At 45.3% G+C, this 126,372-nt stretch overlaps 3 protein-coding genes and 1 long non-coding RNA gene across 6 annotated transcripts in view; 2 read left to right on the plus strand and 2 right to left on the minus strand.

Annotated features, from left to right (window-relative positions):
- Nucleotides 1–10,466, minus strand: part of BTBD1 (BTB domain containing 1) — an 11,156-nt gene extending 690 nt beyond the window's left edge. The window contains exons 1-8 of the mRNA XM_083412138.1: nt 9,940–10,466; nt 6,958–7,114; nt 5,900–6,005; nt 5,167–5,364; nt 3,368–3,560; nt 1,533–1,620; nt 249–395; nt 1–12 (exon numbers count right to left, since the gene is read on the minus strand). The exon at nt 1–12 is cut by the window's left edge and continues 690 nt beyond it. Coding sequence (XP_083268264.1) covers nt 1–12; nt 249–395; nt 1,533–1,620; nt 3,368–3,560; nt 5,167–5,364; nt 5,900–6,005; nt 6,958–7,114; nt 9,940–10,352 — 1,314 coding nt within the window. The 5' untranslated portion in view covers nt 10,353–10,466. The remainder of the gene's footprint in view (nt 13–248; nt 396–1,532; nt 1,621–3,367; nt 3,561–5,166; nt 5,365–5,899; nt 6,006–6,957; nt 7,115–9,939) is intronic.
- A 6,519-nt stretch (nt 10,467–16,985) lies between these two features.
- On the plus strand, nt 16,986–45,368 carry TM6SF1 (transmembrane 6 superfamily member 1). 3 transcript variants are annotated; one of them, XM_083412236.1, is made up of 10 exons: nt 16,986–17,504; nt 23,787–23,890; nt 26,111–26,208; nt 28,802–28,905; nt 29,815–29,897; nt 31,606–31,727; nt 36,727–36,831; nt 38,423–38,515; nt 39,820–39,939; nt 44,798–45,368. In XM_083412236.1, the coding sequence occupies exons 1-10, from the start codon at nt 17,413–17,415 to the stop codon at nt 44,987–44,989; spliced, it is 1,113 nt and encodes a 370-aa protein (XP_083268362.1). In that variant the 5' UTR covers nt 16,986–17,412; the 3' UTR covers nt 44,990–45,368. The 3 variants fall into 3 exon arrangements, with proteins under 3 accessions (XP_083268362.1, XP_083268363.1, XP_083268364.1); XM_083412238.1 differs by having other exon boundaries at nt 17,145–17,504; nt 26,111–27,198; nt 27,456–28,905; XM_083412237.1 differs by lacking the exon at nt 23,787–23,890 and having other exon boundaries at nt 17,053–17,504.
- LOC310663913 lies at nt 31,884–35,119 on the plus strand. Its single transcript, XR_014504668.1, has 2 exons — nt 31,884–32,319; nt 32,763–35,119. It is a non-coding gene; the product is annotated as an uncharacterized lncRNA (long non-coding RNA).
- A 6,292-nt stretch (nt 45,369–51,660) lies between the features above and the next one.
- HDGFL3 (HDGF like 3) lies at nt 51,661–107,887 on the minus strand. Its single transcript, XM_083412339.1, has 6 exons — nt 107,043–107,887; nt 66,665–66,741; nt 61,685–61,823; nt 59,931–60,089; nt 57,163–57,309; nt 51,661–53,541 (listed from the first exon to the last, which is right to left on the minus strand). The coding sequence occupies exons 1-6, from the start codon at nt 107,124–107,126 to the stop codon at nt 53,536–53,538; spliced, it is 612 nt and encodes a 203-aa protein (XP_083268465.1). The 5' UTR covers nt 107,127–107,887; the 3' UTR covers nt 51,661–53,535.
- Nucleotides 107,888–126,372: the final 18,485 nt, after the last annotated feature.

Raw genomic sequence — 126,372 nt, forward strand, 5'->3', positions numbered from 1 at the left:
AGAATCTGGGCCCTAAAGAATAATAACAAGATAAGTTTATTTCCTTCTTCTTTACAATACTTTATATAAAGCAAGCAGTAAAGTAAATTAGTGGCAAAGAATTACAATACCAGGAAATATATGCTACAGCGGAGATACTCGTTTTAGTAATGAAGAGGCTTATATTATATAAGCCACACATAATACATACAGTCCAGTTTTCTCATCGCTCGTTTAAAATATTTACAAAATAATTGAGAATATCTTACTTTTAGGGTTGCACAAGCAGTGTAACACACAGTTGGCAGAATCTCTATAGGTTCTTTGAACATCACTCTGAAGGTATTGGCAGTTCCGTCACAGCTAAATCCAGTGTCATTCTGCCCTAGCGTCTGATTTTTCTCATATTCAATTATCTGCAGTAAGACAGTATGGCAAGAAATAAAACAGAAAACACCCTGTGATTTTTTGTTTTAGAAACCACTTCCTACACATTTTATTAAGATGACCAGAACCTGATTTTTGCCACTGGAACCTGTTTCACTCTTCCAGCTTCTGGTTGGAACTGAAACCACAGCCTGGGGCTTCAACAAGCAAAGATTTCACAACCCATAATGCTTAAATTGGGGCTCTAATTGGCACCTGTAATTAATACACAATCTAATACAAGATCTATACTAATAGTTTGTTTCAATGCAATCAAAACCAACTTCAGAAGCTCTTCCTCAGATGCTCCTTCTGTCATAGGTAAGACAAAAGGGGTTTTGCTCTGTCTTTGGAATGCCTTCCCCAATCAGATTTGTCTAAATTTCTGTGGTGGCTCCCCATTTGTGGAATGTTCTTTCCAGGGAGGTTCAGCTGGCGCCCTCATTATACACCTTTAGGCGCCAAGTGAAAATATTCCTTTTCAACCAGGCCTTCCTTTTTGTCAATGTGTTGTGGGAGGGAGATTATTGGTTTGTTGCTGTTCTTATTGTTACTATCTGCTTTGTGGTTTTCATATTGTAATTTTATGTTGTGAACCACCCTGTCATCTATGGAGGAAGGGTGGTATACAAATTTAATAAATATTTATGATAAGATGATAATGATAATGATAATGATAATGATAATAATAATTGATTTTGAAAGTCATCCATTAAAATATTCTGGATTTCTTGATAACTATTTATTCAAGTACTGGCATACATAATTTTTTTGCCAAGCACATTTTTTTCTCCACAAGCCCTGTAGTACCTTAACAGAAGATCTGAAAGCGTAATTCACACACAATTCAGTAATTTAGGTAGTACTCCCCTTGAAACACTCTAGATATATCAAGATAGCAATACTCAAAGTGGGTTGGTAGGTGTATTCCACAAGTAAGTTCCAACATGGCAAGGACCATAAGTAAGAAACCCTGCCTCAGTAATCTACTGATCCAATATCCCAAAATGATGAAACTCTGAACAGACCATCCCTGGCCAATTTAGTTAAATTAATGAACTATTTACACGTTTTGGTGTCTAAGGAAAATGTGTCACTCATTAAGCACGTAGAAAGCATGATGGTACCTGTATATTAACTTGGTAATCTGTGGGTCCATGAATAGAACCATACAATCCAAATCCCACTATCGAAATCCTTCTATTAACGGTGAACCTTAAAAAGAGAAAAATAAAGAATTTGTTGTTGTTGTTTAGTCGTGTTCGACTCTTTGTGACCCCATAGACAATAGAGGGAAGTAAATGTATTTGAAATATGAAGAGAAAAATGTAATTGACTAGTGTTAAAATTTCCAAACAAGGGTTGAATTCCTAAACTACAGTTGTTTCTACCTTTATTTTGCACTGGAATAAGCTAGAAGTGTACAAATTCCAGTTCTGCCACATGCTTAAAAAGATACCTGTGCCAAACTACTCTCAAACGAGACCATATTTACCTAGCAGATTTTCTTCTCCCTCACCAGCTTCATCATATGCCAAGATCTCCAGAAAAGATAAGCTCAAGCTTCTGTTTGTCTGACAAATAGGGGCAAAGGGCATAATCCCCTCAACAGGACTCCCTCCCCTTCTGAATCCCCTCCCCAGAAAGACTTGCGAAGTCAGTTCTGTTCTCATCTTCTGAAAATGAAGTTAAAATGCTTATTTCATCAGGGATTCAGAGGGCAATATAGACTACTTTAAAAAGAAAAATAGGAACTATTTGATTTGCTGCTAGTAGTTTTATCAGTTGGGGGGGGGGTTAGTGATTCAATTCAGGAGTTGGTTTATTCCAATGTCTGCTATCATCATTATTTACATTTTTTAGACTCCTTTCTCAAAACAATACCCAAGGTACTTACACAAACATTTAAAGAATATTTCTAATAGTAATTAGTCTGTATAAAACCAACTCCTCCCGATACAAATTGACAAAATCAACACTGGAACAACAATAATAAAAGGGACAAAACATCCCATCTCATGGTACTTAACCTGGTATTGTAAGCAACCTCTTGAACTTGCCTAAATGTTAGAAGCTTTGGCCCTTCTTTTAATGCTCTTTTATACAAGTATTATTTAACTGATCCCCATTATCTTTAGTGAAATACTACAAGTCAACACACAAGAGCATATGGTGCAGCAGCATAGTGTGCTGAACATAAGCTTCAAGTAGTCTCTTCTGAAGAAGACCTCACTGTGCTTTTGTAAGCACCTGGGCCAGGATTCAGAGAGCTGCATAACCAGTTCTATGCACCCAAAAGAGGCACTAGGCTTTCTTTTTCCTTTTTAAACAGCAGCCACCCATGCCACATGGCAAGCTGTTTTTGAAACTTAGGGTACTTTCAACCGTACCACAACAGTTGTGGCATGGTATTTTGCAGGGTAGGCTCAACAGCTTACAAAGCAAAAACATGTTTCCCCTAGTAGCTCTTTAGGTCCCAGCCACCATTAAGTAAATATATATTGAACAAACCGAGTGTCAAATAATAATCTATTGAATGAAGGGCCAATGAAACTACATGCACACAGCCTTAATGAATTTGACCCCAAACCTATCAGCCAGTGTTTACACCCAATAAGAAGAACATTTAGTATAGGCAGAACAGTGCATCTTTTATCTAGTCTCCATGCAATCCCAAAGCCACAAGAGAAACCTTCCATGTCGTAGCCCAAAGTGTGTTTATTTGAGCATCAATGTGCTGCATATGATTCCCTACATGAGTTATCCAATCCTGTGTGAAAAGCCAAACAGCAGAACAAGCATCCTTAGCCATGCTTTCTTCTTTAATGTGTCTATGATGGCAGGGAAAATACATGCCTTCATGGCCAGCTACTAAGTTGCAAACTGAGCAATAATATTTTGGAAGGTTTCTCCTAACTGTGATAGGCTAATCACACGAGTTCCCCTGAAAATGGACCAATACCTGATCCTGTCACTTGTTCCACTGTAACCCCAGCGGCTCTCCACTTGCTGGAATCTATTTATGCTGCATTCCTTTCCTCTAAGACAGCATCTTGGTCGGTCAATATAGTCAACTCTAGGCTTAGGGTTGACTGTAAAATGCAGAAAGAGATTTACTACTTCCCGATCTGACAAAATTCCAGACTGAGCAGGACCTGGAAAAAAAGGCAGTGCAACTGAGCTGAATATATTCTATATACTAGGAGGCCGACTGAGAAATGTTCTTGAGGCAACCATTACTTTATAAACCTATTTTTTTACAGCAATCCCACTGCTAGATTGTAGCTGTTTAACTTGGATTAACTAATCTGGGCTATAAACGGAGAAAGACCAACATGCTTCAAGAGAAGGCTGACAAGATCCAAATACTCCAACCAAAAAATAGCTTGTGAATCAAGCTTGTTATCTGCTAGCATAAGCTCTAATGTTTTTAAAGATAAAATTAATATAAGCATTGGGATAAAAGGTTTGAATGTCCACCTCAGCTAGTCTGAAATATGTTGTGTTAGCCACAGTAGCTTTACTGAATAAGACTTCTTCCACAACACACAGGTTAGACTTGAGAACTATTTGTACTAGTAGTACTTTGGCAATTAAGATTTGTATTATGAGTGATTATTTTCCATGATATACGGTCTATAGATCTGTGTTCATGCTGCCAAATTTGCCATTGGCAATAGACTTAAACAGGATGAAACACTTAATTATTCTGGTTTAACTGGTTTGTATATTGCAGACACACACACAAAAGAACCATTTTAGCAGTGTGACTTGTGAAATAGGTAAAACCAGGTGTTTAGTTTTATATGATTCTCAACCAGTTAAATCAGAAATATAAAACACAAAGTTATTACAATATATAAAATTAAATACATGTAAATTTAAATGCAAGGTGTTTTTTAAAAACAACGACAACCCTGAAACATCGTAATTTTTAAAAAACTGAAACATCATAATTATGGTCCTTTGTTGTGCCTAAGGCAAATATCCCAAGTGAAAACAACACATGAAGCCAACAGATTTGTTTTTAAGTGCTTCATCCAATGTTCAACCTCTGACATGACTAAATTGTCTTGTAAAAGAAGTAAGTTCCAGAGAGTTCAATGAGACTTGCTCCCAGGTAAATAAGCCATTATCTGTGGATGGTTTGTATCTTTTAGTGCAAGCTACTTTCCATTTTTTTACAGGATCTAACTACTGCAGGATGTATCGCACACATTTGCTTTCCATCCTACAAGAGACCCTTCCCATTTTTGAAAGCAGACAGCCTGTCAATGAGGCACAAATTTTGTCTTCCACTATAAAAATGATTAAATTAATTGAGGATAACTGTTCCCATAGGCAATTCTCATTATTGGCAGCTAACATCTTAACTGCAGGGATTAAACAAAAAATGAATGAGCAACATTACAAATATGATTTAACAAAATCTGGAGAATAAAGCTGCAGTCTTATGCAGATTTTCTGAGAAGCAGGTCTTATTGAGATCAACAAGGCTTATTTCAACATAAACATCACTGGATCAAGCTGCAAGAGCATCAAAAAATTACAAAAAAGTCAGATTTCTGAGCAAACAAAATATACTGTATTGTTTTCTTGCTACTTTTCTCGCACCAATGACCATGTTGTTAAACATAGATGATTTAATCTCTAGTAAAAGGGCCAACAGAACTGGAACCTTAGCACATATTTTAGACATTATATCTAAAAACATAGAGAACCTTTCACTTTTTGCAACAATGAAGCCAGCCATACAGTTACCTGCTGCAAACTCTTCAATAGTCATCAGTGGAAAGCGGATTAAGGAGAGGGCTTTGCCAAGCACTTTCTGCTTATTGGCAGATGTGACGGGCAATTGCTGTCTTTGACATTCTGCTTCAGCCCAGCGGACAACAGCTCCAAAAAGTCTACTTTCACGAATACTTAGTGTGTCTCTTTCCAATACTGCACACAAAGTGTCTGAAGAAGAAGAATCAAGTTACTTGTGAACTGAGGACTCCATCCCCTCCCCACTTCTGCCCAGAAAATTCACTGCTATTGAATGCCTTTTAAAGTTACTACATAAACTAGCTTTCTCAGCCTATACTCCTTAAATTAATTTGACAATATAGTTGACACAAACTTTTTAAAAAAACTGTGCTGTCCTTCATCTGAAGATTACAGGGCAGTTTACAATATAAAACAAAAAAATGCACATCATAATAACAAACAAAAATAATAATCCCCCGCACACAGATTACATAGGACCTAATTAAAAAGAAACTCAGTGGGAATGTGCATTCAGTTGGAGTGCAAAATCTAGTACTAATCTCCCCTAAAATGGTCAAGACAATCAGGCTAGCTTGGAAAGTTAAATGCCCAACTAAAATCACCCATTAACAAAGAATGTGGATCTTTTTGGATCAACATGTGAGAAGGGATAGCAAAAATACTATCAGTTAAGTTCTCAGCCTAGTCCTTCAAAAAGAACATAAATGGTTAGAGGGCTACTTACCTATATCAATATCTGTGAACCCTTCTGCACTTATTGCATCCATAGTACTTTTGTCTATTGTGTCAAGACAGAGACTAGCTAGTTGTGGTTCATCAAATAAACGAGCCTATGCAAGAGAGATTTACTTAGAATTATTTTGCAAATTCTGTATTGCAGGATAGGCTTGACAGCTAATAGAAACAGTTTCCAACATAAAATAACAAAAAACAATTTCTACAAAACCAACCTTAATTTCACACTGCTGCTCCCAATATTAATATGTTTTGTAAACAAAACTCCATTTGCTACCTTCAATCCTTGCTTGCCTTACTTCTATCAACAGTGACACAAAGCATGACTAATCAGGGTTCCCATTTAATACCAGTTTAAAATCTTGGTTATGAGCTGGCTTCAACCCCTTAGCAACTGGTTACCCTAAGCAGCCTTAACTGTGGGTGGTGGGGAAAAATAGCCACAATTAAGGTAGAAAAGATTTCCCTACCGGCTCCCAGGTTTCACTGCAGTTAGAAGTGTTTCTGAACTAGCTCTGGGGCATACAAAGAATCCTATGCATGCATAATTTTCAGTGAGTCTAATGGAACAGTGCCTGATAGGCACCAATCTTTAAGAACTGTTAAACATTGTAACTCGTATAGGTTATAGGAGGATGAATTTGATTCTGATACACCAGAGGCTGATAACACTGAATATCAGAAACCACCAAGCTTCACGCCATTTTCTTCCAATAACAAAAGATGAAAAACTTAACAACTGATCACTAGCTCATGCTGTATTTATAAAACAGTCCTGAATGCTAAGCAATTTGTCTTTCCACAGTGTTGTTCACAACACAAACACACACACACACACACACACACACACACAGGCTGAATCAGGATCATGAGCAGGAAGCCTTACTCAAATGTGTAAGTTATAATAATTTCCATATTCCAGCATCATTCACAACTGCTTTACTGCATACATGTTTCTAAGTAAGACGTGCTCAGATCTACGCAATTAGGGAAGTAACAGACACATATTTCCAGTTAGCTCATTAAGTATGCAAGTCAGCAGGTTACCTGAGTAAGCAGCATAAAGGCATTGTCTGCCCGAAGGTGCTTAGTGAGAAATTCAACACAATGAGCTTCTAAGGCTGGGACAGCGTACTTCTTGGCTGTGTAGAGAGTGGTCATAACGGTTTCAGGACCAATCTGAACTTCATCTGAATACAAAAACCTAGGAATCAAAGAAGAGCAAGTTATGAGAACAGTGCTTGATGACAATTAAGGCAGCCACCCTTTATAACATGAAAGGCCCATTGAACTTACTTTGAAGTACATACACATAGCACTGAGCTGAAAGTCACTCAAGATCCTAATATCCTTTGTTCTGCAGAGCTGGTTCTACAGCATATGACAGGCAATCCTACCCCAAATATTAACGGACAATCTTGACTATCTGCAGAAAGTCAGCAGCTTTACAAACCTGAAAGGTCAGAGATTGCCTTACGATGCAAAAACAGACCAGAAATACTACATTCCTAGAAGAATGGTTTAGAGCTTCTTTGTTACTGACCAGATATAAAGTCAGATTCAAGTATTTTGACTTCCAACTATTTTCATCTTGGGCTCTTAGGCTGCATCTTCCAGATCATACACACCACAGCAGCAGCTCCACACCCAAATCTATATTCTATTCAAAATCCACACCAAAACTCTGATCCGCAATAACTGGTTTGAATGAGGAGTTAACATAAAAGGTCAGGCACTAGACAATTCTCTCTGCCGTGCAAAAGAAAAAACTCAAGATTGCAATACCATCTTGTGCAGAGAACAAGCACTGCCAGTTGCTTGACACCACAAGACCTCTATCCATGTCCTCCAAACAGGGAGTGAGACTTCACCAATAGATCTATCAATGCACTCACAGAGGGAGTGTACACTAAATCTTGTGCAGCATGACTTTTTACACAATACCTGGAAGAAGCAATTCCAGGATTGCCATAACTGGCATAATTAAGTGAAGCAAAACCCAACACAGTAAGCCCCTGGTTCACATCTTCCCTCACTAAGCCACTGACCAGTGGGTCTTTCAGGAAATCAAAATCTGTGCCACAGCCTCCAAGGTCACATTCCACAGACCAGGTTACATTTGTTTATTCATAACATTGATTTATATGTCAGTCTTGAATTTAAGCGGTCTCTTGATGGTCACAGGTGACAAGGAGTTCCAAGTGCAGTGACAGAGATGGGATGGAAGACTCTATCCCTCTTTGGCACCCAATAATACGAATCAAGCAAGCTGTCAGAGGAAGAAAAACCCGTCCATCACATCCAGCTTAGAAAAATATATGCAGAAAGTTAAACTATGGAATTAGCTACCTTAGAATATGGTTAGGGCCACCAACTTAGATGGCTTTAAATTGGGAAGTAGACAGATTCATTAAGGGTAATAGCTTACAAGTTATGATAGCTGTATATTCCTTCAAGTATCAGAGGAGGTATGCATCTGAATGTTAGTTGTTGCCCCATAAGCAGTTGGTTGGCCAATGCGGAAAACAGGATGCTGGACAAGTTGGTCCTCCGGTCTGATCCAATAGGATGGTTCTTGTTTTCTTAAAATGCTGCTGTAGAAAGGACAGTTTCCACTCCCTCCTATACTTATGGTATAGGAGGTATATGGTATGGTATAGCTTATGGCAGTCCAGCTACTTTTGTTGATTATACTCTAAGAACTGTATAGCCACAAGCAAGTTGGGATGTAAATGTCTATATAAAATAACTATGAACAAATATAAATTATTCAATAAAACATGCTATTTATTTCTACAGGTGTAAAATACTATAAAATATAAATTTAGCACCATAACAACATGAAAAGGGCCCTACTGGATTAATAGCCTTCTCCCATTGTTGTTCCTCGCAAACTGGTAGTCAGAAGCATACTGTGTCCAATACTGGGAAACATAGCCATCAAGCTAGCCACAAACAACTGGCTGCCCAACCCCATTTTTATAGCCACCTAAGGCAACACCCACACCATAAATTTAAAACACTATGCCACTTTAAACGGTCATGGCTCCCCTCATGAAGAATCCTGGGAACTGTAGTTTGTTAAGGGCACTGAGCGTTGTTAGCAGACCTACCTATTCCTTTTCCAGAACTACTATCCCCCAACAACTCTGGGAACTGCACCTCTGGAAGGGGAATAGACTCATAGAATCATAGAGTTGGAAGGGACCCTGTTTGATCGTGTTTTTAATATGCTGTTGGGAGCCGCTCAGTGGCTGGGGAAACCCAGCCAGAAGAGCAGGGTATAAATAATAAATTTATTATCATCATCTAGTCCAACCCCCAGCAATGCAGGGATATGCAGCCATCCCACACAGGGAGCAAACCTGCGACCTTGTCAGCACCATGCGCTGACCCACTAGGGATGTGGGTGGCGCTGTGGTCTAAACCACTGAGCCTCTTGGGTTTGCCGACCAGAAAGTCGGCAGTTCGAATCCCAACGACAGGGTGAGCTCCGGTTACTCTGTTGTCCCAGCTCCTGCCAACCTAGCAGTTTGAAAGCATGTCAGTGCAAGCAGATAAATAGGTACCACTGTGCGGGAACATGAACGGCGCTCTGGTTTCCGTCACGGTGTTCCATTGTGCCAGAAACGGTTCAGTCCTGCTGGCCACATGTCCCAGAAAGCTGTCTGTGGACAAACGCCAGCTCCCTCGCCCTGAAAGCGAGATGAGCGGCACAACCCCATAGTCGCCTTTTACTGAACTTAACCGTCCAGGGGTCCTTTACCTTTTACCTCTAATCCACTGAGCTATCCAGCTGGTGGAAATGGGGGGGGGGGTCTCCTGAGCTCTCAGCACCCTTAACAAATTACAGCCCTACAATTCCTTGGGGAGAAGCCCAATGACTGTTTTTAAAGCGGTATCATAGCGCTTCGAAGGATGGTGTGGACGCGGCCACATCTTGACCATGCCTCGTGCACGGAGCGTATATCCAGCAGCCACCGCCGTCGCGACCCACCCTTCCTTCCTCCTCCTCCCTCCTCGACGGACCTGAGCAGGGCGAGGAAAGCGGCGGGCTCCACGTCGGGCAGCTCGATCTCGGCCGAGGTGGTGGCCATGCCGCCGTTGAACATGGCGTCGAAGACGGCGCTGCCGGCGGCTAGGACGAAGCGGTGCGCGGGGATGCGTTGCTGGCCCGGCCCGGGCGCGCCTCCTCCGGCCCTCGGCCCGCCTTTGCCCACCACGAAGCGCACGTCGCTCAGCAGCTCGTTGGCGAAGAGGAAGGCGAAGCGCTCCCGGAGAGACCGCTTCGTGGCCTGCCAGTTGTACACCGGCTCGCGCTGCACCACCACGGGGGCCACGGCCGGCGACGACGACGAGGCCGCCACGGCGACGCCGGCCGCCGACGCCGCCTCCGAGGGCCCCGACGACGCGGTCGCCTCAGGGCCGCCCGCGGCCGCCATCGCGAACCCTCTTCAGGCCGGCGCACGCGCACTCGCGGCCTCTTGGCTCACAATGGGCGGCCCCTTCCTCCAAGCTGCGCCGGCGCGGTGCTACGTAGACAGCGCGGCGACGCACAGTCGGGCTTGGTGCGCCCGAGGCGAAAGCTTGAAAGCGCCTGCGCACAATTCACAGAGATAAAATGGGAGAGAAGCATTCCATTGTGCGAGTGGGTCGTTTCGTGGTTCACTTTGGGGAAAGGGGGGAAGGCGTTTGTATTGAGTTCCTGCACATTTCTATTCAGGTTTTGTTTTATTGTTGATTTTAATTTTTGGTTCCTGAGTGTTAATAAAAAGAAGTAATGCCCATCCCTAGTCATTATTCCCATACTGCCAGTGAGGGCCCTGCGAACTAATCCACTGGTAGCCTGACACTTTTCCAAGCTGGGAGTCAGAGTGGGAGCATCTTCAGCATCGCACAGGGTTCTTCGCATAGCTGTCAACTTTTCCCTTTTCTTGCGAGGAATCCTATTTGGAATAAGGGAATCTCCCTTAAAAAAAGGGAAACGTTGACAGCTATGGTTCTTGGGAGGGCAAAGTGAAATTGTCTCCTCGGAAGGAGGATAATATTCAGACGTAGATAAACGTGATTCTATAGGCACTAAAACAGATCCCAAGTTATTTCTTTATTTAAAACATTCCCTACATGCTCTTGATTGCAAATGCAATTCCAAAGCAGGTTACAAGTGGCACCTCGTTCGCCTCACACAGAGTAGCAACAAGAATGCTGGCGCTGTGGGTTAAACCACTGAGCCTAGGGCTTGTGGATCAGAAGGTCGGCAGTTCGAATCCCCGTGACGGGGTGAGCTCCCGTTGCTCAGTCCCAGCTCCTGCCAACCTAGCAGTTCAAAAGCACACCAGTGCAAGTAGATAAATAGGTACTACTGCGGAGGGAAGGGAAACAGCGTTTCTGTGCGCTGCTCTGGTTCGCCAGAAGCCGCTTAGTCATGCTGGCCACATGACCCAGAAGCTGTATGCATGTCCAATTCTCTATTCAGAATTCTCCTTAGCAGCTTTTAAAAGATGGATACAGCCTAAGAGGGATGAGAATTATCAGCTACTGTATTTGCTGTTCCAAATGTTTTGTAACTGGAAACATAAATGCGTTTTGCCAGCATAACATGCTGTTGGGAAACACAGCTGATATTTCCCCTAGAGTGAACTCTGTGTTATCAGAAAATGATAAAATAATTTATTTAAGGACAGTTTTACTGGGTCTCACTCGGTGCTTGTTATGGCTTTGTATTAAGCTGGCCTTCAAGGAAGGTGAGATTGTGTGTGGGATACATAAGAACATAAAAAATGAGGCCTCCAGGAAGTCAGCAAGCAGAAAACAAAATCAATAGTCCTCAATAGTTTCAAGTGTGACCTTGCAATTAGAGGTGGGAGTTTAGAAGGTTGACACTAGGATTGAAACTAGGGTTTGGCTTGCCATTTTTAGTTTCTGTCTGAAGCCAGTGTTCTTCCTAGCGGGTCTGGCCCCTTTAACCTTGCACAATGGTTTTCGGTCAGCCTGGAAAAAATATTTGATTGAAAAGCTGCAATGTTATGGGCTTTTCATAGGTTACCTTATCGCTATGGGATACAAACTGGACAGGGCAATACTTGGGCAACATGCTGCAGAAACTGAACACCGATATGATTGAGGCTTAGCCTCAGATAACATGCAAATTGATGGAGGACTACAGTCCTATAAACCCAGCAAACTACCTTTGCATGTTCCCTGTTCTAAAACACCACAGAGCTTTTACTCTGGTATATGTTCTTCCATCAACAGTTCTGGAGGGGAGGTTCCAAAAAATCACCTACTGTCCCTGTGAATCTGGAGATGTAGAATTGATAACTCATGTTCTTATGTGTTGCACTTTTTATTGTGATATATGTAAGATTTTTATTCAACTCTTTTTAAAAAAACTAGGACAATTGAATGCATTTCAGCCCTTTTCGGGTTTTTTGAGATCGGAACACATCTGTCTATTCCAAGGGGGCAAACTGTTGTGTTGCTGCATGTACAACTCACCAGGGACTGATTTTACCTGGTTTATGACACTGTTTTCTATGCTTGGCATTTTATAGTACTTTTACATGCCATACCAATGTCCAAGCAGTGCGAGACTCTAGGGGTTCTGACCACTTACCTGGCGTTCATGTTTCCTTTGGAAATGAGGCACAGCAGAGACTGTGGTGTCTTTATGATGTATGGTTTATTTACACATATATACAACCTGGGCCTATGATTGAGGGATTCAAAGCATTACACTTCAAGAGTCTCTCCCATTGCTGCAGCATTCCATTCAAAGAGGCAGCCCGCATTGTGCTTTGGCCTCCTTCTACAGCTAGTTGCATTTAACAGACTGACACCTTTCCCCCTTGATCACACCACAGCCCACTGAAATCCTAAAACTTCCTCCTAAAAAATACACTGGCATTGTCTTCAGACTCACTGTCTCAGAGCTCAGGGTGGGGCTCCTATTGAGAATCCAGTTCCACCTTAAGGAGCGGACGTGTGGAATTGTTGCGTATCACATGTCTGTTTACATTCCAGCACATTATGCTGGGAACTTCCGTTGTGTGTATAGCTTTTGCTTTTAGCTGTTCTCCCTGAGACGACATGAGAGAGAGAGATGACATGTTTCTTTGTCCTGATTTATGATGAATAAATCTGTAGTTGTAGTATGCTTCCACAAGCCTCACGCCTATTCTGTGTGCGCAGTTCAATCTGCTGATAGTGTGCCCTGGCTGAGTAAGCCCAGGGTGCTGATTTACGTCAGAGCAGAAGTGATGGTCTTCGCAGTGGGATGGCTGGAAGGGAACGGCCCAGCCAGAGCTAGCCAGCTGGCCTACTGGCCCTCTGCATGCCGACAACAGCTCCACCCAACCGCCAGTGGGCAGAGAGTCTTTGCTTTGTCAATCGCTTCCTTAATAGCTCTGCCCCTTCCCTTTGTCCTCTTTTAATGGTCCATCTCCCCAAGCAATTATCTGGCACAGGAAGCTGGTCTGACCTGTACTTACTAAATCCAGCGTCTGTCAGCATTGACTAATTTCTAACACTTACCAAATCCAGAAATTATGGGTTCCCTGCACCCACAAACTCTGCCACCCAAACTAATAACAGTACTATACAGTTATTAGTAATTTTATTTTTTATGGTTTTGTGTTTTCTTTGGTACTACTTTATATATTTGTACAAGTGTTGTTGTTGTTTAATACTGGCCATTGACCGTCATAAAGAGGTTGATTGATTGAAACCAATAGTCTTCCTGTGCTGCTGCTTCCCAGCATCTAGTATGCAGAGGTATAGTGTTTCTGAAAATAAAGGTTCCCCATTTAGCTATTGTGCCACAAGCGTTTGCTCTAGAAGACTGTGATAGATTCACATTCAGGGGATTTACAAATGATGATGCTTTTCTCCCTTGGCTCAAAATTAGTGCCATAAAGCACACAGCTAGCACCTATTTCTATTTTCCCCTCACTAAATATTCTACCCCAGTAGATGGTATTAGTTCATGTGTTCTCTCCTGGGTTTTTTCCCCACATGAAGAGCATTATGCATCTTGAAATATGCAGCAGCACTAAATTCTTGGCTGAGAAGCAGAGAGTGATTGAAAATCATCTCTGCTTTCCCAAACATATACAGTACTAGATCCTCTGGGCAATACCACTTTTCCCCGATCAATTGCTTTCTGAGTAAGTAGCAATTGCACTGTAGGCTTGAAGCCCCATCTGCAGCAATTATAAAACACAACGAAGGCTCGGAAGCAGCTGGCACAAAGACTCATATGCCAAGAAACAACATCAAACATGAAAACTCTTGAAATAAAGCTGGCAAGGCAGACCTCAGGAGTGAAGCCACCTGGGCATTCCTGGGCCCTTCGTTTTTTCTTAGCCTAACCTACCTTACAGGGTTGTTGTAATGACAAACTGGGGGAGGAGAAGTCATACCCTCCAACATTTCTCCGATGAAAATAGGGACGTCCCATTCCATAATGATAATGTTACTATTTATACCCCACACATCTTATTGGGTTGCCCCAGCCACTCTGGGCAGCTTCCAACCTATATAAAAACATGAGAAAACATTAAACATTTTTTTAAAAAACTTCCCTATACAGGATTACCTTCAGACACCTTGGGCATTGGATAACCCCATACCCTCCAACCATCCAATAAAAATAGGGACATCCTAAGGAAAAGGGACATTCTAGGATCAAATCAGAAACCAGGATGGCTTCTCTAAATCAAAGACGTCCCTGAAAAATAGGGACACTTGGAGGGTCTGAGAAGTATGCCACCTTTGGCTCCGGGGGGAAGCAGGATAAGAATGTAATAGTAACCATAGCAAAACTTGAGAGCAGTAAAGGTAAAGGGATCCCTGACATTAGGTCCAGTCATGGCCGACTCTGGGGTTGCGGCGCTCATCTCGCTTTACTGGTCGAGGGAGCCGGCGTACAGCTTCCGGGTCATGTGGCCAGCATGACTAAGCCGCTTCTGGCAAACCAGAGCAGCGCATGGAAACGCTGTTTACCTTCCTGCCGGAGCGGTACCTATTTATCTACTTGCACTTTGACGTGCTTTCGAACTGCTAGGTTGGCAGGAGCAGGGACCGAGCAACGGGAGCTCACCCCATCGCAAGGATTCGAAAGCACCTTTACCTTCCATGCATGTAATTTCTGCTGTTCCAACTGACCGGCTTCCAACTGCATAAAGCTGAAATTGCACATGTTACATGTGGGTAGGTTGTGATCATACTGTACATACAAGCCTCCCATCCATTTTTTGGATCTAGTTTCAACTCAGGCTTACCTAAGCAAAACTGTATTCCACAAGGGTAGCTGGGTTAGTCTAACCAAAACCAGCAGAGGGCGTTGTGGTAGCAAAAAAACCCAACAAACCAAAAATCCTCCTGTAACAATGTGTTTGTATGTTTATTCAAGAGCAATGGTGCTTTTTTCCCCTTTAAAAATGTTTAGGGGTACTTTCATTTTGACTCAAGAAAATCAACATTCTATAGTTCAAATCAGGAAAAATAAATAGAGTAAATGGACAAAAGTACAAAGATTCACAAAATGTTTAGGGGTATGCGTCCCCCCCCCATAAAAAACGGATTGCAATGGTCCAATCCTATATGCATAGCCAGAAGAAAGCAACACAGAGTTCATTGTACAGGCTTGCAGCCTTACTCTGTTCGATGGAACTTGCAATCCTGTGCACTTTCTGCAGAAGTAGTTCCATGAATGCAAAGTCAATAATGCACAGCATTGTGCTGCAATTGGTCCACTGTGGCATAAGCAGCCATGGATACAAGTTAAGTCCACATCCTTTGTGGACTCATGTCACACAGGCAAATTAATCTCAATGACAGCAGGTGAAGCACAAAGGGGGAAGTCAGCCTGGGAACCACACACACACCAGTACATAAATAATGGGGGTGAAAATAAATTAATAAATAACGGGGGTGGGGGGACTAGACGGACCACTGTAAAATGAGCCCCACTCCCTGACTTGGCCAAATCAAGTCACCAGGAGATTGTGGTAACAGTAAGGAAAAATAGAACGAATTAAGTTCTTAACCCGAGGTACCACTGTACTGCCTCTGACCGCAAGAATAGCCACGCAACCTCTAGAGCTCCAAGCTTATATTTATTCTTGCAGTGTGCCTGCTTGCTGACACCTGCTACCTGAGAAGAAGCCCCATTGCATGCAATTACCTCCTTCTGAGTAAGACGGGCATTTAGGATTTGACCCTGCAGATCTTTTAGTCTCCAAGGTGCTACTGCAGGTGGGGACATAGGAGCCAACTCATGCTGGTAGCTTCGAGAACACTGTCCAACCATCTTGTCCTCTGTCATCCCCTTCTCCTTGTGCCCTCCATCTTTCCCAACATCAGGGTCTTTTCCAGGGAGTCTTCTCTTCTCATGAGGTGGCCAAAGTACTGGAGCCTTAGCTTCACGATCTGTCCTTCCAGTGAGCACTCAGGGCTGATTTTCTTCAGAATGGATAGTTTTTATCTTCTTGCAGTCCATGGGACTCTCCAGAGTCTCCTCCAGCACCATAATTCAAAAGCAACAATTCTTCGGCGATCAGCCTTCTTTATGGCCCAGCTTTCACTTCCATACATCACTACTGGGAAAACCATATTTTAACTATACGGATCTTGGTTGGCAAGGTGATGTCTCTGCTTTTTAAGATGCTGAGGGGGGGGGGATATCCCCTCAAACATTTCATTGGGAGAGGGGATAGGAGTTGGCTCCTATGCAGGGCCAGATTTAGCTTTGATGAGGCCCTAAGCTATTGAAGGCAATGGGGCCCTTTCTATGTCCAGCTGTCCTTTGTCAACAACAAATCGTCCCTATTTTTTGTGTTGAATATATGATATGGTAATTTATGGACCTAATAGGTATCTAAAGCCATTTGCACATAACAAAATATGTATTTTATCAAAGCAATTGTTGAACTGAAATACAATTAAGAAGAAGTATATTCATATTGGAAATGTACATCCAGTTTTTTCCCCCTTTAATTTTTTGGGGGATCTTCAAAAGAGTGGGGCCCTAAGCTATAGCTTGTTTAGCTGCAAATCTGGCACTGCTCCTATGCATGCGCCAAGTGACGATCCGCCGGGCCGGCTCGCTTTTGCCTCCGCCGAAGCGTGCAGAGGAGGAGGCGGAGCGGCGGCCGCGGGCTGATCCCTCCACCGGCAGCCCAGCCCCGGCGCAGTACAAGAGGCGAGCGCCAAGGCGGCGGGCGGGCTGCGCAGAATGAGCGGCGCGCAAGCGGGCAGGAGTACAGGTCCTCTGAGCGCTCGTTCGGCGGCGCTGCGCGGCGGGCGGAGCCCTTTTCTGCAGCAGCGGAGCTCTTAGGCTCGGCTGGCTGGGCGCCGCCTTCCCCTCGGCAGCATATGGCGCTTCCCGGCGCGCCGCGGAGGAGCCCACCGAAGCAGGGCGCGATGCCGGGCGCGGAGCCTCGCTGAGTCCCCCGCGCAGCGCCCCGGGAGAGGCAGGAAAAGGAGCGAGCCAGCCCCGGGATGAGCGCCTCGGCTGCCACGGGCGTCTTCGTGTTGTCCCTCTCGGCCATTCCCGTCACTTACCTCTTCAACGCCTTGGCTGCCAGCGGCGGGTGAGCGAGAGCGGGGTGGTCGCGTTCCCACGTGCGCTCTGGTGGCGGGTTTGCGTGCACATGTGAACGCGGTCTGGGAGGCAGAGGAGCGGAAGAGAGCTCCGGGAATGGTGGGCGCGGGCAGAGCAGGGGCGGTGAAGCCTATTCATGGTAGGGGGAGAGGCGAACTTTGTTCCACACAGAGTTCCGGAAAAGAAAGAAATATATTGGGGTGGGGAGAGGTAGGGGGTGGAAAAAGCTGCTTGTTTTGGGGGCAGCATTCCCCCCCCTTCGACCCACCCAAGTTGCCATCTGTAGAAGCAATGGAAGCTGAGGGCCTCTGCCTGTTACTGTATGGAGAAACTGTATTGGGACTTACTTGCTGGGATGTCTTGAGCGATCCAGCTGCATGCTTTCTGTCCCAAACAGATAGCGCCTGCTTATGAGTAAATGCGAGCAGGGGATCGGGCTGAATGGGCTTGCCCAGCTTATAGGGTGGCGCTGTGGGTAAAACCTCAGTGCCTAGGACTTGCCGATCGCATGGTCGGCGGTTCGAATCCCCGCAGCGGGGTGAGCTCCCGTCTTTCGGTCCCAGCTCCTGCCCACCTAGCAGTTCGAAAGCACCCCTAAGTGCAAGTAGATAAATAGGGACCGCTTTATAGCGGGAAGGTAAACAGCGTTTCCGTGTGCTGTGCTGGTGCTGGCTCACCAGAGCAGCTTCGTCACGCTGGCCACGTGACCCGGAAGTGACTCCGGACAGCGCTGGCCCCCAGCCTATAGAGTGAGATGAGCGCACAACCCTAGAGTCGGACACGACTGGCCCGTGCGGGCAGGGGTACCTTTACCTTTATGAGTAAATGCATGCAGGGGATTGGGCTGAATGGGCTTGCCCAGCTTATATCAGTGTATAACTTGAACGTAGAACTTCCATCAGCTTCAATTGTAAGTTGAGGTTTCTTCCAGCACCAATTTTTATTCATGAGTCAGAGATTGAGTAGCATGACAGAGGAATCGCTGGTGCCTTTAAGGTCCCCATTTGCACATCATGCAGGAAGTACTCAGAATGTCATTAAGACTGCAGTTCCAACTCCCTTGGCTTGAGAACAAGTCCCATGGAATTCTGTAGGGCTTAGCAGATGTGGCTAGGATTGCACTGTGAAACAGCCAAATTCTGGCTCCCTGATTACCATAGCAGCATGATACGATGTGTGTGGTGTACACACATTTACCTGTTTAGGTGTACACTAAAATAGCTTATGTGTGTACATCTAAAATATATATGTATTGAGTGAAGAGGTCATATTCCACATGCGTGAGAGTATCGCAGTAAAATGTCCTTCGTTCTTTTTTTGCTGTTTGCACTGAGGAACACATTTTTTTTATTATTCTGCTGAGGGGTTTATAGGAAGGCAAATCTAAATGGGCATTAGAATTGTTAATGTGCTTGATGTGTTCCTTGTGATCGCACATTCACCCGGGTCAAGTGTGCTGTTGCCATAGAATTTTACACCGGCGTCCGCATCAGCGTGGTGAAGGTGCACAGAACTTTGCATTAACTGGAGTGTTGCAGCCTTAACAGCTTCTTCCAGTGAAGTCCTACACTTACCTAACCTGCTTTTTGAGTGTTCAGAAGCTGCCTTATACTGAATCAGACTGCTGGTCCCTCTAGCTCAGGACTGTCCTCACTGACAGCTCTCCAAGGCTTAAGCCAGAGGACATTCCCAGGGAGATTCCCTAGAGATTGAACCCAGGACCTTCCATGTGCAAAGAAGATGCTCCGCTGCTGACCTATTGCCCTCCTTGCTTAGCTAACAAATGGACACCACATAACACCAGTCCTGAAAGAGCTACATTGGCTCCCAGTACGTTTCCGAGCACAGTTCAAAGTGTTGGTGCTGACCTTTAAAGCCCTAAACGGCTTCAGCCCAGTATACCTGAAGGAGCGTCTCCATGCCATGGTTCAGCCCAGACACGGAGGTCCAGCACCGAGAGCCTTCTGGCGGTTCCCTCATTGCGAGAAGTGAAGTTACAAGGAACCAGGCAGAGGGCCTTCTCGGTAGTGGCGCCCACCCTGTGGAACACCCTTCCACCAGATGTCAAGGAAATAAACAACTACATTGGTTCCTTGGGTTAATAACTTAATTCGTTCTGGAGGTCCGTTCTTAACCTGAAACTGTTCTTAACCTGAGGTACCACTTTACCTAATGGGGCCTCCTGCTGCCACCATGCCACCGCCACACGGTTTCTGTTCTCATCCTGAAGCAAAGTTCTTAACCCGAGGTACTATTTCTGGGTTAGCGGAATCTGTAACCTGAAGCATCTGTAACCTGAAGCGTTTGTAACCCGAGGTACCACCGTATCTGACTTTTAGAAGACATCTGAAGGCAGTCCTGTTTAGGGAAGTTTTAATGTTTGATCTTTTATCGTGTTTTTAATATTCTGTTGGGAGCTGCCCAGAGTGGCTGGGGAAATCCAGCCAGATGGGTGGGGTATAAATAAATTATTATTATTATCATTATTATTATTATTGCCATAGAACATAGGGAATCAGAACCATTGGTGCATCTAGATCTCCACGCAAAATGGCAATGGTTCTTTGGGGTTTCAGACAGCTCTGTCTGGAGATGTGGGAGTCTGAAATCGGGACCTCCTGTCTGCAAAACAGATGCCATTCATTAATAATAATAATAATAATAAATTTTATTTATATCCCGCCCTCCCCAGCTGAAGCCGGGCTCAGAGCGGCTAACAATAGTAAACTACCCCATACAGTGGTACCTCGGGTTATAAACGCTTCAGGTTACATGTTTTCAGGTTGCGGACCACGGGAAACCCGGAAGTACCAGAAAGGGTTACTTCCGGGTTTCACTGCTCGTGCATGCGCAGAAGTGCCAAATCGCATCACGCGCATGCACAGATGCAGTGCTGCAGGTTACAAACGCTGTGGGTTTTGGACGTGCCTCCATCACGGATTACGTCTGCAACCCGAGGTTCCACTGTATTGCAGGCTGAGCGATGGTGGTATACCTTGGACTATCACTATGTATGACCTGAGCCGGTGATTTCCTTGGCTTTTGTTGCAAACATAGCCAAGAGTTGGCCCCATGGAATGGAATGAGACCTCCTTCTGCCTGAATGTGCACAAGCCTGTGGTCGTATCTGTCGTACCAGCTACTATAGGTCATCTACGATTCCTGGCCATTAACTGAAGGCACACCATTGTCTTTGGTAGAAATGGCTGTGAACTCATAAAGTCCTGTGTCGGAAGTTTGAAAGTACTTTCCTGCTTTTGATCTCCCATTAACGGAATTCAGATGTGCGCTAATGGCACAGGGAGGCTCAGTGGTGCTTCAGGTATCTGCGAAAACAATCACAAGCACCTGCATTTTTAAAAAGGTGATATCCTTTATTGCCAATGCATATTGAGAAATGCTCTCGAGCGATATGTTTTTTAACAATTAAAATGTGGATGAAATATCTTCTCTGAACCCAGAGAAGAAGAAGCTGAAGCTCAGTACCCAGCTGGAAAACATCCTTTCTACTGGTGTATAATTCTTGTTGACCCACTTCAAAATTATGACGGAGGCGGCAATCCTAACCCACTTACCTGGGAGGGAGTTTCATCAAATTGTGTAGGGCTTACTTCTGAGTAGATATGTTTAGAATTCTGCTGCAAGTCTGAAATTCTATATACACTTCCCTGGGAATAAGTTCATCTGAATTCAGTGGGGATTACTTCTGAGGAGACATGTATAAAATAGATACGTGTGTATCCAGTGCTGTTTTTTCGGGGGGGGGGGGACGCAGGGGTACGCATACCCCTAAACATTTTGTGAATCTTTATACTTTTGTCCATTTACTGTATTTATTTTTCCCAATTTGAACTATAAAGTGGTGATTTTCTTGAGCCAAAGTGAGAGTACCCCATAACTTTTATTTTAGAAAAAAAGCACTGTGCGTATCTGTTGAACACACACACTCAGAAGTAGGACCTATTGAATTCAGTGGGGCTAAGTTCTACCACCACTGTTGGAGGCAGTATCCTTCTGCCACTTACTGCGGATCACAAGTGGCTAGTATTCCCGGGAAAGTGGGTGAAATATTGCAGCCTTCCTTGGCAATGAGCCCCATTAAACTCTGCTGAGTAAATATGCATAGGATTGTGCCATCAAGGCATGCAGTGTGTTCAGACCCTCTAGGGGAAAATAACCCTCCTTTTCCTCCTTCCACAGTTTATTTTCCTGCCCAGCTTTGATCCCTCTTGCCTGCTTCCTCTCTGTGTGAAAACATCTTGACTGTATGTTTTTAGCTTTCCTAGATATTACAGATTCATTTGCATTAGAGACATCAATTTCAGTGGAGCCGTCAGAGGAGGGCCGAGTGGGCAAGCAGCGGAGAGATCCATTGGCTGCTTGCATAATCTGTGCTGGTATTTTTAGAAGCTGCGCTCCGCTGCCTGCAAGGGACATTGTGTGTAGAGAGAGAGGAACAACAATAGCTACCAGCTGCCTTCTCAAAAGGAAGAGCCAGGGGTTTCATTTATCAAAAGAAAACTGCCAGTGCCATGGCATGTTTTGAGGGCAAAGGCCTTCCGAGCTGGAAAGCTATGGGAGAAGGGCTGTAGCTAAGTGGTAGAGAATCTGCTTCGCATGCAGGAGGTCACAGGTTCAAATCTTGGCATCTCCAGGCAGGGCTGTGAAAGGCCCTCTGTCTAAAAATATGGAGAGCCATTGCCAGTCAGGTCGGGGTAGACAATGCTGAGCTAGAGGAAGCAGTGGTCTGACATGGGAGAAGGCGGGTTCCAATATTTAACTGAAATCAGCCCTGTGTTCCATGCCATGAGAATGTGAATCTTTCTTTATATTTAGAAAAGGACGACAGCTCAGTGACAGAGCCCATTCTTTGCATGCAGAAGGTTTAAGATTTAAACCCTGGCATCGCCAGGTAGGGCTAGGAACGACCCTTGCTTGAAAGTTTGCAAAGCTGCTGCCAGCCCGTGTGGGCAGTATTGACCTGGGTGCACTAATGGTCTGCTTTTGGCATAAGGCAGCTTCCTATGTTCTTTAACCTCAGATAACCTCAGCCTAATCCTTTATATCCCTGCCTGATCACCAAGACCTTTGGGAGAGTCTCTATAGATGGTCCTTCGTGCTTCAGAGGTACAGCTCATAACTACCAGAAGCCATGCATTCATTGTAGTGGGTCTGAGCCTGTGGGACCCCCCTCCCAAACTGAGATTAGACAGGCACCCTCCCTGCTGAACTTTGGCGCATGACTAAGACTAGTAATGTAAGCAAAGGCAGATGTTGTTATAGTTTCTCTTGCTAAAGACTATGGGGTCAAGTAGCAGGACCCACACTCTGTTTTCATGATGGATTGTGGTAGATACTCGTATTTCCTTGATATGTGCAGTGCTCCTTCAAAGCGGAAAGGGTTTTGTTTTTGCGTAACTATCCGCTTTTGAAACTGTATTCTGTACATAAGGATCTGCAATTTGCAAACGACTTCTTGCGATGAGCTGTCCAAACAGCATTACAAAGCTTGGGTTGCTCTAATGATGGTTTGGTGCACTGCTGACAAACTATAGTTTATGTAATTATGTAGCAAAATGTTTGCTTGTGACCAAGCCAGTGAAATGTAACAACTAAATCGAACAGAATAAGGCTGCTCCCTCCTTTCTGAAGACATGATTGCTTGTGTGATTAAACAAAAACAAAAAAAGGAAGTGAGATACAAAGTGTGTTTCCAAATGAGGTCTGAGAAATTCTTAACCACAGAGTGCATTTGCAGAAAGGAAGAATGCAAAATCAAGCAAACCTTCAAAGCAGCTTCTTACTTTATTATCAAAGCTTCAATATGATTGAATCTTGACAATGGAGAGAATGCCCTCGTTTCTAGGGCTTAAAAGACAAACATGGGCTCGTTGTGTTTGCATTTTGTGCTGGGGAAGATCAGTAGCAATGCTTAAGCTGCCTTGCAGGGATGTTTATTCGCTATTGCCTGTTTATGGTATTGGACTGGATGAGGTCCAATAAACTGAAACTCAACCCAGAGAAGACAGACACTGTTAGTAGGTGGTTCTTCCGCCTGGAAAAATGGTGCCAAACCAGTTCTGGATAGGAAGGCACAGGTGGACTGCCTTCTACCAACTAGTCACCCACCAATGCCCCTTTAGACAAGGATGATCTGGCTTCGGTAGTTGATGCTCAGAGATCGAGTTGTGTGCAACAGTATGCCATTTGTTTGATACAGTTGAGGAACCATTGAGATGATAGACTTCTCCTCTGGTTTTAATCTCTCCAGCTCCTGGGTCACTGTTGCAGTTGGATTGTTGATTCTGTTCTTAGTGGGTCTAGCAGCCCGATTCCTGGTGAAAAGAAAACCGCCCCGAGACCCACTGTTCTATGGTACGTATTGGTACCCTGCAACAGGAGTATCTCTAAGGGTAGAGTGTGGCTTTTACTAAGGTTTAATGCAGGGGTAGGCAACCTAAGGCCCGGGAGCCGGATGTGGCCCATTAGCCTTCTCAATCCGTCCTGCGGATGGTCTGGGGATCAGCGTATTTTTACATGAGTAGAATGTGTCCTTTTATTTAAAATGCATCTTTGGATTATTTGTGTGGCCTGCTTGGTGTTTCTACATGAGTAGAATGTGTGCTTTTATTTAAAATGCACCTCTGGGTTATTTGTGGGGCATAGGAATTTGATCATATTTTTTTTCAAAATATAGTCCGGCCCACCACATGGTCTGAGGGATGGTGGACCGGCCCACGGCTGAAAAAGGCTGCTGACCCCTGGTTTAATGAGAAATTATGGTTTCCCACTGTAAGAACAAATTGCCTTGAGCCTTGGGGTTATGTGCTCCCTGCCATTCTCTTTTTGTGCCCACAAGAAGGAGAATGAAAACTTCTGGTTTTGATTTTAAAGCTAACCACACCAGCCTGTGACGTCTGAAGTTGGGGAATTGTGATTTGAGGTTAAGGCAGAATCAGGCTGTGGTTTCAAGACCTGGATTGTTTAGATCAGTGGTTTTCAACCAGTGTGCCATGGCTATAAGCTCCCCAGGTGAATGGTGCCTCTGGGGCTGGCCAGGGGGTTTGGTGGCCGGGAACTGAGGCGGCCTTGGAGTAAGCAAGCAAGTAAGTAAGTAAGTAAGTGAGGGAGCCCAGCCAGCCAGTCCACCAACGCTTGCTGTTGGAAATGGACAGACAAGTCCTAGGCCTCTGTGGGGCAGTGTGAGCAGGCACCTCTCTTTGGGGCTTGGGGGGCAGCTCAGAGACCAGGCATGGCAGCGGCGGCTGCTGGGAGGACTCCCAAGGAGAGGGTAGTGGAGGTTGAGGGAACCCTCCACAAGGGAGGGTGTTTGAAAAGGGATGGGGGCCACCAGCTCTGCAGTCAAGGGGTGACATAACTGGGCTCCTGAGCCCCAGAGGGCAGTGGCGTAGCGTGGGGGGTGCAGGGGGGCCCGGCCGCACTGGCCGCAACATCGGGGGGGGGGCGCTCACACTCGCAGCTCTCTGCCCCTACCTGGCTCACTCACTCTCTCTCACTGCAGTGCTGGCTGTGCGAATCCGATCCGAGCCGCCGGGTCGCCGCCCACTGTGGAAGGGAGGGTGCCAGGCATGCGGTGCGGAGAGAGAGCGAGGGACTATCTGGGGGAGGGACAGTGCAGTGGGGGGGGCGCAAATTACTTGCCTTGCCCTGGGTTAGGGGGCGCAAATTGCTTGCCTTGCCCCGGGTGCTGACAACCCACGCTACACCACTGCCAGAGGGGTGCCACAGAAATAATGTAGTTTTGTGGACTCAAAAAGGTTGAAAACCTCTGGTTTAGACAGTTGCAAGGATGGGAACTTGCGGCTCTTCAGATGTTTTTGTTGGACTCCAACTCTCATCAGCCGCAGCCAACAAGGCCAGTGGTCAGGGATTATGAGAGCTGTAGTCTGCGACATCGGGAAGGCCACGGGTTTTCCATCTGTGCTCTAAACAAAAAAACAAACAGTCCCTGAGTCCAGATCACAGGGTACTGTGGTTAGTTTAAGATCAAAAGCTTCTCTGACTTTAAGAGTGGCTGGGGAAACCCAGCCAGATGGGAGGGGTATAAATATATTATTATTATTATTATTATTATTATTATTATTATTATTATTAATTATTATTATTACAAGTTACAGGGAACCAGGCAGAGGGCCTTCTCGGTAGTGGCACCCACCCTGTGGAACGCCCTCCCATCAGATGTCAAAGAGAAAAATAACTGCCAAACTTTTAGAAGACATCTGAAGGCAGCCCTCTTTAGGGAAGCTTTTAATGTTTAATAGGTTATTGTATTTTAGTGTTTTGCTGGAAGCCACCCAGAGTGGCTGGGGAAACCCAGCCAGATGGGTGGGGTATAAATAATAAATTTATTATTATTATTATTATTGTTGTTGTTGTTGTTGTTGTTGTTGTTGTTTGTTGTTATTAGGGCATGGGTAAAGAGTTGGGAGCATATGAGTCTGAGGCTTACGGTGGGGAAGGCCAGCCTGGCTTGTGCCACCCTGGCTGTCTAGCTGAGCTTGACATTAGGAAAAAGACACTCTTACAAGTTATTAATGTGTTTATATTCCTCCTTCTCCTCTTGAACTGCCACAGTCTATGCCGTGTTTGCTTTCACCAGCATCGTGAACTTGATCATTGGGCTTGAGCATGACGGAATCATCGATGGATTCATGACCCATTACTTGAAAGAGGTAGGTGATGATCTCAAGGTAGGAGCCGCTTGGCGGATGACTGGAGGGTGGTGAAGGCTGCATGAGCCTTTATGGACGCCAACAAAGGCTGTTTTTAGTTCCTCCTAAAATCTCCACATCCTCCCTGAGTTCTGGAGAACTTAAAAGCTTGCTTCCTCTTTTGTGATATTTTCGTTCTCGGCAGCGCTTGGGTGCCGTTCCTCCACAACAACCAAGACTTTTCTTTTTTTACTTGCAAGGCCCCAGAGCAGAGGTGGGGAACCCCAGGCCAGATGTGGGCCTCCAGGCATCCCTGTCTGGCCCTCAGGGATCTCCCCAGCCCACAGTCCTCCCTGGCTCCTGCTGTGCACCCTCCTCAAGTGCTTCTGCTTGCCTAGAATTTCCCCTTCCATTCCATTTCATCTCACTTTTAATTTTTATACCGCCTTTCTATACTATGGTATGCACCAAAATAGATGGCAAAGATTGTCCACGTAACAATCTGATCCGATACAAAAAGTCACAGTAACTTAAAAATAAACAACTTATATCAAATAAAGCAATTTTCAATAATGCATTAGAATATAACAGTAAACAGTAAAATTAAATATCAGCAAATAGTAAACAGCTTACACTTATAAATTACAGTAAAGAATTACTAAACTGTCAATCAATAAAAATAACGGCAAGTCACAATGCATAAATTGCCGCAAGACATAAAAAAAAACCATGTAAAAGGATCAAATTGAGAAACAAGGACACACAACTTATAGCACAATTTTTTTTAAAAAAATATGGTCTGGGAAAGGCTCCTAGGGCTGGAGGATAGGGCAAGGCAGGTGGAAAAAGGCATTGCATGATGAAAAGCAGAAAATCTCTCGCGCACATCTTGATTATTTCGCGTGGCTGGAATGTACCCTGCTATACCGAAGGGAATGTGGTCCTTGACCTGAAAAGGCTTCCCAACCCCCCTACTCCAGATTGCTGAAGGAAGCTTCATCCTGATATACCGTATTTTTCGCTCCATAAGGCGCACCAGACCATAAGACGCACCTAGTTTTTGGAGGAGGAAAACAAGAAAGAAAATATTCTGAATCTCAGAAGCCAGAAGAGCAAGAGGGATCGCTGCGCAGTGAAAGCAGCAATCCCTCTTGCTGTTCTGGCTTCTGGGATAGCAGCGCAGCCTACATTTGCTCCATAAGATGCACACACATTTCCCCTTACTTTTTAGGAGGGGAAAAGTGAGTCTTAAAGAGCAAAAAATACAGTATTTATTTATGGATTTCAAAGAATTGCCGGTTGCCCTTCAGCAGATTCCAGAGGCGATGAACCGCAAGTACAAATAATGAATCATTTATATCACAACACACTAAAATCTGGCCTCATGTTGCCACAACACGGCTGCATCGGTCCTTTTAGAGATATTGCCCTAGTTTGGCTTCTGGGTTTTGTTTTCCTCAAGGATCAGCGTGGCTACTTTTATTTTATTTTTAGCAATTGTCTTGTTTCTCAACTACTTCAGGCTCAGAAACAGGTTCAGGATTGCAGCCTTAGAGCCATGCGAGATGTGGTGTGAACACCCACACTTAGGAGTGTCAGCAGTTTTGAAAAACACGCAAACACACAATGTGTGAACTTGTATCAGGACCGCAGCATTGCGGGATGCACAAGCCGTATTCCCCGCTGTGCCGCTTTATGCCATTTACAGCTATTAATTTGTTTGCGGCATTTGTTTGCCGCCACACAAAGTTCTCTGGGCAGCTCATGATACATAACTAAAAGCCAATTTAAATACAAATTACGACACAAAGGCATGAAACGCTAGAAAAACAAAGCTTGCCGCATCCCCAAAGATCAGAGACAGATTTCCCTGATTGAGATTGCCTCTGCTCAAAAGTTATTTGCCTTCCAGCAGAAAGCTTAGTGGTATAATTGGGGTAGGGTTATTTTGGGCAGGACATTAATTACAAAAATGGCATGGGGGTGTTGGGGGAGAATAGCTAATCCGCCATCCAGTGTCACCCCGGCCTCTCCCTAATCCTCACTTCTTAAACACACACACACACACACACACACACACACAGACAGGTGATTCCAGTTGTAGATTTCCCATATCACACCCTGCTGGTTTATTACTAGGATACTGAACTCAGCAGAACTCTTTAGAATAAATATACCGTACTTTTTCGTGTATAAGACTAGGATTTTTCCTTTAAAAGTTATGTTAAAAATTGGGGGTCATCTTATACACAGGTAGTGTATCCCCCCATTTTCTCAATTTGGAGTCCCCCCAGAAAGGGGGCATCTTATACCCGAGGGTGTGTTATACACGGAAAAATACAGTACTTTGAATTGTGCTGTTGGACAATTAATTTCCTGCAGATTGGTCTGGTATATTTGGATTTGATCCTTACGCGGCACACTTTTCGTGATGGTTGATCTCGGATTGCAATTTTCTTACGCTGACGCTTGAAATGTGACCTCTAGAAAGAATGCTCATATCAGGATTGGATTAATGTTACCAGCTTTGTTCCTTTCCAAAGCTGTTTTTTATTTGTGCTGCCTCAGAAATGCTGTCTAATCTTATTTGTCACTGTGTTTTTGTTTTCCTTAGGGGGAACCTTATCTGAACACGGCCTACGGCCATGTGATCTGCTATTGGGATGGCTCTGTTCATTATCTGATGTATCTCTTGATGGTGGCAGCTATTGCATGGGAGTAAGTTGATTTAATGGTTGTGGGCAGCAAGATTGGCACAATTTACCTTTCACGGCTCTTTTCAAAAACACCTCACAGTATACTTAGCTTTACCTACAAACTGGGCATAAAATGACCTTTCCTTTTTTGGGTTTTTTTTAGAAGTAGTTTAAGCTTAACCTGAAAATTCTAATCTTGGCACCTGTTTATTTATATGTTTTAAAATTTCTATCCCACTTTTCCTCCAAAGAGCTCAAGGTGCCATACTTATGTGTAATGGTTCTAGGGGTTGCTCGTGCGTAAGCTTGTCCCAACATCTGGCTGGGTTGCCTGAGTGAACCTTTTCTGTCCGGGCAGCCACTCACCCATGACCGTCTCAATCGCTGGCAGAATCCATCAGTGGGCATTTCTTAAACTTTTTCCAGCAAAGAAGTTCTTTGACGCCCAGTCTTCGCCTACTCTCCCTGCGCGGAAGCCTTCTGCGCAGGGAGGGTGTGGGCATCGGAGGACCCCTTCTCTGCCCACTGGTCCCCAGCAAGGAGTCATGGGATCGCCTCGCCGATTTCCCCATCTCCCCCCCTTCTCCACTGGAGCTACGCTGATTCTCTCCCCCAGAAGATGGGCTGCCCCTCGCACTCCTGGGACGCTCTCTGGGATCCCTTCGGAGCTTGCTCTCTCCCTTGGACACTGATGGCAGTTCCCTGACATTATGTCTCCCCATGCCATTTTATTTTCACAACGACCCTGTGAGGTAGTTTCGGCTGAGAGAGAGAGTGTGACTGGCCCAAAGTCATCCAGGAAGCTTCACGGCTGAGTGGAGATTTGAACCCTGTCCTTGTCTGACTGTCTAACCACTCCACCATATTGTCACAATAACGTGTGCCTCCAGTTGTGAAGATGGTGTATGAAAACCGGGTATTTCTGTTGCAGGGAAAGTTATCGGACTATTGGCTTATATTGGCTGGGGTCCATCATGATGAGCGTCATTGTCTTTGTGCCTGGAAACATTGTGGGTAAGGACATATCACTTAGTCCATCTTGCTTTGTGGAGAGCCACACTTGGCCTGCTGTCAGAATTTTGATTTTGCAATAGATGCAAGAGCCCAAATGTCTCTGGTTGAATATCTGTACTGTTGCAATAACTGGAAAACTGGACATGGTCAACAGAAGCCAAACTCAAATCCATACCATTTATTTGTGCCTACACAACACTTAGGGACGCGGGTGGCGCTGTGGGTTAAACCACAGAGCCTAGGACTTGCCGATCAGAAGGTCGGTGGTTCGAATCCCCGTGACGGGGTGAGCTCCCGTTGCTCAGTCCCTGCTCCTGCCAACCTAGCAGTTCGAAAGCACGTCAAAGTGCAGGTAGATAAATAGGTACCGCTCTGGCGGGAAGGTAAATGGCGTTTCCGTGCGCTGCTGTAGTTCGCCAGAAGTGGCTTAGTCATGCTGGCCACATGACCCAGAAGCTGTACGCCGGCTCCCTCGGCCAATAAAGCAAGATGAGCACCGCAACCCCATAATCGGTCACAACTGGACCTAATGGTCAGGGGTCCCTTTACCTTTTTTACACAACACTTGGCATTTTATTTTGCGTATCCAAGGTGTTCATGGTGGGAATGTTACCTTTCTTTTTCCATTAGCACTTCAGCCTTGAAACAAAATTCACTTAGGCTTGTTCATCTGTTTTCAAACTGCTCTACACAGAGCAGCCTTTTCACTCCTGGGAACACAGCTCCTGGGAAAAAGTAATGCTTGCTCAAGATCATTTAAAGATATAGCCTCTGTTTCCCAGCAGCAAGTCATTTGTATGTGTGACAGCAGAAAATGCTGCAGTGTAGAAGATTGTATCGAGAGAGATGTGTGTAAACTTGCAGGCAAAGATGATGAGGTTCTTCAGCGAAGGCGTGAGCTACATGCTGAACAGGTCGATCAAGCATTAGGTGCAATGTTAATTGAGCATGGAAGAAAACATTGGTCTGTTATGATCAAAGCTCAGAGATCAACAAGGTGCAGAAGTAAAGCCTTGTAGGCTTGGCATCATCTTTGGTCTGTGCTGGTGCAAGCATTCCATAGAAGAGATTTAATGTGGTAATGGGAAGCTGTGGTTCTGAACTCCAGTTCCCATCATTCCTGACCACTGGCCATGCTGGCTAGAGTTGATGGGATTTGGAGTCCCAACAACATCTAATGTGCAAGAGGTTCTTAAGTTGAATGAGATTTACCTCCAGGTACATGTGCACAGGATGGGACGCGGGTGGCGCTGTGGGTTAAACCACAGAGCCTAGGACTTGCTGATCAGAAGGTCGGTCGTTCGAATCCCCGCGGCGGGGTGAGCTCCTGTTGCTCTGCCCCAGCTCCTGCCAACCTAGCAGTTCGAAAGCACGTCAAAGTGCAAGTAGATAAATAGATACCGCTCCGCCAGGAAGGCAAACGGTGTTTCCATGCGCTGCTCTGGTTCACCAGAAGTGGCTTAGTCATGATGGCCACATGACCCGGAAGCTGTACGCCAGCTCCCTCGGCCAATAAAGCGAGATGAGCGCCGCAACCCCAGAGTCAGCCATGACTGGACCTAATGGTCAGGGGTCCCTTTACCTTTACTTACATGTGCACAGGATTACACATGTGGGGTATATTTCTTGCTAGACATGCCTAGGCTCATGGTGTAAAATGCTTTACTGAAGGTCATAATTTTTAATTTTTTTGTGTTGTTACTTGCAGGCAAGTTTGGAACCAAAATTTGCCCTGCATCTTTATTAAGTATCCCATTTATCTGTCTCCCAATATGGGCTGGTTTCAAAATCTATAATCAGCCTCCCGTGATTGGTGACTGTCCAGCCAAGGTAATATTTATGTATGAATGTGTTTGTTGTTTCAATGATAAGAACATGCTGAGGCAAAATCTGATGAATGTCAAAATGATATCTGATGTATGGCTGAGAAACAATTTATCCCGTCTAGGTTGCAAAAGCAATATTTGACATGGTTCCCTTTCGCTGGCCTTGTACTATACTTAAAATCAAGGGTGAGGAACCTTTTCCAGCCTGAGGGCAACATTATAGCTGTCAACTTACAGATTTGAAAATAAGGGACCAGCAGCCTCAAAAATAAGGGATCAGCAGCCAAAAGAAGGGATCAACAATTACTTTGATAAAATACATATTTTGTTGTGTGCAAATGGCTTTAGATACCTATTAGGTCCATAAATTACCATATAGCATATATTCAGCACAAAAAAACAGCAACAATTTGTTGTTGACAAAGGACAGCTGGACATAGAAAGGGCCCCATTACCTTCAGTAGCTTATTTAAGGGACATCATCAATAAGGGACAGCAGCGGGACATGGCGCTGGGATAAGGGACTGTCCCGCCAAATCAGGGACGCTTGACAGCTATGGGCAACATACAACTTTTCAGGGGCTATGTGATGGGATGTTTTGTTTCTGCCTAAGTTCATATTAAGTTCACCTGTTCCTGTCCACCTGTTCCTGTTCCTGTTGTTCCTGTTCTTAATGCGCGGCTGACCACATCTATGGAATGTGATGGCTATGCCTTTTAAGTTTATTATATTAATCACTTAGTTTAATAAGGAGTATATCAATCATTTAGTGATAGTTTAATAAGGAAGTTTTCATACCTGTCTAACTCTGTGTTCCTTTCCCAACCCTTTAATCTATTGATGATTAATGCCTATATGCAGCCTATATGCAACCCTTGCTTTTGTCTTTGTGTGAACCAATCAGCAACAAGCACACACGTGGCAATGTTGTAATATTCAATAAAAGGGACTCCCCGAGACATGCTCGAGAGATGCCTCCCGTATGACACCTGTTACTCGTCTGTTGTTTATTTCAACCCAACAGCTATGTGCTGGCAGAGGGTGAGGCCAGAGGCAGAAAGTGGGGGAAACAACTGATGTGACTTTTCACTATTGTACTGAAGGCCACATTCCAACCCTGCAAAAATCAAGGGTTTCTAAAGATGCATTTCTCCAGGCAAGCAAGAGGCATTTTCACCAGTGACATAGTGTTGGGGTGTGTGCACAGGGGCGGTTGCCTCAGGCACAAAATTGTTAGGGGCACAAACAAAGGGTGCTGCCTCAATACAGCTACACGCTTCCATTGCTGGGCTCTGTTGAAAACAGGTTCTCTGTGCAAACCAGGAAGTGACCTTCCAGACAATGGAAGAACTCTTTCTTTTATTATCTCTGTGGCTGCAATACTTATACATACTCCAACTGCTTTGCTTCCTCCCACCCCCTCTCCGCATGGCCCTGGGTGCTGGCAACCCTCGCTATGCCACTGATGATCACACACAGCTCAAGAATGAATTTCATATAGGCCAGAGCACTTGAACAGGGCAAGGAGCAGTGCTATTGATGGGTCTTGTTTTAGGGATAGAGACCTAAGGGCTAGGAAGAGGCTGGATTTAACCTTGCCATGTGAACCTTAGCATCTGAAAATCCTTCTTTTAATTACGTCAGGTGAGTCCCATTTGACCATGCACCAGCCAGACGTCACTCCTATGAACCACATTTGGGGTCCATGTTTGGAGGGAGAGGGTGGCACTTGGGTGGAATCTAGACACATATAAAAAACGTTGTGAAATTGCTTTTTAAAAAAGTTTGAAAAATATATATTGAGTTTGCCATAGTTCACCATCGCCATCTCGTGTCAGATCTCTTTAATGCACTTTAAAACACACTTAAGATGTTTTATTTGCAGCTGTATAGCTGAGTCCATTGGTGTAAGGAATGTTAAAATAAGTTTGCGATTTACTGAGCTGGGTTGGCCCTATCATTGGGCAGAATGAGGCGGTGGTCTTAGGCGGCGGATGTGGGGGGGTTAGCAGTATCAGCCTTCCCCATAGCATTTCTTCTTAAGAATGCTCCTCAATAACTCCTCCCCTCCCCCATTGGACACCAGAGCTATGTGTGCCACAGACTTGCCATACTCCCCAAGCTAGCTTGCTGGCCTCAGGTGTGCTGGAGAATACTATCCTGCTGCTATTGTTGAAACAGAATTCAGAGGTCCTTCTCTGTGTGTCTCATCTGAGAGAGGTACAAATTGTGGCAATGAGAGAAGGGGCCTTTTCTGTGCTGGCTCTTCATCTCCTCATGCTGTCCCCACAGAAACGCATCTGGTCCCAATACTGTCATCTTTTAGGTGCCGGGATAAGAAAAATCCTGTTTGCCCAGGCTTATTTATTTATTTATTAAAACCACTTAAAGTTGTACCGCAGTATGATTTATGGGCTATTTGTGGAGATCACCTCTTTGTGGGGTGTGCCAGGATTTGCTCATAATAATAATAATAATAATAATAATAATAATAATAATAATAATTTATTTATTTATACCCCGCCCATCTGGCTGGGTTTCCCCAGCCACTCTGGGTGGCTTCCAACAGAATATTAAAATACAATGACCTATTAAACATTAAACATTAAAAGCTTCCCTAAATAGGGCTGGCTTCAGATGCCTTCTAAAAGTTTCATGTTGTCATTTGGTGAAATACCTTTATGTGTGGTGTTCTATTCCGTGTATTTGTTTATAAAAGATTCAGAAACTCTTCGGTATCTATATTTTGTAAAGCTGCTTGTCGGTCTGTTATGCGTTTGGACCCCTCTTAAGACACGGTAACCAAATGTTGCATGATGGTTCCTGAGATCAAGGAGCAGGTTTGTGTCTCTGTGGATACAATCGGTTGCCATTTTGAATCAAGATGGCAGACTGAACCTTTCAAAACTGTGCTTATTTTAACCATTTATTTCAAAACTACAGATTTTGTGGGGGTTTTTAGAATTCCCAAGAAGCGCCGGCTTTGAGTTTGCTAGTTTTATATATTTATAAATCTGTGGGAGACATTTTTTTTTGGTAGAAAGCAATGAATACACCATAATCTTTCTGTTTGGTTAGCCCCTGTACATGGAACAGGAGGGTGAGGTAGGTCCCCTCTTGTCTATTGCCTCACAATCAGGCAGCATAATCTACCACACATTTATTTCCTTGTCTCTCAGATAAACACTCTGTTAATACCTTCATTGTTCTGTCACCACAGTAAGACTAGTGACACTGGTCTGAATTGTGGATTTTAAAACTGCTCCTGGGGAGTCGGCTTGCTCTCTCAACAGATTTGATGGATGTGTTTTCGCTCTGCATTAAATTGAGCTTTTTTAGCCAATTATCAGCAAAAGTTCAGAGTCATGTCCACAGGAGGGCTCTAAATATAGAATCCCATCATTGATTCTGAGCAACTTTTTTTTAACCCAACAGTGAAATTGCTTTTCCTGTGGGAAAGCCGAACGCTTTATTCATCACTATGAATTATGACTTCTGTACAAGACAAGAATAGCCAAGAGAGTAGTGATAGCGGCTGTTAAAACTGCCAGGAAAGTGAAATCAGCCAAAGTGTTTTAGCAATGCATAGTCCCCAGATAAATTTTGTCAGTGCAAATCAGGGAAACTAAAACTGGAATTAGGCAAGTTTATCTGATTTCACACAGTAGGGATGGCGGACCTGGTAACCCCCTTTGTACGTTGGTTCATATTTCTTGGTTGCATTTCCATGCCATCAAGGCGCCCTAGGCGGTTTGCAGTTTTAAAATACTTAAACCAATGAACGATATAAAATGCAGTGACAGTGGTCCTCTCAGACCAGCTGTGAGCTGATGGCAAAAGCTTCCTTGCTTCTGCATTTATGAGCTTTGCATGAACATCCCGGTTTGGTTTGGTTTGGTTTGGTTTGGTTTGGTTTGGTTTGGTTTGGTTTGGTGGGTCCTGTTATGGATCTCGAAGGGAACAGTTTGCTGGCCTTGGAGATAGATGATAATGAGGTAGACCGTAGCTCATTTTGGGGACTGGTAACATACAAAGGTCGGCTCTTTTTTCAGCTCTCTGATGTGAGTTGTCTCTCAGCCCTTTTGTGCAAATAAGGAACTGGTCACCGGTAGCCAACTTCCCCCCTCATAGATCTCGCGTTCTTCCTCTGTGTTTATACTACAAGCATATTTCAGTGAGGGATTTTTTCACTGGGCCCTGGATAACTTGCTGCCAAGTTATAAGCAAACTCTTTGTTTACACAGCAACATGCTGCTCAACACAAAAATGGTTTTCCTCAGTCTCTGCTGGTATAATTGTCCCTGCCGGGCCGCGTTTCTCTCATTTTCAAATGACTTTTCTTTCGAAAGAGCCTCGTCTCTCCCGTCTCAACCCCCCCCCCCCGACTAATAATAATAATAATATTTATACCCCGCCCATCTGGGGAATCACACGGGGAATCTTGCAGTTCCACAACCAGATGGTTGGTAGATATTGGCCACAATAAGCTTGAGATTAGTAGCTGTTTGGGAGGGTGTGCGGGGGTTTTTTTTAGATGTTGTTAGATTATTTTTAAATAGTTTAAAATATATGCAGTTGTTTTCTAAATTTTATTGCTTTAGTGCTTTGATGTTTGCTGCCCTGAGTTCCTACAGCAGGAAGGGCAAGATAATAAAAATAAGATTGATTGATTGAATGAATGAATGAATGAATAATGAAACTCTCCCAGAAATTGTGATGCTACCACCATTATTCCAGTAGGTATCTATATTGTGTGGGGAGGGCACTGTGGCTAAGGCCATTGGCTGTTTAATCGGTTCCTCTTGTATATGTTTGTGTAGGTGTGGGTGTCTTTACCTTGCATTTGATTAAATTAGAAATTTTAAGTTCTGTCCCTGTAGTTCTCTTGTTTACCTCAGGACAGAAGTCTTAAGGTGTTTATTGGGCCAGTTTATATGACTTTGAAATTTTTGCATGTTGTTCCATAGAATTGTTAGTGACCCCTCTGGAAATCATATTGCAGGTGATTCGGGAAGTTCAACAGAAGAGACTTCTGGGAAGACCTCTAGATTTGCTGTTGGCTGTATATTTCGTCTTTGCAACTGGATTTTGCCTTTTTAGGGGCCTGGTAAGTTGGTTGGTTTGGTGTGGGTGTGTGAAAGAAAGCTTATTGGTGTCACCTGTTTAGTTTAGAAAATACACATATAAAGAATATGGAAAAGGGGGATGCTATGCAGTCATGGAAACCAAGGAGTGAGAGTCTACACCCCACCCCATTTCTTTACCCCCCAGAATCTGGAAGGTAAGTCCCCTACCCCACAGTAACTAGGCTTGGGAAAAACCCCCAAACCCCCAATTCCAGCCTAATCGTGGAGGGAGAGATTGTGTGCCCATGTATGGTTGTGCGTACCTCGATGTATACATAGCTTTGTGTGTGTGGTGCCCACAAGAACAGTTTATTCAGTTTGCAAATGTGCCCATTGTTTCAAAAAGCTTGGCAGTGCCTGGCCTGATCTGTTAAGTCTCTCCCCTCTTCTCACACAGTAATCTTAGGACTGATGCCATTGCTGACTTTATGGCATTACCACCTATACACCTCCTCCCCTCCTCCTCTGCCTTCTTTGCTTAACACCCAGCCTAGCGAATGGTCCTGGAGAACTCAAAAGCTTGCTCATTATTGTGCAACATTTTGGTCCTGCACATCATCCTCCATGTTGCAGACGGAGGCACCAAGGCTGAACCCAAATAGGCCTCAGGCTACCTACTGAATTCATGGCAGAGGTTTGGCCTGCAAGCAGTTTTGGAAAAGGGCTGTATTTCAGTGGTAGAGCATCTGCTTTCCATCTGGAAGGTCCCTGGTTCAGTCTCCAGCATCTCCAGGTCGGGCCATGTACATCACTTGCCTGAAACCCTGGGGAGTCACTGCCAACCAGTGCAGTCAGCAGTACGCTAGATGGGGCTTTATGTAAGGAAGTTTCCTTATGTTTCTATGAGTCATAGCCAAGTCTCCCTATCCACTCAGCTGCACTAGCATAATGTCAGTGGGATTTCTCTTTAGGTTGCCTTGGATTGCCCGGCCTAACTTTGCGGGTAGCGCTGTGGTCTAAATCACTGAGCCTCTTGGGCTTGCAGATCAGAAGGTCGGCGGTTCAAATCCCCACGACGGGGTGAGCTCCTGTTGCTCTGTCCCAGCTCCTGCCAACCTAGCAGTTTGAAAGCACACCAGTGCATGCCTATGCCCTTTTAAAATGTGTTTTTTGGGGGGAGGGGTATTGGGTTGCTGTTTTTATTTTTATTCGGTATTTTGTGATTTTATATCTTGATTTTATTCTGTGAACTGCCCTGAGACCCCCAGGTACAGTGGTACCTCAGGTTACATACGCTTCAGGTTACAGACTCCGCCAACCCAGAAATAGTGCTTCAGGTTAAGAATTTTGCTTCAGGATGAGAACAGAAATCGTGCTCCGGCAGCGCAGCAGCAGTGGGAGGCCCCATTAGCTAAAGTGGTGCTTCAGGTTAAGAACAGTTTCAGGTTAAGTACGGACCTCTGGAACGAATTAAGTACTTAACCTGAGGTACCACTGCGGCAGGAAGGTAAATGGTGTTTCTGTGCACTCTGGCTTCCGTCATGGTGTTCCATTGCACCAGAAGTGGTTTAGTCATGCTTGGTCCTTTACCTTTTACCTTTTTTACCTAATGTCAATGGGATTTCTCTTTAGGTTGCCTTGGATTGCCCAGCCGAACTTTGCCGACTATACAGCCAACTTCATGAGCCGTATATCAAGGACCCTGTTGCCTATCCAAAACTTCAGGTACACGTTCCAAAATAAGAAACTATGCACACTGACTGGGCTGCTCTTGGTGTAAGAGAGTGAGAGTGAGAGAGAGAGAGAGAGAGAGAGAGAGAAGGTGCTTTTAACTAGGACTCGCTTTCTGGCCCCTACCTTTATTTTTCTAGTCAAATTTATGACCTGTTCCCTTTCGAAAAGTCTTTACTGGTTTCAGAGAGATTAGTCCCTTATAGTCAGAGGTTGGGCCTGCCTGTTTCCTTTGGTCAGTGCTGAACTGATGGAGATTTAAGTTCTTAAGAACCACTTTGCTGACTCAGGCTAGTCCAGCTGTCTGTTTTCAACATAAGAGAAGCTAACAAATGAGGCAGGATGAAGTAGTCATCCCCTATTGTTTCCAGCATCTAGTACTCAAAGAGGCAGGCTGCCTCTCTACACGAAAGCCAATCCTCACTTCTGAACTTTTCAGTTTAGAGAGAAGGCGAATAAGAGGAGACAAGATAGAGGGGTGTAAAATTATGCATGTTGTAGAAAAAAAAAGTTTTTCTTACTTTCTTATAATAACTTGGGGGCATGTAGGAATTGGGGAGACTTTGATTCCGTTTAAGGTGAGGCTACCAAACCTGGACTTTCTGAAACAACACATCAACCCCGAAATTTGCACTTCTCTGAATTTTGCAGTGTAGTTCTCGAGCCAAGTAATGTGTAGAACAATTGCATATATCAGAACGAAGTGTGTATGCAATGCATATATAAATGAAAATACCGTGCAAAAGTGCATCTGTCAGCCTGGGCTCCTGTGAGAGGAAGATTGGGATATTATTCTTCACCACCATCATTGTTTTAGATGCCTGCTGAAAGCTTTTTTTTATTTTGGCAAGCCTACCTGGACATGCAGGGACGTGGGTGGCGCTGTGGGTAAAAGCCTCAGCGCCTAGGGCTTGCCGATCGAAAGGTCAGTGGTTTGAATCCCCGCAGCGGGGTGCGCTCCTGTTGTTCGGTCCCAGCGCCTGCCAACCTAGCAGTTCGAAAGCACTCCCGGGTGCAAGTAGATAAATAGGGACCGCTTACTAGCGGGAAGCTAAACGGTGTTTCCGTGTGCCATGCAATGTCGTTATCTATGTTTGTTTTAAAAGTTGTACAGATTTTTATCCGTTTCATTGAAAACAACCTTACATACACTTGCTTTTTTAACTCGTTTGTGGATTTTAACAGGGTTTTGTTGTTCATTTCTTGTGTATGCTGCTTCGAGTTTTATGACTAAGCAGTAAGCTTTAGAGATCTTGCTAAGTAAATGAACTATTGTTGCCTTTTCTTCTATTGCACAGATGCTGGCGTACCTGTTCTACTCTGTACCATACTATATAATCTCACTGTATGGTTTGCTTGTTCCTGGATGCAGCTGGATGCCTGATTTAACCCTTATACATGCGGGAGGACTAGCCCAGGTATATTTCTTACAGACCTGGGTTTCTCAATATTACTGTACAGCAGAATTTAAATATTATGTAGTGCAGGGCTCAGCAAAGTTTTGTGGATTGGGGCAGTTCACGGTCCCGCAGACACCGCAGTGGACCGGAGTGCGTGCGCATGCATGCGCAAACGATATTTCCAGCACTCCTTCCAGCATGGAGGAGGTGTGCGCAGCTTCCCATTGGCTGCAGGAGCTTCCTGCAGCCAATGGGAAGCTGGACAGCATCGCAGAAGGCGGTCCCTGCTCTGCTCCATGCTGGTTTAGTGCTGAGCACGGGAGCTGACTGAGCCGGTGGCAGGAGTCCCTAAGCAGGCAGCAGAGGTGCATGAGCCAGTAAACAACCCCCACGGGCTGCTTGTGGCCCATGGGCTTTAGGTTGCCGACCCCTGATATAGTGGATGACCAACTGAGAGAGCCACTGCGTAGCCAGACAATTGGTGCCCCGAAAGCTTTGGAGAGTTGGAAAACCATACTGAATGTGAGCTTCTAATCCCTTCCCTCCAATCATTTTCACCATATTTGCAGTCCTGTTTTCAAACCGAATCTGCAGTCATCAGGAAGACTAGAATTTTCTTCTTCTTAAAATGGAAACCAGAATTCTCAGAATAATGGCCAGAAGCACAAAATTAATATCACGTTGCTCATCCCTGTTTGATCAGCGAACTTTGCCCATACCTTTCCGACTAGAACTTCAAAGCTTACTTTCCCCCTCTCATCATCGTTTACACAAATATATTCATTTCTCCTGTCTGTATTATGCACATTAAAACATCTGCATTGTGCACTTGTTGCTGTCCAAAGGACATAATGTTCTGAGCTCGGTGACATTGTGGCCCATAGTCTCTGCTGATTTATTGAAGTAAATAGAAAAGAAAACATCCCTTGTTCTATAACCCTGAGCATGGCTTTTCCTTTTTTCAGCCGCACAACATAATTTAGAAAAGGACTCCAAAAATCAAAGGAATTAAAATATAGCTGTTTTATAGCAACAGCCTGTTGGTCTCAAGCTCGCTCCCATGCTCCTGACAGTTGTTAAATGCTTACTTTTTTCAAATTCTCTTTTAATAGATGAGTGAGGTTTTTTAAAAAAAAATAATGCAAGAAGAACTTCCCTTAAAAACGAAAACAGTTGCCGTATTTTTCGCTCCATAAGGCACACCTGACCATAAGGCGCACCTACTTTTTTTGGGGGGGGGGGTATTCAAGAAAAAATATATTATTTAAAGGGAGTGGTGAGCAGAGCCTGTATTCATCCCAGGCTCTGCTCAGCGCTCCCTTTCATGAGCCGCATGGAGCACTTGCAGGCTTTTCCCTGAGGAGTGATGGGCTGCCCTTCTCCCTCCTCGGGGAAAAGCACCCAAGAGCTACACACACACACCGCGCAGCTCTTTAAAGGGAGCACGGCTCTTGGGGGCTTTTGCAGGAGGTGGGTGAAGTGAGAGAGCCCTTGCTCTGTCCCTTCCCCCACCTCCCGCAAAAGCCAGGGATAGCTGCACGGAGCCTCCCCAGGGCTTGTCGGGGCTGGCGGGGGAAGCCCGGGTCTCCCCCCCCCCCAGGCCCAGGAACCACACACTCGCTCCATAAGATGCACAGACATTTCCCCTTAGATTTTAAGAGGAAAAAAGTGCGTCTTATGGAGCGAAAAATACGGTACCATGCAGGTCTTGGGTGCTTGGTGGACAGCCTTCCTTTTAATAAAAGCCCAGGGGGAGATATCTAGAGAAGTCTTTTTCAGATGTAGAAGGGCCAGACAGGCAAGGAGGCTGCAGAAGGCCACATGTTATCGACACACATTTTCTCAAAAGGTACAGAGCGTTTAGGTGTCTTTTCCAGCTGCACTGTCCTCCTCTGACCTTTCTCCCTATGACTTCACGCAACACAGACCAATGCTTGGCAACACCCAGTAAACAGAACTGGCCCATGACGTCCTTAAATGTTAAGCTTCTGATGCAGCCTGAACCCCCATATCTCTCCCTCTTGCAAAAGCAGAAAACAAAAATAAAAAGCTCATAAATTTGGGCATGGGGTTTTTAAAAACGCAAATGAGCTGTCACTTGCAAACGGGGATAACAGATGGGAGACAAAAGACAAGCCACAATTCCGAGTGCGCCACTATTGCTTCTATCTTTAAATGTTTGTTTATGCTAAAAATATTCGTTGGCTCAGCAATCTCTTCTCTGTACATAACCTTAGATGTAAATTTGTTCTGCACTCCAGAACAGTCCCAGGGGAGTCTACCCAAAAGCTCCCACCCACCTACTGTGCAGACAAGGGAGCAAAACCCTGCTGCTCAGTCCCTAGAAAATAAAAATAAGCCACTCTTTTCCTGTCTGCCCTGACATTTAAAGTAGGGTGGGCCAGATCCTGAGTACTCAGGTGACGTTATACAGGATTTGGGCCGAGGCTGAAAGCAGGAAGCCTGTGAAACCTAATTGTTAAGTCAGGAAGGGAAAAGTCAGGGAAGTGGAATGTCTCCAAGATTCTGATTACCCAAATGGCATTTCAAGTGCCCATTGTGCGTAGACCTTGATTTTGGCTGTGATTTGGTGTTGTTGTTTTTGGCTGTGATTTGGTGTTGTTGTTTTTTAAATCAAAAACAAGAAGAAAAGCCAATAGAGTAGCAACTTTGTGCATATCTACATATCCATGCAACATTCTGTTTCTGCTAGCGATGAAAGCTGAGCAGGAAGCTATGTAATGCTCAAGCCTTTCCCCCCTGCCTTTGTAAACCTTATGTGACCTCTCTCTAGATTGTACGATAGCCCTATTCAGAGAGATTAGGAAACATGACTAACTTAGGTCCATATTTCAATGGGTCTACTCTGGGTAAACTTTAGTTGGATACAGCACCCCCCCCCGCCCCCAATCACCAGTCATTCATACCTTTCTTGAGAACTAGAAACCTTTTGGAAGTGGTTATTGAGAGTTGTCAAAATACTGAATACTTTATCCTGTGCCAGATACTCTGGCAAGGTAGCACCTTGACCTTTGACATTAAAATTTATTTTATCATCTCTCAGTAAAAAAGGTAAAGGGACCCCTGACCATTAGGTCCGATTGTGACCGACTGTGGGGTTGTGGCGCTCATCTCGCTTTATTGGCCAAGGAAGCCAGCACACAGCTTCTGGGTCATGTGGCCAGCATGACTAAGCCGCTTCTGGCAAACCAGAGCAGCGCACGGAAATGCCGTTTACCTTCCTGCCGGAGTGGTACCTATTTATCTACTTGCATTTTGACGTGCTTTCGAACTGCTAGGTTGGCAGGAGCAGGGACCGAGCAACAAGCGCTCGCCCCGTCGCGGGGATTCGAACCACCGACCTTCTGATCGGCAAGTCCTCGGCTCTGTGGTTTAACCCACAGTGCCACCTGCGTCCCTTATCATCTCTCAGCACCCTATTCTAAATCTCAAGTATGTTGTCTACAAGGCAGAAGAAACTAGGGGATTCTCTATTCTTCAATAGTGGAGCAGCGGCAGACTTTGGTCTTTCAAGTTTCAGCGGTGCCCTGTGCGAGACCAAAATTTGCTGCCCCTCCACCTGTTGCCTTCTGTTCTGCTACATCATAGCTACGGCATCTTGCAGCACCCCATCAGCTAGGCACCCAGTGAGGGGGAACTGTTCACATTCCCCTAGTAGAGGTTTGGGGGGGGGACCAAGATGTTCAATTTACGGCTGCAATATTGAATCAGTTAATCAGGCGGATGAATCAGTTTGAATCCTTACTAACCAAATAAAAAGTGGCTTTGATTAACTGTGCAGCAGCTTTTTTTAAAAAAGTTGCTAATTAGACTTAAGTACAGTGGTATCTCCTGTTGCAGACGGGATCCGTTCTGGAGCTCCAGTCGGATCCTGAGGTTTTCGCTATTGGAGATGCTTGTTCTGCACATGCACGCAGCGCTGTAGAGCGCTTCTACGCATGCGCGCATGGCGAAACCTGGAAAAATGCTTCCAGTTGTTGCATTCAGAGCCAGTGTGGTGTAGTGGTTAAGAGCGGTAGTCACGTAATCTGGGGAACCGGGTTCGTGTCTCCACTCCTCCACATGCAGCTGCTGGGTGACCTTGGGCCAGTGACACTTCTTTGAAGTCTCTCAGCCCCACTCACCTCACAGAGTGTTTGTTGTGGGGGAGGAAGGGAAAAGGAGATTGTTAGCCGCTTTGAGACTCCTGAAGGGGAGTGAAAGGCGGGATATCAAATCCAAACTCTTCTTCTTCATTCGCACCTTGAAATTTACTTAACCAGAGGGTTACGTAATGTGAGGTACTCCAGTGGTACCTCAGGTTACAGACGCTTCAGGTTACAGACTCCGCTAACCCAGAAATAGTACCTCAGGTTAAGAACTTTACTTCAGGATGAGAACAGAAATCATGCAGCGGCAGCGGGAGGCCCTATTAGCTAAAGTGGTACCTCAGGTTAAGAACAGTTTCAGGTTAAGTACAGACCTCCAGAACAAATTAAGTTCTTAACCTGAGGTACCACATGCAAAAACCATAGGTGGGGAATTACATCTTAGAAAGGGGTGTTCCCGCTTTCCCTCTTCTGTGTGTGCGTTAGCTGAAAAAGGAAGGAAGCCAGGCTTTTTACAGGAACTGGCTTATTTTACAGGAACTGGCTCTTCAGGAATTGGCTTATTTGGGTAAAATCCAAAGCATGCCGATTTGGTCACAGAATGGCTTTTGATCAAGCAGAAACGTCTGTTGTTACAGGGCAAAGGGAGGCAATTTTTGTGGTTTCTCTCTTCCCAGCAGCTGCCTTCTAAATACTCTGGAGAGAATACTGTTGATATGCCCATTCAAAGCTATGCCTCATCCTTACTCTTCTCTCTATATCCACAGGCTCAGTTTTCACACATTGGGGCTTCTCTACATGCTAGAACACCTTACATCTACAGAGTCCCCGAAGAAGGAAATATGTGGTTTCTTCTACTCAATGTAACATATGGAGTTGTTCCTCAGCTGTTGGCTTATAGGTGCGTCCACAGTCCAGAATTTTTCTTAAAGGCCAAGCCAGAAGACAAGACTGAGTAGGGAGACTGGAGTGACGTCTTCAGTTTTGTGAAACTGGACTGCTGTTATAAACTCAGAGAGCAAGGAAGTGTCTTGCAATACCTGGAAGGCTTAACACATTTATTAAGGTAGAGGTTTTCATGGACCACAGTCCATTTCAGCCGTAGTCCATTTTACATCTGACCAAGTTGACTGCAGTCATCAAAAGCTTATGCCATAATAAATCTGTGAAGTCTTTAAGGTGCCACATGAGTCTTCGCTGTTTTTGGTGCAAAAAGACTGGATACAGCTACTCCTTTGCAACTTTACAAGGTTTGTCTGCAAAGACACGTCAGCTCGGTGTTATGTACTGTTACAGGAAATAAAAGACTACTTCTGTCTTTCGTAGCGCTTCTTGAAAGCTTGCTTTCATGGCATTTTTATTTATTTACAAATACCTATAGGCTGCCTTTAAGAGCAGAACTCTCTCAAGGCGGCTTACACCATAAGGATACTGTCTGGATAGGAGTTAGAACTAAAGGAAGTTAAAATCAAGATAGTTCACCACAAGGGATGTAAGACGGCATCGTCTGTAGTTCCACTGTTTCATCCTCATATGCAGCACAGTTTCTGTTCCACTGCAGTTCATCTTATGCCAACAGATATGTTGTTCGTCTTGATTTCCACTGTGGCAAAGTCATGTAACTTACATAAGTTATATCATCATTACATTATTCCACCCCATTCATTTCAATGTGAAGGAATCACAGTGCAGGTTTTTTTTGGGGGGGGGGTTATAATCAATTATGTATAGTTTTGCAGCATCAACAGCGGTGACTACTGATCACATTTGCCGGACTGATTTCCAGTTTGCACATGGATGCATAAGCAAATGTTGGCAATTTTTTGCTTCTGTTTCTGTTCTGTTCTCTGACATTTTTATTCACCGTTGAATTTAACACGAGTAATTGGTGAACTGAAACTTATTTGGCATGGAAATCTCTGGCCCCTTTGGTCATTTTTCAGCACGTCTCGGGCTCTTCTGCACAATGGTGGAGCTGGAGCTGATTGTTGCAGTGCAAATTGTACCGGGTTGCAGAAGTTCACATATCTGTGCTTCAGTATAGTGAAGGTAAAAAAGAAGCTGCTGCCAGAAATTCTACAAATCCTATATTAATAGTTGCCTGTTGCCCTCCACTTTACAAAAGACCACTTTACAAAAGATAAAAGTGGTTTTTATTTAATACTTGTTTACAATTCACATGTACTATCTATCCCCAGAAGAGATTGCCATGGATTCCTTCAGATGGCTGCCCTAGTCTCCTGCTCCCTTAAACCATGACACCCGTTTTTCTTTGCTGTCCCTGTTCTTTGGACTTCTCTCAGAGTGCCTGCAGGGTGTTGCCTCTCTCTGCTCTTTCAAAGTCCTCAAAACACATCTCCACCCTGCCTTCCCCCTCGAAAACTTTGGCTTTAAACTGTTACAGTCTGATTAAATGCATCATCCAGGTGAGGCTGCTTTGGGTGGTTAGGAGAAGGTACTAAACCTTCCTCTACCCCAGAAACTTATTCTTCCTCTCCTGGTGGGAGAAAAACTCTTCTCCTTGGAGAATAGCAAAGCATAGGTGTTGAAGCATGCCAAACTTTAAATTGGGGTGGGCAATCTTTTTCAGATCCAGGGTTGTATTCCCTTGTGGGCAACCGTCCAGGGGCCACATTCCAGTGCAGGTGAGGCCAGAGGCAAAAGGAGGCAGGGAAAGGGATGTAAATTCCCCATTTGTGCCATAGTGCCAGGAGCGAGGCAGCAATAAATCACACACAGTAACTGATTGATTAGAAGAGACAGGATCTGCCCAGGAATGCCAGGCCTAATGAGCACAGCAACTCTTCTTTGGTAGGTCTTGCCCCTATGAGGCAGTTGTGGAGACTGAAGGTCCCCACCTTCCCACAGCTGCCTAAGTCTCCAGGGTTCCCCCTGAGCAATCTGAGACTATGCTGGCGTGCCTGCCTTTGCTCCTCTTGCTTCATGCCTCTCCTGGTTCTGGGAGACCAGTGGGGAAGGGAGCTTGTCTTTTTTTAAAAAAAAATATTTTATTAGGGTTTTTACATAGAAGAAAAAAAATAAAACAAAAAGAAAAATACAAAAACACAAAAACAACCACAAAAAAGAAAAAAAAGACAAGTAAAAACAATTCCATTTTCATAATGTTCCTTGCATTTACTTATTTTCCAGACTTCCCCACACCTCCCCTCGCTGTATTCCAGTTCAAATATTTAATCAGCAAATCCCTTCCCTCTATCTTAACTTAGTCTTTATCTTAATATCTTAATGTATCTTAATCTTTTCTTAATATCTTAATATATTGAACCTCTAGTTTTACGCCTTTTAACCTTCGAATTTCCATACTCTTTCACCACTTTGTTGCTAATAACCTTTTAACCTCAATCCGATGTCATTCTAACATTCATTAATCTTATAATATTTCTGTAAGTAGTCTTTAAATTTCTTCCAATCTTCTTCCACCGTCTCTTCTCCCTGGTCTCTGATTCTGCCAGTCATTTTTGCCAATTCCATATAGTCCATCACCTTCATCTGCCATTCGGGAAGAGAGCTTGTCACAGCAGGACAGGAAGACACCCATGCCTCTTCACCAGCCTGATTCATCTCTGCTTTTTGCCCACTAAACACTGTTACCTCTTCAGCTTCTGACACCTCCTCCTTCCAGTCTTCTCTCTCTGACCACTCATTGTGGTCCCACCACCAACCCCAGGGCTCTGAGCCTTCTTCCCTTGGGAGCTACCTTGCTGGTTCCTCCCCTGTTCCTTTGTGTCCAGCTTGTCCACGACACATGGGTTAGCTTTATACATACGCATGTCTCTCCAAGGATATATTCCAGCCAGGTAGAAGCGTTAGAGGAGGGTATGACCTGGAGGCCTGCATTTGATCCCTCGTCTCAGAGTCATCTCCCCGCTTTAAATGGTCCTATATGTCCCCAGCCTTCCCATGAGTTTTCCAGCAATCCATGGACTCTTGCAGATACCATCATGTTTGCTTTAAACCTCAGTCCACCCCCCTGGCTGAAATGAAACCTGAATATGTGTTTGGCTGCCTCTGCTGATAGCCGCCACTCGCTCCCTTAAGTTGCTCCTTCCTTACCTTTGTTCTCCTCCACTGTCACAAACAGATTTGCAACCTGATCAGGGACCTGTTTTCCCCCCTCGTTGTTGATACGCGCCGCTACAAAGCGCCGTGTGAAAGGATAATAAAACAAGCAGCGACAGGTGCTGCACTGAGCGGCACGATGGAAGTGGGACGGCACGGCAGTGGATCTTGAACAAATGCACCTGACGCAGAATGCAACTTGCAAATGAGGGAGCCAAAGAACTGGGTTGGGAGCAGGGGACAGAGAGAGTAGCAGCCGCGCTTTAGTCAGAGGATGCATTCAGTTCTCAGTTGCAGCACTTCTTTGCAAGCTTTTGCAGCTCTTAATAAGGTGCTTGCAACTATGTAAATGCAGAGCTCACTTTCAAATGGGCAGCAGATCTAAGAGTTGCTGCAAAGGCCTCCTAAGCCCTAGACTTGGCAAGCGCAAGTCTTGACAGTTCTTGCAGAGGGCTAAAGCGGGAACAAGGAAATGACTGGCAGTGTAAAGCTTTAAAGTTGCTGCTCACAAATCAGCTATGAATCCCTCTGCTTGTGCCGCCAGAATTGTAAGCTCAGCACTTAGTGAAATGAAGGCAACGGACTGTGTGTTTTTATGTGTTCAATTGTCACTTTGTTGTTGTTTCCAGGATACTCCTTATGCCACTCACAAGCAGCTGCTGAAATGGGGATAGACAAACCTTTGGTTTCTCTCGTTTATCATTTTTTCAGACTTGGGCTCAGATCACTACTTTTTCGCATGCTTTTTAAAAAGTCTTCATTAAGATTCGCCAACATGGTAGTGCAAGTCTCTCCAGATACGTATACACACACTGTTGTATTTGATTTTGCCTGATTTTCCGAATTTTCCTATTGCAATGCATTTTGTATGTTGTTTTTACAAACATATGTGTTTTTACACACACTTTCCTCATTTTTGGCTGGAGAACTGCATCACAAAATTCGGAGAAGTGCAAATTTTGAAGCATAAGCTGTGTTTTTCGGTTCACATGTGGAAAGCGAGAATTCAGTAGGCTTGCCTTAAAATCCAAAGTGCACTGGATTTCTCCATCCCTATGTTGAAAGCAGCATCTGTCTTGAGCCCTTCCTACTGTGTACAGTGGTACCTTGGGTTACATACCCTTCAGGTTACATACGCTTCAGGTTACAGACTCCGCTAACCCAGAAATAGTACCTCGGGTTAAGAACTTTGCTTCAGGATGAGAACAGAAATTGTGCTCTGGTGGCGCGGCAGCAGCAGCAGGAGGCCCCATAGGCTAAAGTGGTGCTTCAGGTTAAGAACAGTTTCAGGTTAAGAACGGACCTCCGGACCGAATTAAGTACTTAACCCAAGGTACCACTATACGTCTCTCACCCCATGCCATGATTCCATCCTGCTACATGCCCAGCGCTGATTGAGGAAGATGCCTGTTTTGGTGAAGTTTGTAAATTATCTTACACAGGAAGAAAAAACTCTGTAGGGTTTATAGTGGCAGACTTTCAGTTTCACCCCCCCCTTAGTCCCATCATCACCTCCCTTCCACCATTTCCTGCTCCTTGTTATTTAGAAAGTCATTTATGAATGACATTGAATTTGAGCCGAGCAGTGAGTTGGCCAAGTTGGCCGACGATGCTAAATTTTTCAAGGCACTTCAAACGGAAAGGGATGGTTTCAGAAGGATGTGCCCAAACTGGTTGAACAACGGGCAGTAAAATGGCAAATGTCCTTTAGCATAAGCAAGTGAGGCACATTGGTGCAAAAAAAACCCCCAACCACCCTTATTTCGCATGTACGCTGATGAGGTTTGAGCTGGAGGTGACTGACCACGAAAAGGACCTTGGTGTCATGGTGAGCAGCTCAAAGAAAACACCAACTCTGCACTCAGAGGTTTAAGGCAAATTCTACAAGAAGGATCATTAGGAAAGCGGTTGCGACTGAAATGAGATTGAACAAATCTATGGTGTGATCATATCTGGAGTACAGTACTGAGTTCAACTCTTGTTTCCACAGCTCAAAAAGAATACTATAGAGCTGGGAAACTTTCAGAAAAGGGCAAGCAAACTTACCCCTATGAGTAAAGGTTACACCATTTAACCATTTAACCGAGAGGCTCGGACATATTGATGGAGGATAAGTAACCAGGCTTTGAAAGGTTACTAGGCATGAAGGCAACGGTCTACCTCCTCCAGTATTAGAAGCTGTAAGGCTCTGATTGCCAGTTGCTGGGGAGTCGAAATGGGGTGTCTTGTCCTGGCTATGGGCTTCCCATAGGCCTCTTGTTGGCTGCTGTGGGGTCTCTGGTCTGCTGTAGAAGGGCTTTGCTAATACTCTTTTCCCTCCACCATTATCTGAGGGATTGCAAGAAGCTGTCCTTTTATTTCTGAAGTTACAAAGTATGACATTTCCTGATGTCAGGTTCCTATGTGGCCATAGTGTGCAGGTTTTCCACACGTGGTAGAACGTGAATCCTCTGGCACCAGGCATCAAACTTTAAAATGAACTGTGTGTGAGTACCTGGACTAGCCCCCATTCCCTGGACAACGGGGGGCGCTGTGGTCTAAACCACTGAGCCTCTTGGACTTGCCGATCAGAAGGTCGGCGGTTCCAATCTGCGCGATGGGGTGAGCTCCCGTTGCTCGGTCCCTGCTCCTGCCAACCTAGCAGTTTGAAAGCACACCAGTGCAAGTAGATAAATAGGTACCGCTTTGGCGGGAAGGTAAACAGCCTTTCTGTGCGCTATGGCTTCCCTCAAGGTATCCCATTGCGCCAGAAGGGGTTTAGTCATGCTGGCCACATGACCTGGAAAGCTTTCTGTGGACAAACGCCGGCTCCCCCAGCCTAAAAGCGAGATGAGTGCCGCAACCCCATAGTCGCCTTTGACTGGACTTAACCGTCCAGGGGTCCTTCACCTTTACCTTTTACTAGCCCCCATTCCCTGGACTCCTCATTTACCACACTTAGCATATTGAGGCATGCAAGTGATTATGGCAGGGGTCAGCAAACATTTTCAGCAGGGGGCCGGTCCACTGTCCCTCAGACCTTGTGGTGGGGGCGGACTATATTTTGGAAAAAAAATATGAACAAATTCCTCTGCCCCACAAATAACCCAGAGATGCATTTTTAAATAAAAGCACACATTCTACTCATGTAAAAACACGCTGATTCCTGGACTGTCTGCGGGCCGGATTTAGAAGGCGATTGGGCCGGATCCGGTCCCTAGTTTGCCTACCCATGGATTACGGGATGCATCCAACACAGCGCTAAGTTGAGGTCACGTGGTGGTTTATCTGTTCTGTTGCAGAAATGTTCTGTGCTAGTGTTGTGTGCTTGTGCAAAGGAATATAGGAGGTTGCTGGTGACTTCGTTGAACAACAAAGGGCGCAATCTGTTGCACAACTTTGGGTTCCTCAGGTGTGCAATGTTAAAACTCTCCCTTTGCGCTAGCGGTCAGAGAACGTTGGACTACAGCCATTATGTGACAGGTGAGACTTCTTTTATCTGTACAGCATGTGATTCTCTGAGCTTTTGATGCACACGGAGTCTCGTAAGTAAGAAAAGCAAAGGGACAGAAACCAGAAAGCTTTCCCTGTATTGGTGCTCTTATTAGAACGAACTCAACGATAACAGAATGCTTTGCTTTAATACTCGAGTTACATGAATACCTCACATTATTACACGTATGAAGCCAAATACGACGCTAACTTAGCTGCTTACAACCTCAAACCTTACTCCTGATACACATTCCAATAAATTTATTCTGTAAAAACAATAGTTTTTTGTGGTTTTTTTCCTTGTGTCCCCCCCCTCCCCATGATTTTTTATTTTTTTTTGTACAGTAAACTTTTCAACTACAAACCTTGAGTACGCGAAAGATGTTCCAAGGACAAGCATAACAAGGATTGATAAAAACTGGACTAAACCCATATGTTTTCACAATAAAAGCTGGCATTGAAAAATAAATAAAATTCTCTATTCTCACAATAGCAACAATAATGTACACAGAATAATGGATTTTGGAATGCTTACTTACTAGTCTAGATCTAGTTTTGAAAGTAGGGGAAAAAACAGAATAATGGTGACAGGATCTTTTCTTTCTTTTCCTTTTTAAGCCTTTCAGGTTGGGTTCTGCTTTTCAATTTGATGTTTTGGTTTATTTTCCCATAGGGTAATTATTATTTTTCTTAAAAAAACACACACACTATCAGGCGCTTAAAAATGGAAGGCATCCGAAAAAGCTCAAATTTGCTTTGGGGTTTTGAAAAAAAGCTCCTTGTATTCATCTAAAGAAACACAAAAAGACTTTCACTAACTCCACATATAAGAACTAAGTCAGAGAAATTTACGTTACATCATGACCTTGAGAAGTATTAAGAGTATAGCTAGCTAGGTATGTCTAATAAGGAAAGGTATTTTCATACAATATGGGCTTTTTGAGCAGGAACGCAACTCAAGTACATTTTGCCAGGTTTTAAAACAGAGATGGCCCAAACAGTTTACTCTCCAAACAGTGGCTATATGGCATGTGATTTTGGGCGTGGGTATTTTTCTGCAGGTAGATTTGATTGTTTCATGAATGAACTATGGGCATGGATCCTTAATCAAGATGGCGCCATCTTGACTTGAGGGCTTTACGGAGATCAGGCATACCGTTACATACAAATATGTACATTTACATGTCGCATACAAAAAATCCAAAAAAGAGAGATGGGGAAATATCTCCTATTTCATAGAACTTGAAAATAGTTTTTTCTTCTTCTTTTAAATTTCCTTACAAACGAAATTGTGAGCAAATATTTTGCCCTATATTGACTGCAATTTGGCGGGGGGGAGGGGAGCACGTGAAACTGCCTAAGGAACGAAATCTAGCTTCTGCGCCATCTGCTGGCCACCCCTGTTTTCAAACCAATTGTAAAAAAAAAGTAATACACCAAGAATGGATAAAGAGGTTTTTTTTTTTAAAGTCATGGTTTGTAAGCAGAATAAAGATTCTTGCGGTTCTTTACAAGAGGGCACTTTATTTCCAAACGTTTTTAATGTTACTGCTTTTTTTTTAAAAGAAAAGGAAATTTCAGAAAACGGTTTAAAGTTTGGAGTTTTGGCCCTTTGTTTTTTTTTGGGGGGGGAGGAGGTGTCAATGATGGGCGCGTTGGCAATGTTCTTGCATGTCACATTTGCTGGAAAAGAGCGCATTTTTTAAATTGTTTCGCGTGCGATTAAATAAAATGACGTTCAGAAAAGGGAACCCCTGGGGGGTGGGGAGATAACAATGAAGTTGAAAGTCGTTTCTGAGAACAGGGTGGGTAGGAATGTGACCTAAATGTGCATACGAACAGATATGCTGCTGATGAACAGATGTGCTGACTTCTATCAAATCCAAGAATTTTAGACAACCAAACATGTAACCTTCTTGTGTCTTCCCTTAATATGCAGCAGTCAATATGTTGGTTAAGTCTGGGGGGAAAACAGGAAGAATATATGAATGCCTTTACAAATACGCATGCAAACAATTCAATCAGCATTATGTTATCAATTGGATATAACATTTTCAAAGCGAGGCCTTTGGCATGGTCCAGAACATGTGGGAGGCATAGAAAAAGATGTACATTTCCATCTGCAGCTTATGTCTAACTAAATCCTCTTCCGGATCCTGAAGGAGCGTCTTCATCCCCATCATTCACTGAGGTCCAGCTCTGAGGGCCTTCTAGCAGTTCCCTCACTGCAAGAAATGAGGTTACAGGGAACCAGGCAAAGGGCCTTCTCGGTGGTGGCGCCCGCACATCAGATGTCAAGGAATAAACAACTATCGGACTTTTAGAAAACATCTGAAGGCAGCCCTGTTTAGGGAAGTTTTTAATATTTATTGTTTTCTCATCGTGTTTTTAATATTCTGTTGGGAGTTGCCCAGTGGTGGGGTATAAATAATATATAAAATAATAATATATTATTATTATCCTTGAAAGCTTATAAGGGCAGGGTGAAGGACTCTTAAACTATGCCTCTCTTCAATATACAGTCGTACCTTGGGTCGAAGTAGCCTCGGGATGAATATTTTTGGGTTGTGACCTGGAAGTAACGGAGTGTGTTACTTCCGGGTTTCGCCATTTGCGCATGCGCAGACGCGCAAAATGATGTCACACGCATGCACGGAAGCGGCAAAACGTGACCCGCAGACATGCAGATGCGCAGTCGCGTCTTACGTTTACTTCAGGATGCGAACGGGGCTTCCTAACGGATCCCGTTCGTATCCCCAGGTACCACTGTACTAAATTTCTACAGTTAGGGGTATCTGAAATAAATTCATGGCCATTCAGGGAGGCTCGTCTGGCACCCTCGTTATATATCTTTAGGCGCCAGACAGAAATATTTCTCTTTTCCCAGGCCTTTGGCTAATTAAACAATCTATGGCCTTTTAAACTGGGTGGGGTGGGGCCGGTACTGCTTTTGTTTGTTACTACAGTATACATTTTTGTGTTCTTATATTGCAAACCGCCCTGTGATCCTCGGATGAAAGGCAGTACAGTATGGAAATTTAATAGATAATCATCATCATCCAATTTTTCCTTCTTCTACTGCACAATTCATTGTACTAGCAGAATGACCCGGGGGATATTTCTGACTCACAAGTAAACAAGTCATCGGGCCAAGCTAGACGAGATGCCATTCACACAATTAGCAACAGTGTGAATAGCTTTCAAAACATAAATTGCAGATGCCTGTGTGTCATTGGGGGAGGGAGGGAGATTTAGGCCCTTGCCTTCCACTGTGGGCTCAATTTGGATCATCCCCCTTTTGCCCATTATTTTCACTGGGGATAAACATTCCAATTCACTCAAAAGGGAGCCTTTTACCCTTCAACAATAGCAGGTTCTCCCCGTGCCAGGGATCAATTAGGACAGCAGCGGCAGCAGGGTTTGAAAGGTCGAAGCTCCTAGCCCCTCACGTGAGGGTCTGCCTGCCATTCCCTCTGGGGATAGAAGTTTCCACGCACTCAAATGGCAGCTTTTACAGTCAAACCTTGGCTCCCAAACGCCTCCATTTTGAAAAGCTTTGGCTCCTGAACACTGAAAACCCGGAAGTAAACGTTCCGAATTCCGAACGTTTTTTGGAAGCCGAATGTCTGACGCTGCTCAGAAGCCAGTCGCGTGTCAGTTGTCAAACATTTCAGAAGCTGAATGGGCTTCTGGAATGGATTACATTTGACAAAGCGTGTTCTCATTAAAGGAGAGCACGTGTTGCGGATGGGGCCGAGCAAAGCACCCCATGGTTGCCAGGCAGGATAGATTGAAGGGGCTTGGATCGGATTGGTGGTTGGTGTTACTGGGGTAAATTTGATGTTGCCAATTTAGGGGTGGGAACAGAGGTTGTTTAAACAAGGCTCACAGCATGTTCCTTTCTCTTTTGCTGTGGGCACCGGATCACCTGCCCGCCCTCCCTTGATTGGGCTTGTGCTTTGACCTTGCTATGCCTGTCATGGGGTCGTCCGCCTTGGTGCGGGGGCCTGGTAGGAATTTTTCCTTTTGGCTGATTAGTGTGTGCCAATTGGTTTTTGCCTATTGCGTAGCAAATCGTCACAACTTGTAAGGTTGGCGGTTAGGCATTGGTTTAAATTGGTTGGTGGAGGGGTATGGATTGGCTGTGCCTGCCCCTCCAATGCTGTTGCTGCACGGGAATTCCGTTAAAGGAATTCAGGGGCTTACCATCCTCTCATCCAAACCCCTGGAATCGGGTGCAGGCCGCGTAAGCTCCTGGGAGCATGCGGGGAGAAGCTGAGGGTCTGTGCCGCAGCTCCAGTTATCCCTGATCTTGTTCCTCCACACTGGCTCTCGCTGGAATCCGGGAGTCAGTGCTGTCCCCCAAGGCGGGGGGGACAGCTAGTCATAACCAATGCCTAAGCAACCACTCACAATGTGTATTTTAATAAAGTTGTGACCAAAACTATGCCAAAAACCTTAAACAAAAATTATGTGTGATGTGTGAGTTATTGGGGTAGGGGTGTTTTGGGGACCTCAGCACGCAACTGAGGTTTGACTGTATTCCAGTGGCAATAGCAACTGCAGCCTGACTACAGTAGCAGGGCAGGGAAGGCGAAAGCCCCCTACACATGCTGCAATCCAGATTAAGGGCTCCCACACCTGCAATTTACTTTTAAAAAGACACCCATGCAATAGATAATTACGAATCATGATGCATCTTCTCTGTGCCATGGGGGTGACACATGTGTAGTTCTGGAATGACCGTGCCCCCACTGCTATTTATTCTTTTAATACAGCACCATCCCTTTGCATCTAGTCCCACCAGATTATGGCCACACAATACATTTAAAGCACTTTTATACCACTTTCAAGAGCCATGGCTGCCCCCAAAGAATCCTGGGAAATGTAGCTTGTTAATCATACTGAGAGTTGCTGTAAGACCCCAGTTCCCCTCACAGAGCTACACTTTCACGAGTTCCCTGGAAAGAGGGATTGTTAAATAGGGTTGCCATATTTCAAAAAGTGAAAATCTGGACACAAAAGTTGTTGAGCTATTTTTTAGTTTTGCCCAAAGGAAATTCTCCGAAATCTATACAGTGGTACCTCGGGTTACATATGCTTCAGGTTACACACTCCGCTAACCCAGAAATAGTGCTTCAGGTTAAGAACTTTGCTTCAGGTTAAGAATAGAAATCGGGCTCTGGCGGTGCGGCAGCAGCAGGAGGCCCCATTAGCTAAAGTGGTGCTTCAGGTTAAGAACAGTTTTAGGTTAAGAACGGACCTCCGGAACGAATTAAGTACTTAACCTGAGGTACCACTGTACTTACGACATGGGTTGCTGTACATTCGGATTTCCTCGGACATTTCAGCGATTTCTGCCCAGACACTGCTTCTGACTGCCGTATTCCAGCTATGTCCAGGAAATTCTGGACGTATGGCAACCCTATTGTTAAGCCACTTTGGGAATGACAGCTCTGTGAGGGCGAATCACAATTCTCAGCACCCTTAACGAACCAGCATTCTTTGGGAGAAGTCGTGGCTGCGGAAAGCGACGTTAGAATGCTTCGGATGTCATGGCCTGCATTAAAGTAACCCTTACCCCTTCACTAGTTTTCTGCGAGTCTGAAGAGGTGTTTCTTGTGTCGTTGCCTGCTTCCCCAGCATCGGAGCTGCTCTTATTTTCTTCCTCTTTGCAGTCCTTGTCATCTTCATCTGCAGGAGATTTCCGTGACTGCTTGGAAGATTTCTAAGTGTATCCATCAAGGGGGAAAGAAAAGAAAACAGCCTGTCAGACCTCACCTGGAGTACTGTGTCCAGTTCTGGGCACCACAGTTCATGAAGAACACTGACAAACTGGAACGTGTCCAGAGGAGGGCAACCAAAATGGTCAAAGGCCTGGAAACGATGCCTTATGAGGAACGGCTAAGGGAGCTGGGCATGTTTAGCCTGGAGAAGAGGAGGTTAAGGGGTGATATGATAGCCATGTTCAAATATATAAAAGGATGTCATATAGAGGAGGGAGAAAGGTTGTTTTCTGCTGCTCCAGAGAAGCGGACACGGAGCAATGGATCCAAACTACAAGAAAGAAGATTCCACCTAAACATTAGGAAGAACTTCCTGACAGTAAGAGCTGTTTGACAGTGGAATTTGCTGCCAAGGAGTGTGGTGGAGTCTCCTTCTTTGGAGGTCTTTAAGCAGAGGCTTGACAACCATATGTCAGGAGTGCTCTGATGGTGTTTCCTGCTTGGCAGGGGGTTGGACTCGATGGCCCTTGTGGTCTATTCCAACTCTATGATTCTATGTATTTAAGCATCGTTTACTTGGATGTGAGAATTCAGCAGATTCTGATGGGGCAGTTTCTGGGTTCAATTTCATTTCCATTTTTGTTGTTCTGAAGCGGGTGCAATATTATTAATTACATTTGTCAGGGGTTCAGGAGCAGAGTCACAGGAGAGGGAGGAAACGGAGAGCGAGGGGGAGGAGTCTGAAGGAAATGTCAGCGACGACAGTAGTCCGAGGTCTCTGAGTCTCTCCAGTGACTCGGAGGATTCACAGAAAGGGGCCCCCATGGTCAGGGCAAGGGGAGTGCCCAGGGGGACACCTCGGGAAGAAGGGGCCGGAGGGGACTCAGAGAGTAGCAGCTGGAGATCCGGACCAGCGTCCCCCCCAGAGTGCAGTAGGGGGGAGGAGTCCAAGGCATCGGGATCAGGGAGCGCGCAGGCAGAGGGAGAACGTGAGGCAGGAGTGACCACGCCCTCGTCAGGGAGCGAGGAAACGGTCATCCGGAAAGTTAAACGCGCGCGCGCGCCAAGTTCAAATGTGCAGGAGGGCGGCAAGGTGGGCAGCCCGGGTAAGGAGCCAGGTCCTAAAGCCCGCCGAAGAGAGGGGGAGGAGTCAGAGGGGTCAAGCTCTGCGTCAGAAGAGTCCAGGAGGAATGAGACCCCGGGGGGTAGTAAGACCCAGAGGAAGAGAGAGAGAAGGAAGAGGTGGAGTAAGATTAGAGTCTTGAGCTGGTGCACAGGGGGCGGAGACCCAGACAGAGCTTCGCCGGTCTAAAGTCCAGACGTAGAGCTGGGACGCTGAGACTTGTAAATGGAGACTATTCTTCAATAAAGACTTTGATACTGTACTATCGGCTAGCGTTGGTCCTTGGTGAGCTGGGACCCGGAGCCAGCTCTGACAACATTCATATGCCAACTCCCCTCCAAGATACTAAAGGTGACAGCTATTATTCTCCCCATTTCCCCACCACTCTCACTATGGCCTTTTGTGGTAACTTAGGCTGAGAGGTAGCGACAGGACCAAGGTCATCCATTGAGACTGATGGAGAGCTTAAATGCTCTTTTTGTGCTGGGTAAGGAGAAGATCAAACCTATCCATTCTTAAGGAAATCAGCCCTGAGTGCTCACTGGAAGGACAGATCCTGAAGCTGAGGCTCCAATACTTTGGCCACCTCATGAGAAGAGAAGACTCTCTGGAAAACACCCTGATGTTGGGAAAGATTGAGGGCACAAGGAGAAGGGGACGACAGAGGACAAGATGGTTGGACACTGTTCTTGAAGCTACCAACATGAGTCTGACCAAACTGCGGGAGGCAGTGGAAGACACGAGTGCCTGGCGTGCTCTGGTCCATGGGGTCATGAAGAGTCGGACACAACTAAACGACTAAACAACAACAACAGCAAGCCCAAGCAGACCCATCATCAGAAGAGCTTTAAAGTTCTTCACCTTGTCTGCAAGGTCTACTTGGCACACCAACTCTGGGAGTGTTAAGGATGCCCTCAGATCACTCACTAGCCATGGAGCAGCTCCAAGGGCTGGGTATATGCAAGTTTTGTGTATGTAAGTTGAACCCTTGGAACCAAACCCACATAAGTTGAGGGGTTATTGTAGTAAGCCCCTGGAAGTCCTCCTGTTAAGATGGGAATTGAAGTGGGTTCCCCCACTGCTGTTGCAGTGACAACAGCAAGAATGTTTATTGTACTAATAGAGCTGGACAACAGGGGCAAAGCAACTGCTTATATACATTTATGAAGGCCTGGGCCACTCCCAACGTGATTGGCTGTCTAAACTTCCAAGCTGCGAATCATGACTCAGAGTTTAAGGGCCAATGGCAGAGGCTCAAATCCTGAAATGTTCTGTGATTGGATGTCATGTATTGAATCAGAACACAGGGGCTCAGAATCCTTAGTCCAGACTCAAGCTCAGGCAAACATAGACCACTGAATACATAACAGGAATGTGACATTGCATCATCATCATCATCATTATTATTATTAAAAGAAGTGTCATTATTCCATACTGCTGGGGGAAAAAATAAAGCACTGTATATGGGAAACAGCAACAAGAAGAAACCTAATGGATTACCTTCGAAGTGTAGGATTTTTTCCGTTTTGAGCCCGCTTTTTCGTTCTTTCTTTTGCCTTTTCCGTCCTCTTCTACCCGGTCACCTTCCTCCTCGCTGCTGGCGTCTGCCGTATTCCCTCCTTCCCCCTCAGTTTCTGATGAACTTTGTTGCTGAATTGCCTTTGAAATGAGACAAATCATTGCAGCTTGTTTAGGCTTTTGTAACATCCCATAAGAGGGAGAAGCTGATTTAGACAAATTGGGCACTTTCTACCAATCTACCCAGATGTGAAACCGCCCTACTATCCGAACGCTCGTTCTATGAAAATTCACTCATCTGAACGCGATGAATTAGTACCCAAATTTTGCTATACACACCACAGATTCAGATAACCAAACCTGCGTGTAGTACAAATAAGCAGCCTTATTATTTGTTTGTGTTTTGCTGGTCCACGGCAGCCGTTTTGCCAGAAACTCTGGTGGGAGAGATCGGATGAATAAGGGAGCATTCCTTCCTTCCTTGTCTTTTGCAAAGTTGTAGTGGATTTCCCTGGGTTTTTTTCTTCTTCGTTTGGGAGTCAAAATCCCATGGTTGGGAACGCATTAGAAATGCTTCCAAAGGAATCAATGGAAATTGGCAACTCACTATGCAAACGCTCACCTAACAAATGATTTCCTTTTGTGTTCAGATAGCGAAACCTCCATGTAATGTGCTTAAAACAGATAAAAAGGTGGTGCTGTTTTGGGGAAAGGGAAGGTTAAAGTGATAGAGTTGGTTCCTAGAGAGAAGAGAGTGATGACAGAGGAGACAGTGGCTAGACCACAATCTAGAAAATGGCTGACCCATCTATGTAGGCCATAATCTGACCCTAATAGCAATGGGATGTTCATCTGCACCAGGGGAATTTTTTTACAAGTACCATTAGAAAGAAAAGGGAAAGGGGGAAAAGGGAAAGGGAAAAGAAATATTTCCTGAGTTATGAACAGGGAAAATGTGAAGGACTGGCTATTTTGCTAATGGCATTGTACAGATGTCATGTAACAAATCACTAAACCAAGCAGTGTGGAAGCTGCCGCTGACATTTTGTTGCTGCTGCTCCAAAATTTAACCTCTTTTTACTAGACCTGACAGGTGGAGGGATGACAGACAACGAGAAGGACCCAGAAGGGCCCCCAACCATTTGCAATCTTATTTACACACTTGTATGGTATCTGAGATTTCAGCACGAATTCCCCCCCCCCACACTTCCTGGCATAGCTTTGAAACCACAGGGGCCAGACACTTGTTCTTCCTTTTAAAAAAATTCAGAAATGAAAGCTCCGCTTCTCCAGAACTTGAGATCTCTGCTCATTATCACATCCTGTGGTTTGCCCCCTCTCTCATGGATTTGAGGCATTTTTAATATTTATTGTATTTCTAACTTGTCTTTCCTCAGACTGGGCCCAGATAGAGGGAGAAAGGAAAGCGCAGCCTTTACAAACAAACAAACAAACAAACAAACAAACAAACAAACAAACACACAAACAAACAATTGGAGCCAACACTGCTAGTTCTAAACCCCAAACAGAAAACATGATGATTCTCATTAAGACCTAGTTTATTATCATGATGGATTTGGCATATTATAACTCAATGCCCAGAGGCATTGTTGTTGTAAGATGCTTCCTGCTAACTCTAGACACCTCTGAGACCCAAAATTGTCTGTACTTTGGTAAGTGTGCCCTGGGAGAGGCTTAGCTGAGAAAAGCTAAAAGAGAAAAGAAACCATTCCTACCTGGTATCCAGTAAACTTGACACCGGGGTTGTTTTCGATTTCCCACAGGCCTTCGTTAAATCCTTTTCGTTTGTTCGATTTCCCAAACTTGTCTTTATATTCTTTGTATGGGAAGAGATCTTTAGGCCCCAGAAATGCACTGTGGTTCAATGAAAACGACAGTCAAATGGTAGTTTCATATGCTATATTAGGTACAATAATATGATAGTCATTGTTTGGAGAAATTGGGCCCATGAAAAATGAAACTAGTTAGTCTTGATTGTGGCTTTGTTCAGACATCACAATACCAAACCATGGCTTGTGGTCAGACAAAACATAGTTTGGAGCGGCATGTTTCCTTTCCGTTTTCTGTCTGCTCAGCAACGTAGTCTTTAGCCTCTGGAGGAGGAACAGCAACTGTTGCTATGGTTTGTCAATTCAGGCATCACAACAAACCATAGTTAGCACAGACTATGGTTTGTGAGCCTCACTTTAAACTGCTGGTTCTGGTTTTGTAACCAAGGAGAAAATATGGGTTTGTCAATTCATACAACATACCATGCAGTTTCCTTAACCTTGGCTTGACCTGATGTCTCTAAAGAGCCTAACCACAGCCTCATTAATATCAATAGCATTTAAGCGTGACTAATCTAAATAAGGGCACTTTGCAATGTTGGTTCGCTCTTCCTACTTTTTATTTTGCTTTACAATCTTGCTTCCTGGTTCCAATCCCAGTGGTTACATTTGGACAGAATGCTGGCCATCAGCCAAGATTAAGTAAATTATCTAGGCACTTATTTCAGACTTCAGTTTTATCCCTCTCAACATCTGAAGATCTCAGAGGTGATTTTAGTATTTATGTATTGTGTATGTATTGGAAAGGGACCTGGGTGGTGCTGTGGGTTAAACCACAGAGCCTAGGACTTGCCAGTCAGAAGGTCGGCGGTTCGAATCCCCGCGACGGGGTGAGCTCCTGTTGCTCGGTCCCTGCTCCTGCCAACCTAGCGGTTCGAAAGTACATCAAAGTGCAAGTAGATAAATAGGTACCGCTCCAGCGGGAAGGTAAACGGCGTTTCCGTGCACTGCTCTGGTTTGCCAGAAGCGGCTTAGTCATGCTGGCCACATGACCCGGAAGCTGTACGCCGGCTCCCTTGGCCAATAAAGTGAGATGAGCGCCGCAACCCCAGAGTTGGCCACGACGGGACCTAATGGTCAGGGGTCCCTTTACATTTTATGTATTGGTAAGCCAAGAAGAAACCTTGGCTTCAGATCGTGGTCTAGAGACAAACAACCCTGTTATGCTCAGGCATAACACTAATGGCTATGTGCAACATTATTATTTACTCTGGCTCCAGTGTGTTCCCACTGGTGGTACTTCAAACATGGCGCTAGCCACAATCCTTACATATCCTGTAGTTTCTTGAGAAATGTTGCTGTTTGATGCACTGTCCCTCTAACCATCTTTCATCCAATTTGAAAACGTAAGCCACATTCACTTTGCAGGTTAGCTGAGGTGTGTACATTTGAGGCAGCATGGGAATGGAAGCTTTTCCTACAATGACCTCCCTACCCCCTTGCCGGGGTCCTGATCTAGCTCATACTCCCCATTCCTGCTACTTATTTAAAAAAACACCCATTCATGTCATTGCTAAGAATGTCAATGGGGCCTTGCCCATTTTGGCTCTGTAGCTGAGAGGATGGCTTGCGCCAACTTCCCATGTGGTCAACCTCTCATGTAGTCCAGCACAGAAGCACCCCAAATAACAGGGGTACTGTGAGACAGAACATTAATAGTAATGATGATGATGATGATGATGATGATGATGATAATAATATATTGTTTCTACCCTGCCCATCTGGCTGGGTTTCCCCATGAGCTTAGCGCAATATTAATTCAAGGCTAGTTCTTGCTACTATAGATGTTCTGCTGATGTTCAAGATAATTCTCGTGGTGCTGATGCATCAGTGGTTCACAAATCATGTACAGTGATGTGGGCTGAGTTGAGGTCTTGGGCTATTGCAACAGTTTGAATGTTCACTTCTTTTGCTGTCCCCTCATCACTGTATTGCAACAAGACTGCTAATGTCTCTAAGGTTACTTGTCCCTCAAAGTAGATGTGTCATAAACATACGTTTAGAGCTGATTGGAAAATGTTTATTGAATATATAGGGGAAAATTGTGTACAGTTGAAAACATAATAATAATAATAATAATAATAATAATAATAATAATACTTATACCCCGCCCATCTGGCTGGGCCTCCCCAGCCACTCTGGGCAGCTTCCAACAGGATATTAAAAACACAATAAAAGACCAAACATTTAGAACTTCTCTAAACAGTTGGCAACATTAAGATATATTCAACAGTGTAAATAAGATTTGATGGATGCAATAATGGAACACTGAATGGTTGAGTTTATGTAAAATATGCAGATTTATGATTTGCAAAATGAACCATGGAAAGAGAAGAAGGGAAGTCATTTATATTTTAAGGATGTTTAAATGAGTATTCTAAATGGTAAAACAGAAAATTAAATTTTACACACACACACACACACACACACACACGTGTCAATGTTACTGCAAACCTGGAGCACATTACACATGCAGACACATTGTACTCTTATCACCCTAAGAGATATGGATGGCGATCCCAAACGATACCAGTAGGTGTATGTTAACTCTGCACTGCTTCCTAACTCTATGATTAGGACACTCTGCAGTGCTATTGCAGTTAAATGTTAGATGAACCTGCCCTCCTGTGGTGAAACTGCAAATTGCCACTTCCAGCTGCCTGCAATTTGCTGCCTGACCATATTGGGGTAGCATAAATCTTTTAGTCACATAAACGTTGCCGATTTCCTTGTCATTCTGAAAGACCTTTGAGCTTGTCCTGTGGTTGCTTCGTGGGGAGCAAAATACAATCCATTGCAGAAATTTCCCTCCCTGGTACGCAGGATGGTGGGCCCACAAACAAACGAGATCAAGACGTGTATTGATAATAATAAAAAATAATTCCTGACTTATAAACATCACTGAAGTATTCATAAGCAACTTTGTGTGTGTGTGTGTGTGTGTGTGTGTGTGTGTGTGCGCGCGCACGTGTAACACAGTTCCGGCACCTCTCAGATGGGTGGCACTGCCACTATAAGAGAAGAAGGGAGGTGAGTTCTGGCACCTTTTTTTCTAAAAAAAAATTGCCCTGTTATAATTATAATGAATTAAATCTGTATACTGCCCTTCATCCGAAGATCCAAGGGTATTTCACAACAGAAAAATACAAAATAAGAATACAAAATGTGTAATCAAACAAAAACAAACCAATAAGGCTCCTCCCACAAACACATTTAAAGAGCCATAGATTGTATAGCGAGCCAAAGGCCTAGGACAGGGGTCTGCAAGCTTTAAGACAAAAAGAGCCACTTGGACCCGTTTCCGAAGAAAAAAAAACTGGGAGCCGCAAAACTCGTCATTATAAAAATAACTCTTTTGTCACTTTTTTTATTATTTCTTTGTTTGACCCCTCAGAATTACTCCTCCTCATAGAAATAAACGTTAAATTAACAAGTTACCTTTTTTGTGTGTGTGTGTTCTTCATTCCCCTTCAAAACAGTGACCAGTGTACATGCCCCCTTTCAATGCAATGACCAGCGTACATGCCCCTTCCAATGTAGTGGGCGGGCGAGAAGGTGACGTCAGGACGGTGCGTGACTAACGCATGCACCGCCCCCATGCGACGTCACAGCCAGTACAGCACCCGCCACAGTGGGGAGTGTCGGGGCGCACAATGCGCCTCCTCCCCTCGCTAGTATCCGCCCCGGAGCTGCGGCAAAGGTGTAAAAGAGCCACATGCGGCTCCGGAGCCGTGGGTTGCAGACCCCTGGCCTAGGAGAAGAGGAATGTTTTTGCCTGGTGCCTAAAGATATGCAGTGAAGGCGCCAGGCAGACTTCCCTGGGGAGAGCCTTCCACAAATGTGGAGTCACCACAGAAAAGGCCTGTTCTTGCATTGCCACCCTCCAGACCTTTTGTGGAGGAGGCACCCAAGGTGATGAAGGTGATGATCACAGGGTCCAGGTTGGTGCCTATGGGCAGAGGCAGTCCATAATAATAATAATAATAATAATAATAATAATAATAATAATAATAATATTCCGCCCTCCCCGTCCGAAGTCGGGCTCAGGGCAGCTAACATCAGATATATAACATATATAAAAAAACAAAATTAAATTACCTCCTAAAAACAGGTCAAAATCAAATTAAAGTCTAATTAGGTGGCTTTCCACAGGTTTAGGGTTGGAAACAGTAAGAGCTCATACCTTGCGGTATTGCGGTCCTTAGATGTATCTGTTCCATTTCTATCGTGCCCTCCCTCCCAAGAAACGTAAGGTGGCAAACAGCCAAGCAGTAAAAGAAATACAATTAAAATACTGTTTATATATAGTGATGAATTGCTACTTAATTGCTCATTGCATGTGTATTTTTAAAAAATAAAAATAAATTACAGTACATTCGCTGTCTTGTTAAGTGGATTAATCTAGGCCAGGCTTCCTCAACCTCGGCCCTCCAGATGTTTTTGGCCTACAACTCCCATGATCCCTAGCTAGCAGGACCAGTGGTCAGGGATGATGAGAATTGTAGTCTCAAAACATCTGGAGGGCTGAGGTTGAGGAAGCCTTGTCTAGGCCACAGTGAGGGGAAAGTCTTAGGCAGAGTTTACCCTATACTTTTGAAGCACATTCTTTCCCTTAAAGAATTCTGGACACTGTGGTTTATCGCACACAGAGTTACAGTTCCCAGCAACTACAGCGCCCAGAAGTCTTTGAGGGCCAGAACGTGCTGTGAATGTGCTTTAGAAGTATACAGGCTGTTTGCAGCCTTGACGAATGCAGAAAACTTCAGTCTCCTACCAATTTCAAAGCAAGCTCATTCCCTGGAGAGAAACACCGGGCTCAAATGTTTAAAAGCATATTTTTAAAAGCGTGTACGTTTGTTCACTTACGTTTCATGAGTCCCGAAAAAGAAGATGGGGTACTTATTTGCAGGAGGCTTCACGGCTCCCTCAGGGAGTTCGTCAATCTGTTGGAAAGAAACAGGTGTGGGCTCATTAGCAAATGTCCAATGAGTCGGACGGTAGGGAAGGACTGGCTGCAAATTTCAAAGAACACAGCATAATGGACAATGCAGCTGGCCAACTCAGGGATTCCTGAACATGCATATGGCTGGTACATGAGCCAGTTCAGACCCTCCAGGTGTCCCTATTTTCCAGGGACAGTCCTAGATTTCCAGAAGCTGCCCTGGTTTCTGATTTGATCCCTGAATGTCCTGCTTTTCCTGAGGAAGTCCCTATTTTCATCAGAGTATGGAGTTATGTCAGGGGTCAGCAAACTTTTTCAGCAGGGGGCCCGTCCACTGTCCCTCAGACCTTGTGGGGGGCCGGACTATTTTTTTTGGGGGGGATGAACGAATTCCTATGCCCCACAAATAACCCAGAGATGCATTTTAAATAAAAACACACATTCTACTCAAGTAAAAACACCAGGCAGGCCCCACAAATAACCTAGAGATGCATTTTAAATAAAAGGACACATTCTACTCATGTAAAAACACGCTGATTCCCGGACCATCCACGGGCCGGATTGAGAAGGCGATTGGGCCAGATCCGGCCCCTGGGCCTTAGTTTGCCTACCCATGAGTTATGTGATCCCATGAGCCAAGGAGATAAGTACCATATTTTTCTGTGTATAACACGCCCCCGTGTATAAGACGACCCCTATTTTTGGAGACCCCCCCAAATTAAGGAAATGGGGGGAGATTGCCCAGAGTTGTTCAGCTTATTTTTATGGGGGGGGGGGATTGCACAGAGTTGTTGAGCTTTTTTAGGGGGGGGGTTGCTGCCAATCGCTCACCCGCAAGACTGCCACTGCCAAACGCACGCCTTCAAAGAAAGAAATAGTCAAAAGCAGCCGCCAATCTCACGTCCAATTGATGGAGCAGCAGCCAATCGTCAGCAGCCTTGCTGCCGCGGCCACCGATCAACCACCCAATCACTGCTTACAATCTCCTGCTTGCAGCTGCCACCAATCGACCGTCCCCCCTCTGTACTATCTGTGTATAACACGAACTCAAATTTTTAGCATTTCTTTTTTATATAAAAAAATTGTCTAATACACAGAAAAATACGGTAACTAGGTAAAGGTAAAGGTCCAGTCGTGGCTGACTCTGGGGTTGCAGCGCTCATCTCGCTTTATTGGCCAAGGGAGCTGGCGTACAGCTTCTGGGTCATGTGGCCAGCATGACTAAGCCGCTTCTGGTGAACCAGAGCAGCGCACGGAAACACCCTTTACCTTCCCCCCAGAGCGGTACCAATTTATCTACTTGCACTTTGATGTGCTTTCGAACTGCTAGGTTGGCAGGAGCAGGGAATTGGACTAGATGGGACATTGGTCTAATCCAGCAGGTTCTTCTCATGTTCTTAAAATGGGGTAGCTGTGTACAAACACACATCAATGTGACTGGCAGTTGGTAGAACCCCTGCTTTCATTTCAGGGGGAAATGTAAACATCTGCAAATATTTGCTTGCATGAGAAACTTACTGTGGAAATGTACTAGGACAGGAGTGGACAGCTTCCAAGAGAATGCAGTCTACTTGTGGAATTAAAAACTGGCAGTAATCTACCCCCGTTTTTGGGGAGTTCAGGTCAAAGTTGTTGAGCTTTTTTAGGGAGGGGAGTAGCCCTGTTTTTAGGGGGTCCAGGAGGCATAAGTTGCTTAGCTTTTGGGGGGGCACAATGTTTCTACATTCTTTGGGGGTCAAAGAGAATCTCACCGAAGGATCGCTGGAGGAAAAACAGCCTCAGTTTGCAAACTTCCGGCTTCCGTTCTCTAACAACGGAGGGCGGGGTGGGGCGAGGGGCTGGGACCGGAAGGTGGACAGCGGTCGACCGTGATCGACCAAAACCTCGCAGGGATGGACCAGTAGATCGCGACCGACCTGTTGGACATCCCTGTACTAGGACAAAACCCTGTCCAGCATAAATTGAGTACGAATGGTCAGTTTTATTTAAGATAAGACAGCATTACCAGAGTCAGAAAATTGAACAAGTGGCCATCTATAAATATCTAGGGGTATATCTTTTTGCAAACAAGAGCTTCAAGGCTCAAATGCAGTGACTGAATGTGGATGCTGCAATACATCATAGTTTCATGCAACGGGAATGAGCTCTCTCCAGGGATCACACATACCGTATTTTTTGCTCTATAAGACTCACTTTTTCCCTTCTAAAAAGTAAGGGGGAATGTGTGTGCGTCTTATGGAGCGAATGCAGGCTGCGCAGCTATCCCAGAAGCCAGAACAGCAAGAGGGATTGCTGCTTTCACTGCGCAGCGATCCCTCTTGCTGTACTGGCTTCTGAGATTCAGAATATATTTTTTATTGTTTTCCTCCTCCAAAAACTAGGTGCGTCTTGTGGTCTGGTGCGTCTTATAGAGCGAAAAATACGGAACTTCCATCCTCTCCTGCACAGAGTTCTGAGACTTTCACTTCTGCTATTAGTTAACTACGGCTTCCTATGTTGTGGAAATTGGGAACAAGCAAAATCTGTCAAGGTTGATATTGTTCCAAGATTCCTTCATTCTGCAAGGAGGTGGACTAGATGCCTTGAAAGGCCCCCCAGAACTCCAAAATTCTATGAGAGGGGGGAAAAGGGATGAGCAGGAAGGTGGAGACCACAATTTTGGGCATGGCAAACAAAGGTCACCCACAAATTCTACATCCCTGTCCTTAAAATCACCTTCTTTATGATTTTTTTTCTTTTGCACGTTAGTTTTAGCCAACTGATGGCCTTCAAGGCGGGGGAAAGGCACCCATCTCTTCCAAATTAAAAACAACAACAATTCCCTGTTGGAAATGAGGTGGGCAATTATGTACAAGCCAAAAATATGTGCTTAAAAATATTGCTCACATTTGTATTTGTGCCTTTCTCCAGGGAACTCAAGACACAGCAGTGGCGTAGCGTGGGGGGTGCAGGGGGGGGAGGCCGGCCGCACCGGGTGCAACATCGCCGGGGGGGGGGCGCTTGCACTCGCAGCTCTCTGCCCCTACCTGGCTCACTCACTCTCTCTCACTGCAGTGCTGGCTGTCGAATCCGATCCGAGCCGCCGGGTCGCCTCCCACTGTGGAGGGGAGGGTGCCAGGCGTGCGGTGTGGTGAGAGAGCAAGGGACTATCTGGGGGAGGGACAGTGCAGCGGCGGGGGGGCGCAAATTACTTGCCTTGCCCCGGGTTAGGGGGCGCAAATTACTTGCCTTGCCCCGGGTTAGGGGGTGCAAATTACTTGCCTTGCCCCGGGTACTGACAACCCACGCTACGCCACTGAGACACAGCAACCCTGTGAGGTGGGCTTGATCAGGCAGGGTTATTAACTACAGGGGGGGGGAGCCTAAATGCCGAGAGCTGGATCCCCTCTATGGCTGTGCCCCCCAATATAAGAACTGGAGTGTGGGGAGCTGAGCCATCAGAGACACAACCGCAGGACCAGTGAGACATGATCATTAATTTTGTGAGGGAACGTCTGAAAAGGCTCTACATGCTGCCTTTGAATGCTTATGGTCTGTTTTCTCCCTGAGAGAGCCATACGGCTAAAAATTGGGGGAGGGGCAACCCCCCCAAAACACCCCCACACAAGAATGTGCTGTAACACACGCAGTCCCCATCGGCCACGACAACTCCTTGCCATTTCGCTAGCTGGATCGCCTCAGCGCCAGAGGAAAGCTGCTGCTATTTTCCCACTCAGGGAACAGTGAGGAGGACAGCAGCCATGATTACAGAAACCGCCCCCCCCCTCCTTCCATCCCTCCGACTAGCCCTGTTCACTCCCCAAAGCTTTTGTTATGGCGAACCCCTTCCCTGAGCATGATTGGCTGCTTCTCGCAGTGTTGGCGGAGACCCTATAGCGAGGGGGGGGGTGTAGAAAGAAAGAAACCCCCTCAATGCTTGGCGCTACGGAACAAAAGGCAGATGAGAGCAGCAGCCTCTGTTAGTCAAATCGACAGGAGAGGCGGCCCCCTTTCCACAGAGGGAAATAATGCAGATTCTGAAGTGCCGGCTATAATAATCACCACCCACAACCAGAGTGCAGGTTTGGTCTGAAGCAGCAAAATCGACTCCTTTCGCTCCTCCTGCCCACTGTGCATGAATACAAGATCCATGCTGGCAGCAGAGCGTGCGGCCATTTCCATCAGGTCTGCCTAACCAGATACAGAAAGCTTTGCAGAAACAGAACACAGCTGTTCAGCAGTCTCCCTCATTGCTGGAGAAGAAAGGAACCCGAGTGGGGTTTTTTGGGGAGGGGAGCAGCGAGATGCTCCATCCCCCTGGAATCCTCAGTAGGGTCAGAATTCAGCTCCTCCTTGCTGCTGTTTGAAAGCCCAAAGTACAGTGGTACCTTGGTACTCAAACGGCTTGGCTCCCGAACAAATTGGCTCCTGAACGCTGCAAACCTGGAAGTGAGTGCTCTGGTTTGTGAACGTTTTTCGGAAGCTGAACGTCCGATGCGACTTCCGATTGAGCGCAAGAAGCTCCTGCAGCCAATCGGAAACCGAGCCTTGGTTTTTAAACTGCTTTGGGAGTCAAACAGACTCCCAATTAGGTCCAGTCGTGACCGACTCTGGGGTTGCAGCGCTCATCTCGCTTTATTGGCTGAGGGAGCCAACGTACAGCTTCCGGGTCATGTGGCCAGCATGACTAAGCTGCTTCTGGCGAACCAGAGCAGCGCACGGAAACGCCGTTTACCTTCCCGCCAGAGTGGTACCTATTTATCTACTTGCACTTTGAGGTGCTTTCGAACTGCTAGGTTGGCAGGAGCAGGGACCGAGCAACAGGAGCTCACCTGTCACGGGGATTCGAACCGCCGAACTTCTGATCAGCAAGTCCTAGGCTCTGTGGTTTAACCCACAGCGCCACCCGCATCACTTTTCCTCTTTTTAGGAGGGGGCAAAACCCAACCAATATGAGAGATTAGATCCCCCCCCCCCTTTCACTTCCCCTTAGCTGCACAGAAAACAGCAGAGCAGCAAGGCAAAACTAGTACACAGGAAGGGCTACAGCTCAGGAGCAGACGATCAAGATTCAATCCCTGGAGTCTCCAGGCAGGGCTCAGAAAGATGCTAGAGAACAGCTGCCAGCCAGTGTGAACACCACTGAGCTAGATGAATCAAGGGTTGGACTCTGTATAAGGTGGTTTCCTATGAGCAACTCTGAGAATGCGGGAACAGTAGCCAGGAAACTTTAAGAGGGCAAAAGCTGATCAAAGGTCCATCAAAACCAGATAAACTAAAAAGATAGGCGAAAACGTATTATTCACAAATCAACAACATTCATGACCCAAGGTGTTCCAGATCTCGGAAATAATCTTGAACAAAAAATACTTTGAGAACTATGTTAACATAGGCTGATAGCCAACTGATGCTTCCCCATGTACCTAATGATAATGGCATACATATCTCAATTTCATATTTTGTGCATAACAATAAAAACTTGACAGTGAGGCTGCCCCTCTTGCTTCTGGCATTAAATCATTCATTCATTCAATCAATCAATCAATCAATCAATTCTTTATTGAAGTCCAAAGACCCACAAGTAAATTCCAGTGGTGCCTCGCAAGACGAAAAGAATCCGTTCCGGGAGTTTTTTCGTCTTGCGGTTTTTTTGTCTTGTGAAGCAAGCCCATTGACGGAGTAGCGCTATTAGCGCTATTGACATTTTAAGGGCTAAAAATGGCTTTTTAAGGGGTGGGGGATTAGCGGTTTTGCTGCTAAAATGCTTTTAGCAGCTTAGCGCTTCAGGAAAAGCGGTTTTGGAGCAAAAAAAAAAATAAAATTAAATTTTTCGTCATTTTTCGTCTTGCGAAGCAAGCCCATAGGGAAATTCGTCTTGCGAAACGCCTCTGCAAACGGAAAACCCTTTCGTCTTGTGGGTTTTCCGTCTTGCGAGGCATTCGTCTTGTGGGGCACCACTGTATAGTACATAAAAATACAGAAAACATGCATACTACTTGGACATTGGATTAAACTAAGTTAGTTTCAGACCTTTAGCTAATACAAAGTGCTCTCTGACCCTGGCTGCCTCAGAAAGAAACTTGCCAGCTGCCAAAGATATGCTGGGAATCCTATCCTCCAACCTAACATAAAACTGTGTAGGTCTTCCTGGAAGGTTTGCAATTAAATGACTATTTTTTGTTGTTGTCGGATCTGCTTGTATAATCTGCATGCCACCAATTCTGACATTAAATGACCACACTACCTAAAATGTCCAAGAGTCAGATTATGAAGACATTAGAGCGATATACTCAAATTGCCTTCATGCCCTCCCCCACCTTCATGAGTAGACGTAATGGATGGAGGCGACCGCATTTATAGTCTTTTCGGAATGAACCAAGGTCACTAGATGTAGACCGCTGGTGCTTTGCCCTGATTGGCTGGTTTAAATCCCAAGAATCCATCTTGGATGCAAATCCTAGTGGAAGTTACGTGAAGCCTGGTGAGATGGGATGAGTGGCAGTCAGACCCACCTGAGATAAGTGGCCACCACAGGGCTTTCTAGAAGCCTTTGGACAGAAATGCAAGCATGCCCGACCTCATAGGTAAGTTTCAAATTATTATTATTATTATTAAAGGAATGACAATAGCAAGATGTGAGTCTTATACAATCTGGTGCAGTTAATGAGTCAGCAGAAGGGAATCAAAGGTCCCAGGAACCCATCCGGAATGTAGTGTAAGGCCCCATCTGCATTTTATATTTAAAGGAGCATCATGCCACTTTAAACAGCGATGGTTTCTGTTATGTACTAAAGTTCTCACCCTGGGCCAGCAGGGGGATACTGTAGATAGTTTTCACTCAGGTCCACATATGCAAATAAGGAATTGAAAGTGATGTTCAGTGATTGGATAGTTACAGAAAGTTGTTACTGCTGCGTTGGAGTGGAGCTCTATATAAGCAGGCTGGCTGAACCCTTCAGCCCAGTTCTGTTCTGGCCTGTGAATAAACAAGAGCTGTCTGAAGAATCGCTGTGTCGTCTGATATGTTCACCCACAACTTAACAGTCCCCCCCCCCAAGACTCCTGGGAAGTATAGTTTAAGGGTGCAGAGAGTTATTACATCCCTATTGTCCCCAGAGAGCTACAATTCCCGGAGTTCCCCAGGACGAGGGATTGATTATCAAACCTCCCCAGGAATTGTAGCTCTGAGAAGGTGGGTCTCTTAACATCTCTCAGTACTCTTCAGTGGCGTAGCGTGGGTTGTCAGCACCCGGGGCAAGGCAAGTAATTTGCACCCACCCCCTAACCCGTGGATTTGCGCCCCTTAACCCTAACCCCCAGATGTTGCGCCCGGTGCGGCTGCCCCCCCCTGCACCCCCACGCTACGCCACTGGTACTCTTAACAAACTACAGACTCCAACCCCCCATGAGCTGTTGCCACCAGAGCCAACGGCCTGATGGGAGTTGTAGTTCGACAACTTCTGGAGGAACACTGGTTCCCCCAACTCCTGAGTGGCAGAAAAATAAAATCAAAGGAAAGAAGGAGGAAGGGAATTGCATCAGAGAGTCTATGCAGGCTGCCAAAAGGTCACATAAGATTATCCTAAGGGTTTCCTTAGCACAGGGCTGACCATGGAGCGTGAGACTCTTAATCTCAGGATGGGTTCAAGACCCATGTTGGGCAAAATATTCCTGCATTGCAGGGGGTTGGACTAGATGACTCTTGTGGTCTCTTCCAACTTTACGTTTCTTTGATTCCATCAATTTGCCCCTCTCCTCAATATCTCTATGAAGGGGCAGCCTGGAATTCTTAGCACCCAAATAAAGCTACTTTAAACCAGAGTTCCTTTGCGCAATCATAAACTGCCGGACCATCTTCATACAAAGGGAGGGAATGCTAAATGTTAGGCTGACCACACCTCTTGAATTTTCCCTGCACTGGAAAAGGATTCTTCTTTTTAGAGCAAAATGTACTCATTCCTTCAGCCATTTCCTATGTCTTCTGTCTTAATTGTTGTGTTTCCTTTGCTGGCCAAATGGTGCTTTTATTTTTTGCAACGTGGCACAGCAAACTGCACCTGATATCCCACATTAGGCCTAAACCCATATGAATGGCACTGTTATTTTCTGCATCTGAAACAGGTGTGTTCCTGTCCGTTAAGAACGCATAACACTTTTTAAGAAGATGGGATTATTCTGCTTTCAAAGATGAATATATATATATATATATATATATATATATATATATATATATGCATCTCTCTATAAGAAAGAGGAATCAGCAAAAAAAGAAAAGAAAGCAAGGCCGATTTGAACAGGTGAAAAAGTGGTGCATTTTAAAACCAACAGAAAAATAACCAAAGGTGGCATGTAATAGCAAAGAAAAGCCTCCCTCTTCCTGCCACTGTATCTCTTAGGGCTAAAACCTTTATTTACCCATCTGCCATCACATAGCAGATAGCTGCTGCAACTAGTTCAGGCTTCCTCAAGGTGTTTTTGGCCTACAACTCCCATGATCCCTAGCTAGCAGGACCAGTGGTCAGGGATGATGGGAATTGTAGTCTCAAAACATCTGGAGGGCCAAGGTTGAGGAAGCCTGAACGAGTTCATTGCTGCAGTCTTCTCCAGGGGGGTGAGAGTAAGGGCTGCACTTTGGGCTGTGGACCACCCAATAATAATTGGATTTATGAACGGCCCTTCCTCCAAAACTTCAGATGGGTGTACACTCTTTGCATCATCTTCCCAGTTTCTTCATCACAACTGATCCTGTGAGGTGGGTCAGGCTCAGAGATGCTGCTGACTGCCCCAAAGTTATCCAATCAGCTTTATTGTTGGGGGAGGGTTTGAACCCATTCTTTTACATAGTGTTTTTGTGTCAGTGCCACGTGGGTATCCCTATTCATGTATTCATTTTCATTGGCATTGAGAGGTTGGTTGCCTTTAGATGACTGTGGTGAGTTGTTTGCGTGTCTGCGTGGAGCAGGCATAGTCAAACTCGGCCCTCCAGATGTTTTGGGACTACAACTCCCATCATCCCTAGCTAACAGGACTAGTGGTCAGGGATGATGGGAGTTGTAGTCCCAAAACATCTGGAGGGCCGAGTTTGCCCATGCCTGGTGTGGAGGGTTGCTGGGTCATGTTAGCCATATTGATTCCTACTTGAAGATCCTGTCCTCCTCTCTGCATACAGCAACCTGTGCCAGGCTGAGTAGCTGCATATAAGTGGCCCTCTAAATCTCAACAGATCATTATTTACCTCTCCAAGCCCCAATCCAAACTGAATATATTGACGACAAAGTTTATTATATCGTTTGAACGGCGATCGGATCCATGCAGATAGTGGTGCTCTATAAAACAAATTACTCTCCGCGAAGAAGGCAGGCCCTCTGGTGTAGCCACCAGCGTGTTAAGAGTTGCAGCTGGTAGCTCCAGGTTTGAATCCTGGCACCTGAGCTAGCCTCACATCCAGGGGAATCACTATGCCTATCTTTCGAGGCATCCTCAAGAGTAGGGCTGTGGAATAAATTGCCATATCCTTGAATGCTGTCCATCGAACTAGCATTGTGATAAGTGTTTCAACAAGACAATATACCAGTGAGCAAAAGGTGGAGACTAAACAGCTTCTCAGGGGGTAGCTCAGCTGAACGGATATGGCAAAGTAAACAAAGAATATAAACAAGGAACTGAAAAGCTCTTCTTTCTTCCCTCACAATCACCCCTACCAGTGGGAAAAAAAGAGGGGGAGAATTTTTAGTTTCTGGTGGTGTTTATGTTGTTGGTTCCCCCTAATTAGCTTTCCTCCATATTAAAAATGAAGGGATAATTATTATTATTATTATTATTATTATTATTATTATTATTATTATTAAAGGAGACTATCTTTTTGCTTGATTGCCCTCCCTCCCTCCCTTTGATAAAAAAGGAAGTAATTGGTGGGATGATTGACTGGCTTTTTGGGGGGGGGTCCTTCTGTATGGGGGTGGAATGGAGGGGAGAAGGTTTAGCTGGCTGCCATGTGCTGAAATGGGAGGTTGGGTATTACGTGAGAATGATGGGGAGTGTGTTTTTCAGTAAGCAGTGCAAGCAAATGCGTGGCTACTCACAAGCAAGCCCTACTGAGTTCAATGAAGCTTACTCCCAGGAAAATAAAAGTAAGTTTAGTTGAAGTCAGCAGGGCTTATACATGCTCAGATTCCACTTAGACCACTGAGTGCGGAAGCAGATGCAACTTGACTAGTAAATCGCTTAAACTACTCGTAAGTAAGTTGAAAATATATTAAATATCTTATATAGAAGCTGTTTAAAAAAATAAAAATAATTCAGTCTACCACTTCCTTACATTTTAAACTACTCACAAATAAGCTGAAAATATATTAAATACATTATATAGAAGCTGTTTTAAAAATAAATAAATAATTCAATTGACTACTTCCTTACATTTTAAATCGTTTAAACTACTCGTAAATAAGTGGAAAATATATTAAATGTATTATATAGAAGCTGTTTAAAAATAAAATAAAATTCAATCTACTACTTCCTTAAATTTTAAGGCCCTCCACTGCTGCAGATATATACCATGATATACCGAGACATCGTTATATTCAGCTGGTGATATGCAGGTATTGCGATATTGAAAATCAGATATGTCCCAGCCCTACTCAAGAGATCTCAACAGGGAACTGAAATAATCAGAACCACAGTAAGATGGGTTGGTTTTGTTTGTTTTGCAAGTCTAAGAATCCAGGCCACAAAGCACAGTAGCTGGGCAGAGGGTGGACTCAAACATCCAGGGCTTTAAGCATCATGGCAACCTTCACTAGATTCCTTCAGAACTCTCCTAGCTGGCACCCTGGAGACTGAACAGAACCGTCTCCAAAAATAGCACCAAGACGCAAACTCCCAACAAACTCTCTCTCTCTAAAAAATACAGCTAACCTATTCCTAACTGTTCTGTGCCTGATTCTAGTAGCTTTCCCTCCCTGTCTACTCACCAGCAAAATTACACCAGGAAGGTTGATCTTTCCTGCCTTCCGAGGCATAGACCCCTTTCTTAAACCAATTCTGCCAAATGTGGATGTTTAGAAAGCTGTGGGGGGGAGCGTGGGTGTTTTGCGGGTTTCCCATGGGCATTTGGTTGGCCACTGCGAAAACAGGATGCCGAACTAAATGGGACATGCTCCTGATCCAGCAGGCTCTTCTTATGTTCTCTAGGTGTGTGCTTATCCTGTTGCTGTAATTCCTTGTGTTCAAGCATGGTTCAAGCCCGTTATCTTATAACCAGGATACAGCAACTTGCAGTGTTTTCCTACATGTTTTCCCCCCTGTCTTCTTCTTGTGGTCTATATTGCAACTGCTTTCCTTTTAAAACTTTGGGTTGGTATTTAGATGACTGTCCTTCTTGGGGTGGGACGCGGGTGGCGCTGTGGGTAAAAGCCTCAGCGCCTAGGGTTTGCCGATCGAAAGGTCGGCTGTTCGAATCCCCGTGGCGGGGTGCGCTCCCGTTGTTCGGTCCCAGCGCCTGCCAACCTAGCAGTTCGAAAGCACTCCCGGGTGCAAGTAGATAAATAGGGACCGCTTACTAGCGGGAAGGTAAAAGGCGTTTCCGTGTGCGGCTCTGGCTCGCCAGAGCAGCGATGTCACGCTGGCCACGTGAGTCGGAAGTGTCTGCGGACAGCGCTGGCCCCCGGCCTCTTTGAGTGAGATGGGCGCACAACCCTAGAGTCTGTCAAGACTGGCCCGTACGGGCAGGGGTACCTTTACCTTTACCTTCTTGGGGTGGTAAACCTTTGGATGTTGAGACGAAAAAGTGGGGTACACATTTTCACAATATAAATACATAGATAAAAATGCAGCCATACGGCACTTTCATACCCTAACAACTGAAATGACCAGTCGAATCTTTGGGCAGAGGCATAGGAAGATAGGAAACTGCCTTATGCTGAGTCAGAGAATTGGTCCATCTAGGTCAGTCTTGTCTACAGTGTGGCAACAACTCTCCAGGAAATCGGACTGGGCATGTCTCTCAGCCCTGCTTGGAGATGCTGCAGATTGAACTTCCTTCCTTTCCACTGTCCACTGTGCAACCAGCTACGTAAATGCATGTTATCCCCCTTTTGGGGTAGTTTAACATCATGGCACAATGAAATCATCAGATTCTAGCTGTCTGATATTAACCCAGAGGTAATTGTTAGAATTCCTGCTCCATGACTGCATATCCAAATTAACTTAATTTGCTCAATTATTCATCTACTTTAAATATATACTCTTATAAAACTGCAGGTTATTACAATAATCCTGCCAATGTTCTTTTCTGTTTACAATTTATCTGTAAATATTCAGTAAACCATTTCCATTTTTTATATAAAAAGTTTGTATTCTTGATTTCTTAATCTCCAATAAGTTTTGCCATTTCTGCATATTCCATAAGTTTTTATTTCCATTCTTCCTTTGCTGGGACTTCTCTTTGTGTATATTTTAAAATTTTGTATATGGATGTTTTAAGATGGCCTATATCTGCAATGCCTAATAAAGGTTTGGAAAAAGAAAGAAGGCATTTTCTTTTAAGCACAGTATCATCTTTTGTTTATTAAATTGCAAGTTACTCTCCTCTCAGTATACCTTCTGCACTGAGCAGTGTGGATTCTTATTGAAATTTAACTGATTTAAAAACCAGATCTTTAGCCAATTACAAATTCCATAGCTGAATGATATCCCTAGGAAATGAATACATACTTCTTATCTTAATGATCCATAGCAATGGTAGATGCTGAACACCCACAAATTACCGTAATTCAAATGTTTCCTGACCAATGTGATGCAACTGCTGAACTACCCAGGGCCATTGTGAAAGACTGGCAACAACCCTATGGAAAAACAGAACCTAGAACAAATCCTGTCTTTAATTTAAAAGGCAGCAGGGAGCACTTCACACAAGATAATAATTCAGAAGTCCAACATAACACACAATGGGTAACATCCAATATAATCCAACATAAAACCCATTGGTTAACTGGAATGGGCTCTCCTGTATGTCAGCCCACTTTTTACTAACTAGTGTAAAAGGTAAAAGGTAAAGGACCCCTGGATGGTTTAGTCCAGTCAAAGGTGACTATGAGGTTGTGGTGCTCATCTCGCTTTATAAGGCCGAGGGAGTCAGCGTTTGTCCACAGACAGCTTTCCGGGTCATGTGGCCAGCATGACTAAACTGCTTCTGGCACCACGAAACACCTTGACGGAAACCAGAGCAGCGCACGGAAACTCTATTTACCTTCCCGCCACAGCGGTACCTATTTATCTACTTGCACTGGTGTGCTTTCAAATTGCTAGGCTGGCAGGAGCTGGGACAGAGCAACGGGAGCTCACCCCATTGCGGGGATTTGAACTGCCGACCTTCCGATCGGCAAGCCCAAGAGGCTCAGTGGTTTAGACCACGGCGCCTCCTGTGACCCTCTTAACTACTGTAAGCGACTCCAGAGCTAAGTGATGCTCTATTTTCTTTAAAAAACACCGTATGTTTTTGCAGAGAGAAACAGCAGTAAATGATAATGGTAACTTCTGGGTTGATTCTCAAGCTGGAGATCTTTGGAATGGAATAAACAGAAACAGCAGGAACACTGCTGATTGTAAGCTTTCCCATTTATAGCACGGTGATCACAATCCTGTCTACTCAGAACAGGAGCTGAAGTGGTTGCCTCAAGGTGGCAGGCTCCTGGGGGTGATTCTACAGCACCTGGCATCCTCCAATCACTAGTGTTGGTTGCCCACCGCTGCCGGGTGCATGCCGCCACCTCCTGCTTCTCCACCACTGCGACTGCGCCTCCTGCGGCCATGCCTTTCCTGCCGCCGCAGCTCGCCAGCCACTGCGCCTCCTGCCCCGCCTGGAGGCAGCCCAGGGAAGCCCCAGCACACTGGCTTGGTGGCAAGAGGGCCGCAGCAGCGGCAGGGCTTGGCCACAGGGAAGAGGTGTGGTCGCAGCAGCGGAGGAACATGTGGAGGTGAGTGACTGGATGCAGAGGAGGGGTGGGAGGCCCCAGCTGGGGAACCCCAAAGGGAACCCCCAGCGGAAGAAGGTTCAGAGTCAGGGTATTGGTGGAGGGATGACAATGAGCGGCCAGAGGGAGAAGAAGGAGCGGGCTGGGAGGAGGAGGTGTCAGCAGCTGAAGAGGTAACAGGGTTTAGTGAGCAGGAAGAGGCTGTGGCAGAGAGCAGCCCAGGCACAGAGGCAGAAGCAGAGGCCAGTTGTTGAAGAAGCCAGGGTAGCTCCCCCTCCTGGTGTGACCAGCTCCCCTCCACATACACTCCCGGTCTCCCAGAACTTGCAGAGGAATGAAGAGGTCGGAGCAATGAGAAGAAAGATGAAGGAGCCTTAGGCTGCTGGCGGAGGAGACTTAGAGAGCAGTGGAAAGGCAGGAACCTTCAGTCTTCAGAACTGCCTCATTGGGGCAAGAGTTACTGGGAGGAGTTGCTGCGATGACTAAGACTGTGTTATTTTGGTTTCCATGAACAAAGAGTTAACTTCACTAACACTCGTGTTTTAAAAATAGCTGACCGGCTCCTGATAGAGGCAGGCACTGGGCAGTGGGTGCCTGGCAGAAGCCAGTGCCCAGTAGTGGGTTGTATGCCAGGAGTTTTGCCTCAAGTGGCAAAAAGTTCCAGGCTGGTCCTGACTGACAAGTAAGTTCTGCTGAAGGCAATGGGGCTTAAACAGGTGAAGACCTGGCCGGGGGGGGGGATAGAAAAAAATATTTACAGTTTTTGTAATGAAATAGGGGAGGGAATGAAATTTTCCACTTCCCCCCTGGCTCTTACCTGTCTTCTTCCACATAAGCAACATTACAATTGCACCCTGTGCTATTTTTTCCCTTTTCTCTTTTTGTTGGGAAATGGTGGCAAGGGTGGTAGGGATGATGACTTCAGGCTTGTACCTAGGGGTTGGCTAAGTCGGCCCAGCGAAGGACCCAGGCCCAGCGGGTGGGGTGCAAAAATGACAAATCTCCACTCCAGCTGAGAGTGGCTGGGAGCCAGCCCAACGGCCTGCCTGCCTGCTTCCTGGGCTGCTCCTTCTCTGCTCTGAGCAACCAGGCAAGCTGCACAGAATCCTCTGGGCACTCCTTGCCAAGGGTGCAGGGAACGGGGATGGGGGCTGCTGATATATCTCACTGCGAAGGTCACAAGGGAGCCTAGGTATGCCTTGCAAACTGAAAACGTCTTTTATAGCATGGATGGAAAATTTCTTAAACCTGGAAGGGTGACAGACATCCACCTGGATTGGCGGAAGCCGGGGTGGGGGGAGTTCATTAAAATTGCTCTCCCTCGCTTACTTTATCTTGTCTCTTTCTTTTGATCTGGGTGGTTCTTATTACTCTGTTCACTGTCTGGGCAATCATGCCTTAAATCATATTGCCAGGTGGAAACTACCCATGAGCAGCTTCCATTTAGCTATGCACATTTTAGCACACAAGAGGCGAGCCTAACTTACTCTAGAGAACAACGTTCATTCACTTTTTCTATGCCAGATTCTATTCGATTTTAAAATAATAATAATAATAATAATAATAATAATAATGCATTTTTATTTATACCCTGCTCTCCCCAGCCAGAGCCGGGCTCAGGGCAGCTAACACCAATAAAATTAGAATAAAACATAATGGGGCGGCGGCGGCGGGGGGGGGGACGACGACAAACAAACAAACAAAAACAAAACCAATTTATTAAAATATGGGTTAAAATACAATTTAAAATGCAGCCTCATTTTAATAGTAGCCCATAAATCAAAACCATAAGGGGAGGGAAACATAAGAGTCAGACTGAGTCCAAACCAAAGGCCAGGCAGAACAGCTCTGTCTTGCAGGCCCTGCGGAAAGATGTCAAGTCCCGCAGGGCCCCAGTCTCTTGTGACAGAGCTTTCCACCAAGTCGGGGCCAGTACTGAAAAGGCCCTGGCCCTAGTTGAGACCAATCTAACCACCTTGCGACTTGGGACCTCCAAAGTGTTGTTATTTGTGGACCTTAAGGTCCTCTGCGGGACATACCAGGAGAGGCGGTCCCGTAGGTACGAGGGTCCTAGACTGCATAGGGCTTTAAAGGTCAAAACCAGCACCTTAAACCTGACCCTATACTCCACCAGGAGCCAGTGCAGCTGGTAAAGCACTAGATGAATGTGATCCCACAGCAAGGACCCCGTAAGGAGCCTCACTGTGGCATTCTGCACCCGCTGAAGTTTCTGGGTCAGCTTCAAGGGCAGCCCCGCATAGAGCGAGTTACAATAATCAAGCCTGAAGGTGACCGTCGCATGGATCACTGTGGCCAGGTCTGGGCGGGAAAGGTAAGGGACCAACTGATTTTGGCACTCATGCAAGCAAGAATATTAACTTTTCTTTAAAAAATTTAAAGCTACGATTCTCAGCCTTAGGTCACTAGGCTAGCTATCTCTGACCACATACAGAATTTTGGGCAGATCCACATTGTACATTCAAAGCTCCCACTTAAAGCACACATCTTCCCACAAAGAATCCCAGGAACTGCAGTTTCCCCAAAGAACTGCAATTCCCAGAACCCTGAACAGAGTAAAGTTCCCAGGATTCATTGAGGGAAGTAATGTGCTTTAAATGTATGGCGTAGCACTGACAGTGCTGCAAAACTGGAAACCAGTATTTTCTAGATCTCCGCTTCTCTTTGATCTGACTCATTCAAAATTTAACATATCCAGCAGTACAGAAAGCAGACCTTGCAAGCAAACTAAGTTTGCAACTATACTCCCCTCTTTATGTAATCGACCTCTTGCTACTACTGCTCCAAGTGCTTTACAGCCATGTTTATCCTAGCCGCTCCCAAGATGTATTAGCTCAGCTCCTGGAGTCTTCTGAGCAGATGTAGACACTTTCTGGAGCGCACTGCTAAATGCCTTATTTCCTTCGTTATGTGTGCTGCCAACATCTTGCACTTCTGAAGCGAGGAGAGACTTGCTGCTCTTGACTTGGGAGGAGAAAAGGATGCAATGAGCTCAAAACGATTTGTCCCCATCCCCCCTGAGCAATGAAATTAACGAGAGTGGATCACAAACAGCTTTTGGCATAGTAAACGTGACTCAGGGAAAGCAAAGGTGGCCAGGATCACACTGTCTCCCCGTGCAAAATTCAAGTGTGACCTAGAAAACACACACACACAAACACACACACACACACACACACACACACACACACACTGTTGTCCTTGCACAACTCTGTTGAACTCTAGGTAGGAACAAAACAAGAATGAGTTGGCTCTGCCTGTCCTTGGCTCTGGCGTCCCCTACTGTTGGCCTCCCAGCCTGCCACCCCACCAGCTCCAATGGGCACCAGCCACCACTGATGGGCATGCTGTCCCGGAATGAAGCATGTTTGAATGGAAAGAGGAGAACATGTAGAGCTGGAATCATCCTAGAGGCCTCTGTGGGTGCATAGTAGCCTCTGGGGAGAGGGATATTTGAGAGAGTATAGCAAGGGAAAGATACTTTCTGCTCTCACCAGGGTTCCAGCCACTTGGGAGTTATCTACTGGTGATTCTGGGGTGACCTCCTATTCCACAAGGCAGAATGCATTGGTGGCGACCCGTTGCTTTCCAGATGTTGCTGGACTACAGACAGAGGTGGCAAGGTCCAGGGTTGTGGGAGGGTTAAGGTTAAGACCCATGACTATTTCTGCAGCTCAATCCCTGTCTCCAGCATCCTAGAGTCGCCCAATCAGTGGGAAAGGTCTTCTCATCCCATATGCTCATTGGAGCCAATCAAGAGTGAAAGGAGTCGAGTCAGCCACTGTCAAGGCTTCATGGAATCCTATCCCTTCCACGGTGGGATGCCAAGAAGCAAATAAACGAGAAGCATTCTTACCAAGTAGTTTATTCAATATTCACAGAGAGAGACAAACGAATGTGGTCTCTATTAGATAATGGCGTTGCTCCAAGTCAAGTCCCACCCCCTCAGTCCCTCCTATTCTACATCACCCCTGCGGTGGCTGGTCTGAGCTTTCTGCCTCTGAGCTTTCTGTTCTACTACTCTCAATGCACGCCTGGTTCTGGAAGAGGGGAGTCAGGAAGGCTTTCTGGAGACACTGAGTCTGTCAGCTGTCTCTCCCCTGGTGCATCTTCTTCCTGCTGCTCTCCCAATATTTCCCAGCTTCTCCCCTCTGCAGCCTCTGAACTATGCCCTTCTGCAAACCACTGTTCTAAATCTATACTGTCCTCCTCTTCTCGGGAAGGTGCAGGAAGGGGGGGCAGTTCCCTTCATTCCTCCTCAGTCCAGCCCCTGAGGATTGACTTCCAGGGTCACTCTGGCAGGAGCATGCGGGAAGGACACTGTAAAGGAGTTGTTCTTTATGCTCCAAATGATGTGCCCGTGTACATGCGAAGTAAACAGTTCTAACTAAAACACAACACAGGGAGATCTGCATTGCTCATTGCAATGCATCCTTAATTATTATGGTTGTATGATTCTAAGATTACTGCATAACCTTTGTTGTTGTTTAGTCGTTTAGTCGTGTCCGACTCTTCGTGACCCCATGGACCAGAGCACGCCAGGCACTCCTGTCTTCCACTGCCTCCCGCAGTTTGGTCAAACTCATGCTGGTAGCTTCGAGAACACTGTCCAACCATCTCGTCCTCTGTTGTCCCCTTCTCCTTGTGCCCTCAATCTTTCCCAACATCAGGGTCTTTTCCAGGGAGTCTTCTCTTCTCATGAGGTGGCCAAAGTATTGGAGCCTCAGCTTCAGGATCTGTCCTTCCAGTGAGCACTCAGGGCTGATTTCCTTCAGAATGCAGTCCATGGGACTCTCAAGAGTCTCCTCCAGCACCATAATTCAAAAGCATCAATTCTTCGGCGATCAGCCTTCTTTATTGTCCAGCTCTCACTTCCATACATCACTACTGGGAAATCCATAGCTTTAACTATACGGACCTTTGTTGGCAAGGTGATGTCTCTGCTTTTTAAGATGCTATCTAGGTTTGTCATTGCTTTTCTCCCAAGAAAAATAACCGCATAACCTTAGAAGGTTGTATAATCTTAGAAGGGGATTTGGCTGTGAGGGGGTGTAGCTGGGACTATCACAAAGGCACTAGGCACTTCTGAATTTGCTGCTACACTACTGATTACAACTCCCACCATCCCTGATCATTGGCCATACTGGTTTGGACTGCTGGGATATGGAGTCCAACAACATCTGGAGGGCCACAGGTCCCCTAACAAGAGACACTGGCAGTCTCCTTCCCCTACCTTCTGTTTTGCTTTGATTCATTATTTCAAGGGTAGCCAACATGGCGTCTTTCAGATATTGTTGGACTCCAACTCCCATCAGCCTCAGTCAGAATGACCAGTGGTCAGGGATGATGGGAGGTGTAGTTCAACAACATCTGGAGGGCATCGTGCCAGAAAAGCCATCTTCTCTCTCTCTCTTTCCCATTGTGTTAGGCACAAAACAAATCAAATAACAAGTCCATGTGTGCAGACAGCTAGCACAGCCATACCACAATGAGAGTAAAGCTCTCTTTTTGGAGTCTTCATGCCATTCCCATTCCAGAGAGAAGGGAATATTTAAAAACAAACAAAGCACACTATCAACATTTGTAGGACAGAATGAAACATAACCTCTATTCCTGGTCTGTGTCTGTTTTGCATCTGCTCATTCATGAGTCTGTTCTATCTGTTCTGCATTTTTTAAAAAACCAATTGAAAACTCACTCAGTTTTTGTATGGTTTTTTCACTAAATACACATTTTTAAATGCAATCTACCCTGAAACATCCATATTGTACGCATTTTCAGTTAAACATGAATTTTAGTAGTATATTTTAAAAATCCATTATTGCAAAATTTGGAGAGGTTTAAAAACAAAACAGAACTGCATTCCAACCCATATGTTAGCCTGAGAATCAGAACAATTCTAACCAGGTCAGCATAAATCAGGTCAGTTTGCCTAAAATGTACAGACCAAATGAAATCCTCACTCAACCCTAACTCCACAAGGATGTCAAGGATGCAATAAATTCTCCCTTATTGGATTAAGTCCCTTATGATCCACCCCCCTCGTTCCAACAGCCTCTGAACCTAAAGGTCCTATTGAGCAACTCCCTGCTCCTTGGACAGTCACAGGCTATAGTGGCAGAAAGAGTAGAGCTGCTAAAAATGCCTTTCCTCCATCCCCCTTAAAAAAACCGAGGTTCCTTTTAGAGTGAGGCAAGGTTCCAATAACTTCAGAGGGCAGAGATAAAAGCTTGTGCTGTTCACGGTCAAAAACGTCTGCCTGGCATGCAAAATGTGCCTGGTTCAATCCCTGTCATCGTCATTTAGCCCTGGAAAATGTTCCCTGCCTGGAACTCCAGTCAGCGCAGTCAGCACTGAGCCCCACGGACCAAAGGTGTGACTCTGTATAAGGCAGCTTTCTATGTTTACGTGCCAGCTTCAAAAGTGTGGGACTCCCTCCTTACAGATTTCCTCAGCCTCTTTGCTGCAGAGCTCTCCCCATAATCTGAAACCCTGCTTCTTTAAGGCATTTTGTTTAGCGGGCTCCATCTCTCCTACTCTGCTTTGGGGTTGTCATTATTCTATATGTTTTGGATGTTTTTAATAATTGCAATTGATTTTATAACTCAGCCCAGTATACCTGAAGGAGCGTCTCCACCCCCATCGTTCTGCCTGGACACTGAGGTCCAGTGCCAAGGGCCTTCTGGAGGTTCCCTCACTGCGAGAAGCAAAGCTACAGGGAACCAGGCAGAGGGCCTTCTTGGTAGTGGCACCCACCCTGTGAAACACCCTCCCATCAGATGTCAAAGAGATAAACAACTACCTGACATTTAGAAGACATCTGAAGGCAGGCCTGTTCGGTGAAGCTTTTTATGTGTGACATTTTGATGTATTTTTAATCTTTGTTGGAAGCTGCCCAGAGTGGCTGGGGAAACCCAGCCAGATGGGTGGGGTACAAATAATAATAATAATAATAATAATAATAATAATAATAATAATAATAATAAATATAATAATATAATATAATAATAATAAAAAATATAATATAATAATAATAATAAAAAATTATTACTGTAGGGTTTCTATTGCTGTAATCTGCTTTGAGGCTTTATGGTGAAGGGCAGGTTAGAAATCTTACAACGCAAAGCTGGGAAACTACCAAGTGGATACAGAGTGAAGCTCGTCCATTGTTGTTGTTTTTGCGCAATGCACATACAGTGGTACCTCAGGTTACATATGCTTCAGGTTACATACGCTTCAGGTTACAGACTCCGCTAACCCAGAAATAGTGCTTCAGGTTAAGAACTTTGCTTCAGGATAAGAACAGAAATCTTGCTCCGGCGGTGCGGCAGCAGCAGCCGGCCCCATTAGCTAAAGTGGTGCTTCATGTTAAAAACAGTTTCAGGTTAAGAACGGACCTCCGGAACGAATTAAGTACTTAAACAGAGGTACCACTGTAATTTGTTACACACACACACAGACCCCAATATGAGAAAACACTGCAACCATTTCTAATTCACCAGGAACACAAAGACAAGGAAGAGATGCCACAGAAAAGAATTCAACTTTCCTCTGGCCTATCACATAGACCTCGCGGCTTACCATCAACTTGATACTTTCCGAAATATCAATCATCTGAATGTGGGGTGAGGAAGAAAGAAAGTCCAAATCGTCCGAAGGGACACAATTTACTGATGGATTATGCCGACTATAGAAACTTCCATTCCATATCAAGAGGTGGAGGTGGCCTTGCTTTTAATATCCTTAGAGGAACTCCTGGAGGTCGGCAGGAGGTTTCCCCAGATTTGCGTTGGCGGATTGACTGTTTGGCTGCTTATTATAAAGAGCACTGCCTTCCCGGGCCACAGTCCAGAAAGGCATTTCGAGATCACACGGTTCACTTTATGTGTTTAAGCAGTTGCACTGAATTCCTGGATTACAACAAACTGAAGTAAACAAAAACAATAGCTTTTATTTAAGCAGCCCAGGCAGGCGAATACTATCACTAGACAAAAGTACAGAACAGCATATAATGCCGTGCCTATTGGCCACATTCACAAGATATATTTGAAGCACTATGGTGGCGCTTTAAACAGCCACGGCTTCCCCCAAACAATCCTGGGGGCTGTAGATCGTCAAGGGTGCTGAGTGTTGTTGGGACGCCCCAGAGTTCCCTCCCAGAGCTACAATTTCTGGAGTGGTTTCATCAGTCAATTCCACCTCACAGGGAACTCTGGAAACTGTAGCGGTGGGAGCGGAATAGGGGTCTCCTGACAACTCTCATAACAAACCCATAACAAACTGCAGCTCCCAGAATTCCATGACTATTTGAAGTGGCGTCATAGTACATTGCTACCTCAGGTTAATTCGTTCTGGAGGTCCGTTCTTAACCTGAAACTGTTCTTAACCTGAAGCACCACTTTAGCTAATGGGGCCTCCTGCTGCCGCCGCGCCGCCGGAGCACGATTTCTGTTCTCATCCTGAAGCAAAGTTCTTAACCTGAGGTAATATTTCTGGGTTAGCGGAGTATGTAACCTGAAGTGTATGTAACCTGAAGCGTATGTAACCTGAGGTACCACTGTACTTTAAATGTATGGTGTGGATGTGGCCACAGTTATTCTGTAGCTAGCCACACACAGACAGGACCAGAATTGGACAAAGGGCTCTGTTTTACTCACAGGGCATCCCATGACATGGCTGCTTAGAAGCACATTATTATATCCCCCTGAATTCAACTAGACTCACCCCCCCCCCTAGTTTAGCATGCATAGGATTGCAGCCTTGGTGAAATACTTAGGGCGAAATTTTGCCATGATATCAAATGGGAGCAAGACAGATGATCAAAGCCTAGGTGCACAAGCATTTTTGCAGGCTCTGATGCATGCATCTGACAAGTCAGGCCACGGCTTAGTGGCAGAGCACATGTTCTGCATGCATAACACCCCAGTTTCAATCTCCGGTATCTCTAGGAAGAAAGAAGAGGTGCAGTGCTGGAAGAGTCCTTTTGCTGGAGAGCTGCTGTCAGTAGGAGAAGGCAGCTACTGGCTGTTTGGCATCCTGATCTGATGCATAAAGTGCACATCTGTGCCTCAAATGTACACCTGACCACAGTGCTAACCCCTCCAGACCTGCTGGTGGTCCCCAGCCTGTGAAGGGGGAAACAGGAGGCGTGTCCTCTGTGTAACAAGCACTGGGAAAGCATCTGTTCTATTGGTTAAGTAAAAGGTAAAGGTAAAGGGAAGGAAATCAGCCCTGAGTGCTCACTGGAAGGACAGATCGTGAAGCTGAGGCTCCAATACTTTGACCACCTCATGAGAAGAGAAGACTCCCTGGAAAAGACCCTGATGTTGGGAAAGATGGAGGGCACAAGGAGAAGGGGACAGCAGAGGACAAGATGGTTGGACAGTGTCATGGAAGCTACCATAATGAGTTTGACCAAACTGCGGGAGGCAGTGGAAGACAGGAGCGCCTGGCGTGCTCTGGTCCATGGGGTCAGGAAGAGTCGGACACAACTAAACGACTAAACAACAACAACAAATGGTAAAGGGGCCCCTGACCATTAGGTCCAGTTGTGGCCGACTCTGGGGTTGCAGCGCTCATCTCGCTTTATTGGCCGAGGGAGCCGGCGTACAGCTTCTGGGTCGTGTGGCCAGCATGACTAAGCCGCTTCTGGCAAAGCAGAGCAGCGCATGGAAATGCCATTTACCGGTACCTTCCTGCTGGAGCGGTACCTATTTATCTACTTGCACTTTGACGTGCTTTCGAACTGCTAGGTTGGCAGGAGCAGGGACCAAACAACGGGAGCTTAACCCATCACAGGGATTCGAACCGCCAACCTTCTGATCGGCAAGTCCTCGGCTCTGTGGTTTAACCCACAGCGTCACCCGACCAGACAAGAAAGGAGGAGGAGTGGCGTTATATGTCAGGGATGTGTATACCTGTGAAGAGATCCAAGATTTAGAACCTCAAAGCCAAAGTGAGAGCATTTGGGTCAAAATTAAGGGAGAGAAGAATAATAGTGACCTCATTGTGGGAGTTTACTATAGATCCCCAAGCCAAACGGAGGACATAGATGATGCCTTCCTGGAACAGATGGCCAAGCATGCAAAAGGAAGGGAGATAGTAGTAATGGGGGACTTCAATTACCCAGATATTTGTTGGATGTCAAACTCAGCCAAGAGCATAAGGTCAAACAGATTCCTCACTGGCCTTGCAGACAACTTCATTGTCCAGAAAGTGGGAGAAGCAACAAGAGGAACAGCCATTTTAGATCTGGTCCTAACCAATGTCGATGACCTGGTTAATGGGGTAGAAGTGGAAGGATCATTAGGCGCAAGTGATCATGCTCTTCTGAAGTTTACTATACAACGGAAAGGAGCAGCCAAGCATACTAGGACTCAATTTCTTGACTTTAAGAAAGCCGACTTCATAAAACTTAGGGAAGTGCTGGGTGAGATCCCATGGACAGTAATACTTAAAGGAATGGGAGTTCATGATGGCTGGGAGTTTGTTAAGAGGGAGTTAGTAAAAGCACAACTTCAGGCAATACCAATGAGACGGAAACATGGAAGGTGCCTAAAGAAGCCAGGGTGGCTATCTAAAGAACTTTTAACTGAGTTAAGATTAAAAAAGGATGTGTACAAAAAATGGAAAAGGGGGGAAACCACCAAAGAGGAATTCAAACAAATAGCCAGCACGTGTAGACACAAAGTCAGAAAAGCTAAAGCACAGAATGAACTCAGGCTTGCTAGAGAGGTTAAAAGCAACAAAAAAGGCTTCTATGGGTATGTTCGTAGCAAAAGGAAGAACAAAGAAACAGTGGGGTCACTCAGAGGAGAAGATGGTGAAATGCAAACAGGGGACACAGAAAGGGCTGAACTCCTCAATGCCTTCTTTGCCTCAGTCTTCTCCGATAAAGAAAACAATGCCCGACCTGAAGAATTTGGAGGAAATGATTCAGCAGAGGAAACACAGCCCAGAATAACTAAGGAGATAGTACAAGAATACTTGGCTAGTTTAGATGTATTCAAGTCTCCAGGGCCAGATGAACTGCATCCAAGAGTATTAAAAGAACTGGCAGATGTGATCTCAGAACCACTGGCAGTCATCTTTGAGAATTCCTGGAGAACAGGCGAAGTCCCGGCAGACTGGAGGAGGGCAAATGTTGTCCCTATTTTCAAAAAGGGGAAAAGAGAGGACCCAAATAATTACCGCCCAGTCAGTCTAACATCAATACCAGGGAAGATTCTGGAGCAGATCATCAAGCAAACAATCTGTGAGCACCTAGAAAGGAATGCTGTGATCACCAATAGTCAGCATGGATTTCTGAAAAATAAGTCATGTCAGACTAACCTGATCTCATTTTTTGACAGAATTACAAGCCTGGTAGATGAAGGGAACGCAGTGGATGTAGTCTACCTTGATTTCAGCAAGGCATTTGACAAGGTGTCCCATGATATTCTTGTAAAGAAGCTGGTAAAATGCGGTCTTGACTATGCTACCACTCAGTGGATTTGTAACTGGCTGACTGACCGGACCCAAAGGGTGCTCATCAATGGTTCCTCTTCATCCTGGAGAAGAGTGACTAGTGGGGTGCCACAGGGTTCTGTCTTGGGCCCGGTCTTATTCAACATCTTTATCAACGACTTGGATGATGGACTCAAGGGCATCCTGATCAAATTTGCAGATGACACCAAACTGGGAGGGGTGGCTAACACCCCAGAAGACAGGATCACACTTCAAAACGACCTTGACAAATTAGAGAACTGGGCCAAAACAAACAAGATGAATTTTAACAGGCAGAAATGTAAAGTATTGCACTTGGGCAAAAAAAATGAGAGGCACAAATACAAGATGGGTGACACCTGGCTTGAGAGCAGTACATGTGAAAAGGATCTAGGAGTCTTGGTTGACCACAAACTTAACATGAGCCAACAGTGTGACGCGGCAGCTAAAAAAGCCAATGCAATTCTGGGCTGCATCAATAGGAGTATAGCATCTAGATCAAGGGAAGTTATAGTGCCACTGTATTCTGCTCTGGTCAGACCTCACCTGGAGTACTGTGTCCAGTTCTGGGCACCACAGTTCAAGAAGGACACTGACAAACTAGAACGTGTACAGAGGAGGGCAACCAAAATGGTCAAAGGCCTGGAAACAATGCCTTATGAGGATCGGCTAAGGGAGCTGGGCATGTTTAGCCTGGAGAAGAGGAGGTTAAGGGGTGATATGATAGCCATGTTCAAATATATAAAAGGATGTCACATAGAGGAGGGAGAAAGGTTGTTTTCTGCTGCTCCAGAGAAGCGGACACGGAGCAATGGATACAAACTACAAGAAAGAAGATTCCACCTAAACATTAGGAAGAACTTCCTGACAGTAAGAGCTGTTCGACAGTGGAATTTGCTGCCAAGGAGTGTGGTGGAGTCTCCTTCTTTGGAGGTCTTTAAGCAGAGGCTTGACAACCATATGTCAGGAGTGCTCTGATGGTGTTTCCTGCTTGGCAGGGGGTTGGACTCGATGACCCTTGTGGTCTCTTCCAACTCTATGATTCTATGATTCTATGATTCTATGATTCTATGACCCGCGTCCCTTTCAAGAAGGCTTACTTCTGAGTAAATATGTAGATGATTAGTGACTGCAACTAGGGTAGAAAGGAGGGTCGGATTTAGGTTTGATGAGGTCCTAAGCTACTGAAGGTAATGGGGCCCTTTATATGTCCAGCTGTCCTTCGTTAACAACAAACTGTCACATTTGTTTTTGTGTTGAATATGTTATATAGTAATTTATGGACCTGATAGCTATCTAAAGCCATTTGCACACAACAAATAGGAGCCTACACAACACAAAACACTGTTGCTGTATGTATGTTTTATTTTTATTTTTTTATCTCATATTTTGGAAATGTGCATCCAGTTCCGCCCCCCTTTAAATTTGTTTGGAGCCCCCAAGAGAGTGGGACCCTAAGCTATAGCTTGTTTAGCTTATATGTAAATCTTGCGCAGGTAGAAAGCCTAAGTGATCTGGCAGAAAGCTTATCCTTTTAACAACTGAATATAGTCACCCAGAGCTGCCTGAATGCAGCCCAGAGATCCACTTATAACAACCAGTTGAGCAGGAGATTCAATGGCCGCAGCTCATCCTGCCTGCTCCTTTGCCAGCCCTTTGGTCCCCCACACCACACCACCCTGCTTGCTGTGCAGCACGCTGGAAGTCCAATTCTGGGCACCACAATTTAAGGATGCTATTGACAATCTGGAACTTGGAGGGCAACCGAGATGATCAAGGGTCAGGAAATCAAGCCTTATGAGGAACGGTTGAGGGAGTTGGGTATGTTTAGCCTGGGAAAGAGGAGACTGAGAGGAGATAGGATAGCTATCTTCAAATATCTCAAGAGCTGTCACATGGAAGAGGGAACAAGACTGTTTTCTCCTGCTCTGGAGGGTGGGGCTCAAACCAATGGATTCAAGTTACAAGAAAGGAGATTCTGACGAAACATCAGAAATACAGTGGTACCTCGGGTTAAGTACTTAATTCGTTCCGGAGGTCCGTTCTTAACCTGAAACTGTTCTTAACGTGAAGCACCACTTTAGCTAATGGGGCCTCCTGCTCCTGCCGCACCGCCGGAGCCCGATTTCTGTTCTTATCCTGAAGCAAAGTTCTTAACTTGAAGCACTATTTCTGTGTTAGCGGAGTGTGGAACCTGAAGCGTATGTAACCTGAAGCGTATGTAACCCCAGGTACCACTGTAATGTTCTGACAGCTGTTGGACAGTCGAACAGTCAAGAAGATGTTGTGGACTTTCCTTCCTTGGAGGTTTTTAAGCAGAGGTTGGATGGCCATCTGTCATGGATGCTTTAGCTGAGACTTCTGCACTGCAGTGGGCTGGACTAGATGACCCTTAGGAACCCTTCCAACTTTACAATTCTTTGATTCTATGACTCTATACGGCAGGTGGGAGAGGAGAGAAAACAGAAGCTCAAGAAAAGCCACAGTGTCTCTCTCACTTAAGTAGTTTAAAAGGGCAGAGTAATTTCCTTATGTCACAGCGTGGAAGCCACAGCTCCACATTACCATCAGGTATATATCTCATCTACCAGCATGAAAAATGAGAAACTTCACTATGAAGACATAATGAATATATTTTCCTCATTCGCTTTTCTCCCTCCTCCCTCCCAACCTCGTTTCCTTTTGTGTCGTGGCTTTTAAATTGTAAGCCCAAGGGAACGGGACTGTTTTTATTCTGGATATTTGTAAGCTGCTCTGAAATGCATTTTTTGGCTGAAGGGTAAAAACAAAGGGACAAACTTTACATAAATAAATCCCAGCTTAGATTGCAAGCTCCTTGGGAGCAGGGACCTACCTATTTTGTCACAGCAACCATGTGCTTTAATGGCACTAAACAAGAACGACAAATGGAACAGTTCTGGACACAAGAGGGTTAAGAGAAACACGCAACTGCAGAATCGTATCAGATCTGCTATGGAAAACAAAACAGAACCCTGTTCTGCATTATTGCAGGTTTATTGAATATGGATATGACAATAGCACCTTTATTGGCTTATTACACTCCCAGGATGCCTTTCAAAGACATAGCTGGCTGACACCATTTTCAAAGGCATAGTTGCCAATGTTCATAATTATAACTCAGACCAGGCAATATCTAATGCTTTCTTTAAAAGCAGCTATTTCAACTTTTAAAATCTAGTTGCACACAAACATTTGAAAATATGGTCCATGCTTGTCCACACAAAAACCCACCACACATTACCATAAAAAACACCATGGCTTCAAATGACATTTCAGTGAAATGTAATCTACCTCATGTAAAGTACCTAGGCATCAAAGTGGCTATCATGACCAGTATAATGGAGCAAATCTCACTTTAAAAACCCAATGGATAGGAAACGTTTTGAATTTCAGAGAGCAATGGGGATGTTAAAATGACTTGGACCACAGTCCTAACTAAACCCCCCCCCCCAAAAAAAAACACACACCCCACAATGCTGGGAACTATAGTTTGTTAAGGTGCTGAGAATCAAAGCCCTGCGAGGGGGGGAACTACAGTTCCCAATAGTGATGTGCTTTGCATGTATGGTTCTTTAAATGTTGGGCAGGGCAGATGTGTGCACAACCAAAACTGTTCTGAAAGCTTTTCCTGGAGTTGATCACCTGACTTCACAGGTAAAGCTGCCTTCAAATGGAAAAGCAGTTTGCCTGTTCAGCTACAGTAGAGAACGAACGAACAAACAAACAAACAAACAAACAAACAAACAAACAACAAACCCTACTTTCAAAACACAGTGGCATAGCGTGGGGGGTGCAGGGGGGGCCAGCCGCACCGGGCGCAACAATCGGGGGGGGGGTGCTCGCACTCGCAGCTCTCTGCCCCTACCTGGCTCACTCAGGGTTAGGGGGCACAAATTGCTTGCCTTGCCCCGGGTGCTGACAACCCACGCTACGCCACTGCATCCACAGAGATATTTTATCCCTATCTATGAGTAACCAGGACTGCAGTGGAAGACCCAGTTGCAGTGCATTAATTATGTGGACTTAACAGACATTGATTTCAAGGGCCTTTAGTAACCGCCAGTAAATTGCAGAAAAAGTAGGAAGCTGCCTTATGCTCTGTCCATTTGCCTATCTACTTCAGTACTGCTTACACTGACTGGCAGCTACTCTCTAGGATTTCAGGTGGGAATTCTTTCCCAGCCCCAACTAGGGATTCCCCAGATTGAACCTGAGTCCTTCTGGATCAGTGTTTCCCAAACTTGGGTCTCCAGCTGTTTTGTTTTTTGGTTTTTTTTTGGGGGGGGGACTACAATTCCCATCATCCCTGACCTCTCATCCTGTTAGCTAGGGATGATGGGAGTTGTAGTCCCAAAAACAGCTAAAGCCCCAAGCTTGGGAAACACTGTTCTGGATGAAGAACAGGTGTTACACCACTGGGCTACGGCCATTCTTTCAGGTGTTGCGGTGCTATAAAGCATGGATAAAGAGTTCTTTTTGTGTCCTGTATTTTAGATTGGAAGCTCTCAGGAAGGGGGGAGCTGTGATTGATCTGATGTCACCCACTTTGGGAACCTTTCCAGAGGAAGAGTAGGTCAGAACTGCTTTGAAAAAATAAGTAATATATTGATATTGTGAAATGGGGGCGACGTTGAGAGGCTGTGGCTTCCCTAGGTCTCTGAGTGATTTCCAGGCTGAGCTAAGATGTGAAGCTGGATTTAGTGGCTCATAACATATCAAGGGATGTGGGTGGCGCTGTGGGTTAAACCACATAGCCTAGGACTTGCTGATCAGAAGGTCGCAGTTCGAATCCCCGCGATGGGGTGAGCTCCCGTTGCTCGGTCCCTGTTCCTGCCAACCTAGCAGTTTGAAAGCATGCCTGTGCAAGTAGATAAATAGGTACCGCTCTGGCGGGAAGGTAAACCGCATTTCTGTGCACTGCTCTGGTTTGCCAGAAGTGGCTTAGTCATGCTGGCCACATGACCCAGAAGCTGTACGCCGGCTCCCTTGGCCAGTAAACCGAGATGAGCACCGCAACCCCAGAGTCGGCCACGACTGGACCTAATGGTCAGGGGTCCCTTTACCTTTACAACATATTAAGAACATAGGAAGAGCCTGACTAGATTGCACCAAAGGTCCATAGCTGGGCATTCAGGGAAGCTCAAACACAGAATATGAACAATATGAACATTGGTGCCCTTAGGTAATTTTAGACTTTTAGACTGCATGACCGTATACTCATACAGTCTAGTCATAAATTTGACTAGAAAATAAAGGTAGGGGCCAGAAAGCGAGTCCTAGTTACAAGCACCTTCTCTCTCTCTCTCTCTCTCTCTCTCTCTCTCTCTCTCTCTCTGTGTGTGTGTGTGTGTGTCTACAGGTGCTAAAGTGCATTATTTCACACGGTAAGCCCGCTTTGCTAAATTCAGAGGGACTTTTCACTTTTAACTGTGGCAAGACACCTTTAGCCATGACACTATGTCTCAAGCAGTGTTAGAAACTCAGAGATACTGTATATAAGCTAGGCACCAAAGGGCTCCTTAAACTAAGGTTACAGTAGCCAAAACAGAATAGCTAGTTGCCAATTTGGGGCAAGACAGCTCTAAAGCCTTATTTTTCAAATGATGGACTGACTGCGATTGATCATCAGTTAAACATCTGGCTAGTTCAGATGGCAACCTTGAGCTGGATGAAGAACTTTGAGAACTGAAAGAAGAAGAGTCATTTGATCCAGGGAAGAGTCCTGGCCTATTCCGACCTCTTTTTCTGAATGGTGACACGGACCATTCATAACTAAGAACATTCTTCACAACTGTGAGCAAGGCAGTGGGGTGGGTTAAGTGAAGACAAGCGGCAACAGTTAACTATAATGCTGTTTACTGCTCCTGCTCAGGCAGTACAGAAAAAGCACTTTGGTTCCCAAGATTCATTCCAATGGTGCAGATAAAATATAACTGATGCACCTCCAAATGAAGGAGATGTCGGGTGCTGCTGTCCTGGCACCCAGTTACCTTCACTTGGTCACAAATGGGTGATAAAAAGGTAAAGGTACCCCTGACCATTAGGTCCAGTCATGGACGACTCTGGGGTTGCAGCGCTCATCTTGCTCTATAGGCTGAGGGAGCCGGTGTTTGTCTGCAGACAGCTTCCAGGTCATGTGGCCAGCATGACTAAGCCGCTTCTGGCGAACCAGAGCAGCGCACGGAAACGTCATTTACCTTCCCGCCGGAATGGTACCTATCTATCTACTTGAATTAGTGTGCTTTCGAACTGCTAAAGTTGGCAGAAGCAGGGACCGAGCAACGGGGGCTCAGCCCGTCGTGGGGATTCGAACCGCAGACTTTCTGACTGGCGGGCGCCTGGTTGATTTTGAACACTGGTCGCAAGGGCTTAGGAAGCTGCCTGATGCTATGTCAGCTCTCTGGTTCATCTAGCTATTGCCTGCACTGACTGGCAGAAGCTCTCCAGTATTTCAGGCAGGGGACTGAACCAAGGAATTTCTGCATGCAATGCCTGATCTGCAGCTGAGCTATAACCTTTCCCTAAGGCTTGCACAGATAATGTCTTTAGTGACACAGATTCTTGTCCTTCTTTGGTAGCCCAGCCCTAACAACAACAGCAGCAGCAGCAACAACAACAACAACAACAGTCTGTTAGCATCTTTCGTGAAATCTAGTAGGCCTGCATTATTAAAAGTAAGGGTTCCCAGTCCATCTTATCTTATGTGCTAACAGCTGTACCTTTCAGAGCTGTGACCTAATCTATTTCAAATCTCCTGTTCCTCTTGAAGCCTGAAAAGCCAGCGCATCATTTTCACCATATATCGTGGAAGGCTGCACTCACAAGTCACGTTTAAATTGATTTTATTTATTTTATTTTACACATCTCATCCCCCTGCCTTCTGCACAGGTCTGCAATGGAAAAGTAAAACCTATTTTGCCTAGGGTGAAAATTTAATGGAAGAATCACCTCCTATCTGCCATTCATTAACAGCATTCACATTCCAGGCTTAAAGGCATTCATCCCAGGGAAGACATGCCAAATTCCAGGCATGATTCCCTTTCCCCCAGGTTGTAAGTGTGCCAAAAACAGCAAACACAGGTGTATCTGGGAAGGTGGGCCAGCAGAACTTGTGTGCGCTTAGTGAAGTTGAGCTAAAGGTAGTGTGTGAGGCCATTTTAAATTACATTTTACATTTCTGACATTTATATACTCCTGTTTCCTCCAAGGTGGTGCACATCTAGTTCTTCCCTCATTTTATTCTCACAACAGCCTTGTGAGGTAGCCCAAGGTCACCCTGTGAGCTTCACAGCTAAGAGGGGATTCGAACTCCTGGCCTCCCAGTTCCTAGTCTGACACTCTAACCACTACACCACGCTGGCTAGTGGTTCAGTAATGGATTAGGACTCTGATCCCCGCTCAGCTATGAAATTCATTGCGTGACCTTGAGCTAATCACATCTTGGCCTAGCTCACCTCACAGGATTGTTGAGAGGATAAAATGGGTAAGAATGCCAAGACGGGGCTTCTTCCCAAATTGGAGGCTCCAAGAACTACCCAGTCATTACTCTTCCACTGTAAACTACAAGTGGGATTGCAATTGCCTTTCCTCCCTATTAGGAGTATTCTGCTTTTTCTACATGTCCATCCAGCTATGTTCTGTTCATATAAGGGGGCGTGGCATAATTGTTGTGGGCGGGGCCAGTTGAAGTTTAGCACACATTCCTTATAACCAGGGCTTTCCCCCCCGGAACTCGATTCCGGCACCTCTCAGGTGGGCGCCATTGCCATTATGAGAGAACAAGGGTGGCGTTCATGGCGAGTTCTGGCACCTCTTTTCCTAGAAAAGCAGCACTGCTCATAACCCTTATGGTGGATACCATTTTATGACTGCTTTCACTTAACCCCCCCCCCCCCAATTTTTCAATAATCAATAAAACATATTTCAGACCCTCCAAGTGACCCTATTTTCCGGGGACAGTCCTGGATTTACAGAAGCCATCCCAGTTTCTGATTTGATACCAGAATGTCCTGCTTTTCCTTAGGATGTCCCTATTTTCATTGGAGAAATGCTAGAGGGTATGATATTTCTGTCAGTTTTATAAATGAAAGATAGAGATATTGTACTATGACATGATATTGCTATAATGTTAATTTGTGCTACTAGACTATAATATGACTATCATAGAATTGTAGAGTTGGAAGGGACCCCAGATCCTATAGTATTATAGTTTTCTAGCACTATACCTCTCTCTCTTATTATTATTATTTTAAAATATGCAGCAGAAAACTGCCATCTTGCCCAAAAATGGCAACTAGACTTTGTGTTTTGGTGACTGTAACTTTGCTTCAAGGAGCTATTTGGTACCTAGCTTATATACCCAAGTTTCTAACAATGGGTGCGGGAGTTGGACTTTCTGTGATCTGAGAAAAGGATGAAAGATCCACAGAGAAAATGGCGGTTCCCTCCCTGTGACAAGCGAAGTTACAGGGAACCAGGCAGAGGGCCTTCTTGGTAGTGGCGCCCGCCCTGTGGAACGCCCTCCCACCAAATGTCAAAGAAATAAACAACTATCTGACATTTAGAAGACATCTGAAGGCAGCCCTGTTTAGGGAAGTTTTTAATGACTGATGTTTTAATGTATTTTTAATCTTTTGTTGGAAGCCGCCCAGAGTGGCTGGGGAAACCCAGCCAGATGGGCAGGGTAGAAACAATTATTATTATTATTATTATTAATAAATAAAAATACAGGATGCCAATGACTGGATGATGTTGTTATGTGGCTGTCCCATAAAAAGGGTGTGAGGAAAGCAAATCAACCCAGCACTAAATGTGGCCTGCTTAAATAGCTGCCTTTCCCCAGGAATGGCCTCAAGGCAGTAGCTGTTTTTCAGGTTAAATGCCAGTTTGCCTCAAAATACAAGATAAAATTGGCTCATGCATGGGTCTTCAAACTCTTGAATGTTCTCCCTGAAAACTTTGGGTTATATGCAACTAAGGCCACCATCAGGCCATACATTGAAAGCACCACAATTCCACTTCAAACAGTCATGGCTGCCTTCCCAAAGAATGATGGGAGCTGTCGTTCATTAAGGCTGCTGCTATGACTCCCCCATTCCCCTTGCATTCCCAGAGGGATTGATCATTATATCACTCTGGGAATTGTAGCTCTGGGAGGGGAACAGGGATCTCTTAACTCACAAACTACAGCGCCCAGAATTCTTTGGTGGAAGCCACGACTATTCAAGTTCTAGCATAGTGCTTTAAATGAATGATGTGAAGTTATACACAAAATAGGCCCGTTTAATGGACCTAAGGTAAAGGTAAAGGTAAAGGGACCCCTGACCATTAGGTCCAGTCATGACCAACTCAGGGGTTGCAGCGCTCATCTCGCTTTATTGGCTGAGGGAGCCGACGTACAGCTTCCGGGTCATGTGGCCAGCATGACTAAGCCGCTTCTGGCAAACCAGAGCAGCGCACGGAAACGCCGTTTACCTTCCCGCTGGAGCGGTACCTATTTATCTACTTGCACTTTGATGTGCTTTTGAACTGCTAGGTGGGCAGGAGCAGGGACTGAGCAACGGGAGCTCACCCCGTCGTGGGGATTCGAACCACTGACCTTCTGATCAGCAAGCCCTAGGCTCTGTGGTTTAACCCACAGCGCCACCCGCGTCCCTAGTCATGTTCTATAATTTCAGTGGAACTGGCTCCAGGGCTGCACATTGACCAACATGCCTTCTTCCGCTTTTGGTTGATTTTTTTTTTACTCCACACCGCTTGTAATTTATCTCATCAGAGCCAACTCTGGTGTAACTCTGTACAGTTTGTGCAGCTGCTTGAAGACCTGAAGCTTGTTTGACAAGCTAAGAATAAAAGAATAGCTCTGCTGGATCAAGCCAATGGCCCATCAAGTCCAACATCATGTTCTCACAGTGGCCAACCAGATGGCTATGAGAACATCGCCATCCTGGCTCTCATTTCCATATAAGAAAGGGATCTTAGAATCACTTCCTGTTCTAGACAATGACCCTTTGCTCGTTATATTAGGAGAGAACGGCTATATTCATTTGATTTGTATTTTTTAATGCAACACGTATGTTCCTCATGGGCTAAACAAAGCCTTGTTTTGTGATGGCCTTTGGTCACAAACAAATACATCTGATTCACTGGCTGATAGTATTATAAATTTTGGAAGAGCCCAAGAGGAACCAGACTGTACGTAGATCGAAAGGTTGTCAGCATGGAATACAGAGCTGGAGATGATCTCAGAATGATTTGCAGTAGAGCTGCCGAGCCGAGTAACCCCACAACACTGGCTTCTGAACTTTAACTAAGGATATGCAGCAAGAAAATGATTTTCTATGCTCAGGGCTGACCTAGTGACTCCTTAATCTGGAAATAAAACCCTGTTGTATCTACTGGCTTCTGTTGCTGAGTACTGGCAGACTGGCAACCCAGCCACTAAACTTCTGGGAGCTGCTTGCAAAATTTTACCTCCGTGTTTGGGAAAGATTGCTCTCAGAATTGTACCTAACAGCTTTAGTAAAGCCCAAAGTTTATGTACACTTCATTATATACACTGGACATGCCCTCCAGATGTTTTGGACCATAGCTTCCATTATCCCTGATCATTGGCTTGTGCTGGCTGGGGAGGATGGGCATTGTAGTCCACAACATCTGGAAGACTCTATACAGGCTATGACAAGATAATCCCATTTATCTCTGTGGGCATAGGTGTGTCTGTCCTGGCTTGTGAGCATTCCCTGTATGCCGACTGGGGGACTAAAGGCACATTCCAGGCAAAGTTGAGCTCTTCGTTGACTGTACATCCTTGTCTCTGCCCTTGAAATGAATGACCCCAGTGTGAACTGAATTTTACCTTAGTACAGTGGTACCTTGGGTTAAGAACCTAATTTGTTCCAGAGGTCTGTTCTTAACCTGAAACTGTTCTTAATCTGAAGCACCACTTTAGCTAATGGGACCTCCTGCTGCTGCTGCGCTGCCACTGCACGATTTCTGTTCTCATCCTGAAGCAAAGTTCTTAACCTGAGGTAATCTTTCTGGGTTACCAGAGTCTGTAACCTGAAGCGTATGTAACCCGAGGTACCACTGTACAGCCTTTCTCAACCTTGGGTCCCCATATGGTTTTGGCCTACAACTCCCATCATCCCTGACCACTGGTCCTGTGAGCTAGGGATCATGGGAGTTGTAGGCCAAAAACATCTGGGGACCCAAGGCTGAGAACCACTGCCTTAGTAGGTCTGAAATATTGCTAAATCCCTGTGGTTAGGCTGAAAGACAGTGACTGGGCCAAAGTCACCCAGTGAGCACCATGGCTAAGTGGGGAATTTGAACCCTGGTCCCCCCAGGTCGTAGTCTGGCACTCTAACCACTACACCACACTGCATGTTGATGAACTAAGATACTAGACATTGAATGGATAGCAATGGGCTAATGAAAGCATCTCCCAGTAGGCTTGATGGATGGATACTGGCTACAGATTCAGGCTCCCAAGAGTCATGTCCAACTCATCATCCCAAGCTGCATGAAACTGAAATTTGTGTGTATGCATGTAATAAAATCCAGCCCCTACTTAGGATGCCATCTCCTGCAAGGTCAAAGTATTTGTCCATGCAGTCTGGTGCTGTCTACTCTAACTGGCAGAAACTCTCCATGAATTCGGGCAGAAATAGGTCTTTCTCATCACTTGAAAGCTGATTTTTTAAGCTGGAGATAACAGGGACTGAACCTGGGATATTTGGGCATGTGATCTACAATTGAGCTAAGGTCCCTTCCCTCTATAGAAAGATGTCATGAACGAGATTTCCTGATAATATTGCTGGAGATAACAGGAAGATGGTCTCAAGAAGAATGATCTGGGCATCTTCCAAGAAGGGGATGCCCCTCTCTCTTTAAATGGTCGTTTCTCTAAAAATTTTGTAACACCCGTGTACTATTTATAAAAAGTGTTTATAAATAGACAGATGATGCTCCTATTTTAAGGAGGATAGTGTACCATCAGTTTTGATTCTTCATTTAATGCTGGGTGGTGGTGAATCTGCAGCACAGATCAGGCCCACAAAGCCCTCTCCTCATCTTAGCACTGGGCTGGATTTATCATAGAACCATAGAATTGGACGGGATCCCAAGGGTCTTTGAGTCCAACCCTTCTGCAACGCAGGAATCTCAACACACAGTCACCCATCCAATTTGAAACCAGACCAGACCCTGCTTAGTTTTGCAAACATGCTAGCAGTTTTATGGCGCACCCACCAGGAAATGGGTTTCCTCCCCTCCCAGAGCAGCAGGAGGCAGTAACTGCCCTCTCCATCACAGTGCTGAACTGAGAGGTTTACCCCTCTCCACCTATCCCAGTGCTGTGATGGGAGGAACCAGCCTGAGCTGAGTGGGCTGAGTGGAGAGGGAATCACCCTGTTGCAGCACTGGGCCGAGAAGAGAGGTTTAAAGCACTCCTCCACATCCAGCACTATGTGTGCACTGTGTGAGAGTGCGTGTCCTGTGAGTTTGTGTGTGCTTTCACGTGTGGCATGTATATGTGTAGTGAGTCCATGTGAGGTCATGGGGCAGTCATTTGCACCATGACCACAGAACAGCCTTTGGACAGTTTGAATGTGGCTCTGAGCAGTGGCATGTGGTCAGTGAACTTGGGGGACTAGGCCAGCCCCCTAAATGTTCCTGGTAAGTATTAAAGCCTAGTGCCTTCTTCCTAAAACCTGGGAAGCTTCTGTCCAGCTTAGGGAGGGAGGCACGATGCTCTTGCATGCAACATCACCCCCGTCCCCCTTGCAAGCTGGCATCTCTGGTCCGAATTGTTCCCCTGCGAAAAATTTCACTGCAAGCCACTGGTTCGGAGGCTGAAAAGGGTTAGTCAACCCTTTCCACTGTTGGCTCCTGGGGGGCATTAGGATCTTTCCGTGCCAGGGTCGAACAGAGAAGGCACAAAGTGAGGCACAAAGTGAGCGCTTTTCACCTACGCAGCGCCTCTGAGATATGCAGCAAGGGAACAGACAGACACACGCAAAAGGGGGGGACGAATCCCTTTCTAGGCATACACAGGGATCCAGAAAACCCACTCTACACCACTGGGATAGTGCCCCCTGCTGGACTCAACAGGCAGAGCCAAGCAGACTTCCTTATGCAAGAGAAACTGCCCCCTAGGTTCCCAGACACTGAGAGCTGATATGTTTGCCTGTGCCCAGAGGAACTTTGGGAGAAGGGAAGGTATGGGGGAAATAGAAAAGTATCCCAAATATATGGGCTCCTTGTAGTTGCAGGTTTTTGTATGTGGGTAGAATACATGCTTGTCTTCATCGACAACACCATGACCCCACGAAGGTGAACTCTGTATTCTGAATAGGCAGCCATGGTTTGTATTCTCTCACATGGACCAGACAGGTACATCTTTCAGCTGTCTCTGCTATGGTTGCCAACTGACCAGGAAACAAACAACACAAAAGGTTGCCCTTGTAAACATCAGCCCTGAAGCATGGCTGGCTGGAGGTTGAGCGGCTGCAAAAGGCACAGCTACAGGGGCCGGCGGAAAAGTTGGCAACCCCCCTTTGCCCACCCTCAGCTGCTTTCATGAGAGAAGCAAACGTGAAATGCCTAATGAAAAACCCAACTTGGAAGAAGAAAATGACTGCAGGTCCAGGGCCTAGTGCCTAAATTATGATGGGAAGGGAAGCAGGAGAAGCGGGAGGCTGAATGAACCTCCACAAAGACCCACTCCCTGATTCCCCCCCCCCCAAATCAAACCATGCCCCTCTCTCCTCTCACAGTCTTCTAAACAGGGAAGCGTTACAAAAGGCAAAGAGGGCAGCCAGGCCTGCTCTGCACCCCCTTGCAGTTCAAGCACTGCCAGGATCCTGCCCTCTGCCTGCACACCTGATCCATTGCTCTGTACCTGGGTCTAGCAGGTACATTTCGGAGCCTTAGGCCCCAGTGGCAAGCAATCATTTCCTGGGCAATTTGCACCACTTCGATCCTCAAGGTTCTGAGACTCAGGATGCGACCCCCCCACCCCACCCCGCACTCCTTTCTGCCTCTTTACCAACAATATGATTTAATCACAGTGTCCAAGGGGGAAAGGAAAACCACCTTTCTCTTTCGCTGCCCCCCCCATCCCCTTTCTGGCGCCTGCAAAGGAGCAAGGGGGCGGGGTGATGGTGGCTGCTTTGAGTAGTTTGGGGTGGCGGGAAGAAGAAGGGACAGCGAGCGGCAGTCGAATAAACCAGCATCATTGTCACGCACAGGCTGCCTTGCCCCCCCTTGCCCCCCTCCCCTCAATAACAATACTTCAGGTACGGCCGCCTTCTCGTCCACCTCCCCCCGATCTCCCCCCCCCCCCGATTCCGTTTCTGTTGCCAAAGGGGGTGGGCAGGTTGTTGTTGTCTGATCAAAATGAAGCTGGGAGAATAATGAAAGGGGGCGAGGATCTGGAGATGGAGAAATCTTGGGGTTGTCGTGCGCTCCCCGCCCCCGCCCCCCCCCAATCGCATCCTCCCACCGATTATCCCATTGTGGAGCATGGAAGGATGGAGGTTCTGGGGGGGAGGTGGGGCTGTGTGTGTGTTTCCCCCTCCCTCTCCGCAAATGCAATGGCTCCATCACGCCCCTGGAGAGGGAAGAGAAAGGAGAAGCAGCAGCGGCGGCGACGGCCAACCTTTGCGGCACCGGGGTGGGGGGAGAGAAAAGAAGGGGATGCGCGGGGGAGGCTTGGCCCTGGGGCTGAGTGGGGGGCTAAGATTAGAGTCCTCGGCCACCTCTCCCTCCCCCGCACACACCCCTCGGTTAAACGCCCCCCCCACGCCCGCCATCCCTGCGTACTCACCCTGGCCGGCCAGTGCGGGTAGCCTTTCATTTTGGCGAAAACCAGATCTCCAGCTTTGTATTCGCGGGGCCTCGGACGAGCCATCGGGTCCTGCCCTGCCCTCCTGCCCGTCGCCAACTCCGAAGCAACCCCCAGCCCCGCTCCCAGGCCTTCCCGGCGCTGCGCGGCCCCCCCTTGACCCTCCACAAAACTCGGGGAGAGGGGAGAGGCGAGGAGGGGGGTGGGAAAGAGGCGCTCGGCTCCCCCTTCCTGACAACAACAATATTATCGATAATAATAAGGAGGGTGGTGGTGATGGGGACACGACGGCTGCTGCGCGCCGATCGAGCGAAGGAGGCTTCCGGAGAGCGAAGGATCGGCCCCGGGCACAGGAGAAGCGGCGGCTGGAGGAGGAGGTGGAGGAGCAGGAGAAGGAGGAGAGGGGGGCTGGGGTGTGTGTGCGTGTGCGTGTGTGTGTGTGCAAAAGGGGGGAGGGGAGGCCCTGGACTCGGCACCCCCAGCCCCCAAGAATCGAGGGATCCAGCAGCTTTGCGGGGCTCCTCCGCTAGGAAAGGCTGGTGAGGGCTGGGCAGGAGTGTGGTTGGGGGGGGGGGGCGCCACAGGGGGGGAGGCGGAGATCCCCTCCCCCAAGCCCTGGCTTGGGAACAATGTGGCCAGGAAGGAAGGGCGAAATGTAGCCGCCGCCGCCGAGCTGCCTACATTGCGCTTCCCATCCCGAACGCTCGCCGGTGCAGCAGAGAGAAAAAATATGGACCCTTCTGCAAAATTATTCCTCGGGCAGCGACCGAAAACACGATTTTTCTCCCCTCCTTCCTTTCTTTAATGGCTCGCCCGCCCGCTGGCCGCCTTCTCTCCCTTCCTGTTATTTTCTAGGTACACGGATCGTTTTCTATGAAAACAAGAAACGGCGCACGGAAGGAGGAGGTTTGTAGCTCGCACAGAGAAAGAGGCACACAAACACAGAGAGAGAAATGGGCGGGAGAGCCTTTTATTTCTTTGGACGTTGCAGAAAGAGATGAATAAAGGGGATCTTGGTCGAATCCTTCAGTTTTATAGGAAGCATTCTTGCTGTTGTTTGCAGACCGGACTGAGGTGCCTCCGTTTCATGCCTAGGTACACAAAGAAACAAGCCACTGCTCTGGAGGCGCAGAACAAACATACTGAAGCCTGCCTGAATATTGGCAGGGAATTGGTCATTGTCTCCTTCCAAAATGGGAGAATATGCACGCGTGATCAGTGGCAGGCCGCACAAGGAATTCGTGGTTATTTCCTACAGCCATAAAAAAATTGCTGCTTATGGAATTGAGGACGCAGGAGAAGAAGCCAGGGAAACACACAAGCACACCAGACAGGGTTTTGTTTGGTTGTGTTTTGTTTTTAGGCCTGGGCAGAGGTTTGTCCCTCCTGCTCAGCTGCTGAGCAAGAGCGATGCAAAAAAGGAAAAAGAGAAAGTATTGGGCAGAGTTCTCCTAGATGGAGAAAGTTGATAAACAGTCACACAAACACCCTACCAGCAAACAGATGTTGGTCACAGACAACACTTTTCTCCACATCTGTGGATACTTGCGCAGCATACAATTGAAAGTGCCTTTTCCACTCCCTCACTTTAACAGTCACAGCTTCCCCTGAAAAATCCTGGGAACTGTAGTTCAGGGTGCTGGGAATTGTAGCTCCGCAAAAAGTTAATCACAGTTCCCAGGATTCTGGAAGCAGCTGCTGGGACCGTATAACACCTGTCCTGAAGAATCTACACTGGCTCCCAGTACATTTCCAAGTACAATTCAAAGTGTTGGTGCTGACCTTTAAAACCTTCAATGGCCTCAGCCCAGTATATCTGAAGGAGCGTCTCCACCCCTATCATTCAGCCTGGACACCTAGGTCCAGCTTTGAGGGCCTTCTGGCGGTTCCCTCCCTGTGAGAAGTGAAATTACAGTCCCATCAGATGTCAAGGAGATGTCAAGGAGATAAAGAACTACACAACTTTTAGACGCCACCTGAAGGCAGCCCTGTATAGGGAACTTTTTAATACGTGATGTTTTATTATGCTTTTACATATGTTGGAAACGCCCCAGAGTGGCTGGGGCAACCTAATCAGATGGGCAGGGTAATAATAATAGTAATTCCCCCCCCCCCCCAGTTCCGGCACCTCTCAGGTGGGTTCTGGCACTTCTCCAGTGCCATTCTAAGTAAGCAAAGGAGGTATACTCTGGTTTCTCTTCAGATCATATAAATCTTCCGCCTTTTACTAAAGATTTCCGTGGAGAGGAACAGTTATGAGTTTACAATGTCTGCCAACAGGTGCATAAGAAGGATAGGACATTTTTTATGTATGCCACAACAGCAGCAAGAATACTCATCGCACAGTATTGGAAGACACAGGAGCTACCCACGCTGGAAGAATGGCAGATGAAAGTTATCGACTACATGGAATTGGCAGAAATGACTGGCAGAATCAGAGACCAGGGAGAAGAGACGGTGAAGGAAGATTGGAAGAAATTTAAAGACTATCTACAGAAACATTATAAGATAATGAATGTTTGATGGCACCAGATTGAATCTAAAAGGTTATTAGTAAAAAAGTGTAAAGAAAAAGATCCAATATTTTTAGATATAAGGAAATGCAATTATATTAAGATACTAAGATTATTATAAAATTAAAATATGACAGAGGGAAGGAATTTGCTGACAGAATATATGATCTGGAATACAGAGAAGGGAGGTTTGGGGAAGTCGGAGAAATAAGTTAATGCAAAGAATATAAGGAGACAAAAATTGTTTTTAATATTTTTATTTTTATTTTTTATGCTTCTGCTGTTTTGTGTTTGTGTGTTGTTGCGTTTTCCTATTTTTTCCTTTTTTGTCGTGTTGTTTTTTACCTATTGTTGTGTTGTATTTACTGTAAAACCCAATAAAATATTATATACAACAAAGGAGGTATTCATTGTGAGTTCTGGCACCTCTTTTTCTAGAAAAATAGCACTAATAATAACAACAATAATAATAATAATACAAAAGTCATGTGCTTTAAGGCTCCATCTGCACTATATGTTTAAAGCAGTATCATACCGCTTTAAGAGTCATGGCTTCCAACAAATCATCCTGGGAAATGTAGTTTGTTTAAGGGCGCTGAAAGTTGTCAGGAAATTCCTCTCCCAGAGCTACAGTTCCCAGAAAGGGGGGTAACAATCAATCCTTCTTTACAGGGAACTCTGATAACACTAGCTCTTGGATGGAAAATAGTTCCCCTAATCACTCTCTGTACCCCCTAACAAACTACTGTTCCCATAATTCTCTGGGGCAAAGCCATGGCTGTTAAAATGCTATGTGCAAGGATAAACATGCAGCCAATGAGGGCTCAGAGGTGTTTTTCTAAGCAAGAAAGCCTCTCTTCTTTCAAGCCTTTGGCATGAAGTGGCCTTGTGATTATCCTTCATGTTCTCAGACTTGCAATCCTGGACGTTTCCCCTATTAAAACATTTTATCAGACAATCAGTCATTTCTTTAAAGCATATGCAAAATATGAAGGATTTCAAGACTAATTAATCAATTAATTACATGTCTATCCCTCGTTCCCTTCAAGGCTCTCAAGGTAGAGCAGGCTTGAGAGCAGCAGAGGAAGTGAGAAAAGCAAGGAAATCTAGACAAATGCAATTTCTTTCCCTAGAATTAATTTGCAAGGCCCTCAACAGCTTGGGGCTTCAGGATGCTTTTAGGACAAATAAAATAAAATAAAGGATATGCAAATCCCAGCCTCCAAAAATGGACTTTGATACAGAAGAGGGCATCCTCCAGATCTCAGATTATTTACTATTCTTTAATTATTTATTATATTTATTATTGTTATTATTTATTATGTTTATAAATTTTATATATATATATATATATATATATATATATATATATATATATATATAATAAAGTAATTATAATATTATAAATATTATATTATATTATATTATATTATATTATATTATATTATATTATATTATATTATATTATATTATATTATATTATATTATATTATATTATAAATATATATTATATTATAATTTATTGCATAAATTATATTTATTGCATTTATTGCATTTATATCTAAGGTGGTGCATGTAGTCCCCTCCCTCAATTAATCCCCACAACAACGCTGAGAGGCAGTGATTGATCCAAAGTCACTCAGTGATCGAGTGGGAATTTGAACCCTGATGCCCCAGTCTGATACTCTAACCCAGTGATGGTCAAACTTGGCCCTTCAGCTGTATTTGGACTACAACTCCCATCATTCCTAGCTAACAGGACCAGTGGTCAGGGATGATGGGAATTGTAGTCCCAAAACAGCTGGAGGGCCAGGTTTGGCCATCACTGCTCTAACCACTGCACCACACTGCCTCTCTGTAATTAATCTAAGAGTGAGATTTACTTCGTGTGGACCCCTTGAAATTAATGGACCTAACCTGGTTGTGTTCATTAATGCCAGTGGATCTGCTCTGAGTAAAACTTAGCTGAATGCCACTCAGATCTTGCCTGCACCTCTGAGTGGATTTAACAATGTAATTAGCAAAAGTTCCTACTCCTTGTTTGGAGCACAGACAGTCTTTAATGGTTTCTTTTTCATCTCGTTTTAGTCGCATACAAGAACAAAAATGGCACTAAAAACTAAACAGGTGTACACAGCTATAATTCAGAACTGGCATACCAAATTTTAGGACTTGGCAATCATAAAGAAACTAGAGTTGGATCTAGACACATAAAAAAAAAATGTTTCAGGAAAACGTGCTGTAAACTTCATCATGGAATATCGTGTTGGTGAAAGATGGAACTCGACAGCGCCATCTGGTGTCACAGTCTTATAACGCATTTAAAACGCCTTTTCTTTACTAATGTAGCTGAATGCTCAGACGCCACCTTAAGGGACTAAGGCAACAGACTCCTTTTCAACATCTTGGTGGCTGAACAATCACCCTCTCTTTTGAGGGAATTCTGGGAAATGGAGCTTTGTGATGGGAATGAGTTGTCTCCTAACAACTCTCAGCACCCTTTGTCGTTTAGTCGTGTCCGACTCTTCGTGACCCCATGGACCAGAGCACGCCAGGCACTTCTGTCTTCCACTGCCTCCCGCAGTTTGGTCAGACTCATGTTTGTAGCTTCGAAGACGCTATCCAACCATCTCGTCTTCTGCCGTCCCCTTCTCCTTGTCTTTCCCAACATCAGGGTCTTTTCCAGGGAGTCTTCTCTTCTCATGAGGTGGCCAAAGTATTGGAGCCTCAGCTTCACAATCTGTCCTTCCAGTGAGCACTCAGGGCTGATTTCCTTCAGAATGGATCGGTTTGATCTTCTTGCAGTCCATGGGACTCTCAAGAGTCCTCCAGCACCATAATTCAAAAGCATCAATTCATTGGCAAACAGCCTTCTTTATGGTCCAGCTCTCACTTCCATACATCACTACTGGGAAAACCATAGCTTTTACTATACGGACCTTTGTTGGCAAGGTGATGTCTCTACTTTTTAAGATGCTGTCTAGGTTGTCAGCACCCTTAACAAACTACAATACCCAGAATTCTTTGGGGGGAGGGATCAGCCAGGACTTCTTAAAGTGGTATGATACTGCTTTAAGTATATAGTGCAGATGTGGCACAGGATGTGGCTAAGCTATCCCTGTTTGGGAATAGTCATCGCTGTTATATCAGCCAATGCTAACAAAAGGCACACCTATCCACTGAAGCCATCTGGGGTGCCGCGTAAGAGGCACCCTATAACTTGGATAAGGAAGAAACTATCAGGTTTCTTATCTGGTCCTCTCTCGTGCTGGACCTTATTAAATGCTATTTCAAAAGGCATTTTGATGGATTCGCCACTGGGCGTATGACAGAAATCTAGTATTTAGGAAACAAAATCATGGCAGGGAAGAAGTCATCAATCTACCTCAGATTTTTCGGTCCCTTCCTGTCAGCTCTCCCAGCATTTCTCTGTGGCTTCTGGTGTGACATGTTATGAATATTTCGCCATGGGAGGAAAGCCATAAGCATAGACTTGAAATATGTCAAAATGAGATTTATGGTTGCTTAATTATGCTACTTTAAGTGTGGGGATTGTCTATTACTTATTATTAGCAGTTGTAGTGATTGTGGCAAATAATAATAATAATGATTAATAATAATAATAATAATTTATTTGTACCCTGCCCATCTGGCTGGGTTTCCCCAGCCACTCTGGGCGGCTTCCAACAAAGATTAAAAATACATTGAAATATCACACATTAAAAACTTCCCTAAACAGGGCTGCCTTCAGATGTCTTCTAAATGTCAGGTAGTTGTTTATGTCTTTGACATCTGATGGGAGGGCGTTCCACAGGGCAGGCGCCACTACTGACTAGGCCTTCTGCCTGGTTCCCTGTAGCTTTGCTTCTCGCAGTGAGGGAACTGCCAGAAGCTTGGTGCTGGACCTCAGTGTCTGGGCAGAACGATGGGGGTGGCTCCTTCCGGTATACTGGGCCGAGGCTGTTTCGGGCTTTAAAGGTCAGCACCAACACTTTGGAAACATACTGGGAGCCAATGTAGGTCGTTATGTGGTCTCAGTGGCCACTCCCAGTCATCAGTCCAGCTGCTGCATTCTGGATTAGTTGTAGTTTCCGGGTCACCTTCAAAGGTAGCCCCACGTAGAGCGCATTGCAGTAGTCCAAGCGGGAGATAACTAGAGCATGCACCACTCTGGCGAGCCTTGTATTGTTCATATCAACTTTTTGCTTAGGTGTGTAAACTGCTTTAAGAGAGTTCTGTGGAAATTCAAAGCAGCGGACAAGTTAAAGAAATAAAATAAGTAAATAAACAAACAACATGTATAGAGATGCTAGTTTTCTGTGCAAAGAGATGGAGATAGTAGATGATATTAGCTTCCATTCACACTGCCATCCTGGCACAGGGGAGCTGAAGGGGAAATCTTCTGAAAGGGGTCTCTGTGCAGAATGTTCAGGTTCTAATGGTGATGACATTGACGGTCCAGACTGGCTCCAGGTTTGAGGACCAAAGCATCCATTGTGGGAACATGGGTATTGTATTTTTAAATCAGTTGGGCCATTGATTAGGGGCAACTTGTAAGCCAGACAAAAGGTTTCTAGCCAATTAACGAATTTATCACCTGAATGTTGCAACCCAGTGGATGAGTATCTGAACAATATTGGGGCTTTGGAAGACAGATCTATGACATTCTTTGCATGAAGCGAGGTGGCTGAGCTTGTAGGGGGGGGCAAACATCATTGTTCCTGTGTTTTGTCCTCACAGTAGGATTGGAAAGGCCATATGTACTTATGCTTTCAGAAGCCCGCTCTGCAGTAACTCAGAGCAGGACTTTTAGTGTTGCTGCCCCTGTTCTGTGGAATAGTGTTTCTATTGAGATAAAAGTAAAGTTAAAAGTAAAAGACCCCCGAATGGTTAAGTCAAAGGCGACTATGTGTTGCGCTCCTCTGCTTTCAGGCCGAGGGAGCCAGCATTTGTCCACAGACAGCTTTCCGGGTCATGTGGCCAGCAGGACTAAACTGCTTTTGGTGTAACGGGACACTGTGACGGAAACCAGAGTGCACAGAAACGCTGTTTACTTTCCCACCACAGTGGTACCTATTTATCTACTTGCGCTGGTGTATTTTCAAACTGCTAGGTTGACAGGAGCTGGGATAGAGCAACAGAGTGGGGATTCGAAGTGCTAACCTTGGGCAAAACCAAGAGGCTAACCTTGGGCAAGACCAAGACCACAGCGCCACCCACGTCCCCGTCTGTTGAGATGCAACAAGCATTCACTATTCGCAACTGGAAATATTTTTGTTCCAACAGGCCTTTTAAGCTGGATAAACGGGCCTTTATCATGAGTGTCAACTTATTAGGGTTTTAGTCTTGTTTGAAATATATTTGTTGCTTTTGTGTTTTTATCTGTTTTAAGTTATCTTATGCGTAAACCACCCAGGGACAGTGATTTAGAAGGTGATAACTCAGTGACCACCTCCACCATTAATAAGCAGGAATCATGCCCAGAAGCAGCTTTTGTTTTTTGGATTTTTTAAGATAAAAGTTCCAGTACTCACCATGAAGTTATTACAGTAAGTGCCACACTTTTAAGATTTTGGGGGGTGAGGGGGGGAAGGTGCTGGTACTGTGTATCTTTGAGCACCGGCAGGGAAAAAACATACAAGTCAATCAATTGGTGAAAAAGCACCTAATTTTTCCCAGATCTGTTTAGCATTTTATATAGTGCAATCTGGCTGTCTGCCCCATTTATTAATCTTAAAATGTGGGGCACTATTGCTTGGTATTCACAAAGCACATCTTCACCTGTGACTCACTTGTTTATTTCTTTGCTTCTAATTTAATTAAGCAGATAAATCCCAGCCTATCAAAAATGAATAGCGCCAACCTTGCATAACACAGTTAACAGGGCTATCACAACAAAAATAACTCATCTTCACCATTCACCACTGGTGGCACCCAAAGTATCTTGTGCAGCTGAGCTGTATATACATATACATATACATATACATATACATATACATATACATATACATATGCTGACTAGTATTGGACATCTGAAAACAAAACAGATGCATATTCTAGATGCAGCATCCAAGCTGGATGGCAATGGGACATATAATCTAACAGTATCTTTTATTTTTTGTTCTTCCCTGCTCAAACTTATCTAAGAATGGGGATTTGCAGTCTCATGGGGATTTGCAGACAAAACAGGGAGGTGATTTGAAATTGCCTTTGCTGACTTGAAAATGCATTCATTTTCATGTTCTGGAGCAAGCTCTGTGAAGACTAATTATCTGAGTTTCTGGCCTGTTAAGGAAAAGCTGGCTCTAGTTGGTTGGGGTATATTGGCCAGGGCTGGTGCCATCACCAACATACCTGAGTTCCATTCTCTGAAGAGTGCACCTACTTGTTTCATTTTTGGAATAGCAGAAATAATGCCGAGGCATCTTCTCAAAAGACGAATGTGATTCATCAGGGGTGAGATGCCCAAAAATCAGGTCTGCCCCCATTAAATAGGGATTGTACGTATGGAGCAGTTGATTGCTCAATTAATTTCCACCTTTAAAAAATGAAAATGAAACAAATGAAGGAAAATTGCATGAATCAAGCCTATAGAGATACATATCCACATGAGAAGAGCCCAGGTCACATGTTACCATTCCCCCAAATACTAAAATTTTTCTTGGCCAGATAAATTTGTGGACCTGCCCAATGTTTAAATCCAGCTGGGTTCTGTTAGTGGTAAGGAAGAAAAACAGGTAACAAAAAAGGAACTAGCTAATTTTTTTTTCACACATTGAGCTTCTTTGGTAAAAGGAAGGGGAATAGGCTTGATTGCCTTCCTCCCAAGGTGAGAGGGAGTGTTTCATGCCACCCCAATTTCTAAGTGCTAAGAGATGATGATGATGATTTTTTAATTGAATTTATATATCACCCTATACCTGGAGATCTCAGGGCGGTTCACATAAAAAGATCACAGTATATAAAATTAAAATAAAAGCAATAACCCAAAAATGCCTCCCCAAAAGAGCCACATTTTAAAAGGGTATGGGATGTTGATCAGGTCAACCAAAGGCCTGGTTAAAAAGGAACATTTTTGCCTGGTGCCTAAAGGTGTATAATGAAGGCGTCAGGCGAACTCCCCTGGGGAGAGAATTCCACAGATGGGGAGCCACTGCAGAGAAGCCCCCGTTCTCGTGTTGCCACCCTCCAGACCTCTCGAGGAGCGGGCACACGAAGAAGGGCCTCAGAAGATGATCTCAAAGTCCGGGAAGGTTCATATGGGAAGAGGCGGTCCTTGAGGTATTGTGGTCCTGAGCTGTTTAAGGCTTTACTGGTCAAAACCAGCACTTTAAAATGGGCCTGGAAACTAATTGGTAGCCAGTGCAGTTGGACCAGGATTAGTCTAATATGTCTTGCTCTGGGGATCAACCTGGCCGCTGAATTTTGCACTAGCTGAAATTTCCGAAGTGTCTTCAGAGGCAGCCCTACAAATAACCCATTGCAGTAATCAAGGGAAATTTGCACTTCCCAAGGTCCAGCTTCTTTGAAAGGAAGGTCAGTGGAATCTGTGGTGTCTTTAGGTTATATGGGTTAAATTTAAAGAGTTAAATTAAAAGACGCCTGCTTCTTGGGAGAAAAGCAATGACAAACCTAGATACAGTGGTACCCCGCAAGACGAAAGGGTTTTTTGTTTTCTGAGGTGCTTCGCAAGACGGATTTTCCTAAGGGCTTGCTTCGCTAGACGAAACAGCCCTGCCTCTCCTGTCATGGCGACGGTCGCACGCTCGCTTCCCCGCTCCTCCGGCTCCCTCCCACCTTCCGGCTGACGGCTCCTCCGGCTCCCTCCCACCTTCTGGCCGACCTTCCGACCTTCCGGCTGCCTCGCGCCGCTGCCCACCGCCCTCGCGCGCTCCCCTCAGGAGCCATTGCTGCCAGCAGCTAGCGCTGCAGCCGGAGTCGCGCTCCTGAGCCCCGCCGCCCTCCAGCAGCCGCATCGCACGGTGTCCACAAGGCGTGGGTGAGTCCAAGGACTGGCTGCGGCAGCTGCCCTGCTTCTCCCCACCCCTCCCCGCTGTGGTGCTTCGCAAGACGAAAAAACTCGCTCTACGAAAAAACTCGCGGAACGAATTGATTTCGTCTTGCGAGGCACCACTGTAGTATCTTAAAAAGCAGACATCACCTTGCCGACAAAGGTCCATATAGTTCCCAGTAGTGATGTATGGAAGTGAGAGCTGGACCATAAAGAAGGCTGTTTGCCAAAGAATTGATGCTTTTGAATTATGGTGCTGGAGGAGACTCTTGAGTCTGCAAGAAGATCAAACGGATCCATTCTTCAGGAAATCAGCCCTGAGTGCTCACTGGATTTGGTGCTTCTGCGCATGTGCAACCGCCAAAACCCAGAAGTAACCTGCTCCGGTACTTCCGGGTTTCGGCGGTCCATAACCAGAAAAAAATGCAACCTGAAGCATCTGTAACCCGAGGTATGACTGTATCTTGTGGTTTCAGTTTTGTTATAAGAAAAACTGCTCCTTTCCCCTCGTGGAGTACCCAAGAGCCCATATAGAGTCCTTATGTAGGTTCTCTGTTGGTAGGAGAAAATAACAGAGGCCAGCCAGAGAATACTGAGAAGCAAAGCAGCTAGTAAGCAACAGGGTACTCAGCCCCCCCCACGCAGGAGGGAGGAGGAACCCAGAACAAAGGTGTGCAAGCTCTTATATAAAGGTAAAGGTAAAGGTACCCCTGCCCGTACGGGCCAGTCTTGACAGACTCTAGGGTTGTGCGCCCATCTCACTTAAAGAGGCCAAGGGCCAGCGCTGTCCGAAGACACTTCCGGGTCACATGGCCAGCGTGACATCGCTGCTCTGGCGAGCCAGAGCCGCACACAGAAACGCCATTTACCTTCCCGCTAGTAAGCAGTCCCTATTTATCTACTTGCACCCAGGGGTGCTTTTGAACTGCTAGGTTGGCAGGCGCTGGGACCGAGTGACGGGAGCGCACCCCGCCGCGGGGATTCGAACCGCCGACCTTACGATCGGCAAGCCCTAGGCACTGAGGCTTTAACCCACAGCGCCACCCGCGTCCCTAAAGCTCTTATATAGACTCTTGTAATTGCCACCCTGTAGCTCAAGACCACCCCCCAATACATCATACATATATCACAGAAGGGGTGGTCTACAGCAGAATCCTTTCTGGCAGGAAACCTGTTAATGGGTTTACCTGGGCAACCAGGCCATTCTTTTGTGATGATAAATACTTAATTCCTGGGTCCAGGTCACAGGCTCACCCTATTCATGTACAAATGTGCCTTTAAGGCAGGATTTGTGAGCACAGAGACAATGGGGAGGCTTTTCCCATTTCCATCCAAACTTCAGAGGAATATTTGAGGTCACTGAAAGAGTCAAAATGGCTTTAGGACTGTTCTCCTGTACTATTCCAGACACGTGGTTTGTATACTTATGTATGTGTTTGCCTTGTACATTTATGAAGATTTATTTTATCTATATAAGACCTTAGAATTCCAACAACAGTTTCATTTGTAGAGAAAAGAAGTCTGAGCTAGGCCTCAAGTCTTTCTACCATGTGGCTTCTATCCTCTGTAAGGAAAAGCCATGACAAAGGTGAGTAAAAGGAGAAAAGGGCAATAGAGCGAAAAGGGGGAAAGGGAAGATGGCTGTGTGACTAGCCCCTTTATAGGGTCTGCCAGGGTCATGCCCATCTACCTGGTCACACGCAGGGGGAGGATGCTGTTATGTACTGAAGTTCCCACCCTGGGGATACTGTAGATAGTTATGTAGCAGGGGGATACTGTAGATAGTTATGCAAATAAGGGATCGAAAGTGACGTTCAGTGATTGGATAGTTTTAGAAAGTTGCTACAGTTACGTTGTACTGGAGCTCTATATAAGCAGGCTGACTGAACCCTTCAGTTCAGTTCTGTTCTGGCCTCTGAATAATCAAGAGCTGTTTGAAGAATCGCTGTGTCGTCTGATATGTTCACCCACAACTTAACAGATGCGCCAGACCAGGTGTGACAGGAAGTCCTCTTGGCTGGAGCAACATTCCCCTTTGTGTCTACTCTAGGCAACAGGAAATGTATTTTACTGCTTCATTGATATTACATCCACAGGACTAACTGATCCTCATGGTCCCTTCCATCTCCATAAATGTATGTATGTACGTACGTATGTATGTATGTATGTATGTAATAAGGGTAGCGGATGTAGGCTTACAACAAAGCTGTGAAACATGGACCTTCGATTTTACTCTGCACACCACACATCTGGGCATGAAGCTTCTCTCTTCTCTTAAAGGCAAAGGGACTCCTGACCATTAGGTCCAGTCATGATCGACTCTGGGGTTGCAATGCTCATCTCACTTTATTGGCCAAGGGAGCCGGCGGACAGCTTCTGGGTCATGGAGCCAGCATGACTAAGCCGCTTCTGGTGAACCAGAGCAGCGCACGGAAACACCGTTTACCTTCCCGCTGGAGTGGTACCTATTTATCTACTTGCATTTTGACATGCTTTCGAACTGCTAGGTTGGCAGGAGCAGGGACCGAGCAACGGGAGCTCACCCCGTCGCGGGGATTCGAACCGCCGACCTTCTGATCAGCAAGTCCTAGGCTCTGTGGTTTAACCCACAGCGCCACCCGTGTCTCTTATTCTCTGCTGTAGTTGCTGAGTTGCTTTCGGCCACAAAAGCGGGGGGAGGCCACATGTTTTAGGTCATGGCAACTTGGGAAGAAAATCAGGATCCTTTTCAGACTGTTTGAGAAGGGAAAGTGAAGACTTTCTACCTTGCTTCTCAATTAGCTTTCTCTTAAGCCCCCAAGAGGATTTTTTCAAGATCCACTTAAATTATTTAGCGGGTTGCAGAATTTATCCCCCCCCCCATGTTATACTCAGATGCTTCCAGCAGAGGACTCTGTCTACCAACAATTACATCATATTTGTTCAGATGGCAGCTTAGGAAGCCATGTGGTCATTTTTCCAGTTCCTTTTGGCAATGGTTAACTTAAGCCGCGAGGGGGGGGGGGAGAAATAAATGTGTAACTTAATAAATGTGGACTCTTTACAGATCCTTTGGGGGGGAAACCTGGGAAATAGTGAAGATAATGCTTATATAGATCTAGAGTACCCATCTTGCCCAAGTTTCTAGTGCACATGTACTTAAGCTGCTCATTTGTTTTGTCCCCCCCCCTTGCAATTTATTGTATAATCATCCCCTATTAATCCCACACCTCACCCACAGAGCTCTGCACCGTGACACACCAAAATGACAACCCCCCCCCCGAACTTCCAGTTTCCACCTTGTTGCTACAAAAATCCACCAAGTTCTGTCCTCTGACTGGTCAAAATTCGCCCTTGACTCCACCTCCTGAACCATCTCTGGCTCTGCTTGCTAACTAGATTTTCTTAAATTTACAAGGTGGCAATCCTCATTGTATTCTAATGACAATTAGCCCACTGTTTCAATTTACACCCTATGAGGGTTTGGCGGGAGAGCAAAGATGGAAATTCCCCCATGGCCTTTGTCTCCAAACTGCTTCTTCAGATACAAGAGATCCCAGGTTTAGTCTGGCAGGGCAAGAAGCCTCGAATAAAATTTAAGATATTAACAGATGCTAAAGAAAGAGGTGGATTTGCCCTGCCAGACCTTAAACTCTATTATGAATCAGCCGCATTTTGCTGGCTGAAAGAATGGATGCTTCTTGAAAATACTGATGTCTTGGATTTGCAAGGTTTTAACAACGTATTTGGTTGGTATGCATATTTGTGGTATGATAAGGTTAAAGTTCATAGAGCCTTTAAAAATCATATTATTAGAAAAGCATTGTTTATTTAATTTTTTTTTAATTTTTATTTTTTCCAATGCAAAATCATAACAAAAATTACAAACATTGAATCCAAAAAAATACTATACAAACAAACAAAACGGAACATACAAAAAAAAAAAAACAGAAAAAAAGGGGAACAAAACAGAATCAAACGAAAACGAAAAAGCACACATTTACAGGAAAACAAAACATATCACTACGTACATTTACACATATTGACTTCCTTCCTTTGTTCTAAAACCTCAGTAAATTTACTCTTACTGTATTGTTGTGTCTGGTTAAATTACTTTCATCTTTATACTTTTTTTTTTATATATACACCATTTTTCCCCCCTTTAACCCTGTAAAGCATCATTCATTACATACCAATATACTTACTCCAGAACAATGTTTTTTCATATACTCTTTTGCACAACCCCATTCTTTTAATAATTTCTGGTCCGATTGTCCCCTTATAAATGCTGTGAGTCTTGCCAGATTTATGTATTCGCAAAATTTAATTTGCCAATCTTTCACTGATGGAATTTTCCTCCCTTTCCAGTTTTTTGCTATAAGCATCCTGGCAGCTTTTAGGCTTAATTACAAACGATATTCCCGAAAATCAAAGGAAAGTGTTCCTTTATGCAACAACAGAAAAGCATTGTTTAATGTCTGGACAAGATACAAGGATTTGTTAGAAAATAAAACCCCAAGATGGTTGGCACCAATGGAAGCGAAGGCATTGAAAAAACTCAATATGGAGGCCAAATGGCCAAAGTATTGGGAAATTCTGGAGCAAGAGGGAGACAGGCTAAAATTGCAGAGTTTTGAAAAATTGAAAAACAGAGTGCGAGATTGGCTCCATTATTATCAAATAATGGAGGTATATAATTTGGACAAAAAAATAGGCTTCCAGGTGGAAAAATCAAAATTAGAAACAGAATTGTTAGAACCCAAAGTTAAGAATTTGTCAAGAATGTACAACTTGCTGCTGAAATGGAATACTCAAGATGAAACGGTGAAATCTGGCCTGTGGACGGCCTGAGAATCAGTGTGTTTTTACACGAGTAGAATGTATCCTTTTATTTAAAATGCATCTCTGGGTTATTTGTGGGGCATAGGAATTGGTTCATTATTTTTTTCAAAATATAGTCAGGCCCCCCACAAGATCTGAGGGACAGTGTTCCGGCCCCCTGCTGAAAAAGTTTGCTGACCCCTGATGTAGGTACTGCACACTCTGTACAGCACCTAGCACAGCGCTGGAGTGAAGGGGGAGCAGCCTCCTCACTCTGCCCAACATACCTGTAAAGAGCAAATTGGGAACTTCCTGCAGCCAATCAGAAGCCACAGCTTGGTTTCCAAATGTTTTGGAAGTCGAATAGACTTCGGGAATGGATTTCATTCAACTTCCAAGTACCTCGGGTTACAGATGCTTCAAGTTACATATGCTTCAGGTTACAGACTCTGCTAACCCAGAACTACTGCTTCAGGTTAAGAACTTTGCTTCAGGATGAGAACAGAAATCATGCTCCGGCAGTGCAGCAGCAGCAGGAGGCCCCATTAGCTTAAGTGGTGCTTCAGGTTAAGAACAGTTTCAGTTTAAGGACAGACCTCCGAAATGAATTAAATACTTAACCCGAGGTACCACTGTATATGTGTTGTTTATGCATTCTAACACTGTGACACCAGATGGCGCTGTAGAGTTCCATTTTTGCTAACCTGATTTCTCATATAAAGTTTGCAAATAGAAAATGGAAAAATGAGATTCCGAAATTGTCAGATTTGCCTGTTTCTACTCTCAACTCACTTCTGATTGCAGACCATAGCCCAGTCCTAACACCATGTGGACCTTGAGGCAAATGCCCAGGACAAGCATGTGACCTGGGGCGAATGGTGAATGCCAGCCGCTTTCCTGGTTGTCAGGAACTGCCTAACAACAACAACAACAACAACAACAACAACAACAACTTTATTTATACCCCACCCATCTGGTTGGGTTTCCCCAGCCACGCTGGGCGGCTTCCGGCAGACTAGAAAACATAATAAAACGTCAACTGCCAATTCACCTTAAAAAAATTGTTCTCATAAATTTATCCATTTATAATATTTAATACCTGCCTTTCAAGAAGAAAAAAATAGCTAAAAGAAAAATATATAGCTAAAAGCCTGTGGGGTCAGATGATGGACTTTTCGGAGCTAGCTGACCTGACTGGAAGAATCCACGACCAGAAAGAAGAGGAGTTTCAAGAGGACTGGAGGGAATTCAAGGACTATTTGAATAAATATTGTAATATAAAAAATTAGAAATTACCTGAAAGAAACAAATAGGCCTAGGATTAAATTAAGTTATGATTAAATAAATGGGATTCAGAATGTTAAGAAAAGTGAATAAGATGGACTATAATTGGAAATTGTTTTATTTTAATAATGTTATTGGAAAGCTGTTACTTTTAATTACAAGGAAACTCAGAAGGGAGGGATTTGAGGAAGTCAACCAAGATGTTTAAAAGGTTGGATTTCTGAAGAATTAAGTTTGTTATTATTGTCTATCTGTTTATTGTTCCCCCCTTTTTTCTTTTTCCTTTTCTGTGTATCACCTTGCTTTGTGGTTTGTGTTATCACGGTGGAAAATCTAATAAAAATTTATTATTATTATTTTTTGAAAAGCCTGTGGGGTCTGATCTCTGCATATCACCTGCAAATGCAAACCCACTGGCAGTTCTGATCATAAGTGGTAGTTGATGTGCCTCGTTTACGGCATGCATGGATGTTTTCTCCAGCATCCTTGAATCAACGCCTGGGCAGGTAAAAAGTCCTATCTGTTTCCATCTGTTGTGTTTACAACACAGCAAAGGTATATAGAAGCACGCTGGTTCTTTGGGGCTCCTGTGGGCTTCTTGTTTTGGGATCTGCGGAGGGTGTGAGTGTAAGACAAAGCAGTTGTTTTTGTTGAAAGGAGAACGATAAGCCTGTTTCTTTGTTTCCAGAGTGAGAAGGAAAGCCCTCACCTGGGAGGGAAGGTAGCTGTTGTAAAACAGAGGCTCGTACGCAGCTGTCTGTGAATATGTTAGATAAGAGCTTCAGATATATAACGAAAACTGTGCAGCTTTCAGCTACGTGCACCTCCATAGTCTGCCTTGTTCACCCCGAGCTTTAGAAGAGGAGGGAGTGGGGAGGAATTTGGTGTTCTTCACATTTTAATGTTAACTTGCACTTCCTGAAATACAGTTATCCCCTGAAATTTGCACTTTTGATTTTTGTCGATGTGGTTCTCCATCCACCCAACAACAACAAAAGTGCACAATAATGAGTATATTAGGGGAAAGTGTGCATTAAAGCTTTTGCATTAGCAACCCCCCTCAATGTTGTATTTTGGGAATTTACAGTGGTAAAGGTAAAGGGACCCCTGACCATTAGGTCCATTCGTGGCCGACTCTGGGGTTGCAGCGCTCATCTCCCTTTATTGGCCTAGGGAGCCGGCGTTTGTCCGCAGACAGCTTTCAGGTCATGTGGCCAGCATGACTAAGCCACTTCTGGCGAACCAGAGCCGCGCACGGAAACACCATTTACCTTCCCGCCGGAGCGGTACCTATTTATCTACTTGCACTTTGACATGCTTTCGAACTGCTAGGTTGGCAGGAGCAGGGACCGAGCAACGGGAGCTCACCCCGTCACGGGGATTCGAACCGCCGACCTTCTGATCGGCAAGTCCTAGGCTCTGTGGTTTAACCCACAGCGCTACCCGCGTCCCTTTTGCATTAGCAACCCCCCCCCCAATGTTGTATTTTGGGAAGTTACAGTGGTACCTCGGGTTAAGTACTTAATTTGTTTCGGAGGTCCATTCTTAACCTGAAACTGTTCCTAACCTGAAGCACCACTTTAGCTAATGGGGCCTCCCATTGCTGCTGCGCTGCCGCTGCACGATTTCTGTTCTCATCCTGAAGCAAAGTTCTTAACCCTAGGTACTATTTCTAGGTTAGCGGAGTCTGTAACCTGAAGCATATGTAACCTGAAGTGTATGTAACCCGAGGTACCACTGTACTTACATTAGCAAGGCTAAGATGGTTGGGTGATGGCTTGTACACCTTCCGGCAGCTCCTGCAGCCAAGCTGGTGTCAAATGTCTTGTTCTGCTTTCCCTTGGACCACATCAGCGAGGCTGAGAGGGAGGCAGCCCTGGACCCTCTATACAAGCTGCCCAGGTTTGCCCCGAGGTGGGGACTTCAGTGCTGCTAATGCAGAGGTTTGACTTCACCCCTGAAGGCGCACTCCATTGTCTCTTGAGACAGACAGATGCCAACAAGTTGCCTTTGAAAGATGTGTATTGGGAGAAATACACCCTCAGGAAAAATATCATAAGGGGGGGGGGAAGCCAACTGATGTGGAAATGTGGCAAACTGAATCTAAGATGGGGGGGGGGGGGATGGTGTGATAGGAATTTTGAGGTCTTAGATATATGTTAAATATTCGTAAGTGTACCAACCAAGCACACACATAGATCAGCACAGGAAGACCGACCTGAAACCATTTTGATTCCTAAACTGAGCAAATGTTTTCTCTGCAAGGTCAAAGGAAAATGGAAACGCCTCCCCATTGTCTTTTCCTTCACAAATCCTGCCTTAAGGGCACATTTAAGATATGAATAGGGTGTGAGGCTGTGATCTGGCTCAGGAACTAAGTATTTATCATTAGAAAAGACTGGCCAGGCTCCCCAGGCAATCTAATCGAGTGACCATTAAACAGGTAACCTGGCAGACAGGAGCTAAACAAATCACTCAGATTTCTGTGGTAAACCGCCCTTTCTGTGATGTAGGTATGATGTTTCTGGGGGTGGTCTTGATCTACAGGGTGGCAATTTCAAAAGTCTATATAAGGGCTTGCACACCATTGGTCTGATTTCCTCTTCCCTCCTGCGTGTGGTGAGTGAGGACCCTGTTGCAACAGATCAATAAAGATCAGGCTTACTAGCTGCTTTGCTTCTCAATATTCTCTGATTGGCCTCTT

The sequence above is a fragment of the Podarcis tiliguerta genome (assembly GCF_965153285.1).
Source record: "Podarcis tiliguerta genome assembly, chromosome: 14".
Taxonomy (NCBI): Eukaryota; Metazoa; Chordata; class Lepidosauria; order Squamata; family Lacertidae; genus Podarcis; species Podarcis tiliguerta.

Coding starts and splice junctions, on each gene's coding strand:
- TM6SF1 (XM_083412236.1), top strand. CDS start 17,413: ATGAGCGCCTCGGCTGCCACGGGCGTCTTCGTGTTGTCCCTCTCGGCC. Junction 17,505..23,786: donor GCCTTGGCTGCCAGCGGCGG/GTGAGCGAGAGC, acceptor TAATCTCTCCAG/CTCCTGGGTCACTGTTGCAG. Junction 23,891..26,110: donor CCGAGACCCACTGTTCTATG/GTACGTATTGGT, acceptor GAACTGCCACAG/TCTATGCCGTGTTTGCTTTC.
- HDGFL3 (XM_083412339.1), bottom strand. CDS start 107,126: ATGGCTCGTCCGAGGCCCCGCGAATACAAAGCTGGAGATCTGGTTTTC. Junction 61,824..66,664: donor TTTTTCGGGACTCATGAAAC/GTAAGTGAACAA, acceptor ATTGAACCACAG/TGCATTTCTGGGGCCTAAAG. Junction 60,090..61,684: donor TCAAGTTTACTGGATACCAG/GTAGGAATGGTT, acceptor CTCATTTCAAAG/GCAATTCAGCAACAAAGTTC.